Raw genomic sequence first — 136,676 nt, 5'->3', positions numbered from 1 at the left:
TGTCCGTACATGTGTTGCATGGAGAGAAGAAAAGAGAAAGGTTTGGTGGACAGGAGCCAGACATGAGTCCACCGGTCACCATGGTGATCCCAGTCCGTCACATGCTAAACGGCTAACACACAGACATATTCACAATTAATACCTTTTTTCTTCTTCTTTTTTTCTCCATGTTTGCTCTGCAGCATCGTGGTCTTACTGAACACACATATATATTTACACGCACATACACGCATACATACATATATCCCCATACATATACACACACACACACACACATACAAACCTACATACATACACACACTAAAACAACAACAACAAACTTTGATTTTAACATCAGAAAAACCTCTAATACTAAATCTGAATATAGTTATAAGACTCTGAGGCAATAGAAGAAAAAGGAAATGGCAAAAGCCAATATGTTGACCTCACAGCTCCACCCTGTGGACCAATATAAGTATTATAATTGGCAACGTGATATTTCACAGGGATCAGGTTGTATTTGATTACAAGTTATCTTTGTCTGCTCCTACAAAGATAACTTTTAGAAGAAATAAAATATCTTTTTAGCCAGCAGGCAATGCTGTTGATGTTTCTGTGGCGTGGGTTTAATCAAGAGAGTAATCAGAGGCTGTGAATTCAAGCCTCTCCTGCGGCGTTGACCTTTGACCTGTGGCAGGTGAGAGGAAATAAGACTCATAATTGGTTTATTTGCCAAATACGTTGTTAGAAGTGGGACAAATAAATGCGAATTTTTCTGGGATTAGCAAGAGTAGACCAGGCCGGGAAAAGTGAATGCGGAATGTGAGTAATAAAACAGATCAAAGGGGACCCCAGTTCCATTAGACTACAACAACAGGAAAGCAACAAGGCATCCATCAGGCCGGCCGACAGGGAGAGTGGCTGTAAGATCAGATGAAAGCGTCGAGGCCATCGCTGGGACGATAAGCAGAGGGCCAGGTGTGACAGAACACGGGTCCTGAGTGGTCATCTTTGGCGTTTACAACCAGTGACCCTCTGTCTGAACTCACTCAGGGGCCCCACGCCGACACCAGATGTAAACATTGCACCTCGGGTGATATTCAAATGAAGACCTGTTTGATTGTGTGTTCGGAGCCCATATCCGCACCATATGGGCCCAAGAGGATGTTACTACGGAGTGAATAAACACCAGCCTGGATTCATGTGTGTTAACCTGCCTGTAGATCAATGGTCTTTGATATGATAATGTAATATATGTCTCCCAATATGTTCTGTATCCTGACCCCCGGTTAGAGTGTGTTTGATGTCACTGGCATCGGGAAGTCTCACCAAGTCTGAAAGGATCATAAAGAGGGTACCCTAAGTGCCGGAGAGATAAGAGGAGACACCCAGAGACAGGTCACAGAGGTGACCGAGCTCATCTAAACCAGGAGACAACAGTCCCCCTCTTTGATGTGGGACAGAGAGTCTCTCCAGAACCTCTCAGGAAGAGAGGGGGGGGGGGATGAACCCCCCATCAGCACCCCAAAGAGGGACGGATATCCGGTAAAAGTGGGAGGAGCCGAGGGTATAAAGGTGACGAAAAGGAAAGGGGTCTTTGGGAGAGGTTTTGAGAAAAAAGGTTTTTTTCATATGTTGTGGTTCGCGTCAGGCGTCCGTGAAGAACTCACGGGCGCCTGACGTACTTTGTCTATTTTCCTTCTTTCATTCGGGCTGAAGAAAAAGAGAGTTTTTGAGTTCTTATCATTTTTGCGTCAGGCTCCCGAGAGGGAACTCACTTATAATTGTACTTTGTTTATTTCTTTCTTCTTTTTTTGAATAAAATACTTGGCTGCCTTGCAGTCTTAAACTTTACATTCGGTTCGTGGACCTACTTTCTTGTGAGCCCTATTTCTTCACCTGTCGACCCACCCGAGGAGACCAAAGGCGGAGATCCGAGAGCGGACCCCCGCCGCCCCCGAGGTGAGTCTGAGCGACATCTACACGGCTACACCCACTGACCCCAGTTACTCAGGGCACATACTGATTCCTCACACACTGGTAACTGACATTTTGTACTACATTACATGTCATTTGGCTGACGCTTTTATCCAAAGCGACTTACAATACTGTTACATTCATTCACTGTAGACGCAGCTACAGGGAGCAACTCAGGGTTAAGTGTCTTGCTCAAGGACACATCGACTAGGGCGGGGATTGAACCTCCAACCCCCTGATTGAAAGACGGAGCTGCTACCCACTCACCCATAGTCTAAAGAGAGATATCGCTGCAGCCGGTAGACCTCCAACTCTAAGGCCGGAGTTTGTCCTAAGAATAAGAATATTAATAAGTGTCCCGCCAGCCGCTCTACGAGCCTTGTACCCTCGAGCAGTCTGGGAGGAGACCAGATAATTGAATACACAGCGTTTCTCTCCGCGGAGATCGATCTGACATCATCTAGGGGTGTCGCGCGCCGAGCCAAACAGCAACCACTGTCGAGGTGCACGCTCATCAGGCCCGAACGATCGCAGAATCATATAGAGGGAGTTACTGATCTCCGCCTCCTCTCCCCCTTAACTCGGTCTTCGCCCTCGCTCGAGTTTCCCGTTCCCCCTCGAAGCTAAAGGCGAGGATACCGTGACCGGGGCGGTCGTCAGAAGAGAGGCCGGGCATCGTGACCCGTGGACCCGCGTCCTCTCCAGTGCGACAGGTTAGCAGCGCGCGGTGACGCGCTGCGCCTGGGCGCCGCCGACGTGCTTTTACGACAGTTTGCTACACGTCTGTCCTTAGAGCACCTCAAACCTTTCCCCCCCCTCCTCTCCATCTCTCCTCTCCCGTCTCGTTCCCCCCCCTCCCCGCTCCTCTCCTCCCCCCGTTTCCCCTACACGAGAAGACTGCGGCGTGACTTTTCTTTCCGTCTCCCACCCGAGGCGACCGAATCGGTTCACGTACGCGTCTCTCTTAACATGGCGCCCGAACAGGGACCTTTGAGGTAGATAGGCTTGTGTATGATACCTTAATTAATCAATACGCGGTTAATTAAATGGAAAATAACGATTCAATTTTGAAATCTTATTTTAACTTCGAGCACAAGGAGCGGATTCTTCTCTCTCAGGTTAAAACACACGAACCCTCCCCGACGAAAAACTGTATGAAACCAGTGAAAACGAACTGAATTGATTTATTTACTGAGCCAGAGAAGGTAAGCGGTGATTTTCCGGCGAGCACTCGGACTACCTGTATGCTCGGTCCCCGTGCCGGAGAACACCCACTATCTGCCCTCTGCCCTCATCCCCGAGGCACTCCACATGTTTATCGGGGCAATCGAAGCCCGTAATCTGGCCGTCCTTTTCCCTGGAAAAGGAACCGTCCATTTAACGCGGTACCGATCGATTTTCAGCGTTTTGGTAGTTCCGGAGATAGGAAATCCTTTAAAACTAAAAGTACTTCACGCGCGGGCGTTTTAAAGGCAGTTAGCATGGAGTAAATAAATCAGTGCGCAATAGGTTGAAGAGTACCTAGCTCGTTGGAATAACCCGCTTGGCGAGAGCGTACATTTCTACGCTCGTCCCCCGTCTAAAACCCAGCTTAACCCTAAAAATGCGTTATTGGCACACAGAGAAAGCCGAGCTGAGCTGATCCCTTGGTGCGATAAAGGCTCAGGAACTGAAGGGACGAAAAAAGGCACAAAACTCTCCTAGTACTTGTAATTAATAGAGTTTAATTACAAAACTTTAAACACAAGCCGATGAGTTAGGCTCCCCGCTCGGAGATAGCCGTCGCTAGGCATGTGTGTTTAAATAACTAACCGCGAATGAACAGAGTGAGCGTATCACCATTTATTCCGACTGACGTGTGTGGGGGTGATTGGATATAGTGACGCCGTTCTAACCAGACTGCGGCTGTAACAATTACTCTAAACACTATCGGGGTCGAAATCCTTCTGGGATTTCCCCTCAAACATATTCCAAGAGGTGTGTGCGTGGGATCACAGCCTTTTTATTTGGAAGAGATGTGCGCGGTCTGAGCGGAGGCTGAGAGGAGAAAAAAGGGGCCGTACGACATCGTCACCACGGCTGGAAGTGACGTCCCACTCCCACCGCAGCTGGACCGTCCAGATACTGGTCTCCCTCTTCCATTATTGTGCATATTGATGTGCAGGGTGGCGCGAATAATACCTTAATAACGGCAGTGTTGTTTTGACCATCTATGATAAATCTGGCAGTGTTGGATAAACAATGTTCCCCCAGGACAGGTGGTGATAAATATCTGACTACATCCCTATAGGAGGCTGCAGTGTGTTACATGCTGGAGCTTTGTTTTCATGGTTTCCCCCCCTCTTCCCAAACAGGCTGTTGTCAAAAGCATTGAGCTTCATCCTGAACGATATCACCGAATATATCAGTTTATGGACACTCGGACGTCCTAGTTATACAGGAAAATATACCAGTAACCTAGAATAGGATAACATATCCTTCTTTCATTTCCAAAGCGAGTTGGACTACCTTGAACAGGTGTGATCCTACTAGGCTGTGAGTGTTCGATTGAACCCACATTATTGACTTTAGATTAGTTGATAGCTTACATTAAAATTACCGAGTGAGTTTGAGTTGATTTATTGAATTTAATTTGATTTATTGACTTTGAGTTGATTTATTGACTTTAATTTGATTTATTGAGTTTGATTTGATTTATTGACTTCATTCCTATGAAGTGTTTTTGTTCAGGTTGATCCATTGATTGCAAATTATATTTTTGACCGTTTTAATCAGTTGCGACATAACTACTAACGTTCAAAATAAAACTGACAGATTGTGAAACCAGAACAAATTAAATAAAATGAGACACTAATAAAAAGAACAGGCCGGTGCGCAGGCACGGCACAGACAGCTGAAGTAAATGCCATTTTGGAAGACCTCTTAGCAGCTAAGAAGAACAACATTTCTAAACCAAGAATTGTAACTGACAGAGATTACTGTCATAAAACAGGTACTCAGGAATTGGAGTACTGGCAACAAAGAGATTTTACAAATGTAAAAGGCGAACCACTCGCCCACGCGCATTTGTGGAGTTTGATCGCAGAAATAACTTGTTCTATGTACCTAGATTGGAATCATGTTAATGGTCACACCGACGTTAGAGATTACGATCATGATGGTAATAGACAAGTTAACCTAATGGCCCAGACACGACTCAAGGAGGCCAAACTCTCCCTGAAATTTCCACCGGGATGGAAGGGAGAAGACGCATTCACTGAGGTGCCGCCTGACGATGCCTATCAGGTGGTCACTGAAGTGCACGAAGGACTAGGGCATGTGGGTCATGAGAAGATTCTAAAGGTTCTGAAACATGATCGGCATCCCTGCTCTGAACACACACACAACACCGGTCAGATCACGATGTCAGCAATGTGCCATGGTAGATGGGTTTAAGAAAGCTACGCCGTAGCGACTTAAGTCGAATGGCAAGTCCTTATCCCATCAATCCTGAACCTGAACTTGACATCGGTGACCTGACCACACACACAACACAAGCCGTGGGGACGCTCAGCTGCTCGGGGGACAAAATCTGGGAAGGCAAAAGCCTGGGTAACCTGAAATTGTCCCCAAATGCAGCCAAACCCCCTGTGGGTTTAGCCAGAGAGGGCCTCCCCTCCTGTCGCATGATTTTTTGTGGGCCCTGCATTACCACGTTTGGCCTAAGAACAGTAATGGGGTGTTATGTTGTAACGACTCATTAATAACTTTGATAGACGATTTAATGACGAGCTTCCTATTTTTCTTTGATACTTTTATTCTGTTTTGTTTATTGTTTTGACCTCACAGGATATTTCTGGTGGCGGAAATATCTGATACCTGTTCTGATTATGGTGATATTGGTTGCCATAATTAGTCTGCTGCATAAATTAGGTTTGTTACCCTTAGCCCGATACATCACGGCTAAAATTCTGAAGGGGATATGTTATGTCATCAAACACACCATTATCATACTGTTCCGTGTGTTGAAATATTGCGTAGTGGCTCTAGCAAGAGCACTACATTCAACAGGTGCGAGCCCGAGAAATCGGCTCGTGCGGACCAGGGGTAGATCTCCGAAGGTGAGATTTGCACCTGGTACTAAATAAACAGGTAGGAGAGCGCCTCCCACAAATGTTCCTTAAGAACAGAACGAGGGGCGCAAGGAGAAGTAGAGAGGGTGTTAGGGGAACGGCGGTTCTCTTAAACAGGATCTCCTGACGACAGTTCAAACCACAATTTTTGACAGGTTTTAAAGACATTTTTAACTAACTGACTGATCGACTGAATGTGTTGACTTTTGGATAAATCACTTTTTAGCCAGTTAATGGTAAATGTTTAGAAGGGGTAACTCTTTTGTTTTGAATTTTGGGGACGGGCGACCTGTTGACCTTTTATCTTTTTGTTTCTCTCACAGGGTGACCTTGTCACCTGAGGGGAGTTTACTTTTGCGCCCGTTTGACCTTTTATCTTTTTGTTTCTCTCACAGGATGACCTTGTCACCTGGGGGGAATTTACTTTTGAACCAGTGAATGTCCCGCTATATTTTTCTTTTTGTTAGTTTTTCCATCACATTTCACATTATGTCGTTTAATAGAATTTCAGTAAATCATTGATGCTGGCGCGGCTATCTAATAGGAGAGCACCGTGAATTGGAAGTCGCGTACAGAATCATTTGTTCGCGCCAAACCTGGCCTTAAAAGGGCCCTGACTGTTTAAATGTTTAATTTTAATTTTGAAATTTGAAATTTTAATTTTTAATATTTTAAATTTTTTATTATTTTGATTTTTTATATTTTAATATTTTGTTATTATTTTTTATTTTAATTTTATTAAACTTAAGGAATTTTTGTTAAAATATATATTCATTAGTCCAACAGAAGGTTTCGATAACTAGCTTTCTGTTTTTCTTTGATATATTAATGTTTAATTTTAATTTTTAATATTTTAATTTCTTTATTATTTTAAAATGTAATATTTTAATTTTATTTTAGTTTAATTTTTAATATTTTAATTTATTATTATTTCCATTTTATATTTAAAAAAAAAAAAAAAAAAAAAAAAAAAAACATGCATTAATTAGTCCAACAGAAGGTTTCTATAACTAGCTTTCTGTTTTTCTTTGATATATTCTTTATTATTACCTTTTGTGTTTATTGTTTTAACCTCACATCACCCATCGGTACTTTGACAAGTTCACACCCTCCGCCCAGAATGGGTGCACCATGAATCCCAATGTCAAGCAGGTCCAGGTCTGTTCGCGTCGTCCACACAGCGAAGCCTGGATCTGAAAGATCGAGAGAGAAGCCCTGCATGTGCATCCTGAAACCAGAACCAGTGATCCGTCTTCCTGAAGACCGAGCAGCGCATGCAGTGACGTTCCGACCTCTACCTGGGGATCAAGACAGACTGTCACAGATCCCACCAAGGCCAACAGCGTTTCAAGAATCCCCCGAGCTGACCTGCCTCTTGGAAGCAGAGGCCACGGACGTGGCACTACCAGGACCGCAGGGGAGCAGCAGAGATCGAGCAGTATGAGGCTTCATACGGGGGGCCCGACGCTGACAACCAAGGTCAACACGACGACAGTGTGGGCTCCACCCACATTGTTTTTCCACAAGCAGGACCGGGGCAGACGCGTCCCGGTGCTGACCTTTTCGAACTGAACTGTTCGACCGGGGGGACCAATTGTACTCCGTACAGAGGGTTCCACCGAAGGGACTCAATTGCACTCCGTGCAGAGGGTTCGACGAAGAGACCCGGCTGTACATTGCACAGCGGGTCAGGACAATTTGTCTACAAACGGAATATGGGACTTGATGGGTAATCATAACTCATAGACATTTGGCTGTCCTGATTTCTGGACTATGTGGATTATATGGTGACAACGATGCGGAAGAGACACTGGGACAATGGAGGAGTACCAAGGTGATTGAGCGTGAGTAACAAGGGAGGGGGGGGGGGGGGGGGGAAAAAAAAAAACTGTGATATGATTTGTATTGAGGTATTCATTTTATGTTACTGATTTCAAGGTTTTCAATGGTTTATGTTGTATTTTGTTTTTTTATGAACATGTAGGGGTTTTGGTTGAGGCATAATTCAGGTTGTGATGTTAAGTATCTGTGGCTAATCCGAGAGAGGGTGTGAGGAGTAGTCGGTTTAACACAGATAACTGATAATAAGGGAAACAGATTAAGTACCATTTGCATAAAAGTAATTGGAATGTTAAAGAGGCTTGGTTTATCAAAATTCACAAGAGAGGGTGTTAGAAGTGGGACAAATAAATGCAAATTTTTCTGGGATTAGCAAGAGTAGACCAGGCCGGGAAAAGTGAATGCGGAATGTGAGTAATAAAACAGATCAAAGGGGACCCCAGTTCCATTAGACTACAACAACAGGAAAGCAACAAGGCATCCATCAGGCCGGCCGACAGGGAGAGTGGCTGTAAGATCAGATGAAAGCGTCGAGGCCATCGCTGGGACGATAAGCAGAGGGCCAGGTGTGACAGAACACGAGTCCTGAGTGGTCATCTTTGGCGTTTACAACCAGTGACCCTCTGTCTGAACTCACTCAGGGGCCCCACGCCGACACCAGATGTAAACATTGCACCTCGGTGATATTCAAATGAAGACCTGTTTGATTGGGTGTTCGGAGCCCATATCCGCACCATATGGGCCCAAGAGGATGTTACTACGGAGTGAATAAACACCAGCCTGGATTCATGTGTGTTAACCTGCCTGTAGATCAATGGTCTTTGATATGATAATGTAATATATGTCTCCCAATATGTTCTGTATCCTGACCCCCGGTTAGAGTGTGTTTGATGTCACTGGCATCGGGAAGTCTCACCAAGTCTGAAAGGATCATAAAGAGGGTACCCTAAGTGCCGGAGAGATAAGAGGAGACACCCAGAGACAGGTCACCGAGGTGACCGAGCTCATCTAAACCAGCGGAGACAACAGTCCCCCTCTTTGATGTGGGACAGAGAGTCTCTCCAGAACCTCTCAGGAAGAGAGGGGGGGGGGGATGAACCCCCCATCAGCACCCCAAAGAGGGACGGATATCCGGTAAAAGTGGGAGGAGCCGAGGGTATAAAGGTGACGAACAGGGAAAAGGGTCTTTGGGAGAGTTTTTGAGAAAAAAGGGTTTTTTCATATGTTGTGGTTTGCGTCAGGCGTCCGTGAAGAACTCACGGGCGCCTGACGTACTTTGTCTATTTTCCTTCTTTTATTCGGGCTGAAGAAAAAGAGAGTTTTTGAGTTCTTATCATTTTTGCGTCAGGCTCCCGAGAGGGAACTCACTTATAATTGTACTTTGTTTATTTCTTTCTTCTTTTTTTGAATAAAATACTTGGCTGCCTTGCAGTCTTAAACTTTACATTCGGTTCGTGGACCTACTTTCTTGTGAGCCCTATTTCTTCACCTGTCGACCCACCCGAGGAGACCAAAGCGGAGATCCGAGAGGTGAGTCTGAGCGACATCTACACGGCTACACCCACTGACCCCAGTTACTCAGGGCACATACTGATTCCTCACACACTGGTAACTGACATTTTGTACTAAAGAGAGATATCGCTGCAGCCGGTAGACCTCCAACTCTAAGGCCGAGCCGTGGTTGGTTCTGGGACCAAGAGAGGGACTCGTAACCCCGAGTCCTCGTCGCGGAGTTTGTCCTAAGAATAAGAATATTAATAAGTGTCCCGCCAGCCGCTCTACGAGCCTTGTACCCTCGAGCAGTCTGGGAGGAGACCAGATAATTGAATACACAGCGTTTCTCTCCGCGGAGATCGATCTGACATCATCTAGGGGTGTTGCGCGCCGAGCCAAACAGCAACCACTGTCGAGGTGCACGCGCGTCGCTCATCAGGCCCGAACGATCGCAGAATCATATAGAGGGAGTTACTGATCTCCGCCTCCTCTCCCCCTTAACTCGGTCTTCGCCCTCGCTCGAGTTTCCCGTTCCCCTCAGGCGTGTAGGCGAGGATACCGTGACAGGGCGTCGTCAGGAGAGGCGGGCATCGTGACCCGCGGACCCGCGTCCTCTCCAGTGCGACAGGTTAGCAGCGCGGTGACGCGCTGCGCCTGGCGCCCGCCGTGCTTTTACGACAGTTTGCTACGTCTGCCTGTCCCAGAGCACCCTCAAACCTCCCCCTCCTCTCCATCTCTCCTCTCCCGTCTCGTTCCCCCCCCTCCCCGCTCCTCTCCTCCCCCGGTTTCCCCTACACGAGAAGACTGCGGCGTGACTTTTCTTTCCGTCTCCCACCCGAGGCGACCGAATCGGTTCACGTACGCGTCTCTCTTAACAACGTTGAACATACACATTACACACACTTTGACTCGGTGAAAGCTGCATAACAATAAACACAGACATCTAATAAATCAATAAGAAAATAATAAAGACAATAAATACGGTGCAATAATAGATCAATTAACAACATGTCAGACCTCATGGTCATCCAGATAAAAGTGTTTCAGTATTCACACATTCAGCAGGTTGACAGCACAATGTGTTTGTTGCATGAACACAATTCCAAACAGGGGTAAACTGACTTCAGGTCAGCATCTCTAAAAGTTAAATAATGTTATAACATGAGAGAGTAAAGATTATAAATGATGTTAAGTTGCTAGCTGATGAAGCTCAACACTCTTTTAGCCCACATCACATTGACACATAAAGCATGACAGTGTTTTTTTAAAAACTGAACTGCATATGAGGTCATGAGATCCCTTATTAATGCTGAGTCAGCACTCATCTGGGTGGCAGCTGACAATGATACAAATGAATAATGGGAGACAAATTTGTAATTTGTGAAATTGGGCTATACAAATAAACTGAATTGAAAATTGAATTGAATAGAAGGTGAACATGTTAAGGTGAAACAGTGAATTTTAACTACATTTAAAATGTGACCACGACTCATGATTTATAAATGAAATAAATAAACTGTGAGATTATTCAGCTTTAAACACAACTGATGAAGCATGATGACAAAACAAAAAACCTTGCAGGTGCATATCAGGGTGAGGGGATGGGGATGGGGGGGGGGGGCTCATGCAAGATCACCATAATTACTGTTGAGCCATCTGGAGGTGATGTGAGGTTACTGACTGGCAGTGCCCCCCCCCCCCCTCCCTCTCTCTCTCACCCTCACGTCCTTAGACAACCCTCAATATCAGGGGCGCGTCACACCCGTCTTCACCGAGGGCCACATCAGCATCATGGCCGCCTCTTAAAGGGCCGGTGTAACTGAAGCGGTGTATAAAATACTCCTGAACATATTGTTAAATAACTCTCTCTGCATTTGATTATTGTTCATTCAAGTCTTGAAATATTGTACATAAGAACATTTCTCTAATATTATAACACAAATCCATTTCATTTGAAACCTTCAAAATAAAAGCACAGGATATAAAGGTGATCATGTGTCTTTCAAGCCGTCAGGGGCCGCATAAAATGACGTGGTGGGCCGCATTCGGCCCGCGGGCCTTGTGTTTGACACCTGTGCTCTAATTGCATAAGAACCACTAATCAATAACCAGAGAGTATCTGATGCATCTCATCCGCTTGGAGATGTCCCTCCTTCATTCTCCAGTCCAAAATGAAGTTGGATGAGGACGTTGGAGCTGCAGTCTTCTGAAATATGTCTTCAAACCAGCTCTATTGTTTTGGTTTATTCCAAAAAACCCGACCCTTAAGATCACTTCCTGATGGCGCCGCGGACGGCCGCCTCGGTGTGTTGGTGCGCGATGTTTGTTGTTGTTTTCGTTTTAAATACTGTTTTCTGCTGTGATTCCCAGAGCTCTTTCACCAGAGAAGAGCTCATGAACATCAGGGGAACAACTCCAGCGGATTTATTTCCAACGTTTTAACTTCTGTGGAGTTAAAGTGCGGGCATATTTCTCCAACGTCCGCTCACTGTGCAACAAACTGGGCGAACTCCAGCTGCTGGTGGGCTTCTCCTCATCCTCCGTCCTGTTACGGAATCATGGCTTAGTGGATCGATACCAGATTTGCGCTCCAGCTCGCTGGCTTCCAGGAGCGGACGGGACACAGAGCTCTCCGGAAAAGCAAAGGGTGGAGAATCTGCTTTACCTCAACAACGGCTGGTGCATGATCCTACAGCACTGTTCGCGGACCTGGAATCTTTATCATTCACTGCAAACCCTTCTACATTCATCCTGGCGGGTTACATGCGCGGACCGAACAGATACGGTGTGGGCGGACCTTCCGGACTCTTTAGTTATTGTACATTTTAACAAAGGAAACCTCAGCCACGAACTCCTAAATATAGACAGTTAATAAAATGCCTACTAGAGAGAAGAGCATTCTGGACCACTGCTACACAACAATCAGCAGGGTCGAGCTGCACTGGGAAACTCTGACCACGTCATGGTTCATCTGATTCCCTCATACAGGCAGAGACTAAAGCTCTGCAAACCTGTGGTGAGGAAGTTAAGTGGACCAGTGAGGCTCTGGAGGATCTTGCTTGGACTGTACTGACTGGGATGTCTTCAGGACTGCTACCAACAGCCTGGATGAGTACACAGAGGCTGTAACTTCCTACATCAGCTTCTGTGAGGACAGCTGTATTCCATCCAGCTCCAGGGTGAGTTATAACAACGACAAACCCTGGTTCACAGCGGAGCTCAGGAAGCTAAGACTGCAGAAGGACCAGGCATTCAGGAGTGGGACAGGACCTGTACACAGAGTCCAAATACAGGTTTAGCAAGGCGGTGAGAGATGCTAAACGTCTGTAACTGCAACAGCAGCTCACAGCACACGACTCTGCTTCTGTCTGGAGAGGGCTCAGGCAGAACACCAACTACAAGCCCAAATCACCCCACGAACAATGTGCTTCTAAATGAGTTCTGAAAGACAATGGAGCAGTCCTGAGACAATCCCCACAGCCCCATCAACAAGCCACAGACCATCAGCCCACCCTCCCCAGCCCATCAGGGGCTCACACCTCTGGAGCACCCTCCATCAACTCTCATCCTGGAGAGATCCACCCTGAAGCACTGTGCTGACCAGCTGTCTCCGGTGTTCACGAGATCTTCAACACCTCCTGGAGACATGCCACGTTCCAGCCTGCTTCAAGGCCTCCACCATCATCCCGTCCCCAAAACCCAAGATCACAGGACTCAATGACTACAGGCCCATCGCCTGCAGTTCGCCTACAGAGCCAACAGGTCTCATCCTCCAGCATCTGGCCTGTTTGTGGACTTCAGCTCTGCTTTCAATACAATCATCCCGTCCCTGCTGCAGCCGACTCCACCTGCAGGTGGATCACCTTCCTGACAGGCTCCCGGACCCAAGGCTGTGTTCTCTCACAGCTGCCTCCAGTCCCCTCATGGACTCATCTCGTGGGAGACTGACCACCTGGTGACCTAGCTCAACGCTCTAAAGACAGTGGAGATGGTTGTGGATTTCAGGAGCCTCTCATCCTGTGTGACTCCCCTCCCAGGACCTCAAGAAGGCCCAGCAGAAATTCAACCTGCAGGGAGAATGATGGTACAATTCTTCTGCTCCTCCATCACCGTCTGGCACCCTGCAGCCACAGCCAAAAGGTCCTGTTCACCAGGTCACCTCCCACCCTGGACACTCCTGTTCAGTCCCTCCAAGACCTCCCGCCACACCAAAAGTTTTTCAATGGAACCGGACTGACTGACTGTCACACCCAGGACCACCTCTTCTTCCTCCTTCTTCTCCTTCCTCTTCCTCCTCCTCCTCCTCCCTCCTCCTTCTTCTTCCCTCCTCCACACTCGTCACTTTAACATGCACTTTAACTAAAACACATATTTGTTGTCTTTCTGTCGTGTTGATTGTTGTTTGTCATGTCCAAATGTTGCACCTTCCACCAAAAAAAAATTCCTCGTTTGTTTGTGAAAACATTCCTGGCAATAAAACTGTTTCTGATTCTGATTCTGATTCTGATTAGACTGGATCGGTCCTAGACCCCCAGATCCCAACCCAGGGGCCCCCAGAAGCCTGCTTCAGGTTGTGTGACAATAAAACTTGTTCAATGTTTGGGAAATATGCACTATTGTTAAAAAAAGAAAAAGAAAACTGTTACCCTTTGTTGTTCAAATGCATAAATAGAAGACTCATGTTGTGTCTTCATCTCCAAGGCTCCCCAACTGGTATCTGAAGTGGGCTGCGTGGCCTCACGCCCACTGGCCCTGGATCAGCAGCGCGTGGAGCTGCAGATAGCAGCAGCTCAGAGACTTTATCTGGGAAAGCCTAAACTGTAAAAAAAAATATATGACTCACATTGGACATGTTTCATCCTTGTCATGGTCCAGAATGAGTCATGAGACACAAAGACATGGGGAACAGTCGGAGTAGCTCTATTTGGAGGTAAAGGACATTTAAATAGTTTATATTGACTTTTGTCTTATGGGTAAGCAGCACAAGAGATCAGATACAGCACTCCAACCTCTCACAATGCTGGACAACCTCACAGCGGGGGTCCTCTGTGTTATGGTGGAGAAATCTCCAGCTGACGCACGTAAAGACGCAGATAGCTTCCCCCCCCCTGTCTACTGCCCGATAACACAGAGCAGGGGCCGCTAAGCCCTCTACCCCCCACCCTCTTCACACAGAAGGGTCTTTTGAACTTCTGTGCTCAACCATCGGTTCCTGCGGTTTTTTTTGGGTGGCTGGATAATAAAATGGTCGACTAACGTTGTGTTTTATTATACACATTGAATTCCTCTGAAACGTCCGACAGGCTGCGATGCTCTCAAAGAAGCAGAAGGAGCTCATCGCAGAGATCTGGGCGAGTTTGACTCCGGTGGCGGAGGACATTGGAGCGGACGCGCTCGAGAGGTGGGTTCTGGTTCTGGACATTTCATCAACATCAACATAAACATGTGCGAGAAATGAAACTGTATTGGATTAGTTGAGCTAGACAGCTGGATGTAACGCTCTGAGGTGTGTGTTTATGAATGTTATAAATATATAGAAGTTCAACAAAAATTGAAAACTTTTTAGAAATTGAAAACATTTCTCTTTTTGACGACTTAATCAACGTGTGTTGACAACAACAGTGTGTGGTGTCTTATTTATCGCTACGTTATTGACAATTATGACAGTGGAGCTGATGACTGAAGAATCTTAAATTATACGTATTATTAACGGTTGGTTTGGCGATTGTTAAACATATAAATACTGACACTGGTAAATATACTCATCATTTTCTGACTCATCAAACGTGCGATTTTTATGTATTTATTTCATTTATTTTATTTATTTTATTTATTTTATTTATTTTATTTATTTTATTTATTTTATTTATTAAAAGCAATTATGCTGATTCAAGTCATTTCCCCCTGGGGATGAATATAGTAAAATCTAATCTAATCTAATTGTGGCATATCCTTGAGTGCAATGATGATGATGATGATGATGATGATGATGAGGATGATGATGATGATGATGATGATGACGATGATAATGATGATGAAGGAGTGGCCATTATCAGTCTCCATGTATTGCCATACCTTCATTAACATGATTACAATTGTGTGCATCACTGCATCACCTCTGACCCCCCTCGCCCCCCCCTGCAGGATGTTCGCCTCCTATCCCGGCACCAAGACCTACTTCTCCCACCTGGACATCAGCCCTCGCTCCGCTCACCTGCTCTCTCACGGGAGGAAGATCGTCCTGGCCATCGCAGAGGGCGCCCGGGACATCGGCCAGCTGACCGTGACTCTGGCTCCTCTGCAGATGCTGCACGCCTACCAGCTCCGGATTGACCCCACCAACTTCAAGGTGCCTTACAGCGGAGTACACTTAGAAAATACTGCGTTTAGCATTAAAGTATCTTCAATCAGGGGAATGTACTTTAATTAAAAGTCAAAAATATACCAAAATACATAGAAAAGGCCCCTGTGACGGAGAGAGATCATTATATTATTATAACTACTGCCTCAATGTAAACACATTTGACCCGTAGCGGAGATGAAGGTCATTTCTAACCATTGTGTACAGGTCTGCAGCTGTATTTACATTTATTTGATGATATTTCTGATAAACTTCCTTATTTTATGACAACAGTGATATATTGAGAAGAAAAGTATATCTAACTTGAGTAAATGTATTCAGTTAATCCACTGCTTTTTAAAACGGTCGTAAGAATCTGAAAGTACAATAAGTAGCTCTGAGATGTAGTAGAAGTACAATGTGTACTCTGAGATGTAGTAGAAGTACATTATGTACCCTGAGATGTAGTAAAAAAAGTACAATATGTACCTCTGAGATGTAGTAAAAAGTACGATATGTACCTCTAAGATGTAGTAAAAAAAGTACAATATGTACCTCTGACATGTAGTAAAAAGTATTATATGTACCTCTGAGATTTAATACAATACAAAGCACTATATGTACCTCTGAGATGTAGTAAAAAGTACAATATGTACCTCTGAGATGTAGTAAAAAGTACGATATGTACCTCTGAGATGTAGTAAAAAGTACAATATGTACCTCTGAGATGTAGTAAAAAAGTACTATATGTACCTCTAAGATGTAGTAAAAAGTATTATATGTACCCTCTGAAATGTAATACAATAAAAAGTACAATAAGTAGCTCTGAGATGTAGTAAAAAGTACTATATGTACCTCTAAGATGTAGTAAAAAGTATTATATGTACCTCTGAGATGTAATACAATAAAAAGTATTAAATGTACCTCTGAGATGTAATACAATAAAAAGTACTATATGTACCTCTGAGATGTAGTAAAAAGTACAATATGTACCTCATTAAGTACCTCATTAACCCCTCGGCCCCCGCAGCTCTTCTCCCACTGCATGCTCGTGGCCCTCGCCTGCCACATGGGGGACGACTTCACGCCGGACGCTCACGCGGCGATGGACAAGTACATGTCGGCTTTCGCAGCCGTGCTCTCCGAGAAATACCGATGAGAGCCCAGCGCTCGTACAAAGGGACCGTTCACGATGCCGCGTGATATGAAATGTTTATGTACGTGTGTAGTTGTCGTCATGCAATATTGTGGAATAATAAAATGTGCCGCTACCACCTTTCCTGTTGCCTTCTGTTTCTATAGAAAGTCTCACAGGACATTGCACGGTTCATCCAATTTATTACAAATGATGCACTGCTTCCCATTGCTAAATAAATCATTCATAATGAATAAAGAGGGTAAATAAACCCTTCTCACAGCAGACATTTTGACATTTACAGGGTAAACACAGGTGTGATTGATGAAATTAATTATGGCCGCGTTTCATTTATTTGGCCCTGTTATTGTACATATTGGCTGGCTGAGACACTAATTAGAAAATTGATCAATTACACCTGTGTTGCAAAATTCCCGAAATAAAATATTTAAAAAAAAAGGAAAATTCAATAAACTATTTGAAGTAAATGTTTTTAATGTATTCACCGCTCCACTCTTTAATCCAGTGTCGCGGTTATGCACCAATCATATAGAAGAAGTGAAGGTTTCGCCGTTGTGATGTCATACCACCGGGCTGCGGATCGGTGTTCTGAAGGCTCGAGTTACACCGTTTAACTCTAAACTGGAGCATCATTTACTTAAATGACCATCGTGCTGGATTGAAAAAGACTTGAAGCACTTGAGGTCATGAACTCATGTTTACAACGTTTACTGAGGGAGTGGCCCCCTGCTGGCCATTAGAGAGAATGCATGCGTTTTGACACTTATGCGTTGGCTTCACTCGGCAGGAAGTTGCCGCCTGCAACAATAAACACAGATTAACCTCTGACCTTTGGTGTCTGAGAGGAGGAGACAAAGCAAAAGGGCACCAGTGTGTTTACCTTTTCGGGATGAAATTTTTAAAAAAGAAATTTTACGAATAAATTAGGAAGTGGCCCCCAATTGGAAAAGGAAAAAATTTTGAAGTTTTTTTTGGTTTCCGTAAACAAAAAAAAGCCTCCTTGGGGACAAAACTTTTAAAGGAAAATCCCGCCCTTCATAAAAAAAGACCCAATACAAAAAACCTGGGGGGGGTTTAAGAATGGTCAAAACGGGGGGCCCAACAGGGGGGGGCAATGAGAATAAGAATGTAAAAGGAAAAACAATCAAGCCTGGAATAGAAAAATAAGCCAGCCCTTGGGTTTTCCTAAAATAAACAAAAAGGAAAAACATTTTATTTTTAATAAAAGGTAAACATTTAAGTTTTATTTGCTTAAAATAAGGATATAAAAATTTCATTCTAAATTTCACCATTAATTAATATTCATTTTAATTAATTTTGAAAACGAGATTCCATTTTCTTATTTAATTTTAACTTTTATTCTACACACAGCCTGGGAAAAGATGAAATTTAATATTTTTAATAAAAAAGGAAATGCGAGTCGTAGCCAACACACACCCAAAAAAAAAAAAAATTGGTTTTTGGGCAAAGGGAATGTTGAGCTTCTTTGGTTCGCAAAATTTCTCCTGACTCTTTTACACTTTTAAACCGGGAAAAAAAGGATTTTTTTCCCCTTTGGGGTTTGGAAATTCCTTTTCCAATTTAACCCGGGCCTTAAACGACCTTTAATGTTAAAGGTGTCAAGTGGACCGATAGGACCGCTTCCTAAAATTTTTTAAAGGGCGGGCAGCGGTGCGTTCCGGAAAGGGCAAAGTCCAAAAGGGCCCAAACCCCCAAATAATTCGCATTTGTTTAAAAGTTGAAGGATAAAGTTTCTCGGGAAAAAAAATGACTATCCTTTTTGGTAAATTTTTGGGCTTCCATTAAACCGGGAAAAGGAGAGGGGTATTGTAAAAAAACCTTAGTCAACCCGGGGCTCAAACTGTCCCCCCCAATCCCCCACCATTTTTTGGGGCTTGGAGGTTCAGGCGGGTGGCCAGGGGGTTTAAAAATTTTCCCAAAATTGGTTTCCCCCCCCGATTAAAAAAGAACTGAGAACAGGTTTGAAGTGGCTGATGGTGTTTTCGGAATTATTTCAGGGAAGAAAAGGGAAACAAACATTTTTTTTGGGGGTTTCCACATCATTTCCCACGCAAAAAACAGCCTTTTGGACAAACGGCTTTAAAAAATCATTACCCAAAAAGGGTGACAGGGGAAAACCCGCCCCAAGGCAAATAACATGGCAAAAAGTGGTTAAATGCCCCGGAAAAGTCAATTTGACTCTAAAGAGACACGGCCCACCCGGTACTATCTTACGGTAATAATTTTCCCCCCCAATAGGGGGTAACCCTTTCAACCCCCAAAAGAGTTAACCTGGGGTTTTTAAGAAATTCCAAAATTCAAAATGTACCCCCTCGGAATTTAAACCAGAGGGCGGATTTCGGGGGAAAGGGGAAACCAGGAGGCTTTCCACAAAAAGGGATTAAAATAAGGCTAAAAGGCCTAAAAAACCAAACACTTTAAATCTTAACCCCAAAATAACTTCATCTGGGGAGTCCAGTGCTTCCCCCTTTGGTAGCCCAAGAAGAGGGAGGTAGGCCCTTTTAAAAGGGTGGTAAATTCCTCAAGGGGAAAGGGGAAATTTTTGGGGAGTTGTTTAACGGGAGGTGTGTAAACCCTTTGGGTTCAGCCGTTGGCTCTCAGGGGGTTGGCTTCTTTTTACCAAAGAGTTTTGTTCTTCCCAGAAACCCTTGTGTTTTCAGGGGGGTTTGGGCCCTTTAGTTCCCCCCCTTTTGGAGTCCTTTCCTCCAGCCCTTTGGCGGGGGCAAAACCAATCCCTGTTTTCCAGACCTAAACCAGCTTTCCTTTTAAGGCTTAGGCCCTGGTGTGGGGGTTTTTGGGAAGCGCGCACAGTTTTAAATGGTGGGGGGTTTTCCCAAACTTAATTTTCCCTTGTAAATTAAACCTGTTGAGGTTTTGCGGTAGAACCAATTCAGTCGACAACATCTAAGCTTCGTTACCCTGGCCCTCCCTCCTGGTGGCAGCCCTCTTCACCGGGGAAAAACCTTTCGGGGCCCCCTCAATAGCCTCCCGGGGGGAACATCGCTTTTGCCAGATTGCAAAAGAAGTAAGTTTTTTTTTCCTTTTGGGGTCTATGTTTATAATTGGAGACAAAAACGGACTCAGGAGCAGGAAGTGCAACAGATGGAAAGCAATTTCCGCAGGAAACAGATTTTTACAAATAACGCTAAATAAAAATAGCTCATTAAAATAAAATTCACAAACACTCAAGAATATCGTTGAACAACAAACAAAAATAAAATACAATACATTGAAAAGAAGAAATGACAGAGTGCATTTCTAACTGTTTGACAGAGTAGACCCACTATATGTAAAGAAAAGTAGCCTCCTCTCTTTAAAGTGGTCAAACTTCTCAATAACTCTGGTTAAAGTCAATCATGTCTGTAACCAGCCTGTTTCCATTATTCTGGAGGGAATGTGTCTGTTTTTCAGAACTTCTTTGTTGTGTTTCGATGCCAGTTCGGTCTGAAAAGAGGGTTAGCTTCATGCTGTTAGCGAGTTAGCTCCATGTTCTTAGCTAGATAACTGCAGCAAGATTCGTGCTTTACACTTGTCTGAAGCTCTGTAGATCCCTCACCCCGTTGTAGTCCAGAGAGTTTCCGTCCCAGGACTTTGGAAAACAGACAGGGGAAACAAAAAACGAATTACTCATGGAGCATTCAGCTAACCAGCTCCGGTTAGCATATAGGCTTGAGGAGCACCTCCGGGTGTACGTCCTCCCGCGGTCAGCGCTTTGCTGCAGAATTTTTAAATCCGGATGTTCGGGTCCCAACTCTTTCAGCCTCTTCTTGTCAATATCTGACCGTCGATTGAAAGGTGTTTGGCGTAGAGATACCAGAGTTTTCAGTCGCCGACGCCATACTAACATAAAGCTTCTGCTAGCTATGTTGCTCGCGTACCTCCGTGGAGCTCTGGGCAGCAGGGTTGCCAGGTCTGTGTGACACAACCAGCCCAAAAACCAGCCCAATATCAGAACTCAAAATATGCCCGTGCCCGTGCCAAACCATATACACTGCTTTTAAAGTCCAACAGCATTGCTATTGTTAAGTTGTAATAGTTTATTTTGATAACATCTGCAGAGGTCTTATGTTTTAAATTAATACATATAGAAAGATATTATAATAGACAATATTGATATTGTTATTAATGTATTATGAAGCATAGGGGTAATGTTTACTCTATGCAAATGTAAATGGCAAGAATTAATGTATATTGCATGAGTGACTATGTTAGTATTATAGATTGACGAAGCCGGTTGAAATCCGTGAAGTGACTCAATAACAAGAGACTTTTATTGTGAAGGTGACTTTAACAAGACTGGATTCTTATTGTGAAAGCGTCGGAACCGGAAGTGACGTTTCGACCGGCGCAAGAGAGGATTATGAGACAGCGTGTTTGTAGAGGGAACTTTCTCTTTTCTCAGGTAAGGCGGCGGAGGAGGCTGTGCTTCCGGGTGGAGCTGGCAGCCGGCGCCGGGACACGAGGAGAGAGCGCTTTGAATGTTTGATTCACTTTTCTTGCCATTAAATGTTGATAACTTAATCCATGCGCGTCCGGAAGCCTGTTTCTCCACCATCTGCAGAGTGCCCAGTTTTGAGAATACCGTACACTATCATTGCCAAATGTATTGTAATATCTACAAAGTAACAACATATGTTTAGTTTGCCAGCATTAAAAGCAGTTTTCCCTCAAGTTATTTCACCTAGGTCCTAAAATGGCCTTGTGTAATTAGATACAGTATATTATCATAAATAAAATGTGTGTACGTGCTGATCTGGAGTCAGTTTGGTAGGATTTGGGTATGAATAAATTATTTCATTTAAAATATGGATTTTTATTTCAAGATATTCATGTAATTTGCATGCAAAATAGGTCTACCGAACCAAGGACAAAAAATTCAACCGCAACACTTCAAAAGTGGCCCGATTCCAGGAAAACCGCGGACCTGGCAACACTGCTCTATGGGCTGAGGAACATACGGGTCTCTGATCTGCCGAATAATCCAATCGCGCGCACATTTGTGCGCCCAAGATTCAGTTTCATCCGCCAATGTGAAGCCGGTCATTGCCAAAACGACTGAAATGTTGTATCGATGCCGTACACACGTTAGAACAGCGCCTCGAAAAGGGAGGGCTTCTCTCCGTGATAATGGCGATATATTATATTTTTTCACATTAACTTAAGTGGTTGTTGACAGGGGCTTACGGTCTCCCACACACATTTAGCGCGTCAACACGGTATATTTACTATTTAAATGATTTGGCATATAATGTTTTTTGACAGAATTTTTTTTTTTTCTCTTCTTCTTTTTTTTTCATCTCCAAATTTTAAGAGGGGCGGCGCCCTAGCGCCCCCTATGGACGAACCGCCACTGCCTATAGGTATACAGTTACAGAATGGCGGTCTGAGCGAGATTCGAAATACAACAAATAACTATCGACATCTCTCTACTCGTTGCATTAATATATATTATTATTGTATTTTTTTGCCATTGAATGGTATATTTGACACTGAACTAGTTCAACTTTATCTCATTGAGAGTTTCCAAATGAACATAAAATATCACTTTGACCCTGAAGTTCTGTCTCTAACAATGAATATCCGGGGCCCCCCCAAAAAAATTGCCACGCACAATCATAACCTGTCATAACTTTCCCCTTGGGGCTTAGCCCCCCCCCCCCCCTTCTTTGAATCCTACAAACGCCCCTGCTGCAGAACATCATTAACTTAAAAAAATCTAGACTGTTGATTAAAGTGGGGAGTAAATAAGTATTGTCTATCTTTTATGAAAATGAGAGCAACTCAATTAATAATTCTTTTAGATCAAGTATATACATATTTAGTCACTTCCCAGCCAACCCGTCGCTGCTGCGGACTCCTGAGACACCGGGACCAGACACACTCAAAGAAATGACTCATTGGATGAACTCAATTAAATTGTTGGCAGGTTTTCCATCCAATAATTATATGCAACTCCAACTCAAATTTAGCACATCAGTGCAATAAAATGTAATTAAGTTAGTCCAACTCATTTGTATCAAATACATCTAAAATAAAATAACGATATTCATTAAATTAAATTAATTTGTGTTTGTCCAACTCAAAATATAAACTAACTAACTAACAAAATATGCAAACTCCACACAGAAAGAACATCCCAACTGGGAATTGAACCCACGGACCTCTGGCTTTGAGGCGACGGCGCTAGCCACTACACCACCGTACAGCCAAGAAAGTGTCTTCACCTCATGCAAACAACTGATTTTCAGCTGGCGCATGCGCAAAGGGTAGTCCTCAATGAAACACATTTATTTTGAGTTGATATGCACACCATCTAACCTAAATAAATCTAATAAATGAAAGTATTCATACATTTTGTGTTACACCCATTAAATATAAATATCTATTTTTGTAATTGATTTATTTAAATGTATCAAACAATATTTAAATGTGTCACCTCGAAGAAGGGCTTGAATCGTTTTTGTGAGTGTAACCTAAATAAATCTAATAAATGAAAGTATTCCTACATTTTGTGTTACACCCATTCAATATAAATATCTTCGTTTTGTAATTGATTTATTTAAATGTATCAAACAATATTTAAATGTGTCACCTCTAAGAAGGGCTTGAATCGTTTTTTTGAGTGCATGGAGACCACACGAGCAGCACTGTTACGTCCCGTGACTGAGACGGCCCTCTTTCAGGAAGAGGGTGGAGCTATCTCTCTCAGTTCTGGTACGCCTGGAGTACCACCACCTGAGAGGGATCACCTAATCAGCGGGCGGGGCTTATATACACCCTGACCAAGTCTCTCTCTCTCTCTCTCCACCTCTGAGCTGTGACCATTCTGTGGTATGGTGCCGAAGTGTTGGCCACCATTTGTGTTTTCGGGTCAAGCTTGTAGGGGTTCTCTGCCATTTTTGTTGTGTCAGTTTTCTCCTGTTTTGTGGTCAGCCAGGGAGCTTAGTATTGTTTTTCCTTTCTTCAATGGTAGGTCAGTGGTATCTTTTGAGTTCTAGTTAGCATTGTGGTTTTGTTTGTTGTGTTGGCCTTGGAGACCCTGACGCCTATTTTTCCTGTTGCTTTGCTTCTGTGTTATTCGGCCCTTCGTTAAACCTTTAACTGAAATAAATCTTCCTTATTTTGTTCAAGTATTTAACTTTATTATTTGCCTCTTGTTTCCCCCTTAGCTGTATCCCTTTTTGTATGTTGCGGCCTGTGCATCCCTAGTTAACCGAGAGGCCGTAACAAGCACTTTCACGCGTTACCCCGTAAATATGTTGCCGATCGACGCCCACGATGCATCTGGCTGATAACACCTATCGGGCTGGCATCCGACCACGAGAGGTGTATCAGCCGGTTGCATCGTGGGCGTCAGTGGGTCCGATATGCGTCAGGGGGACTTGACTTGGCATCGGTGACATGTGGGCGTATCTCTCCAGCCAACTGCATTTAAGTAGAGGTCCAAACACGAAGAAAGAGAGAAAGAATCAAGATGAGTTTGACCGATAAAGACAAGGCTGTCGTCAAGGCCCTGTGGGGCAAGATCTCCGCGTCTGCGGATGCTATCGGGGCTGATGCTCTGGGCAGGTGAGTGTCACGTTTACCTATGGTTCAGGTTCATGCTGGAGGTCGTTTTACAATGTGCTTTTTTGTTTATTTCTGCAGCCGAAGCTCCAACCTATTTAAATATATATATATTATAAAAATTCTTCTTATTTTTTAAATATCTATATTTTTAAATATATATTTAAATGTATTATTAATTTTGAATATATATTTTACTATTTCTGTTCGGTAAAAAAAAAAGTAAATATATAGTATATATTTAACTATATAAAATGGACAATATGATCTGGTTAGTTTAGTTGATTGTGTATTCTGTAAAAAGATTAATGACAAAAGTGTCAGACATTGGAAACAATGTGCTATATGTAACGCACAACAGGCCTAGTTTGATCGTATTGTGGTACACAGCAACTCGTAAATTAACACTAATTGACAAATTTCAATCCAATGGAACTAGTTCAGTATCCTTGTTATCTATCATCCTCTTTAAAATGTTGCTCCAGGTGAGGCTCGAACTCACAACCTCGGCATTTCTTGGCTGAGAACTGTCATATAAGTACTGCGCGCTGACCGATTGCGCCACTGGAGCTCGTTTTAACAGGATAAATACACACACGATGTATGTGATAACACACACAGTCCCGTTCCGTTATGTTTGTTTTGCGCTCAGGTGCGCCAGCTCTTAGCCACGCCCACCATTTAACGCGTCCTCTCCTCCTCCGCAGGCTGCTCGTCGTCTATCCGCAAACCAAGATCTACTTCAAGCACTGGCCAGACCTGAGTCCCAACTCTGCTCCCGTTAAGAACCACGGAAAGAAAATCATGTCCGGAATCGCTTTGGCCGTGACCAAGATAGATGACCTGAAGTCCGGCCTGAATGCTCTCAGCGAGCAGCACGCCTTCCAGTTGAGAGTAGACCCGGTCAACTTCAAGGTGAGACGGGGGGGTCATGGACATGATGACAAGACGTCTATATAGTTCCTTTCACGTTATACCGAGGTTAGGATGACGTGTGCCCACTTTTACGCACGGGCGGAGCCTTATTTACGCATAAATTACGCATCTATATAAATCTTATCACTCAAAAAAACGATTCAAGCCCTTCTTCGAGGTGACACATTTAAATATTGTTTGATATATTTAAATAAATCAATTACAAAAATAGATATTTATATTTAATGGGTGTAACACAAAATGTATGAATACTTTCATTCATTAGATTTATTTAGGTTAGATGGTGTGCATATCAACTCAAAATAAATGTGTTTCATTGAGGACTACTCTTTGCGCATGCGCCAGCTGAAAATAAGTTGTTTGCATGAGGTGAAGAGACTTTCAGGGCTGTACGGTGGTGTAGTGGCTAGCACAGTCGCCTCAAAGCCACCGGTCTGTGGGTTCAATTCCCAGTCTGGGTGTTCCTTCTGTGTGGAGTTTGCATATTTTGTTAGTTAGTTTATATTTTGAGTTGGACAAACACAAATTAATTTAATTTAATGAATATCGTTATTTTATTTTAGATGTATTTGATACAAATGAGTTGGACTAACTTAATTACATTTTATTGCACTGATGTGCTAAATTTGAGTTGGAGTTGCATATAATTATTGGATGGAAAACCTGCCAACAATTTAATTGAGTTCATCCAATGAGTCATTTCTTTGAGTGTAGTCTAGACTTGACCTCGTCTTCACTTAATTTCGGTTAAATCTGACAAAAGTAAGACTCGTATTTGTATTCAAGGCTGATTCACCAGTTAAGAAGTTGTACTTGGAGCATGTTTCGCATGTAACTCACATTTCAAGTGTATCTATCATAAGGATGTTAACATAAGAAACTGTTCTCTTGTTCTAAACTTTTGTTTTTGTATTATTGAGATGTATTTTCCCAGTGTTACGCATAGACTTGATGTACACTTGTTTATTGTGCCACCCACAGCTCCTGTCCCACTGCATCCTCGTGGTGCTCGCCATCATGTTCCCCAAAGAGTTTACCCCCGAGGTGCACGTCGCCATGGACAAATTCTTCTGCGGCGTGTCCCTGGCTCTGGCAGAGAAATACCGCTGAGCGTGCCGACAGCGTGGAATGCAGTGCGCCGCGATCATGTATCATTCGTGGTGGGAAAACAAATATGGAATAAACTGCATGTCCCAAAAAATTGATTATGTGTTTCGTTACGTCTCCTGAAATGAGTTTTCACTGCACGCACAACAAACGTCTGCAGGATCACAAATGAACAGACACGTTTTGTTCTTTATTTCATATTGAAAAAAAAAATAAATGCACAACTTGACATGGAAAAAGAAACAAAAGTTAAGCATCCAACTGACTGCATGTCATTATGGCACGAGTCATATCCTGACGGACAATGTTTACAGGTTTATTGACGCCTGCACAGCAATAAACACACATAGAGGCTCTTATTCTTACTTCATAAACACTCGTAGTTTTTCATCACCCAGAATGAGCCTGAAAAACAAGAGGGAGTCGTTATGAGTCTATATACCACGTGCAATATTAGTTATTCATTTCATTATTTCATGGCTCCTCTCACCTGAGTATCGCAGCGGCCACCAGGCCTCCCCCGATGGGTCCCACCCAGTAAACCCAGTGGTAGGACCAGTAGTTGGTCATCACGGCTGGACCGAAAGCCCGCGCTGGGTTCAGACACGTGCCCGACACGTCACCCCTGAGAAGAAAAAACAGACAGTTGAATTATGAATATATACTTGTTGTAAAAGTTGTACACATATATTTCTCTCTCTCTAAATATATATATATATACATTGGCACTTGCATTTTAAAAACAAGTTATTCTGTTACCTGTCAGCCTGAATTCACCCATTCAATTATTTTTTAATTCATTTAAATAATGATTTAAATATATTTGGGAAATTATTTTATTTAAAAATCCCTCAATACCTCTCAAATATAAATAAGCATGGTCGTTTTTCTTATATTTTTTTATTGACTACTTAAAAGTGTAAATTCACCACACTGCATAATTTGGATAGAAAAAAAGGATAACATGTTGGCTTGAAGAATAGCAATATGTCATTTGATGGATTTACTGTTTATGTAAAGATTAGACGGGCATAAAACCCTGTGGAGTAGCTTCTCGGGGGGGAGAGAGCACCCATAGGACCCTAGCACCCTAGCATCATCCAAACCTGTTGAATCATTCAAGTGAAAGTATAGCAGCTGAGGGAGGAGCCACCTTGAGATTAAAATCCCACGGTAATGTTTAACACGGTGCACAATAAACTGTTGACACACATCGTGGCCGCCGCCCCCTTTTTCTTTATCTCACCCTGCCAGGACGTTGATGATGACGGTGCAGCCCACCAGGAACGGAGCCAGCGGCGTTTTCGTCTTCGTGTTGACCGCCACCAGCAGCACCACCATGGTGATCAAGCAGGTCATGGCCACCTCCCCGAAGATGGCTCCGGTCAGCTGGCTGTCCGACTTCAGGATATCGAACGCCGCTCCCGTAGCGTTGAAGTAGCGGTCCGTCGGGGTCATTATCTAGAAAAGAACAAAGTGGATTTCACATGTTTATAAGTGTGTGCAAAAAGACCAGTCAGAGTAGTTCACTTTCCACTGACCTTGGCCATTGCAGCTCCCATAACTCCTCCAATCAGCTGGCTGACCAGGTAGGGTCCCACCATCATCAGCTTCATGCCGCCACACAGGTAGATGGCGATGGTGAAGGGGGGGTTGAAGTGGGAGCCGCTGGAGGAAGGAAAGCAGCAGAGAAATGTTGAGGTCAGATGGGGTCAAGTACATTTTTTTCTTCCTATCTATTCCACTAAAATGACTTAAACGTGCCAACATGGCTGAATCCCTCTGACCCTCCTCTACCTCACACCTTTACCTGATGTTGTCCATGACCGCCACCATCACCGCCACAGCCAGTCCGTGCGCCAGGGCCGGCTGCAGCCGCCCGGCCGCCGGCACGTTCTCGATGACGGACACGCAGCCGATGAAAACGAAGAACATGGTCCCCACCAGCTCGGCCAGGCAGGGCTGGAACAGAGTCTCGTATTTGTTGGGGGGCCTGGGCGCCGGCGCCTTCTGCTCCTTCTCCATGAGAGTGGAGTCGGTGTCCTCCATTTGCATTTTCTCAAGGCCCATTGCTGCTTTGTTTTTTGTTCTACCTTCGAGAGACCTCTGCTCCAGCACCTGTAACCTACACCCGACCCGAACCTGCAGACTAAGTGCGGGGCGTCGAAACGCTCTGTGGTTTTTATATATTCACCTCCGGCAGCTGGCACACTGAACTGTTGCATCACGGAGTCGTAAAAACATCAAAGCCGAAGGGCTGCAACTGAGATTCATCGAATCAATTTAATCTCCGCCCAATCAAGTCCGTTGACACCTCGCCAGGTGGAGTCAGGTGAGGTGATCCAGACCGGGAAGGAGTCCTCAGAGACACCTTTTGAAAAAGAGGTAATGTGGATTAAAGCCGTTTAAGGTTGACCTCAGTCAGCAAGGTCAGATAAATGAGAATAATCCATTTAATTTATTGATCTTTTTAGAGTCCTCACAGACACTTCATACACCTGTCGCTCAAGGACAGATCAACTAGAGCAGGAATTGAACCACAAACCCCCTGATTGAAAGGCAGGCCTGCTAACCACTGACCCACAGTCCCAAATGATAAATGATACAGTCGTTATAATTCAGCCCCCTCTTTACGTCAAATAACCGTCTGATACCGAGTCACCTGACGTAAACACAAAGCAGAACACTTTTACTCTGGGTCATCAGTGTCTGATTTAATATAGAATATATACCATTACCTTTCTGAACTTACACTTGTATTGTATTCAATATTTATTTAATAAATATTTTTAAAGGATTTTATCAAATAAATATTTTTTTAATCACGTACTGATTTTACTTTGGCTACTTTAAGTACATTTGAATGTATTCTACTTCTTGACCACTTTAACATGTTGAATGCAGGACTTTTACCTGTGAGGTTGTATTTTCCGTCTATAATTGAGACCTGATAGTTTATATTACAACAAAAATAGAATATATATGAGAACATATGTTTTAATATTTTAAAACCCCCCTTCTTTTGAATCATTTCCAAAATAAAGTTTTTCATAGTTCTCGGGCAGCGACTTTAAAGTCAAGATGTACTCCACCATAGTAAATGGCTACCTGCACAAGTATTAATAACCTTCTAATATAACATTTATCATAGAAACATCATACACCAATGAATTATTCTGCATTTAACTTACATACTTGTGTACATTTTAGTACCTTTAGTAGTATCCATCTATTACAGGACATGGATAAGTCGTGTTTGTCCAAATTTGCCATTACTAATTAAATATTTCTCTGTGTGATTAAAATGATTCTGCACATGCAGAAGCGGTACAATGCCGAGGATCCCTCTTCATCATTATTCCAAACATTTTTTTTAAATTTTTTTAAAGATGCATATTAAATGTATTTTTTTTACAAGGCCTTTCATTTTAACTTTCTGCTTTCTCTCAGATCATCCAAGGACACCGATTTATGATTCTAATCTATCAGAGCGGCCTGTCCTTGGACCATGTTTTAAGCTATCAAAGCAGGGTTTTCCATTAAGGACTTTGACCCAAACACTGAGAACATATAGACTGTCAATCGATGACAGAAAGTGTGATAATCATTTGTATGAAATTTATTAGCAAAGGTCTCTGGACGTCTTCCAGCAGTCATCGAGCATGTAAAGTCCAAGTTATGAGTAGCTATCAGCTCACTATCATACCATCAAACACTTTATTGAGTCTGGAAATACAAACATTTCATTGAGCAGGTTCCAACAATGTCCAAGGGAAAATATATATGTGCACACATTCTGCCGACAAATGACGATATTAGTTTAATTGTGGTTGTATGAACATTTAATTGAAAACCGTTAGTCAGGAAGTCCTCGCTCTCCTCTCCTCTAATGAACACGGGAAAAAAGATGCAAAACAACTATAAAAGAAGCTAATGGCTACAAAGAGATGCTAATGACTATGAAAGAAGCTAATGGCTACAAAGATATGCTAATGTTTACAAAGAGATGCTAATGGATACAAAGAGATGCTAATGTTTACAAAGAGATGCGAATGACTACAAAGATATGCTAATGTTTACAAAGAGATGCTAATGGCTACAAAGAGATGCAAAACAACTATGAAATAATAAGCTAATGACTACAAAGAGATGCTAATGACTCCAAAGAGATGCAAAACAACTATAAAAGAAGCTAATGACTAAACACATATGCAAATGGCTACAAAGAGATGCAAAACCAAAGAAGCAAATGACTACAAAGAGATGCTAGTGAGTAAAAAGATAGGCTAATGGGTACAAAAAGAAGCAAAACAACTATAAAAGAAGCTAATGACTATAAAGAGATGCAAAACAAAAGAAACAAAATTGACTCCGGGGAGAAAGCAGAGTTAGTAACGTGTGATTGAGAGATGAAAATTCATCCTTAAGGAGAGAAAAAAAGAGGAGATAGGTACAACACAAAATTCAAGCATGTCTTAAAGACATAAAAACATGGATGACCTGCAATTTCTTGATGTTAAACTCAGACAAAACCGAAGTAATTTTAATCGGCCCTGAGCACCTCAGAGATCAATTATCTGGTGATGTGGATTCTGTAGACGGCATTGCCCTGGCATCCAACACCACTGTAAAGAATCTTGGCGTTATCTTTGATCGGGACTTGTCCTTTAACTCCCACGTAAAGCAAATCTCAAGGACTGCATTCTTTCATCTACGTAATATTTCAAAAATCAGGCACATCTTGTCTCAAAAAGATGCAGAAAAATTGGTTCACGGTTCGTTACTTGAGACTGGATTACTGCAACTCCTTATTATCAGGCTGCTCTAATAAATCTCTTAGGTCCCTCCAGTTGATCCAGAATGCTGCAGCTCGTGTTCTCACTAAAACTAAGAAAAGAGATCACATCACTCCTGCACTAGCTGCTCTGCACTGGCTCCCAGTAAAATCAAGAATCACTTTTAAAATTCTTCTCTTAACCTACAAAGCCTTGATTGGTGATGCACCATCATATCTTAAGGAGCTTGTAGTACCATATTGCCCACTAGAGAGCTACGCTCACTAAATGCGGGACTACTTGTAGTTCCTAGAGTCTTAAAAAGTAGAATGGGAGCCAGAGCCTTTAGTTATCAAGCTCCTCTTCTATGGAACCAGCTTCCAATTTCAGTCCGGGAGGCAGACACAGTCACCTCGTTTAAGAGTAGACTTAAGACCTTCCTCTTTGACAGAGCTTATAGTTAGGGCTGAATCAGGTTTGCCCTGGTCCAGCCCCTTGATATGCTGCTATAGGCTTATAGCTGCCGGGGGACGTTTTAGGATGCACTGAGTACCTATCTCCTCTTTTCTTTCCTTAGGGATGAATTTTCATCTCTCAATCACACGTTACTAACTCTGCTTTCTCCCCAGAGTCCTTGTGACTTCACGTCTCATGGGGTCATCGGACCCTATGGGACGGCATAGATCCTATCTGCCTGATGGATCATCGGGGTCTGGGTCGGGGAATTCCTGCTCCTGACTTGTCCTGTTGAGACTCCGCCTACTGCCCGATTCCTCCTCCTCCCCACCGCCATCTGCCTGATGGATCGTGGAGGTCTCCATCGTGGAATATGCCTACTATGAACTATTCATACACTCTGTCATATTCATTGAATGTATTTTAACTCTAAATCTGTCCTTCTGTACACATTACATCTATTGCATCTGTCCATCCTGGAGAGGGATCCTCCTCTGTTGCTCTCCTCCAGGTTTCTTCCCTTTTTTTCCCCCTGAAGGGTTATTTGGGAGTTTTTCCTGGTCCGATGTGAGGTTTTGGGGCAGGGATGTCTATGTGTACAGATTGTAAAGCACTCCGAGACAAATTTGTAATTTGTGAAATTGGGCTATACAAATAAACTGAATTGAATTGAATTAATGACTACAAAAAGATGCTGATGACTACAAAAAGAAGGAAACGACTACACAAAGATGCTAAACAACTTTAGAAGAAGCTAATGGCTACAAAGAGATGCTAAACAACCACATACACGGCATGGTTACAATGGCCTTGAACCACTTCTCATTTAGAGGTCGAAGGTCAGGCTCTAATGAAGCTGAAGCTCACTGGGTGGAGTTAAGGAGGAGGTGGAGGAGGGAGGTTGCTACTGTTATCAACCTCAACCCATTGACATAAGATAGTCATATATACTCGTAAAAAACACATTGTTCCATAGCGCCCCTAGTGGTCGAACAGGCAACAGGACACCTTTAAGTTTCATCAACACTTCTAAATGCATATACATACAACAAATACTTTAAAAATGTTGAATATTAACAATGGAAAACTACCTCTGTGCTCCTAACTGTAAATACCTGATGAAGCTGACAGGGAGCAGAGCACTGCAAGCGGGTCCGACCCAGTGGACCCAGTGGACCCAGTGCTGGCTCCAGTGGAAAGCTTGGGCAGGGTTCATGCAGCCTCCAGACAACATCCCCCTCCCCCGGATGTTTTACATCATGATATTTGATTAAACATTAACCTACTCCATCAAGGTGATAACCGATGATGAACCTTGTCATCCGTCTGATAAACAATAACAATAAATACACGTGTGAAGGAAGGTTCTGGCCAACGTATGAGACACGGAGGTCATTTTTCTTTTAATGCTGAATTCAGTATTTTCAGATTTAGTATATTTGAAATTAGAAACGTTTAGGCCGACATTATGGAAGACAATGTTGTCTTTAATCCTGGCATTGTCACGCCGACATCACAGGTAGCGAGGTGCAGGAGCTCATGTGCAGAGGAATCGAGGAGTCAGTGTAGATTATCAAGAAGGCGCTCTTTAATGAGGCAAACGTTACCACACAAAAAACAACAAAGTCCAAAAAGGGGCAGGCAGAGAATCGGGGTTCAGGGCAGGCACGCAGGGTCGAAACAGGCAGGATCAGGTAAACACAGGACGACAGAAAAAAGACAACAATCCAGCAACAGGCAAGGGAAAGAGTGGCACAATATATAGGAGGGAAAACAGGTGTACGACATGAGACGGTAACGAGACGAGAGTGGCTGAGGACAGGTGCAGGGAATGAAACGATCAAGGAGACAGGAGAGGCCGAGGGCAGGTGAAGGGGATGAAACGATCAAGGAAACAGAGAAGACACAGTAGACACCGAGGAGACAGAGTAGAAAGAGTAGACACAGAACAGACCCTTACAGGCATCTTGGAAAATTTAGGGAAATAAAACATAAACTCTCTTTTCTGGGTCCATTATTCCCTAAAAATAGATTGTGTAATAACAAAGGAAAATGTATAATGTCTTTTTAAGACATTAAGTTGGTTTTAGTTGGACTTAATGAGCAGTTATTGATTTCAAAAGGAAAAAAAGTCAAAAAAATACAATTTGCAGAAACAGCTAACTAATAAATTAAAATAGTTTCATTGTCATTTATTCCTCAGTATTTCAAACATTTCTGTCTGGGATCTGGAAGACAGATAGACGTGTACAGCTGGAATATTGGTGATGGAGTCTCTTACCCTGCAAATATGTTGTCCGTCACCATGAGGCCGATGCAGAGAGGGGCCCACAGGGGCCGGGTTTGGTTGTTGACTCACCCCCCCCCCCTCCCCCCCCTGTCATCCAAAAGCATCGGAGACTAAACTGGTTTAGTAGAAGGGGTCGTGTCCGGATGATCTATGGAGGGCGTATGCAATTGTTTATACTCCCAGGACTGCCAATCAATCTCATAAAATAATTAGTGTGGTGTTGAGAGATAAGATGTAGGGGTGTCTCCCCACACACACACACACACACACACACACACACACACACACACACACACACACACACACACACACACACACACACACACACACACACACACACACACACACACACACACACACACACACACACACACGTTGTTGTTGTTGTTGATAATCTTTTTGTTTTCTATCAATACAATCATTTTAATACACCTGAAGAGGGTATACACTTCGTTTTTTCCCAGTGGACATAACCCTTATTACAGTGGCGGGCCGTGGGCCTGGGGCCTGGGCCTTCAGTGAGGTCCTACACAGTCCCACCCGAATTAATCCACCTCTTATTACTATCATTATGATGCCATGGCTCTTGACCAGGGCTCAATACGTCGATCACGGCGTAGTATTGGTAGATCGCATGACATTTTAAAAAATTGGCCCGCCCCCGTCATTTTCTCTATAGCACGTCTTTGTTCATTTATTAAACTAAACAGCCGTCTGATGTTGACGTATCTACACAACAGCATGTCATTTCTCTCGGCTCTCCGTCTCGCCCGCTGCAGAATGCGCGCATCGGGACGGAGAAAAAGAAGAAAAAGTCACTTGCACTAGTTTGTTCACTAAACAGGGCATTGTCGCACCCAAAGCAGATTTCAAGTATATGCTCGACCAAATCGACATCTTCTCCTCCTTCCGCCATTGTGGGTTGAAAAACAGCTTTGTAGTCCATGAATTAATTCCTTTATCAAATTCAGTTTCCTAGTTCTGAGGTTTTGCATCTACCTGCCCATAGGACCCGCCTCTCAATATTGGTAATCCAATCAAAAGACATGCAGCACTCCGCCTGCTAGCTGGCTCCTGTGCCGCTTCCGGGGCCTTCGAGAAGGCCTAGAGGAGCCAACTCTAAAGCTGATTGGTTGACACAACATCGTCATTCCCATTCACTTGAAGCTACCAGCGCCTTCAATGTTGATTCTGAAGGCCTAAGGGCAGATGTTAGCCCCCTGGCAACACACGATGGCTGAATATGATTGGATAAAAGATCTAACATAAAGACCAGCCCTCCAAATCTCAACCTGGCGCTGGCAGCAGCGCAACCAAGAGGAACGCTATGAAATTAAGAGAATAACTCTTACTCTGGGAAATAATTGAATACATATTTGTGGGGAAATATATTTAGAAAAAAATATATATTCTGATGATGTTTAGGACAGCAGAGAAGGCCTTGCTGGCCCTGACGGCCCGCCACTGCCTTATTATCACTATTAAGTTATTATTAACATGTTTGAAGTGGTGGAAGAAGTATTACCATCTTTTATTTAGGTAAAAGGATCAATAATTAACAATTAAAAAAAGAACAGTATAAGCATCAACATGTACTTAGAGTATACATATTATGCAGAAGTTACAGATTACTGGATAATAACTGGCATTAATGTGTACATGATGCGTACAACACAATCCACTTCGTAGCTAAACACACAACCATCCATAAAGCTTATTATAATCATCAGTGTCCCTTCCGCTGCTGATTAACCAGCTTATAACTTTATGTAGTCCATAAAAAGGGTCCATGAATTAATAGAGCAACACAGTCTGACACAAAAGGATGTTTTGAACGTCATTCATCAAATATGATGATGATATGATTTAATAAAGTTTTTTCGTTAAAGTATACTTAGATTTTTTTGTTCGTTTGTTTTAGGGCTGCAACAATGAATCGATAAAAATCTATTATTAAAATAGTTGGCAACGAATTTCATTATCGATTCGTTGTGTCGCGCGATTATTACGGCGCTCAATAAGTCACGGAGTATAAACAAAGTTGAGTTGAGCGCAGAGCGGCGCAGGAGAAACCAGAGCGGAGGAAGAGGAGAGACGGAACGCTGCGTTGTGAGAGCCAATCAGCGCTGAGCTGCTCCTCTGTTGATGAATCTAATTGGCTGCTGCTGCTCACGTGGCGCTGGATGCGGAAGTCATTCACGTAGTCGGAGACATTCACGGAGCTAAGTGCGCCTCCGGGTGACGTTATGAACCCAGACACCAGGGCGCTACATGTCACGACGTGTGCGGCATTTCCACAAGAGTATAACGTAGAAAACGTGGTTATTTATTCCGTGGCGGATAGCGGAAAATATTTTTCCACGGAGATAAGCCACGACGCCACTCGCTGTGAGCGCTGCGCTGCGCGTGCAGACAACATTTAGCGGAGCGGAGCAGCGCGTGCGCTTTGAGCGCTCTTTTAATTAAGTATCGATACTAAAAATATGCTGAATCACATCGTGTTTAACGTACGGGTACTTTGTTTGTATCGCTGCAGCGTGACATCAGCAGATGTAGCGGACTAATATTCAAGCTAACCTAACTTCCCAAACGCTGTCGACATCTGAACGCTGATTGGCCGAGACTCGACACGTCCCATCAAAGATGTTTTATTGCGAAGAGCACCACTTCACATTTTTTCCGCGTCTCACTGCAATCTCAACGGCAGCGGGCCAGGTGAAAAAAATAATAAATCGGAACGCGTCTCTGATATTGTTCAGGGGGCCACATGGGGACCACTGCTCAGGAGAGGAAAGCTGTCAGTCTGTTTGTGACGGTTCATCCACATGCTGACCAGTGGGTCTCCAGGACCTTTCCATGACTTTAAACCAAATGTCCATGATTAAACATTTTGTGAAAACTCTGTCTATACGTGACAAAGTGAGAAGATGTAGTATTTAAAATAACTGAGAATTCCAAAGCATACCGTATATATACCGTGTAAATTAACATTTGAATAAAACAAATTTGCATTACTTTTCCAAATATTTGGGGATTTTATTTTTTTCAATTACTTTTCTAGGCCTGCTAATAGCCATTTAAAAATTCCATGACTTTTCCAGGTTTTCCATGACCGTACGGACTCTGTTTTGAATAAAGGGTTGAAAATGAAAGTTTTTTTATCCGACTAATCGATAAAATAATCAACCGATTAATCGATTATCAAAATAATCGTTAGTTGCAGCCCTAGTTTGTTTATGAATTGGGTAATACTTGTTAAAAAGAGAAACTAAAGTACAAGCATGTAAAACTACACACTGCAGTCTTTACCTCCATGTAGTGTCAAACTGGAGTACTGCAGGAGGCCAGATGGTCATCAGAAACTAGAGCTCGCTTCACGCGACGCTTTCGAGGAAAAGGATGTCTCATTTCTCTTAAAACATGTGTCCTCGTTTCCTCGTTTCGTCGGGTGGTTTCCTTGCAGCTTGCCATGAATCCCTGGTGGGCGGGACTAAGATGCGAGTGAGGGGGAAACGGGGACGCAATTAAGAGACTTGGGAGTCCGTGGGCAAAAAAAGAACAATTCATCACTTCCTGTTATTCTGTATATTTCACTTTTAGCTCACTTCCTCTTCAGTGCAGATATCCACTATCGCCTCTGGGTTTGGCTAAAGGACATAAAATAAACCAATACAGCGATTCCAATACACCCCCCCCCCCTGGCATATTACCATGTAAACATGAACCCACAGACCTTTCTAATGCGAGTACAGGAGAACATGTGTGAGATTCAAAAGGTCCAACTTGGAGACTCCGAACCAGCGACATGAGGAGTGCAGAGGGTAGAAGGAGGTAGTCTTCAGGGCAAATGTAAATGAACCAGTATTTGCAATATAATGCATTTATTGCAGCTTCAAAATAAGTTCCACGACATCCATGCATGTATGTTTTGTCTGGAAGTACAATCGATTCATAAATTAAACCAACATGGAGAACTAAAACGGGGACATCTGGAAACGTCATAGTTTGAATATCCAACACTGGTGAGAACACGGGGCAGGGGGAGAACACGGGGCTCGGGGGAGAACACGGGGCTCGGGGAGAACACGGGGCTCGGGGGAGAACACGGGGCTCGGGGAGAACACGGGGCTCGGGGAGAACACGGGGCTCGGGGAGAACACGGGGCTCGGGGGAGAACACGGGGCTCGGGGAGAACACGGGGCTCGGGGAGAACACGGGGCTCGGGGGAGAACACGGGAGAACACGGGCTCGGGAGAACACGGGCTCGGGGAGAACACGGGCTCGGGGGAGAACACGGGGCTGGGGAGAACACGGGGCTCGGGGAGAACACGGGCTCGGGAGAACACGGGCTCGGGAGAACACGGGCTCGGGAGAACACGGGCTCGGGAGAACACGGGCTCGGGAGAACACGGGCTCGGGAGAACACGGGCTCGGGAGAACACGGGCTCGGGAGAACACGGGCTCGGGAGAACACGGGCTCGGGAGAACACGGGCTCGGGAGAACACGGGCTCGGGAGAACACGGGGCTCGGGGAGAACACGGGGCTCGGGGAGAACACGGGGCTCGGGGAGAACACGGGGCTCGGGGGAGAACACGGGGCTCGGGGGAGAACACGGGGCTCGGGGAGAACACGGGGCTCGGGGGAGAACACGGGGCTCGGGGGAGAACACGGGGCTCGGGGAGAACACGGGCTCGGGAGAACACGGGCTCGGGGAGAACACGGGCTCGAGAACACTCTTTCCAAAATGTCTGCCTTCGCACATCTTCTTCTCCCATGGTTGAGTTTGGCTCAGACGCGTGTGAAGCAGGTCCAGCGGTGGAGCGTTTCCACCCTCAGAACGCCAACTGAGACAGACCTGAGAGGAAGCAGAGCACCACCCGTTCTTAAAGGACTCATGTTAAAGGACCACGAGGTAAATGCAATGGCGTGGCGCCGCAGCGGGCGCAGATGTTTCCATGGAACCGGAGCGTGTGCGTTACCCAGATTGAGTCGGTCCTTGGTGGCCCAGCAGATGCTGTAGTGCTGAAGCAGCTGTTGCAGCAGCTCGCGCTCATCCAGGAACTCCAGACTCTCAATTCTGGAACAAATTAAAAATAAAAAGTAGTTCATCATCGGTTCAGGATTTTGTGAGCTTCAAAATCAGCCAACAATCATGGACACGAGGTTGAGATATCCTGGCTTTGTGTTCATTTGGTGTAAAAAAATAAAATAATCTAAAGAAATCTGGATGCCACACGTCCCACAATGCAACGCGGTGATACATTTTGTTGGGACCCGCGGCCACTTCTTTCAAACTCCACACCCCCACCCAGTAAATAATGCAGGTTTTCTGTTTATAAATAAATAAATAATGTGTCCCCTAAAGCCAAAGCTGAGAAAACATCTGCCGACTCAGCAATCACATCTAATAGAGGAGCACATTCGGCTCCCTGTGTAGATATTAAGGGATTCTAAACGGGGGAAAACTCTATAGAAACAGTTACTAGATTACAGTTCTGCTAATTATGCCCCCGAAACCCTTTACACGGGACCCAGCAAATACTGTAGCTTTTAGACTTTAACTGGGTTTAATAAAGCTGGCTGGTTGCCTGCATTACCTCGCCATGTCCTCTTGGGGCAGCATACTGTAGACTGTGATCATGTCCAGCGCGTCAGCATGTGGCCAGCCCGCCTTCAGGAACCGCTCCTTCTGCAACACATTCAAAAAAACACATTGCAGCCGGTTTAAAACGTTGAGGCGTCACTGGCCTCACAAAGCCACTCGACTCACACTAATTCTCTAAAAAATAAATAAACTTTTTCCTGGTTGTGAAAACATTGGGGTTCGGGTGCTGTGGGCTACCTGAGAGTCCAGAGACTGACAGGCCTCCACTCCCGCCAGGGTGCACTGGCGCCGCTGCAGGTTCTCGATCATCACCTGGCCGAACCGATCGCTCATGTTCACCTGCACACACGGACCACGGTAAATTAGAGTGCTGATACTGTAAAAAAAAATTTATATATATATATATATATTATAATAAATAAAATTTAAAATACATATATATATATGTAAATGTAAAAAATATATATATTAAAAAATATATATATATAAAAAAAGAAAATATGTATATATAAATATATATACACATAAAAAAATAATATATATATATATATAAAAATGCATTGGTAGTCCATTAGTCCAAATGGAAATATATATATTTCCATGACTTTAAACCAAATTTCCATAACCAAACTTTTTTTTCTCTCTCGGTGCATACATGAAAAAGTGATATTTCGTATTTAAACTAACAATGAGAAATCCAAAGCATAAAGTATAACCTTAGATGACACAAATGAATGAGACAATAGTTTAGATTAAAATAATAAACACTTCTATGTCTTTTCAGTTAAGGTGCGTTCACTTGCACCGCGAAAAATATGTTTACCTGTTCGTAGTTGACGAACATGGCGGTGTGGAAGGTTTCCGCAGCCCAGTGAACGATGTTGGAGGACTGGGAGGGCGTCATGTAGACCAGCACACACTCGCACAGGAGCAACGTCGGTAATCTGGGAGCGACAACGGGAGAACACTTCACCACAACGACATAACGGGGGAGCGCTCAAAGGGGAACTCTGTTATCTGGATTCAGATATGCATCTAAGTAAAACACGGTTTAAATTCAACCAATCAGCCTTCAAAGCAAGAAGTTATCCCCTCCCTTATCCTTCGTGTCATCTTCAAAACTACGGTTAACGGAATACGCTTGTAAACGTACAACAACCTGCAGCGTCGCTGAAAGAGAAACACGTCTTCACGTACTCTGGATTAAGCTGGAACTTCTTCAGTTTTTCATCCAAACTAGAGATGTCTCGGAGGTCCGCCCCGATGATGCAATAGCGGTCCGAGTCGAGGCTGTGGGCGTCTGTGCAGACAAAAAACAACAAAAACAATAAAATGCTTGGAAGGAGTTGGAAAACATACTAAACCACATACGCTAGATGTGTTATGTAATGAATGTGACTTTTGCTCACTACCTAGCAGGAGGGAATCTGTGGAGTGGGTTTCGATGAGGGGTTTGGACAGGGGCGGTTTTGTCCTGGTCAAAGAAAATTCTTTATATTAGTTATTGCACTTACTGCAGAATAGAATATGTTTAATATTCTCAAACACACAATTATAAAGAGCTTAGTATTAATACTGGTAGTTATTATTTACATACACACATAGTATAAACACGCAAAATGCAATACCAAAGCCATCCTGTACTTCTTAATGTACTTCCTGGAATACAAATGAGATTTTCCACATTGCATAATACATAACCATGATAACTAGATCTATAAAAAAGGGAAGCTTGTGGCTGATTGGTTCATACATGGCACACGGTATGCGGGATACACATAAACTACAATATTACTACTTATGATGAATGGGATCATTGCATGGTTGTCTTACTTGATATTGTGTATTTTCCTGGCCACAACTGTTGGAAAGTCAACCTCAAAGAACTTCCGTGGCAAGAGGTTTTTATCCTACAAACACACACACACACACACACAAAAAGGAGATTACTTTGATGATTAAGTGTACGTGATGCCACAAAGTCATATCAAACGGTACCAAAAGCCACGTCAGCGCGGTGGGTCACAATGCGGTAATGTTGTAAACCTTAAGTCGCCAAAACGTGGTGTCCAGTCCAGCCCCCAGGTTGATTACTTGACAGTCACCCTCTGCTTTCCTTATGAAGGCATCAAGGAGATGGTCAACTCCTTGAACACGGGCATAGTAACCTTTCAAAATGGGATGAAATAAAGCGATTAAAACACACTAGGATATACTTCACATCCAAAAAAGACATCCCTAAGGAATCACAAATCAAGTCTTTGAAAATATGTCAACTGTTAGCGGGATAATTTACAGTTTATGAATGTTATCATTCCCCTTTGAGTAAAGCCAAGAGGCTGCATCTCTTACCTCTGTTGATTTCAGGTGCCTTCCGCTCCCCCACAGACCTCACGAAATATTGAATATAGGGGTCCCTCCAGTAGCCTTTACTGGTAGCAAACCTAGATTTTGAGTTATGAATGAGATGAGATATACATAATTATTCTGAGTATTTATATATATTTTAAACCAATATGATAAAGCCGAAAAGACAAGCTATTTGTTATTTTTCTGGGACAGTAATCAATGCATTGATTATGGTCTGCATTGAAGAGGACCAAGCGAGTCGAGACAACAAGCAAAGCACAGGTTAAATGAAAAAACTGTATTCTCTTCAGGACCACGATGTTCCTCTGTGCCAGTCATCATTGGGTCACAATCACTTTGCATGCAGCGCTCCCTGCCCGTTACCTTTTGCAAGTGGTCGCGTCGTCACAGGTCGCCCTCACCGCTTCGTCGGCGGTGTCCGTGTCCATGAAGGGTCGCCGAGCTGCCATTGGTGATCCGTGTCGTCACGTTTTGTTGTCCACATTAAACCTGTCTGCATAACCTCGTCCACCTGCTCTCCTCTGGCGAGCTACAACAGCTACAACAAGCTAGCGGGCTTGCTCAATGTTGCCAGTTGAGCTTATTTAACTTATTTAACAACACGGGGAAGAAGAACGATGAAGCTGTGAGCTAAACTGAACACAAAAAACGAATAAGATTGAAATGAGCGGTGTTTTTTTACGTTGAGGTGATATTTTTCTGGCTAATAACAACAACTCGCCGCCGGAAACGCAGGAAACACTTTCGACAAGATGATATACACTTCCGGGTTCGCATTAGTTTCAGAATAAAAGCATCATCTGCGCCGTGAGGTTTTTATTGTGCAATAAATAACAAGTTAAACCCACGACTACACGGTCCCAGCATCACATATTGTATAATATTAAAATGGTGTGTATCTAAATGATGAGTGCTCTTTATTGTGTTTTGCATTGTCTTCTTTTTTATAAACAAGGATTATAAACAATGTCATTACACCTACCAATAATGCAGGTTTTCCACAGTGAATGCAATTAATTGTGTCTATTTAGTCTTTTCTAAATATGTGTATATTTATTTTTCTGTGTATATATACTGTATACAATACTATCATTAATAATATTATGTACATATATAATACAGTATGATGATAATACAGCCACTTATTCTTGAATTCTCAAAAATTCAAATAGAAAAACTCTGTTGACATAGCAGTGTAGACCACTGTATTACCATGCTAGCCAATGATATATAGTATGTAATCTGTATTTATCTTTTGATTTTGATGACTCTAAATTTGGCCTGAAAATATTATAGCCTGGAGCTTTTCAATTTGCGTTTTTCAAAATAAAATATACATACATTTCGATTTCATCTGTAATGCATTATGTCTATTTAGTCTTTTCTATAATACTAGTAGTTATTATTTACATATTTATATATACTCTATATGATATTATCATAAATAGTATAATATATACAACAGTATTATTTATATATATATATATACTGTATATAATATAGTATAAACACACACAAAAACAATATTGTTATAAATGTTAAACTGCGTAAATGAACATATAAATATAACAAATTTCCAGAAATGTTCCAAAACCTTTGGGATTAAATTTTTCGAAAGAATTTTTGTAAATAACCATTTTTAAATGCCATGACTTTTCCATCTTTACCATGACCGTACGAACCCCAACCTTACTTCTATAACTGTTTTTTATTAACAAATTAAAACTGCTGGTGGAGCGGGGTTTTCCCACGTCAGTGTCCAGGGGGGAGGTGGTGCTCTCCGGCAGATGCTGCGGTACTTCCTGTCTGCGTGCTGGGTTGTGACAAGAGGTGGTAGAGCCGCCGTCGTTCACTCCGCTCTGTGGAGAGAAAGCGGCCGACGGGATTATCCAGCTCGGTGAACGTTAGCTCGTCGGCTAACGGCTTCAGGGGGAAAAGAGACTGAGGTCTAGCCATGCGAAGCCCCCACCAGAGCCAGTGAAAGTTGCCCCCCCTCCGGGGCTGTTCTGCGGGACGGTTTTAATGCACTTGGAGAAAAAAAGGAAGGTTCTCGAATCATGCCGTCGCTCCAACGGGAACTTTTCTCTAGAATTTTCCAGTTGGGGAAATGCTAGCTTGTTCAGCTAGCGAAGCTACGAACTATTTTTTTAAATTGGCTTTTAAGCTCAATGGCTCCTTCTTCTTCTTATTCCTCCTCCTGTCACGGCGACAGCTCGGAGCGTTAACCCGGTGTTGGAGAAGGCCCATGTGAACTTCATGACAAAACCCCCCGAAAAGCACCGGCTTTTTGAACGCGTAACGTCGGCGGGACGAGACCGGCGGAGGGACGCGACCATGAAGAAGCAGTTCAATCGGATGAAACAGCTCGCCAATCAAACAGTTGGCAGGCAAGTATTGGGGAGAGTTCACTTTTTTTTCGCGACACACTTTCTTTTGGCCCTTCTCACCTGCCGTCCCAAAAGACGGTCGTTGATTTTAATGTAACGTTTAATTAACACGACTCGTCCCTAACGTTCTGGTTAGTTGGGATGTTTAAAAAAAATAAAAGAGAGCGAGGAAAACAAATTACATCAGTGAATCTAATTGTGGACAGACTTTCTTGAATGAATGAATAAGCAACTTTTTAATGGGTGACAACCAGCCTCAAAGCCTTGGTGTGGGGATTAGCTGTTGACTCGCTGCTTTCTGAACTGAGCCGTCCATCCACGCAGAGTTACAGCTATCTGCGTGGGAAATAAACACCAGGAGCCCAATGATGACTCTCCCTCTCTCTCCCTCCCTCCTCCTCGCTTTTTGGCCCAGTCACCTTTTTTATTATCAGGTTTTACTCTCCTTAGGAATCAATAGACAGGCGCCTGTGACTTTAGGCATTTTTATGAATGTAAATGGTTGATTTGAAGGTTTGCTGTGTGAGACGTGCAAACATGACGGCACGCTGCCAAATGCTAGTCTTCCAAAAACAGTTACAAATATAATCGGGATGACACCTGATGTAGGTTTTCACAGCGGATATCACCTGAAAACAGACACCAAAGTGTGGCTATATATTACTGGTACGCCCTGACCTTCACTCCCCAGTCCATCTCTGGTCATGTGGTGCAGGACTAATATGATAAAGTGGCAGTGTGAGCCTCCTCCCTTTGTGAAACACGAGACGCTCAGCCTCAACCGGACATCAACGTTAAAACGTATAAAATAGATTATATTGTATAAGTGATGGATAAGTGTCTGTCTGCCTCCACTCAGAGCCCCCCCCCCCCCCCCCCATTCCCGTCCGAACTTGTAACGCAACGCAGTGTCTCGGTTATTAACTGAATGAATCCACCCTGAAGAAGAGCGTACCGATGAGACGGCATCCTGCAGCGTCGGGCACGATGCTGCTGTGTGATGACACACAGTGTCTCTGTTATACATCTAAAGTCGTGCGGTCTTCAGCCTGGGCTTGTGTAAACAGTATTTGGCACCTCAGGCAGGTGCACCCCGAGTCGTGGAAAGTACCAGATAAAGCTACAGACAGGCCGAAAACAATGTGTCATCTTTAAGTGGACATCGATTGTTATAGTTTCCACATTTAAAAGCGTCAAATTAATTTCCCTGGAACTTCAGTTGCCTTTTTTTTTAAAGGTAACATTTTTTTGTGGCTATTCCTGCATTTCGTATCATCACCGAAGGAAACGCATGATAGATGACATGCCGCTGCTAGAAAAACACAAACTACCAGAGGGAGAGGAGAAAAAGAAAAGAGGCAGGAAATTATAGCTCTTTATTTGTTTTAAACAAAACGAGTTGGCTAATTGGCCTCCATCAGAGCGGCAAACATTTTTTTAAAACACTTTTATGCTACTTTGGGGCGCAGCTGGAAAACTCATAGTTTTCCTCACTGCTGTGTACCGGCAGTAAATTACAACTGGAGAGGGTGTAATGCAGATAACAGACATTTGGATGTGTGTGTGCGTGTGTGTGCATGCAGTGGTTGGCTGCTCTTTTGTATACACAAGTAGAGGGTCAAGCCCTCGTGCGCTCGTATACATGCCCTTCAGAATGAGTGACCTGTTGGTGCATCTGCAAAAAAAAGGACCCCCCCGCCCCCTTGGGTTCCTGTGATTGTGCAAAGTCAGTACACTGTGTCCAGCAAGCCGCCGCTCCTGAGGAAGTCTCTCCTTCTTCTTCTTCTTGCAAACAGGAAACTGCCTCCCAGAGACACGCTGGTGTTTTCTAGAGAGAGCATTCTGGGGAGATTGATGTGGAGACTGGAGAGAGAGAGGGAGGGAGGGAGAGAGTGAGAGTGAAACTGAGGTGCAGGGGGAACGCAGCATGGGACTCATGCCAGGGAACACAACAAGGATTTTTAATGTCTTGGAGGCATATTTTTAGTTTGCTGTTGTTTAAACTCTGTGGCCCCACACATGCGCGCTTGCTGCAGGTAAGCGTGGTCCGGTCTTAGCTAATGTGTACATGGGGCACCGTGGGGCGTCGTGGGGCTCTCACCACTGTCCACGTAAAGATCAACAAACCCATTAGGAGGTCAATATTCTCCCCCGTTCACATGGCGTTCACCACAGAGGACGATGATACGGTTACAGTATAGAGGAGGAGGCGGCCTATTCAATCTGTTGGCCCTGAGCCATAACGCAGGTAAACCAACAAAACGTTCACCTGAGCCGTGGGAAGTTGTCCCCGAAGCTCGGTTCAGAGTTTCATCTCGACTCGAGTGATTTCCGCCTCAGCAGCTGGAATAAGTCGCCCAGCCGGTCGGTTGGAAAAAAAACCCTCAGGGTGACATCGTGTCACATAGGACGCCTCGCGGATTTTTCATAGCAGAATTAAGGAACGCCGCTAACACCAGCAGAAATAATGACATCAAGCAGTAATTTATTAAAGTGATTAAAAAAAATCCGCTTTCTGGTGGAGAATTGGGTGAGATATACAACGCCCACCACACGGTACACCAAAGGTACAGTGGTGGTTGTACTTGTACACTAAATGTACACGTTGGTTATTGTATGATTTGCTGAATCATTTGAGTCATCTATTCATCAAAAATATGAAATATTTGCTGATGCAAGCTTTTCAAATGTTGGTGTTTTTCTGCGTTGTGTTTCTCCCGTGATGTGAACTCGATCTCTCTCAGGCTCTGAACAACGAGCCGCTCTTCGCGGCGCGTTGTGGACGTGACTCTGTGCCAAGAAGCAAACGTCCTGCTTTGTCATGATGGATGCCTTGAAGCGTGGGAGTTGCTTTTATCTTGACACCAGAACAAAACACATGTGATTAAGGCCCTTAAGTGTTTAACCCTTTGTTTTGCTCTTTCTCGCACATAATCGTCCACATTTCCGAGGTTGTACGCGCTGAGTCAGCTCCTTTTTCTTTTTTTAAATCTGGGCCCAGGATCCATTTCCATCAACCCTCCCTGCTCCTCTCAGCCCGCCGATTGTGCGGAGCGGCCGCTAACAGCCGCTCCATTGTGCTCGCGGCCGCAGTATTCGCTTACTCCCCTGGCGCTCTAACAGTAGATCGCCATGGTTACCGTTCCGATGCCGCGGCTGTGCAGCGAGAGGCTCTCTCGTGTCGTCGAGGAGTCGCATGCGGCGCCCGCTGACACGCGGCCGCGGTCAGCAGACGTCGGCAAAACAATTGTTCCGTTTGTTGTCGCTCGTCCTCGCGGCCTCTTTCTTTCCGGGTTGGTCCTCTCAAGTGTTGCTTTTTGATTACGCTATAAGTGTCTTCACAAGGCGGCTGATCCTTCAATTATTATTATCGGTTTTAAAGGCAATAATTGCAAATGGCACGGAAACGCTCGACAGGTTTTCCTGCTCTCATCGACTCGAGTCGGCGGGGCGCAATTAATGGTGAACTTCTCGTTGTCGCCTCGTTCTCTCAGGTGGAGTCCGAGTTGCATTTTAAACGTGTCGTCTGCCAAAATCACCCCAGAGTCGCGCCTCGGTAACCCCGGTTACGGGGGGAGCTGAGCTCTTTATGCACGTGTGCATGCCGGATGATGATTTTGCACAAGTGGTGTAAGTATTCATGGCGGATGAGTCCGCCTGGTGAATCCGCTGGTTTCAAAGACCAGAGGCCTTTTGACAGGAACGCATAAAGAGCTCTGCAGCATGTAGACGACACCAGAACATGGATGCCATATTGTGGCTTTTACAGTCTGTGTGTGTGTTTTCTTCTTCTATAGGTCTCTGTGTGTTATTAGGCACTCATTCACTCACTAGCTATGGCTCAAATCTTTCCATTCATCCCCAGCTCTTAGATTAATCTGGTTTGGCTCTTCTCCCCCCCCACAGCATCTCTATATCTGCATTTCTTTCCTTCGCATCACCAAACTCATCATCCCTTCTCTTGTCAGTCTCTTGCTGCCTCTTCCCTGCCTGCGTGTTGTAATTGAAAGCAGCTGTGACGGGGTTACTATAGTTCAGGGAGCAGTTTTTTTGGAGGCGGGCCCAGGCTGCGAGAAGAGCTGCAGTCACCCAAAATGTAGGCACACTTCATACACGTCACTTCAGTCAGAAAGGCTGAACTTGCACTCGGGTGGTAGCGATAAAAATAAGAAAACGGTCTTCATTCTGCGTCACAGTGACTCGAGAAAGTTTGTGCTCGATGGAAATTAATCAGAATTATCTTGTGGAACACGTCCTCCCAGGTTAATTATTCTGGTAAAATCATTGATTTGCTATATGATTTTTAAAAAGCCTTGAGATATGAGCCAATGCAGACGGATATATTTTAAGACCGTTGTGTTGAGATGAAGTCTCTGCATTGATGTCGCACAAAATAATGTATGTTTCTGCCATCGACTTATATTCCTTAAATTATGTCAACTCCAGTTTTTATGCGTGGCCTCATGTCATCCTGGACGTAGCCATGAGTTGTAGCATCCATAACGTAAAAGTTGCATTGGTGCACCAATGATCTGATAAACAGGCGGATATCACATGTTGTTGGCCTTTCTTATATGCACGATGTTAAAGTATTTATCTGCAATCTAGCATTAACTGTTATTTTTTTTGCTAAATTGAGTTATTCTCGCCTTTGCCAGTCAATAAGCTTGACCCGCTTGACTGCAGTGCAGAAGTCACGAGCCGCTGTGTGAACGTGTTGATAAGCAGTGTGAGCTTAGCCTGTGTTTCCCAACCTTCTCCCTTTTTAAGTGAATAATCTTTCTGACCTCTTCAGGTCCAACTATATTAGTTTGCTATTAATAGGCTCAGGCAGAGCCGCACGGCACCCTGAGCCGGTGTGATTGAGCCCAAGTCTTTTGAGTTTTTTCACGTGTATTATCGGATATAATTTGACTGGGCCGGTTGGGCCGCGGCAACAAATTAAAGAGACCCAACCCTTTCTTGGGTGTCCACTTCAATACTGGAACCGTGCGTGGAAACCAGTCTTTAAAGGGAGTGGTGGTGTAATTTTCCCGGCGACGTACTAGATGTACGAGTACTCATCTGCTCCGTACTGTCTGTACTAACCCCGTGTGCTCTCTGTTGTCTTTTCTCACCCACAGAGCGGAGAAAACAGAAGTCCTGAGCGATGACCTCCTCCAGGTAAATCATTAATCTGGCTGCATCGGTTCAGCTACTGTCCGTGGAGCAGATCCAAAATACCTCCTCTGGTGTTTCTCTGCCTGTTGAATGAACTCATTACCTTTGCATTGAAAATGCCGGAAGGTTATGTTTTGATCGCCATTTATTTATTTATTTGTATGCGTGTTATTCGCAAAACTCAAAAAGTATTGAACCGAATCGCATGAAATTTGGTGGGATGATTGTTTATTATCCGGGGACCAGTTGATGAGATTTTGAGATCGATCGGGTCAAAGGTCAAGGTCAAAGGTCATGAACAGGTCAAAATCTTTCGCAGAACTCAAAAAGTATTGAACCGAATCGCATGAAATTTGGTGGAATGATTGTTTATTATCCGGGGAGCAGTTGATTAGATTTTGGGATCGATCGGGTCAATGGTCAAGGTCAAAGGTCATGAACAGGTCAAATCTTCTTGAATCACATGGAATTTGGTGGGATGATTGGTTATTATCCGGGGACCATTTGATTAGATTTTGGGATCAATCGGGTCAAAGGTCAAGGTCAAGGTCATGGAAAGGTCAACATCTTTTTTTTTTACCATAGCACGATACATTTTTGTCCAATTGGCATGCAACTAATGCCAAAATGTTCATAATTCAATGCCCAATCTTGTGATATGCGCTCTACCGAGTGCCCGTTCTAGTTTGAACTGTTTTCATGCTCCGACGTTGACTTATCGTGTGATATTGCACATGTGTCCGGTATTAGATGCAAAAACTCCCGCCAAAGCAGAGGGCGACGCTCGGACTACATTCATCGTGCAGGAAAGCGTTTGATTGGAAGCTCGATGAGCAGCCGGGCGACGCGGCCGAGAGTTTGCGCGTTCCCATGCGAGCCAAGCGGCAGCAGCTGATTGTTATTCGAGCCTCGTCAGCGGGCGCGGCGCACTGTTGACATTGAGCCACGTAAGCGCCGCGATTGCTGATGCGTGGCTGACTCCGACACTTCTGTAGTAACAACAAGGCCGCGCGGAGATCAGCCCCGCCGTGGCTTTATACATCCGTCACGGCCGCGGCAACAAAACATTGTCCGCTCGGCAAAGACATCCCAGGGATGAGGGCCGTCTTTGTGTTTCTCAAGAGGGACGTCGGAGATGTCGAATCAAACCTTTACGACATTAATCCCCGAGATCAGCCGAGGCCGACCATGCCCGACATGCTTTTGTTGTTGTTATTCTTCTCCGAGTTTATGGCGCATGAACACACACGACCCACGAGACGTTTTAATGCCTTCTTTTGTCTCGCGGGTTTAATGAATATGGGAAACGGTGACGGCTCCAACATCAGAGCCGAGGCGTCGAGTCGGCTCGACTGTGTAACGCAAGTGGGACGAGCGACCGGCTGAGGAGGGACTGAATATTATGACTGACGATCACCGTTCTGCTTCTGTCTGGAAGTCCGTGAGACTCTTTGCGGTCCCCTTCACAAGGATGGAGCATCGGGAATCGCTTCACCCCTTAATTCTCAGGATGATCCAGTGTTTAGTTTTTAGTTTAAATGCCTCCAGCCTTCTACTTCTCATACCCTCCACACAACAACAACAAATTTGCCACTGCGTGATTCCACGCTTCATGCGTCACGCTGTGTTATTTGTGTTCACTCTGTGCTCGTCCCAGACGCCTTAACATCCTCTGTCAGGAACCGATAAACAAAACGGAGCCCGTCTCCTCCCCGTCCGTCCAGCTCGGCGTTGGGATTCCCTGCTCGGTGACGCGTCACGGGATCGACCAAGCGTCGACCTCGTCGCATCGCGGGAGGAAGGAAAAAACACCTCGCTGCCCGCCGGGTGGACTTCTTGACCACTCTGTCCGCATATTTCATTTTTTGGACTGTCGAACCCCATTTGTGTTACAATGAGAGGAAGAAGAATCCTTCCAGTCCCATAAACCCAAACATGTTCCATTACTCCCACACAGGAAGCGCACGGGGAGGGGAATCCCTCTGCTGGGTCTGTACCTGGTACTGAGTCTTAAGAAATGTTCCCACGCCTCCAGCTTTATTAAAGCATGCGCTTGGTGAGTTTTTTTTATACTTGACCCAGCTGTTCTGGGAATGCCGGGGCCACCGTGGGTCGGGAATGACGTAAGAGCGCGAACGATATCGGGCCGAGGCATTCCTGAGATCCCACTGCGGTCTGTTTTTGGAGCACAATTGTCTGGCGTTGGGTTTGATCCTCCGAGTTCATTCGTCTTCCTCCCGTTTCTGCTCACGCTTTCCCTCGAGACCTCAGCGTTCCATTTATATTTGGCTCATTGTTTAGCCCAACTCGTTTAGTACATGTTTGTCCCTTTTTTGAGACACTAGTGCAGCAGCCCCTAACCTTTATGTCCCTAACCTTTATTGTGGGCGGCAAATATGATGTTGTAAATTGATACGTGTGCATAAAAACATGTTTAAAGTGCATAAAAATACAACCTTGACATGTGTCAAGATGCTCAGACGCACAGACAGTTGTATCTGTTCATTTTTCAAAATATAACATATTTCCGACCTCGATAATCAATATTTTTTTAAATTATTAATTCTTTCTTTGCAGCCCGCTACCAACGCACCCATGTGGTTGGGAACCGTTGTAGACGGCTCCTCCTTTCTCACGGCCATTTTGCCTTTTAGTCTTAAAGAAAAAGAAGAAGCAATCCACCTGAAGACGCACCTGTTCATGCACCCTGCTTTCGACGTTCTCACAAGCGCTGCCGACGGTACCGGTTCTTTGCGTCGTCGGACTCGAGCACTAACGTGCGACCGTCACTTCTATTCCCGCGGTCGTGACCAGCCAGCCTCATGGCGGCACCGACTGTCCCGGTCGGACACCTGGCGGGACGCGGACAGTGAACAGTCGCCCCGCGGAGCTTCAGTCGGCCTCTGTCCTTCAGCCTGAATGGCTGCGACTCCCATCAATGGCGGTATTATATCTGGTCGGGGCTCAGCGCACACAGGGTGGATCTGTGCGGTCCGGCTAGCGGACAGGAGACCGCCTGTCCACAAAAGGACTTTTTAAGCCCAGTGTGCCGTTGCCATAGAGACACATCCAATGAGTCATGTGTCCACAAAGATAACATTCCAGCATTGTTCTGCACGGACAGGCCTTATCAATCATGCACGCACTTTGACCCCCGACGACTACAAATCAAATGTCTGCAACGAACTGGACCTCATCAGCCATCAACACTGTGTGATGATGCTTTACACTCTGTGTGTGTGTGTGTTCACGTAATCTGCAGCTCATGAATTGTCGCATCTGGCTGTGTATCGATGACACACGCGTGTAGAAGACGTCCGCTAACTGTCCGTACCTGCGCCTCTTGTCTCCGCCACAGATTGAGCGGCGCATGGAGCTGGTGCGCGTCGTGTCGCACAACATGCACAAGCGGATGGTGTCGTGTCTCCAGGGACACATCGGGGCGGACGCAGAGAAGAGACATGTGAGACATCGAGCTGGGTCCAATGAAACACGTGGCACCCTTTAAGAAAATATTAACCAGAGCATTTTCACTGTCCCAGGATGTGTAATTACCTTATTTATATATTCATATATATATTTATATGTACACGACCGTTCAAAAGTTTGGGGTCACCCAGACAATTTTGTGTTTTCCATGAAAATTCACACTTTTATTTATCAAATTATTTGCAAAATTGAATAGAAAATATAGTCAAGACATTGACAAGGTTAGAAATAATGATTTTTATTGTAAATATTATTGTTGTTCTCCAAACTTGTGGCTCAAAGGAAGGCCAGTTGTATAGCTTCTCTCACCAGTATAACTGTTTTCAGCTGCGCTCGCATTAAAAAGGGTTTTCAAGGGTTTTCTACCCCTCCGTTAGTCTTCGAAGGCGATAACACAATGTACCATTAGAACACTGGAGATGGGCCTCTATACACCTCTGTAGAGACTTTGTTAAACACCAGAGAATAGTCATTTACCACATTAACTATGTAGAGAGAGGATTTATGATTAATTTAATGTTATCTTCATTGATGAAAACTGTTTTGAAAAATAAGGACATTTTGTATATATATATATATATATGTACACTACCGTTCAAAAGTTTGGGGTCATCCAGACAATTTCGTGTCTTCCATGAAAACTCACTTTTATTTATCAAATGAATTGAAAATTGAATATAAAATATAGTCAAGACATTGACAAGGTTAGAAATAATGATTAATCTTTGAAGTATTAATTTTGTTCTTCAAACTTCAAGCTCAAAGGAAGGCCAGTTGTATAGCTTATATCACCAGCATAACTGTTTTCAGCTGTGCTAACATAATTGCACAAGGGTTTTCTAATCAGATATTAGTCTTCTAAGGCGATTAGCAAACACAATGTACCATTAGAACACTGGAGTGATAGTTGATGGAAATGGGCCTCTATACACCTATGGAGATATTTCATTAGAAACCAGACATTTCACCTAGAATAGTCATTTACCACATTAACAATGTATAGTGTGTATTTTTGATTGTTATCTTTATTGAAAAACAGTGTTTTTCTTTGAAAAATAAAGACATTTCTAAGTGACCCCAAACTTTTGAACGCTAGTGTATATATATATATATTTTGCCTCCTGCACATTTGTTGAGATGTTTTCATCAAGTGTCCGTAGCGAGTTCCAGTCCATGATTCATCGTTTGTGTTTTCAACCCTACCCCCCAGTCCGTACCGCGCCTCTATACAGGAAACGGTCAGGTAAAAACTCAGACTACTTCTCCACCTCCTCTGGTTCTCGGCACCACTCGCTCCGTTTCCCCTGCCGACGTCTGTCCTCTTCACTCGCTATGCATGACACTTTTTGCCTTCTGGGATTCTCAAAACACACAACAGGATGTTGCCCACTCATAAATGTTTTGCACAGATGTAAACTCCAGTGTTGTCGTCTGATTGATGTCTCACTTCCCTAGTTGGCGTCTAGTATCCCCCTTTTTTTTAATTCAACACTTGTAACTTCCTCCCGGGCTCAGAACGCTCTCTTCCTCTTCCTGACTGCATTCACGCTCCATGGAAAGTCCTTGATGCATTTTCCATTTGGCTTCAACGTCAAATACTGAAGCTGCTGTCTAGAAACGGGTTCCTCGTTGTGCATGTAACCTAGAGTAGTGTTTTTAAGGCTAATCATGGTCCGCATCTGTTCCTCCTCTCCTCAGAAAAAGCTCCCTCTGACCGCACTGTCCCAGGCGATGGTGGAAGGCGGGAACCAGTTGGGAGAAGACTCCTTGATAGGGTGAGTTTAACCCTTGTGTTGCCTTCAGGTCATTTTGACCCGATTCAATATTTAACCCTCCTGTCGCCTTCGGGTCAATTTGACCCGATTCAATGTTTAATGTCGGTGTTCTTTCGGGAGTCAACAAACAAACATAAAGTACCTCACACTTAAACTTGGAAAACAATATTAATTCTAATAATTTTCTGGAGATTTTAATAGCTGGGGTCATATTGACCTCAAGGGTAAAATATGTTAGTAAATATAAAGGTAAGTAAGTAAGTAAAAGTTTATTTATATAGCGCCCTTCGCAGTACGAATACACAGAGTGCTTTACAATAAAAACAGTAAAAACAGTACAACATCATCAATATCATCATGTTAAGCATAGCAGCAAGGTGCAGAAGCCAGTGCTACATTACAAATTGCGGGTGCATTACCTCCAGTACACAAGACTTTTGAGCAGTCACAAACGCAGTAGAAGAAACCAACAAACAGTAAATTAAACATAGAGAGCAGAAAACCGATAACACACAGAAACCTAACCCAGAAATGCCTGTTTGTAGAGATGTGTTTTTAGCTGATTTCTGAAGCTATTTTCGGACTGAGCTGCTCTCAACACCTGCGGAAGTGTGTTCCACAGGCGTGGGGCCACTGCAGCAAAGGACCGATCGCCTTTTGTTTTTAATCGTGTGCGCGGCACTGCCAGGAGCCCCTGGTCAGCTGACCGTAAGGACCGGCTGGGGGTGTGCTGTATGATGAGGTCATGTATATAACTGAGGGCGCGGCCGTGTATGGCCTTAAAGGTAAAGAGAAGTACTTTGTACTGGATCCTGTACTGGATTGGTAACCAGTGTAGGGCAGCCAGTATAGGGGTGATGTGACACGATTTCTTTGACCTGGTGAGTAATCTGGCAGCTGCATTTTGAACCAGTTGGAGGCGGTTTATGGATGCCTGGTTTAGACAGGTGAACAGTGAGTTGCAATAATCCAGTCTGGAGGATACAAAGGCATGTATAGCCATTTCCATCTCAGAGTGGGCGATGATGGAACGCAATTTCGCGATGTTTCGCAGGTGGAAAAAGCAATTGCGACTCAGAGTCATGACGTGTTTAGCCAGCAGCATTGCCTGGTCAAAATGAATACCGAGGTTTTTAATGGTTGGGTGGACATTATTTTTGAGAGGGCCCAGATGTTCTAGAACCCTAGCTGTGGTGCCATCGGAGGCGATGACCAACACCTCGGTCTTGGTTGCATTTAACTGCAGGAGGTTGTTAGCCATCCAACCCCCAATGGCGGCTAAACACTCCATCAGGATGCTGAGGGACTGCATATGCTCCGGTTTAAAAGAGCAAAGCAGCTGGATGTCGTCAGCATAAAGGTGGTATGTGATGCCAGAGAATGTTCTGATCAGCTGACCCAATGGGATCAGGTATAGGGCAAAGAGTAACGGGGCCAGCACCGAGCCTTGTGGTACCCCGCAGTGCAGAGGGGCGGAGTCGGATTTATATGGACCAGCTGACACTGAGAAATGTCTCTCACTGAGGTAAGAGGCAAACCATTTTAGTGCTAGACCTGACACCCCAACCCAGTTCTTTAGCCTATCTAGGAGAATACTATGGTCGACTGTGTCAAAAGCTGCACTCAGGTCTAGCAGGACCAGAACAGAACTTTTGCCACAGTCGGAGGCCATCATGATGTCATTAGATACTCCAAGAAGGGCAGACTCGGTGGAGTGTTTCTTACGGAAACCGGATTGAAACTTGTCACTAATGTTGTGTGTGGCCAGGTAGAGGTTAAGTTGGTTAGCTACAACTTTCTCCAGTACCTTTGAAATAAAAGGTAGCTTAGATATGGGCCTGTAGTTTAGGGGAGAGGAGGGGTCCAGGTTGGGCTTTTTGAGGAGAGGTTGGACAGCCGCCTGCTTAAAATAAGAAGGCACCACACCCGTGACCAGAGACATGTTTATAATTTTGACCAGACTGGGGGCAACAGAAGAGATAGCTTCTTTTAGCAGGGAGGTGGGCAGGATGTCTAGGGGACTAGAGGAGGTCTTCATGGTTTTTACTACCTCCAACACCTCCTCCAGCTCAACAGGTGAGAAGTTGCTCATTGATGGTACGGAAACTGGACTGGGGACCGGGGGGCAGAGGGAGGGGGTGATGTTGGCTCTAACATCTGCAATCTTGTTTACAAAAAACAACAGGAAGGTGTTACATTCCTTGTCTGAAGACACAGGAATCGATGGAAGAGGGCGAGCCACGATTTTGCTGATGGTGTTAAATAACACTTTGGGGTTGTGTTTGCTGGAGATAATGAGGTTTTTAAAGTAAGCAGCCCTAGTAGTTTCCACCAGAGTGTTAAAATCAGCTGTGAGATCTTTATAGAAGAGTCGATGGACTTCTAGGTTAGCAGCTCTCCACCGTCTCTCAGCTCTGCGCCGTTGTAGCCTGAGCGCATAGATTTCCTCATTCATCCAGGGAGATGGATTAGTTGGACGGACAGAGCGAGTGACAAGGGGAGCTACACTATCCAGAATGGCTGCGCAGTGGGCGTTAAACAAGCTCACTGCGCAGTCCACGTCATCAGACTGCGCCATCAAAACATTGCTGGGGAAACTAGTTCTGAAATTCACTACAGCTTTGTTATTTATAATGCGAGATATTTTCACACGTTTTTCTGGCACAAAATCATTGTCGAAAGATAAACTGAACATTACGGACATGTGGTCAGATAACAGCATATCTTCAATGCATACATTGTGAATATTTAGGTAACAGGAGGGTTAAACATTGAATCGGGTCAAATTGACCCGAAGGCAACACAAGGGTTAAATACGACTGAATGGCAAAACAAAGAGAAACCGTTGAGAGAGAAACACACAGAAGAGTTTAGGACAGGGTTCGTACGCTCATGGGAAACCTGGAAAAGTCATGGAATAAAAAAAAGAGGTTATTTTCAGGCCTGCAAAAGTCTCACGTTTTGGAAAAGTCATGGAAATGTTGTTATATTTATATGTTCATTTACGCAGTTTGATTAGAAGAGTAAACATGTATATACATATTTATTGTTTTAATCAAACTATTGTCTCTCGTTCATTTGTGTCATTTAAGGTTTATTGTCGTGTATACACGGAGGTTTCACAAAGTGTTTGGTCATGTTTTAAAGTCCTGGACATCTATTGGTCCACATGTGTATGAGCATGTTAGAAGGTGAGTACGTTTCCCAAACCGACACGGCGGCTGAGTGTAATGAGGGAGGTAAAGTACGTCAGCTGGTCCGTCAGCCGGGACTTCTTCTTGTATTTAAGGGGTTTATTCCTGAATGAGCCGATTCTGGACCGCAGCAGATCTTCATCTTCTGTCTGAATGTTTCTTGTGAGGAAGACGTGTGATTATTACACTGGGTGTGATAAACGTTCACCTAATAGTGGTGGCAGGATAATTGGGCATAAAAATAACTAGGCGGTGACTAACACTCTCTGTTTCTCTCTCTCTCTCTCTGTCTGTCTGTTTGTCTCTCTCTCTCTCTGTGTCTGTTTGTCTCTCTCTCTCTCTGTCTGTTTCTCTCTCTCTCTCTGTCTGTTTGTCTCTCTGTCTGTCTGTATGTCTCTCTCTCTCTGTCTCTCTCTCCCTCTGTGTGTGTGTGTGTGTGTGCAGGAAGATGATGGAGGTGTGCGGCGAGGCGGAGAATCGCCTGGCGTCGGAATTGATGCAACACGAGCTGCAGATGGAGAAGGACGTTCTGGATCCTCTCAGCCAGCTCGCGGAGGTGAGGCCTCACAGCGGGGGGCAGTGTGTTCATGGTTTGTTGCCTGAACTAAAAATAATGAAGGTTAATCCAGATGAAACGAGGACGTCCGTCATCATGAGTAACTGTTGTCTCTCAGGCATGAGTATCTTTGGACCCGTAAACCAGCACTTGGGGTTTTGCTTGTCTTTTAGTAAATATCTGCCATTGAAGTCTAAATGATAATTGAAATCGGAGTAAAAGCCCCAACAGTCAGAATCAAGTTTTATTCACCATTATTAGGCTAATCAGGAGAGTCTGATATCTGTCGCTCTAACTCATCCGACTTGTTGTGCACGTGATGTTTTGCAGTTGGACATCCCCAACATCCTGAAGCAGAGGAAGCAGCTGGCCAAACTGGTGTTGGACTACGATTCTGCCCGAGCGAGGTGAACCCGTCCACCGCTGCCAGTCACCGCTGGACTCTGATGTTGTTGTTGTTGTTGTGTCTGATGCATCCGGACCACGCGTCTCACTTCACATTCTCCGATGTCCCCCTTGTCCCCCCGTTACTCAAGATGGTTGCAGGCGACCAAGTCGATAATCTCAGGAACAAACACTCAAGCGCTGACGGCCAAGGCGGACCTCCTCAAGGAGGAAATGGACGAGGCCATGAACAAAGTGGAGCTCTGCAAGGTACCGAGAGGCTCGCCACTGTCATGGCGGCCGTACGAGAGGGACGAGAACCGGGTCTCTAGATGTGTGAACTGGGAAATGAATGACAGCGGGCAACCACTGGACTCCCGAGACCCTCGTGGCCCTCTGACCCACACACACACACACACACACACACACACACACTCACACTCACACACACTCACACACTGAAAATGCCCCGTCAGCTCAGCATCTATTGAGCTGAACCCCTGCTGAGTTAGTGTGCTGGTTGCGGCGTCTTCTCTCCCGGAAGCGCAGAGCGTGTGCTTCCCCTCCCCCGGTCTCGTTGGGGATTTATGACGCTAAGCTGACCGCTGCCCTCGACCCCGTCGGCCGTTGTTCTTATTGTGGACGCTCATTGTGACGGCGTTAAAAATAAGGTCTGTCATCTTTTAGCGCTTCACGTAAAAAAAAAAAATCCTTTTCTTTTCTCACCCAGGATCAACTCGCTGCAGACATGTACAGCTTCTTCTCCAAAGAAGGGGACTACGCCTGCTACTTCGTCACGGTGAGCGCAGCAGCAGCGTCGCAGCTCGCGGCTGCTGAGGGAACGTTTGAGCCTCGGCCGCCTCACCCTGATCTACTTTGTGCTTTCCGTTGCTGCAGCTCTTAGAAGCTCAAGCTGATTACCACAGAAGGTCTCTCACTGTCCTGGAGAGCGTCCTGCCGACCATCCAGGCCCAGCAAGGTAACTTTTATTATGCATACACACAACCTGTGAACACAACAACACACACACTAGAGAGGGCTCTGTGCCGCTCGGCATCTGGAACCTCTAAACACATTCCCTTGAGGATGAATCCACCTTTTTCCTGAGCGACTACTCGTGCTTGTGTCCCTGTGTGGTTTGGTATCCCCGTCCCCGTGCGGTTTGGTATCCCCCCCTTTTAAACCTTTTCCTGAGAAGTGTGAGAAGCTCGCTCAAGGTGAGCCGACCAGTGGAAACTCTTTCCCTCTCACACACAAGCAGCTACTGTGCTGCTCGGTTACGTCACTCTGGGCTGTTTTTGTCCACAAGGTAATTGTTAAAGATCACAACTGAGGCCCCGGATTTGAAAGAATAGACCTTTTGTTTTCTCCGCTCTCCAAAAATTATCACTTTTTCCATTTTTACAAACGTGTCATTTTGTTGGTGCGTGTGCAGCCGTGACGACGGTCTTATACAAGGGATGCTGATTATGTTTGTGTTAAAAACATGTGGTCCAAACCAGAAGAGCCTGGTCCCCCAGCATGTGGCGATGACACACACACACACACTACCACCACTTCTCACACCCACCTGAGATTTGCAAGCTCTCCTCTCCTCTGCCTCCCTCTTCACTCACACACACACACACACACACACACACAGAGGGTCGAACTGTCTGCCATCCAGACCGGCAACAAGTCCTGGGCCAGCGCTGATTTTAAGAAATGTGTTTTTTAACCGTCTGTCGGCCATGACTGTAGCTGGACGACACAATACATTAGCGACGGCAGCAGTAATGCTCAGTAAACGACGGCGTCGCATCGCCGCCGCCGGTAATCTCTCCCGTTTGTGGTCAGACTCGTGGACGGAGAAGCCGGCGTTCGGCACCGGGCTGGAGGAACACCTGAAGAGGAGCGGGAGGGAGATCGCTCTGCCGATGGAGGCCTGCGTCATGATGCTGCTGGAGACGGGCATGAGGGAGGAGGTGAGGAGCGGGAGGAGCAGCGCTCTGAGAGGCCTGATGCGTCGGGACTAAATCGCCTAGTTGCTGATTTACTTATTAATATTTTTTTTCCTTATAGTAAAAAGGAACTCAGAGGAAAAGTGAATTTTGGACTTGCATCAATCGGCTCGTCAGAGACTCGACATCTGTTTGCCAACTCATAACTTAACGTAAAAAAGTGCTGAATGCAAATATGAACGTGTATTCTGGTGAGACGATCATGTTTTTAGAGGTCACTTCTTATCTACCGGACACCACGGGTCCTTTTTGTTTTCCGTCCGGCTGCCGGGTGCGTTGGTGCTGGCGCGGCTCATTAAAAGTCACACGGAGCGGTGGCGTGATTAGCGGCGCCGATGGGCATCGACTTGATTGAAACCGAGCTTTAAACGCGCGCGAGGAAAAGAGGCCGATGGGCGAACCGCAAACGGGGGAAACTCCTCCGTCTCTAAAACGCCGGTCCAAAGAAACCCGTCGGCCGTCATGCTGCAGCCGACGGGTAGAAATGTAGAAAACAAAAGAATCGACTCGTCTCCCGTTCAAGAATCTGGCTCCTTTTTTGTGGCGTTTCGACGGCAAAGCGCATCACTTGTCGACCGTTATTCGTCCCTTCTGGTGTGAAGGTGGCCCTGGTTGTTGTGTCAGAGGAAAGAGTGGCGGCCATGTTTGTTTGCCTGCTTGACGGTTTCATTGTGCAGCTGGCGGGGGAGTTTGTGTTTGTGTGGACTTCTAGGGACAGTGTGAGGAACATGAGAAAACACATCGAATGCCTGCTTGTGTCTTACTGTGCGGTTTATTTGTCTTCCTGTGTGTGTGTGTGTGTGTGTGTGTGTGTGTGTGTGTGTGTGTCAGGGTCTGCTCCGGATCGCAGCAGGTGCGTCTAAGCTAAAGAAGCTAAAAGCGGCGCTGGACTGTTCCACGTCGCAGCTGGAGGAGTTCTACTCCGACCCCCACGCGGTCGCTGGTACGTCCCAAAGCACAGTCACGTTGTTTTCTGGCATCATTTATTAAAATCTAGAAACGAGGGCAGTTTAAACGTATTTAAAGGTCCAGTATTTATTTCTGTTTTCTCAGAATCTACGAGTCATTTTTCTCAAACCTGCCGCTTTAAAGTTTTGAATCGTTTAGGTAATCCCCACAAAGATGTCGGCGCTATATTGTATAATGAAGTATAGGTATCACAGAGTCCCTCTGAAGCCTCTCCCAGGTGGTGTGTTTGCTTGCTTTGGAAAAGAGGATTAAATATGAAAGATCTATCTGCGGTTTCAGGAGCTCTGAAGTCCTACCTGAGGGAACTCCCTGAACCTCTCATGACGTACCAGCTTTACGATGAATGGATCCAGGCATCCAGGCAAGGCTCCTGACATTAGTTTGACGTGTCGGTGCTGAATGGATGCGTCGCCGCACCGCCATGAGAACCGACGGGATGATTTATCGTACATTATCTCTTCCAGCGTGTCGGACCCGGACAAGAGGCTGCAGGCGCTCTGGCTCGTGTGTGACAAGCTACCAAAGAACAATAAAAGCAACCTGAGGTCAGTCCTTCAAAGAGAAAAGGTCATGGCGGCGAACGCTTTGATGTCTTTCTCTTCTCCGCTTGTATGAGACGCCCGTTTCCAGCTGTGCTCCTCCCCCCCCCCCCCCCCCCCCTCACAGGTATCTGGTGAAGTTTCTAGCCAAACTGGCTCAGGACAGCGAGGTGAACAAAATGACGGCGAGCAACATCGCCATCGTCCTGGGACCCAACCTGATGTGGGCCAAGACCGAGGGGTGAGAGAGGGGGGGTGGGGGGAATGTGTTACTGCGTGAAGGGAACGTAATACCGGGGTTAGTACGGTTGTGTAAAACCTGTAAGTGTGTGTGTGTGTGTCCTCCCAGGAGTCTGGCTGAAATGGCTGCAGCGACCTCTGTGCACGTGGTGGCCATCGTGGAGCCCATCATCCAGCACGCCGACTGGTTCTTCCCCGAGGGTACGGCCACGTGTTCCTGCTGCGGCGCCTCGTTACCAAGGGCCCGTTTTAGGGGGGGTTCGATTCTGATGTTAACCGCCAAGTCGGCAGTAACCGAGATCCCGAGAACCGAAGATTAAAATCGCTGCCGTGTTCACCTCACTGCGGTTTGTTCTCCTGGAGCCCCGAAGGGCTACGAACACGTCGAAGAACAGATGTCGTATCAGCCTCTTGAACCCGCCGGTTAGAAGAAGTCAGTCAAGTACCAGGATGTTGAGCTTTTAAATACTTTTTTTTTTTTTTTGCATCTCCGTGATTGGATGCTTTTCACAATTATTATTAAAATAAATGGGCGTACTCTTCGTTTTCGATTTACACTCTCACTGCTTTGGCTGAAACATTTCTCGTTATTGTTTTGGTTTATCAAAATTATTTATTCTAATTTGTTTACATTTTAAAAATATTATATAGGTGGAGGCTATTTGTATTGGTGCTTATTGCACTGATATTCATTTACCTCTGTTGGGATATTTATTTTATTGTTTTAATTGTTCAAAATAAAAAAGTGAGATGAAGCTTAGATTTTACTCGTCCGTTTCCCCCCCCCCCCTTGTTCTTCTCCAGACGTGGAGTTCAATGTCTCCGGGATGTTTGCGATGCCGACCTCCAACCACCTGGACTACGACAGTGGCACCGTCGAGAGGAAGAGGCCCGGCACCCTGGTGGGGCCGGAGAGCGACGCGGCGACGCGCAAAGACAAGTAACCCACCGGCAGCTCTGCACACGGCACTAAAAACCGCCTCGCACTCCTTACTCACTCACTTTAAAAAAATAAAATCAAATCTAGCTGCTTTTTATTTCTCCCCCCCCCCCCCCCTTGCGTAGCACCCCTATCAAGCACTCGGACCACACCCTCCGTAGAGGCAGTAACGCCGTCGGTAGAAAGCAGCACACGTCGCCCGCCTTCCAGCCTCCGTTGCCCCCCGTGGAGGCTCCGGGGCCGGCCCCCCAGCCACCAGCTCAGTGGGCGGGGCCCGACGCCGCCCAGCAAAGCCTGGCGCAGAGTCTGGCGGCGCTGGTGGCCGCACAGCAGCTGCTAGCCCAGCACACGGAGGAGCTCAGGTAAGGGCTGAGACACACACTTGCTTGCTTGTAGTTGTCCATCGAAGCCGATGATGACGTCCACTTCTGACTTTCAGCGGTGAGTTTTCTGGTGGCTGTATAGTCCTATCCTGGATCCACAGGTCTTGTCGCAGGTGGGACATGCGTATGTAGTAGTGGTGGTCCTGGCAACCTTGGTTGTTTTTCTTGTCTGCCTTCTTTCCTGCCTCCTGTCCTCCTCCAGTGCTGTGGTCCCGTCTTGGCACATCTGACGCCAGGTGTTACGGTCAGCAGCCAAGCCCTCCAGGTCCCCTGGTCTGATTTTACATTTCTTTAGCGCTGTTTTTATCTGGTCTTTATAGCGCTTCTTCTGCCCTCCAGCAGAGCGCTGGCCTTGGGCGAGCTGGCCATACAGCACTTTGTGAGGCAGCCGATTGAGGGGCATCCTTATAACGTGCCCCAGCCATCGTGGGTGATGGTGGCCTCCATGCTCCTACAGCCTGCTCTCCTGAGGATCTCGGTGTGTGGCACTCGGTCACGCCAAGTGATTCCTAGCATTCGCTGGAGACAGCGGATGTGAAAATGCTCTAGGGACTTTACATGGCGGCTGTAAGTGACCCAGGCTTCACAACTGTACAGGAGGGTGGTGATGCAAACTGCTTGATACACAGAGATTTTTGTATGGAGATATAAGTTCTTGTTTTGAAAGACCCGGCGCCTGAGTCTCCCAAAGGCAGCTGATGCTTGTTTGATTCTGTTCTGGACCTCATTGTCGATGTTATTGTCCTCAGAGAGGATACTCCCGAGGTATTTGAATGATGGTACTACAGACAGATGCTTATCATTGATGCTGAAGATGGGTGGCGTGGGTGGGATGTTGGTGCTCCACTGACAGACTACCTCTGTTTTGGTGATGTTGATGGTCAGCCCCATCCTGCTGTAAGCCTTCACAGCTGCATCCAGGACAGCCTGGAGGTCTTGTGGAGTGTGAGCCACCAGAGCGCAGTCATCTGCATGCTGCAGCTCAAGGACCCTCACTCTGTGCAGCTTGGTGGTGGCCTGCAGCCTCCTGATGTTAAAGAGGTTGCCATCGAGCCTATAGACTACTGTCACCCCGCTGTTGTCCTCAATTTCCTTATGGAGAAGCTGGGTGACGCATAGGAGGAAGATGTTAAAGAGCACTGGTGCTAGTACACACCCCTGCCTGACCCCTGTGCACACAGGGAAGGAGGCAGACTCTTGTCCTCCTATTGTCACCCTAGCATTCATACCATCATGAAACTGTCGGAGGATGTTGACAAACTTGTTAGGGCATCCAAACCGGAGCAGGATGTCCCACAGTAGGTCTCTCTGCACAGTGTCGAAGGCTTTGGAGAGGTCGACAAAAGCCATAAACAGGTCTTGATGTTGCTCCCTGCACTTTTCCTGAAGCTGCCGGGCTGTGAAGACCATGTCGACTGTACTCCTGTTCTTCCTAAAGCCACACTGTGATTCTGGGAGCAATGCCTCTGTGATGTTGTTGAGTAGCCTCTGCAGCAGCACCTTGGCCAGGACCTTACCAGCAACAGCAAGGAGTGCTATACCCTGTGGTTGCCACAGATGGTCTTGTCACCTTTGTTTTTATATATAGTGACAATTTTGGCATCTCTCCATTGCTGTGGGATGTTTTCATCAGCCCATACTTTAGTGATGTGTTGATGTAGCGCTCTTGTACAGAGGTAACCACCATGTTTAAGCAGCTCCGCAGGGATATTGTCCATGCCAGGAGACTTGTTGTTCTTCAGAGAGCGGACGGCTGACAGGACCTCCAGGAAGGTCGGGGGTTGGTTAAGGTTGTCAATCGGTGGAAGTTCAGGCAGTTGATCCAGGATGGTGCGGTCTGCTTCAGAGTCCTGATGAAGCAGGGTATTAAAATGTTCAGCCCACCTCTCCAGTATACTGCTCTGGTCTTTTAGGACTCTGAGCCCATCTGCAGTTTTAACAGGAGTGATGGTTTGTTGGGCCGTAGATAGATTTGACTGCATTGCAAAAGTTATGCATATCATTTCTATCAGCGAAAGATTGGATTTCCTGTGCCTTCTCTGTCCACCACTTGTTTTGCATTGTCCGTAGGGTCTTTTGCACTTCACGCCTCGCCCTCTGCCATTGCTGTCTGGCGGTGCTCAATGAGGGGTTTTTCAGGGTTGCCTGGTGTGCTTTGTGCATGACGTTCAGTGAGTTACGGATGGTGTCTGAGTTATTGTCAAACCAGTCCTGGTGGTTTTTGGTCTTATAGCTGATTGTGTGGGCTGCTGCTTCATGAAGGGCTGAGCTGATAGCGGTCCACTGCTGGTCTGTCATTCCCTCCTCTCAAGGTGAGTTCAAGCTCTTCAAGTTTTTCAGCCAGGGAGCATCGGAACTCATTTCTTGTGCTGGTATCCTTCAGACGGGCACAGTCTAAGCGTCTCCCACTGACCCCACGTCTCCGCATGGGGGGGCGTACGCTCATGTGGACTTTGGCCACGATCATCCTGTGGTCTGTCCAGCATTCTGCACCTCTCATGGCCCGGCATATGAGAACGTCTTTGATGTCACAACGTCTCACGATGACATAGTCAATCAGGTGCCAATGTTTAGAGCGTGGGTGCATCCATGATGTTTTATATTTGGTCTTTTGCTGGAAGATGGTGTTGGTTATGGTCAGGTTGTGCTCAGAGCAGAGAGTAAGTAATCTCATGCCATTTGAGTTGGCCTGACCAATACCATGCCTGCCAAGCACTCCTTTCCATATCCTGTCACTCTGCCCCACACGAGCATTGAAGTCCCCAAGGAGGAGGATCTTGTCGGTCTTGGGGATCCGTGGAGAGCCTCATCCAGTGACTGATAGAATGAGTCTTTAACCTCAGTGTCGGATGGCAGTGTTGGCGCATACACACTAAGAAGTGTAGCAAAGCGGTTCTTCGCCAGGGGATACGGAGGGTCATCAGTCTTTCACTGATGCCCACAGGTGTTTCAGTGAGTCTTGGTAGCAGTGTGTTCTTGATGGCCAGTCCCACACCGTGCAGATGTTGTCCACCTGGGGGATAGCCTTTCCAGAAGAAGGTGTAACCAGACCCTTCCTCTATCAGCGACCCTTCATCAAGGAGCCTGGTCTCGCAAAGTGCGGCGATGTCGATGCTGTAACGCCTCAGCTCGGCCGCAATCAGTGCTGTTCTTCTGTGAGGTCTTTCGGTTCTGCCATAGGAGTCCAGGAGGGTTCTTACGTTCCATGTTGCCAGTTTTAGGTTTTGGGTTTTTTTTCTTCTGTTTCGACCGCAGAAGTGGAATGACCCGACAGGTGCGGTATCCTGTCCAGGTGCGAGTTGAGTGGGCATTTTTTAGGCCACCTTTTCTAGGCCCCTCCTCGGATTGAGGTGAGCAGTGTGGTCCCTAAATAGGGGCTGCTCAGTCACACAGGGTGCTGCCGAGATCAGCTGCCACTCAGTCCCAGCTGATAGCGACCAATGCCCTGCAGGGCTCTGACTAGAAGCTCCCAGTCTATTCAAACCTGCTCCCGTCGCCAGTTGCCCCAACGCCGCCAGTCTTCAACCAGATGTGGATCCAGAGTATTCACCGTGGTCAGAGGTGGATACCTGCGCAAAGAGATTATTTAGAGTGCCGTTGGAGGCGCGCTATCCCCAGTAGCACTATCTTCGCCATGGTGAGGTAAATCTGATGGCATGGGTGAGCCCAGGACGACCAGTTCCCCATCCTGGCTGCAGGAGGCTGCCGGGTCCTGGCTGTGTTTAGGCCCGCCTATTGCGCACCGCCAGCGCATTGCTTTTCTGTCGGGGTCTGCTCCCTTAGCCCTGCCTCAAGAGGCTAACCCACAAGGCAGTGGGACTATTTGCCCATAGCTGGGGCAGTGGTTGATGGGTGCCAGGGCGTGTCCACCTTGTGGTGGGCCTGCACACCGCATCTCTGGGGCCCACTGCTGCTCCGAGATCCCCTGCAGTTTAGCCTGGGACCGCAGGGTACCCAGTTACCATGTGTGGCCACGAGGAGGCACTGCAGGAGTCTTGGTGGTGGAGAGGCTATGTACTGGCAGAGGAGGCTCAGCTCTCGGCTCCTCTTTTCACCCCCTATGAGGGAGCTAGCCAGCGGCGGTAGCTGAAAGCAGAGAGTTGCAAGCAGAGGGCAGCATGCAACATGCAGCATGCAACATGCAGCATGCAACATGCAGCATGCACTAACTACAAGCACTACTGCACTAGACGCTTCACAGCCACCCTGTGTGAGACACACACACACACATCACGGGAAGACATTAGTGTGTTCTCTGAGAGGTCTGATGGGCGTCTTGAAGTCCAGTGATTTGGATCAATAAGCCTCTCAGGCGTCTCAGCTATGCAGCCGGACTTCAGCCCACAGACGCAGCACAACAATGGCTGCTGTCATCCGGCTAGCGGTCACTCCTCTCGGGGCCTCTCCACTTCCCCCAGTTTTCTAAGACTTTCTCCCCCCCCCTTGTCTCTAAAGTCACCCGAAGCATCGGGACCCCACGCCTCTGCTCCAGAGGAACGGCTCCGGAGGAGGGGGCCACGCCGCGGTGCCGCTGGGCACCGGGACCCCCGGGGCTGGATCCATGGGGGGGCCCAGCCCGCGTATGTTGCGTCGTGGTGAGTCTGTGTGGTCTCACACACACACACACACACACGAGTCCATCACTTAAACGTCACACGCTCTTGAGATCAAACGGTGACCGTTTATTTTATTTACATTTTTGCTGTCGTCATGTTCCAGGCACCAAGAAGCAGGCCCCCGCCCCCCCCGCCCCTCCCAAGCCGATGATCCCGCCTCCCATCCAGCCTTGTAGCCACGCCCCCTCGTCCCAGTCCCTCAGCCCCGCCCCCAGACTTTTGTCCGGCCCCTCGCCCGCCACGCCCACCTCCCCCACCTTACAGCCGTGCGCCACGCCCCGGCGCCACTCCAGCAACCAGCCCCCGATCCAAGCGCCCAGCCACCCGCCCCCGGAGCCCCCGTCGCAGGCCAGCCCTCCGCCGCAGCCCGCCGGGGGCCGCCGGAGCTCGGACCCCTCGCCTCCGGGCACCCCGTCCCCTCCGGACACCCCTCCTCCTCCGCCTTCCGCCGGCATCCCGGACGCCGCTCCTCCGTCCCCCTTCCAGACGGGCTCCCTCTCCCGGCCGCGGCCCGTCCCCAAACCCCGGAACCGGCCCGGCGTCCCGCCGCCCCCCCAGCCCTCGGCCGGCGACTCCAACGGGATCTGCGCCGCCGCCTACAAGACGAGAGGTGGGTGGCGTCGCTCCATCTCGACTCTAACCGTGTTTCATGTTGTGACCTCTGCAGGTTTGTGTTTGAACCTTTTCCTGAGCAGCACGCGCCCCCTTGTGGTCCCCCCTAGAATAGTTCTGCCTGCCGCCTCCATCAGAACCTCCTGATGCACGACGGTCACGCGGTGCCGGCTGGCTCACAAACCCAATCCAAGCGTCTAAGAGGACCGCCGTTATGCAACCCGACACGTCTTCATCAGGGTGTCGGTCGCCACGAGTCACTCGTCATCATTATTAATATTAACGCCTCGGGTTCAGAGCTGAGAACAGGTTTCACCTGCAGGACCGAAGCCCCCCCCCCCCCCCTTCACGATTTACTAGTCTTTTTACGCCCTTTCTGAAAATTATTTTTCAATGTTTTTTATGACATTTCTTTTTTAATACATTTCTATGACATCATAGCGCGACACATTCCTTCTTTTATTTACAGGAAGTGTTTTTATGGCTAACTAAATGATGACGTACTACACTGACTTTAATGGCATTGCTTATTGCCACAACACATTATATGATGTTTGTTATGGCGTAAAATTATGATGTGAAATACTTTACTGCTGCATTATTTCACTTCACTTTATTATAATACTCAGACAAATCTATTTTGATCATGAAACCCAAATCACTCGTCATCGTCTCGTCGCTCAGATCCCAGCTGAAGATGACGTGCACGTTAAGTGCATGTACGACCTGCTCTCTCTCAGGAAGTGGAAACTGCTCTGCCACACTTCACATGTCTGCTGGTGGAACAGCGCCCCCTGCTGGCCGACGGTCCGCCCGTCTGCCGACCGCCATTTTTATTAATCTATGGAAAATCTGACCGGCTGCATTAGACGGATCGCCACCACTTCAAATGTTTTCATCCTCCGGGGACGACGCTCCGCATGTTAGTGATCACGCCCCCTGCGTTTATCTTTAAGGTTTTGTAACGTTCTGCGTGACTCGAGTAGATTCTAACTTTGTTTGTTTGTTATTCTGTAACTCTTCCGTGCTGCTCTGACCGTGAAGGCCTTCAGCGTGACTCCCGTCCTCTTTCTGTCCCTCCAGACCCGGTGCTGTCGTTCAGAGGGCCGAGTCGGGCTCTGGTCCCAGAGTTCGCTGTGGACCTGCAGCCGGCGACCTCCTCCTCCTCTTCCTCCTCCACCTCCTTCATCTACCTGCCTCCTTCCAAAGACTGTGACCTGGACTCTGAGAGCACCGTCCTATAAGGAGGAGGCGATGACCCCCGTGCACCTCCTCCTCTCGTCCTACACACCTCATGTTTTCTTGCACATCCCTGCAGCCCAGTCCTCCCAGTCTGGCCAGCATAGAGGACTTAACTGGGACCCAGAGCCCCCCCTGGCCCACTGATGGTGGATCACGTTGACCAGATCACCTTCGCGTGTGCCAGTTGTAGCCGATGATGTCACGGTCCGTTGCATCCGCAGCTTTTTAACCGGGAACCTACTTCTGCAAAGACTTTGATCATCAATTAATGCAATTTTTAAGCAAATATATATTTTAAAAATTATGTTTTTGGGAAATTGTAAGTTTGCATTTTTCAGTATTTTATAGAGCAAATAAGTGGAAAAGGATAAAGAGCGGATGAATTGATAATTGCCGCTCGTTGTCGTCGGGCAGACCACCATAATTGACCTCCCCGCCTCCTTCAGGCCGCTCTTCGTCTCCAGCCGGTGAAGTCGTTGTTTACTTCCTGAACCCGAAGCCTCGGCCGTGTAATGCAGCGGTTATCTTTCTGCTGCGCAACGTTAACCGACAATCACACGGCAGAGGAGCAGCGGCTGTGACGAGCAAGACGACCCGGGGGAGGCCGGACTCGCTTGGATTTGGTGTAAGGGCTCGTATGTTTTCTTAATGTAAAAAAAAAAAAAAAGGCCTTAGAACAAGCAATGACATCATGTCTACAGCATGTGGGGGGGGGAGGGGGGGGAAACCAAAACTGTTGCTTTAAGTGTAGCTGGTGACTGCAGGTTTCCAGTCGTCTCAAACACTTGATTTTCTTTGTATGGAAACTTCCCCAAAATCCTATTATCCTGTATTTATTTAACGATTTTTAAAAAAGAAGAAGAAACACACATTCCCCGTGGCTTTGACGTCATTAACGGCGTCTTTAAATGTAAATCATGCCTTATGGATCCTTCCAGAACGTGTAACGACTGTATTGACCGTGTGGAGGAGACGCTCTCGGCTCCGGGTGCCGCAGTATTTCCAGGAAGTATCGAGTGTTTCAGGAAATACTGAAACACTCGATGCAGCAGGAGGCGTGTGTGTGTGTGTGTGTGTGTATTTAAATGTCAGTATTCTGCCTCCTGTGATCTGGAGTTCAACACACTGTTGATCATGAAGATGCACAAACGGCTGACGTTGCACTTCTAATGAGTGGTTTCTTAGAAGTGGTTGAGAGGTTTATTTTTATTTTTTATTGCTTATATTTTCCCGTCTTTCCCACTGAGCTGAGCGCACGCTGCTGCCATCAGTTATGAACTGGTGTTGGACTTTTTCTCTTTTTTTTTAAGGGTAAAAGATTTAAAAAATGCTTTTTGTTGTATTTTCTGTGCAAGTTTTGTTGTTGTTGCTTTTTAAGGCCTCGGATGGTCGAGCTGACCCGACGTGGAACCGGTGGAGAAAGTCTCGGATGCTGCAGAACACGAGTTGCGTCGGCGCGTTTGAACGCACCGCTCGTATCTAAAGCTCCGGAACACGGAACTAGAAATGATGACGCTGCATTTTTAAGCTTTGGAATAGATACATGTGTACGCTCGGTTATTCACCTTCTCCAAAGACAAAATAAAGTATATGAAGAAACTATTTAAATCTTACGGATGCTTTGTGTGTTTGTGGTCAACCAATAACGGCAGTTTTTAAATTATTTATTTTTTACTTTTACGCATGTTTCTTCATTTGAAAGCTTAAACTTAAAACGTTAAACATATAAAACGATTAAAAAAGGCAGCCAATAAATAACCCAACACAACTGTATTTACTTTAAACCTAAATATATCCAGGAAGGGGAAATGCTACCAGCTGCACACCTGAACACACCGACATGCAATGTTTGTGCACGATGCACCGTTACCACGGCAACAGCAGCCAGGACTGCATCGTTTCACCAGACCAGCCACGTGGTGAACACATATGGTACGTTTCAGATGAGACTTGAATAAGAAAAATAAAATAAACGATGAGCTGTGCATAGCAAAAACTGAAAGTTTACACTCGACAATAGTTCTTTAAATATTTACAACACAGCGACAGGTGCTCTGCATACGTTGGATGAGTCGAGGCGTCACCATGGAGAAGCAGGAAACTACCAGTTACATTTTATTCTCCACATGCATCATTTTGTTTATGATCCGTGTTCAATAACGCTCGAGACTCTTGACATCAGCCCGACGCGCTCGGCTCGCCACAATAAAGCTGCTTTTCGAGCCGGAGTTCCTCTCCTGCGGATGGAGTTTAAGTTCCTCTCTGTGGTCTGAATAATGTCTGAATGAATCCATGCCGGGCGAAAGAATCTCAACGCTGCAGCCCGATTGGCTGCTGACAAAAAAGGAGGCCGTCCCAGTCCACGTGCAGCGCGCCGGATCGGAGAGATTTCATTGGCTTACGGTCACGATGGAGTCCAGAGGACGACCTGGTCTAAAGCTCTTAACTGGTTTTACTGGTCGAACAAGTGAGGACATTTAAATTGTGGAAAAATAAATCCCTCCCTTAAATACTTTATGTTGAGTTGAAATACCTCTGAATTTGGAGTATATATATATATTATATATACATATACATATATGTATAATTATGAATATATATATAATATATAAATAAATCTATATTTATATATATATTACTTATAATGTATGGAAACGCGTCAACTAGACGACACTTGCTTCTCGTTAACTCGTCAGTCTACATCTACGCTTAATCTTTACAATTTTTTCAATATGATCTGATAGAAAATATAAACTTTATACTGTCGTGTATTTAAACGTAGACCAGTTGTTTTTTTATTACCTCCCTGTAATGCAGCATCGAGATGCGCTGGAGCCGTCTTCACTGTCTACTGTAGTAATGTGTGTATTACAGATGTGAACGATGTACGGACTGTTTGAGTTGTCGGTGCACACCTGGAATACCATTAATACAACTCGCTCGTTAGCTGTCGTCATCTACAGATTAATCCAGTGCATTTTCATCCGGTTCTGCTTGAGCAGATGTGGTCTGTGTGTGTGTGTGTGTGTGTGTGTGTGTGTGTGTGTGTCTCTGTGTGTGTTCTTGGCACTTTGGTTGTGTCGGTTTGGCCGTCCCCCGTCACCAGGCCGGAGGGGAGGACAGTCTGGGGCTCCGGGGGTTGTCTGGGCTCTGGGTCTCCGTGAGCGCTCTCTGTGAGACAGAACCCAGAACCATGTGATTAATCCTCAGTTCCACATCTTCATCTTCATGGAGCACAGTTTGTTATTCCACGGACTTTACAGCTTAATCGATTTATAGCTGGCGTGTCGTAGAAAACGTCATCGTATGGTATGTAATATAAATGTTAAGGTCAATTCATAGAATGTTAAGACATTAAATGATGAAGAAGTCGTTGTATGTGGTAAAGAATCACATGGTGTAGTTTAACACATTTATGAAAAATGGAATATTATAGTATGTCAAAACATAAAAAGTCATGGTATAAGCAACCCAAAACATATTTAAAATATATATAGCATATTGTTCAAGAAATGTCAACAAATGTAAAAAAAGAAAAAAAAGGTCATATTGATATGTTGAATATATGTCATTGTATTGTATGCCATAAAATATAATTAAGAAAACTGTCATAAAAACTTATTGTACAATATGCCAAAAACATTTTATAATGAAATATCAAAATATATAATATACAGGACTCCATCCAGGTGCGACTGCATGATATTCTAATATTTAGAGATAGGATATTTGAGTTTTTATTCTAATTTTCTGAGACAGTCCTGTATATATATAAAGTGATTTAAAAAATAAAAAAGTCATAAATATTCCATAAAAATGTCAAACATTTATATATAATGTGTTTAAATAGCACGCCGCAAAACTTTATTACCTCAAACTTGCACATGAACTCGGCGAAGATGCCGAAGAAGGACTCCGTGTTGGCCGACATGCCGTCCTCGCCGAAGAAGGACGCCACCTTGGAGAACTCCTCCATGGCCTGGGTCTGCAGGGACTCCAGAGACTGGATGGCAGGGTGGCTGTTCTCCAAGAAGCTCTGAGGGGTCAAAGGTCACACATGGAGAGCGATTAGTACGCGTCAAAGTCAGTGAACACTGGACAACGTCTCCCGTGGCCCGTTTTATACGGACTAGGTGTTGGAAAGATGTGTGCATGCAGATCTAAGTAAAGATGTCACCGAACTGCATTGTGGGAAATGTAGTTTTCAGTGTGACACTGGATACATCGGCCGGTTTCTTTCATTTTCACGATTTTGTTTTTCAAATACAACATCTAACGTTAATAAATGTATTCATCACGTGCCGAACTGGATTTATTTAAGACTTTAATATAAGCAAAACAAACTTGTCTTAGGATGTTTAATTGTCCAATGAGGCTTTTACAGCCCGACAATATTACAGTTTCTAAAATAATTAGCATTAATTTGCATGAAAATGAAATCAACGCATAAAAAATATAAGAATAGTTAAAAGACATTGTGAAACTCACATTTTCTTCTCTTAAATATGAAGTCAAGGGACAGTTAGCTTAGCTTAGCATACAGGCTGACACGTTATATATCTTGTTTCATTTGTCTGTGTTTTTCATTTTTATAGTTGATGCTTTTACACTTCAGTTTTGATACGAATGAAAACAAACAAGATATAACGTGTTAACGAGGAGCGGGTAGGAAGTTCTCCATAACTTTGTACAGATCCATGCAAGCGGTTTACCCCCCGTTTCAGTCTGTATGCTAAGCTAAGCTAAGTCGTTTCTGATCTGCCCGACTCACGCTCAAGAAAAGCGAAGCACACAATTTCCCAAAAAACCTTCCATGACACAGAATGTCAGCTTCCGTGACCGCCTGTATGAACCCCTTTACGTTTGATGTGTGCATTATCTATTTAAAGCGGTTAGCGTACGCTCATGACGGAGGCAAAGTGGTCCTCGGAGGTGGGCGGGATCTTCAGACAGGCCTTCCTGATGTCCAGGATGGTGGCGCCGAGGTCGCTCAGCTCCGCCGTGACGGCCCTCTGGTTCACTGCACACGGCGACACGGACACACGGTCGTTACTAACACCACGAGTGGGTGGATGACCGTAAAAAAAACCGCGGCAAAATCAGGTTTGAGACGAGCGGCATGAACTTTGCTGCCGAGTGAATTATTTTTGGGAGGACCTCGTGAGGCCACCGTACCCTTGGCGGCCAGCGGCACCGTCGTGAGGTCTCTGGAGAAGTCGAGCAGCTCGGGGAAGTGTTGGCACAGGGACTTGGCCAGGATGTGGAGGAAGGTGGACTTCCCGTCCACCGTCTTGGTCGTGCTGAGCTGCGAGAGATAGAAAAGCAAAAGGAATGAAATGAGCAGAATCCTCCCCCCAAAAACACATTGACGATGAGCGTGGGACGGCTGGACCTCGGCGAGGAAGTTGATCTTGAAGCTGGTGGTCCGGTGGCTCTTGGGCTGCCCGTTGTTCAGGTAATTCCCCATGGCGAGGACAAACTGAGGGCCAGAGAAAACATCTCAATGAGCGCCGTGAACATTAAAGCCAACGCGCTTCATTCTTCTCCCCCCTCTCTCCTCTGGATGGTCACCTCCAGGATCTTGGCGAGTTTCTTGCTGCTCTTCAGCTCCACGGAGGCCTTGTAGATGTAGTCGTACGCCACCTTCATCTCCTCCGTCCTCTCCTGCAGGGTGGTCTTCAGGTGGAGGCTTCGCAGGCGGGTTTTATACTCGGGCACCGTCAGCATCTGAAACGACCACGGAAAGAAACAATCAGTCTTGGATCGGTCCAACTCCGGGCCCCGGGGGTGTGTGTGTGTGTTCTTTGCTCCGTGTACCTGGTAGATGAACCGGTCGGGCTCGCTCAGTTTGGCCGGGTCCTGTTCGAAGCGCTCGTACTGTTGGACCTCGTCCTCGTCCGGCGCGTAGAGCAGCAGCTGCTTGATGTGAGCCGGCTCCAGCCGGTCGGTGGTCAAGTCCATCAGGACCTGACGCAGCTCGCCGGCCGAGAGCTTCAGGTGGGCGATGAGGATGGCTGCAGAGGAGGAGGAGGAGGAAGGTGAGGAAGAGGAATTGTCAAGAGGGTCAACAGGTTGCCGATGAAACCTTTCATAACCCTTCGGATGCTGTGTGATTTTCCACCACGTGTGATTCACATTTCTCACGAGGTTTTCTGTGGCGTCAGATTAATTATTAAATCCCAAATAAACAGGATAAAGCTGGAGATTTTTTTTAACTCACTTGTAAAACAGGTAATATTTATTAATAAAAGTAAACCCGTCATCCAGTGTCATTTAATATAGTCTTTAATGGCTTTTGCCAAAATTTAGATTTAAATTTTACTTTTTATTTGTTGTTATTCACACATGCAGCCAAAGAAGTTAAGATATCATCACTGAGGAATAAATATCCCAAAATGTACGTTTAATGTTCAACAGAAACTTAAATACATTAAATAAATGAGCATTTCACTTGTATTTAATAATGTGTTTGACTTCCAACGACAGACCTTTTTTCTTTACCTCATAATGTTTATTACTAAACTTTAATAACTTTTGCAATTCAAAATAGAATGGTTCATTATGTAATGCTGTGAACACATTTAAATACAATGTCATCAAAGAATATCAGATCTAATGTTGTTCTTTGAGCTCAGTTTAAGGATGACCTTATCTTGGACTAGCGCTCTTATTTTGAAATCAAGGTAAAACGAGTTAAACTGTCTTCAATCAAATCTATGATTTGTGCTGATCGGGTGATAACAGTACGCTCTTATTTTGAAATGAAGGCAACATTAGGAGAGTTTAGAGCATGCACAGCAGTTATGAGTGCTGTGATTGCAGTAAAATGAGGGAGGTGTGTTGGGAAGCTACCCAGCATGCACTGGGGCAAGAGATCCAACGTCATAAACGTGTCACTCCACGTGTTCATGTGTTCTGCATGTGCTTCACAACATTCCCACACTTTCATTATATTTCATTATGAATCATGAAGTGGAACCGTTTTGTTGTTTTTGGATCAGCAAGTGAAGACACATTTTCATCATGAGAACACGGACATTTATTCTCTTAATCACAAGAAGAAGAAGAAGAAAAGGAGGAGAGGATGACGACAGTCGGTATCGGGACTCTTAATATGGAATAAGAGAAACATGGCAGCAAGAAAGACATCTTACAGAAACTAATACAGCAGGTACAGGATTATTGACAGTCAGCTGGTGATCAATAACTCATTTACAGACACACATGGCTCTTTCTGATAGAGTTATGATGGAAGAGTGTTAATAATAACAATAATAATTGTGATTTTAGACGAGAACATGCTGGTTATTGAGAAATCATGATCCGACGATGGGCCGTTTATTTTCTTTCACAATAAAAGAGATCAAATATACAGAAATCTAATTAAAAAATGTACAACAAAATATAGCGTGAGCAAAAAAAAAGAAAGAAATTCTGACCGTTAGAAATATAATTTGGCATTTCATTGATTAAATGCAGAAAGTTGAATAATTGTGCAGTTCAAGCCGTTTCATTTGAGCAACATGCTTCTCTTTCACGTCGCCTGTCATGCAGCGACTGAACTTAACATCCAAATGTTTAACGGTGGTGAAAGTGTGGGAACATCGTGCAGCACAACGGAGACGACGACAACACCAGGAACAACACAATCCATGTGTTCACTGCCCCGCAGCCGACCTCACCCACCGGCACTCGCATGGTCAGCAAGTCATATTAACACCAACCAGGGTTTTCCTTTTTTCAAAATAAGAGCGCTCATTGACGATAAAGAACCAAATTAGTTGTATGGGGAATCAAGAGGGGTAATTAAAGCCTGATAACAGCAAGTTAGCCTGAATTAGTTAAGACACATTTGAAGAACAATATACTGCAATAAAAAATAAACAAATTACAAATCACCTTCAACACAGTTCACCTTTTAGTAGTGATACACATAAACATAATGTTTGTTTACATGAGGTCACCCACATCAACAACAACGTGTTTCTCTGCACAGACACTTTGAATAGAAGTGGGACAAAGCTCCGACGTAGGAGTGTTACCTGAAGTGGACATTGCATAGTGTTTGTAAATTCCTCACTTTTTATTGGGTAACAGAGTTCGTTGTTGCCGTCGTCGTCGTCGTCATTGTTGTTGTTGTTGTTGTCTTGGAGTCTCTCCTGACATGCTGCGCTACACTCTGATGTACCCTCGCATTATCCCGTACGGATGGCGTCTGATGTTTTTGGAATACCACGTTTCTCGGTGACAGTCGTGTGAATTTGTACTTGCATTAAACAAAGTGTGCAGACGAGCGTCGAGCCGAAGGACGACGACAACCTCGGTGTTTGACATTTTTAAGGGTTATATATCGAGTCAGTTCGGCAAAATCTAAACACACCGTTATGCGCGCGCGTTCGTTTGGCCGAACGTCTCACACACCTGACCCTCAGGTGTGGCGGTCGGCCGTGTGTTTGTGGTACTCACAGGCGTTGTAGGCTTTCTTGTGAGACAGGATCTCCACCACGTCTTTCTTTTTTAAGTTCTCGGGCAAGAAGGCCGGCTCTGGAGGAGACACTGGTAATATTAACAACAGTGTGAGGACGTGTTCTCCAGGCACCGGGGGGGGGGGGGGGGTCTCACACACTCACACTGATGGGTTAATAACACAGCTCTGCTCTGTGAGTCACCAGAGGCCGAAACGTACGTCTACGATAAGTCATAGCGCTCTGTGTGTGTGTGTGTGTGTGTGTGTTTCTTTCGGCAGAGCTGTGTTATTACGGGTCTCTGAGAGGGAGCGGGGGGGTATGGTGCCTTATGGAGAATGGATCTGATGGACAGGTGGATGCAGAACACCACAACTGTGAAGGTACAAACAGAAACAGGGGACGTCAATAGATGCAACACATGTATTTTCATTTTCTCTCTCCCTCCCTCTCTCTCCCCCCCTCCCTCTCCCTCCCTCCCTCTCTCTCTCTCTCTCTCTCTCTCTCTCTCTCTCTCTCTCCCTCCCTCTCTCTCCCTCTCTCTCTCTCTCTCTCTCTCGATATATATGAAAGATGTGGTGATGTGGCGGTGAAGTACACAACGACTTACTGGAGCGGCGCTGAGTCCCAAAGTGCAGATCGAGGTCCAAGAACTTCACCATGTCGGTGAGCTTGTCGTAGTCCGAGTCCTCGCCGAGCTAAACGGAGACACGAGGACACGGCTTCATTTATTTATTTTTACACACTATTATTCCACAAGTAATCTCACTGCATCTGACCGTCTCTGATCTTTCACCCGTAACCGAGGACTCACCTGACCCCATATCGTCCCCTCGGAGTTCTCCACCTGCTCCCAGCGCAGCCTCTTCACGCTCATGTGGTTGGCGTCCGAGGCGTGGGGGCCCGGCTTGGGCAGCGGAGGCGGGTCACAGGGTGGAGGGAGGGGTGGAGGCGGGGGCGGCGGCGCCTTGGAGAGAGAGATATATATATATATATATACACACACGTTACATTTTATTTCAGACGCAAGAGATTTTTTAGCATTTTTTTGGCGCTGGAATCATCCTCCAAACATCCCACTGGACATGAGGTGAGGTCAGACTAAGCTCTGCACACATTTACCATCTTATTCTCATATTTCTCCTCTAAAGAAAACGGTTTCGTGACTTTATTTGGATTTCTTTAAATGTGTGAAACGGGCAAAGAGAAGGGATCGGCCAGAGGAAGCAGGAAGGTCCATCTCCAGTCTCACATCCGCGTACACACATTGTGTGATGCTAACCTTTGACGTTCCGCTGCTGCTCATCATCATGTTTCTGAAAACCAGCGTGATAAGCGTAGGCGTTACCTGTTGTGACGGGTGTTCCTGCCGCGGGGTTTCGTAGGTGTTGCTGTGGCTGGGGAGGGTGGAGTGAGCGGCCGGGTGCTTGGAGGCCTCCGCGGCGCCTTGGCTCTGCGCCGGGGCCGAGCCGTGGTCCTGGAGGGACGGCGGCAGCGGGCCCTGGTAGCTGTGCTGGTGGTGGAGCAGGTGGTGTCTCTGGAGCACCAGCTGGCTCGGCCTCAGCGGCTGGGCGGAGGGCTGCAGGACGGGCTGCGGCTGGCTGAGCTGCCGGGGCAGGAAGCGGGGCCGAGACGGCTGGGAGCAGCGCAGCGTGGTGGTGGTGCCCAGGGCGGTGTGGCCGTGCGACAGGCGGCTCTGAAAGCGCTGGCGAGCCTTCTCCACCTCCTCCCTGGTGGGCGGCACTTTGCCGAGGGCGGGCCGGCTGGTCAGAATGGTCCTGGGCGGCGGCGGCGGCGGGATGATGGGGTGCTGCGGCTGGAAGGGCATGCGGCTGCGCGGCGCGCGCTCGGGGGAGAAGCGCACCGGCGGCAACGGGTCGGTGAACTGGACGGGGGGCGGGATCAGAGCTTGGAAAGGCGGGGGCGGCGGCGGGCTCTGGGTGGGGGGCGGCGGGATGGGCTCGGAGCCCGAGGAGTTGGAGCCCTCGTCGCTGTGGCTCTGGTCCTCGCTGCTGCCGCTGCTGAGCCGGCGGGGCGTGAAGCCCGAGTCCTGGTCCTCCTGGAAACTCATCTGGAGGGAGGAGGAGGACACCGTCAACTCGACGTACTCCAACTAAATAAAAAACATCATTTTAAAATGATTTATTTCTCTTGCTTATCAATCTGGAGCTGCCATCTTTCTCTTTTGACCGACTTGACGGGGCAGGAAACATGAAATTAAAATAACCTCATGCACTTAATATTTGATATGGCCCAACCCGTCTATTTAAGGAACACAACAACTGCTATCCAATAATGTGAAAGTTAACTGTAAAATACCAAAAGTAATTAAAAAAACACATCAGTTTTAGGAACTCAGGTCCTTGTGTCCAAAGTTTCCGAACACAAACACCGTGACAAAGAAGTCACGAGGCTGTAATGTTTGACGAGCGCCTTTAGATAAAAAAAACTTAACATTAGACTCTACGGTGTAACTGAGTATCATGTTTTACTTACAGGCACCCCTCTTCTTCTGAAACCATGACAACCACCTTGATATATCTGTTCATGTGACACAAGTGTTCATTGTAGCGTGTTGACATCGGAGCCGCTCTGATGTCAACACGCTACGCTACAACGGCGTTACTGCAGTCAGACGGGAATTTGCTTTATTATTTGATACAAACAACTGCACAAAAGCGTGAGAAAAAATCAAAAGCGTGTTCTCTTCAGTGTGCGCATGATTCCACAGGGTTCATACACATAGGGGCCAATGGAGCGCCGGGACTTTAAACCAAATTTCCATGACTAAATATTTCGTGAAATCTCGGTGTATACACGAGTAATTAATGTACCTTAAAATGAATGAGAGGATAGTTTGATTAAAATAATAAATATTTATATAAATGTGTATTCTTTTAATCAAACTGTGTAAATGAACATAACAAATTTCCATGACTTTTCCAAAACTTTTGGGACTTTTCCAGGCCTGGAAATAAACTTTTCATAATCCCACGACTGCTCCAGGTTTCCCGTGCCCGTATGAACCCTGGTACGGCGGGCGATGCGGCGGATATGGGAGGCGGCTCTTCCTCACCTCCTCGTAGTCGTTCTCCCCGGGCACGAAGCCGTCCACCAGGGTGACGCGGTGGCCCAGCTGCTCGCTCAGCGCGTCCAGGAACTTGTCCGTGTCCCGGCTGCGTGGCGGGCGGGAGAAGGTGAACAGCTTCTTGCGGCGGGTCAGCGTGCCGCCGCCGCCGCCGGAGTGCTCGGGGGAGGCGGGGGGGCTCTCCAGGCTGACGTAGGGGTTGGAGTCCACGCTGCTCTGGTGGTGGAGCTCGTACACGGGGGAGGGGAGCGGCTCCTTCCAGGACAGCGACAGGCCGGATTTACAACTACCTGCGGGAAAAAAAAAAGAGTGAATCAAAAGACGCTTTCCTCTCGCATTCCTTTCCGGTTACCGTGGCAACACAAAGATAAACTGCACGTTGAGTGGTTCTCATGTCACGTTCACATCGAAACTCATCTAATTAAACACTGAGAATGAAACACGAGGTTGCAGACGAGAGGAGGCGTTCACATTATTAATATATATACGCTACGGAGGCCAGTGGATCTAACGCTCATGACCAGAACATACGTCACGTCAAGGTTTCCCCGTTCTGCAGCTCGTATTCACAGCAGATCTAGAGGGACTTGAACGTGGCATCCATGAGGCTCATGGTTGTATTATATTTAAATACAAATAATAATACAAATGTTACTGAACCCTGGATGAAAACATGTGCCTGGAAGCACGCGCACATTGTGTGTGTGTGTGTGTGTCAGACCCCAGAGTACCTTTGAGAGGGGGCAGAGTGAGGGGGGAGAGAGAGCGGCCGTAGGCCTCAGTCTGTCCCGGGCCCTCGGGTTCTGCTGAGGAGCCGCCACGCAGCGGCGACACACTCTTCCCCGCGTACACGGTCTCCAGCTCCGTGTACACCCCTGTTATCTACGGGGGGGGGGGGGGGGGCATGATCAGCTGGTTAGCACACGACACGTTCGCTTCGAAGGTCTGTTGTTGTTTTTTAAAGCGCGTTTTTTGTTTGTTTTAAAGTAACAATTTGCACCCAACGGATCAGTTTGCAGCGACTACCAGCAGACCTTCAGGCGAGGCGAGCGCGGGGAGCACACGCAGGTTTCATAACGAGCATTCAGAATGCCGGTTGCCGAGAAGCCGCGGCGCCGAGAAGCTGCAGGCGGTACCTACATGACTGAGGTCGGGGGACTCGGGGAAGGAGGTCCCGTCTCCCGACTGCCTCTCCTCCGGGCTCCCGGATTCCTCCACATGAATTCCTAAAGCACAGTAAGGCATGGAGAGGAAAGACATGAGCCTCCTCCTTGCACCCGCCCCCCTCCCCCCCTCAGCCAAGAGAGGAGAGAGGGTGAAGCAGAGAAGGGTAACGCGAGGCTCGGAGGTAGACCGATGGCAAAAGGGGGGAAAACAGTGGGAACCATGAATGAAATGTGCTGGAAGATAAACATAAGCATGTTCTTCCGACAAGGCGACAGGCGAGATATGACGAGTTAATGAATGAATGCGTGACGGACACTTTTGTCTCATGTGGCCTTCAAATACCTGCAGCAACAATCCAACAATTACAGACGTTCCCGTGAGCCGAGTGCGAACGCAGCCCGATTGCGGAGCTCCGAGCAGCTCAACGAGAGCGACTCGTGGGTTCGATGCCCAGTGGATTATAAGGAGGACAGTAACCGCTGCAGGGAGCTCGTGAACCGTCTCTACACAGGCGAGCCTCGTACGCCCGGTGGATTGTAAGACAGACGAATAACTGTGAGCGTCTTCCTTTCTGAGACTTTTGAAAACCCTGGATTCAGCCCTGCGGTCGTCGGCACCGCTTCGGAGCGACCGGGTCGCGGCTCGTGTGCAGCGTACCCATTCCCAGGTGGGTCCCGATGATGCAGTCGTCGGAGCTCCTCTCCCGAACCACGCCGCGGTACGACGTGCCCGTCACGCGCATGGAGCTGCTGCGCCGGTGGAGCGCCGGGCCGAGGTCGGGCTCCAACACGGCTACACACACACACACACACACACACACACACACACACACACACACACACACACACACACACACACACACACACACACACACACACACACACACACACACACACACACACACACACACACACACACACACACACACACACACACACACACACACACACACACACACACACACACGTTCATCTCAAGTGAAGTCGTGTGCAGCTGCTCCTTTGTTAATTATAAACAAACAGCCTCAGGGTACATAAAAAAGCTTGACTTTCAATTTCATCAGCCATTTAAAAAAAAATTATGATATTGTTTTCTCCCCGACACGAGAGGAATAATCAATCCAACCAGCAACTCATCGACCGCCTGCAGTGTGTGTGTGTGTGTGTGTGTGTGTGTGATTCCCACGTGGCTGTTTCAGGCTCACCGCTGCTCTTGAACCCGAGGAAGCGCGACAGCTTGCCCTGGCAGCGCTCCTGCTCGTCGTACGTCAGCAGCTGGTAGATGAACTGCCAGATCAGCTGTTTGGCCGGCGTGTCCAACACCGGGAACACGTCCACGATCAGAGTGTCCACATTCCTGCGAAAACACACACACACACACACACAATGCCTCCCTTACACATCTTTAAACAAGCCCTGACCGCTGGGTGATTTACTGCCATGTGATATCAGGACCAGGCTGAGATTTATATTCTTTGCATCTGTGATGAGAGTTAAGGATTAGAAGTGGGAGGGTAAATGGGATGTCAGTCACAGGGAGGGTGACGCTGTATGCACATGCTGTGCTTATAATAGATAGATAGATATGTACTTTATTAATCGCCAAGGGGAAATTTGTCGTGACAGTAGCAGCACCAATAAACTAAACACACAAGAATAAAAAACAGGGATGAAAGATAAAGATGTATACAAGTATACAAAGTAAAATATAAAATAAAATATATATGTATCTATACAACATATATGCATACACAATACAATACTAATGACAAATTAAATTAAATATTAAAATATTAAATATAGACAGTGTGCAAAATGCAAAGTGTGTGTATGTGTGTAGTGTAAATGAAAATGAAGTGTGGGTGTATGTGTGTAGTGTAAGTAAATGAAATGTGTGAAGTGCAGATCTGGCAAGAGGTGATCTGTTGTAGAGCCTCATAGCCGTCGGCAGGAATGTTCTCCTGTCTCTGTCCTTGTGGCAGCGGAGCGTGAGGAGACGTCTGGAGAAAGTACTCCTCTGTCCCTGTAGGAGGTGGTGGAGAGGGTGGTCCGGGTTGTCCAATATGGACACAAGTTTCTTCAACGTCCTCCTCTCCACCACCTGTTCCAGGTGCTCCAGCTGGCAGCCGATGATGGAGCCAGCCTTCCTAACCAGTTTGTTGAGACGGCTGGTGTCACCGGCTCCGATGCTGCTCCCCAGCAGACAATGGCAAAGTGCAGCACACTGGCCACAACCGACTGGTAGAATAACTCCAGCATCTTGCTGCACACGTTGAAGGATCGAAGCTTTCTCAGGAAAAAGAGTTGACTCATCCCCTTCTTGTACACAGCGTTGATGTTGGCCTTCCAGTTCAGTCGGCTGTCGATGGAGACGCCCAGGTACTTGTACTCCTCCACCATGTCCACGTCCACTCCCAGGACACTCAGAGGTGTAGGAGCTAGCCTTCCTCCTGAAGTCCACCACCATCTCTCTGGTCTTGGCCACGTTCAGCCGCAGGTGGTTCTCATCGGCCCACTTTACAAAGTCACTCACCACTGCCCTGTACTCCTCCTCCCGTCCATCCCTAATACACCCGACCACTGCAGAGTCATCAGAGTACTTCTGCAGATGGCATGACTCCGTGTTGTACTGGAAGTCACTGGTGTACAGGGTGAAGAGGAAGGGAGACAGAACAGTTCCTGTGGGCTCCAACATCACTGACCACCGTTCCAGACAGCACACGCCCCATTCTGACAAGCTGTGGCCTGTGAGGTAGTCAGTGATCCAGGAGATGGTGGACGCGTCTACACCGACCACCCGCAGCTTCTCACTCAGCAGCAGTGGCTGGATGGTGTTAAATGCACTGGAGAAGTCAAAGAAAGTGACTCTCACAGAGACACCGGTTCCATCCAGGTGCGACTGAGCTCGTTGCAGCAGGTACTCCTGCAGAATCACACGTGTGCATCATCTGCAGAGCTCCGTCCATCTCAAGAGGACATGTGATCAGTGTGTTGTGGGAAGATTCAACTTCCTGCTCAGCTACTGTGTCTCCATCCGACAGAAGTTTCAACTGCGTGACCTTTTAAGAATTCTTTTACTTTCCAGAACCTCTGCAACAACTCCAGAAAGCTGCTTCTCTCCCCACTTCCTCCCTCTGCTCTCTTGCATGTGTTTAATAGTGCATTGTTGCAGACCTCCATGTTTCTTATGCTCTCCATCCCACTGACCTGTGCTGGAAGAAGGTCTCCAGGGACTTGCAGACCGTGTACCTCTCCTGGATGGTCAGCAGGTGCTCCAGCTGCTGGCCGAAGGTCCGCCCGCGGACTTTGATGCTCGGCGGGAGAATCTCGGCGACCCACTGCAGAGAGCTGAGGGCCGGAGACCTGGGCGGCAGACACAGAAAAAGACCGTGTTCTTTAACTCGTTGGGTTACGTTAACTCACTAAAGCATCGTTTCTCCTTTTCATCCAGCAGAACTGGACCGAGGGGTCCGACGCCGACCACAAGCTGCTGAATTTAAAAAAAGCTCAGGCTTGTCGTCTGTTTTTGTAATGACCTAGAGCGCGGCAGCGTTGCGGGAGCGAGGCTCGGAGACTCCTCCGGGTCGGTTTGGTCTGAGGAGTACTCGGACGGACCCTCCTCCACCACCAGGGTGGGCATGGCCCCGCTGCCCTGCAGCATGGACACCACCTTCTCGTGGGAACAGTTCCTACAAAAAGAGAGAGGGACAGAAGTCAGTGATGGAGAGCTTGATGACTGGAGGAATGAGAACATCTTGTTCCTTTGAAAGAGATACTGTATTGACGAGGATTACATTGCACTGTTTGATAAACCTGAGACGCACTCTGTGCTCCGTAAACACACTCAGCTCCGACACATCCTGTACTGTATTAGCTTTCTCTCTCTCTCTGAGGAACAACTCCCACTGTTTTCCTGATCACCTCCTACTGCTGCAGCACCGCCGCCGCGCTATGAGGGAGATGATACAGCGCCAGTCAGAACGCTGTACATCGGGCAGCCATGGGAACAGCTCTGCGATTCTTCTCTCACGTGACCGGCAGCGTGGCAGAATGAGTAATGGCGTTTAAAAAAGAAAAGAAAAATGATGTACGGTATTTGCTGAGCGGTTATTCATCCACTCTTTGTTATCCCACGCTCACTCTCGGAAAATCAAGAGGCGGAAGGTCAAAAAGTGGTAACGTCCACACGAGGACGACGGCTACTCCCACGAGAGGAGTTTGCGGGATGTGTTCAGGGACATCGGTTCAAACGGACGTGTGTACGTACGCGTAGCCGGCGTTGTTAGAGGAGAATACACTGGCATTCAAAGTTAAAGAAAAGAGTTCTTATGCAACTCAATTAGGCTTATGATGTAATCACGCCTGTGTGTGTTTGTTCAGATCAACACTGCAGAGCCTCAGATACATGTTGTAAAGCTGCGTATTTTTAAGAGGGTTTATTTCATTGCTGAGACTTTTCATTTTCCTCCTGGTGATGACTGACCTGTGAAATATTAATAAAAGGGAAACTATAACCAGAATAAAAGCTTCCCGTGTCCTGTGATGAATCATCTGGCTCAGTTAAAGAGTGTTTTCATAGCAGCAGATGGATCCTCTCGAAATATAACGGTTCACCTGGATAGCAGGTAAAGACAAAATACTTCGGATGGTATCCTTTAAATAAAAAAGAAAGAAGGCAAACCTCATGTCCAGTCCGTTGAGGAAGAGGATTCGGTCGCCTATTTTCAGTCCACATTCCTCAGCTGGACTATCTGAGAGGGAGACAGTGATGGCAGGAAGAAAAGAAGAACAAAAAAGAGATTATAAACGGGATTCTGGCTCAAACTCAGCGGCTAACGAGGTGCGCCGAGCAGACGGAGACGGTGACTAAAGGGATGCTGTCAATCTGACATCCAGCGAGGCTCGAGGCGAGGAGCTCTACACACAATCATTACGGGAGGAAACAGTGGGATCTGTTCCGCCTGCACGGTACCCGCCGCCCGCCCACACCGCCTCCTCCGTCATTGTGTTTGTTCTCACAGAAAAAGTTTGGACAAAGTGGTGTGCACATTCCCGGGCCACGAGACTGCAGTTTTGAGATGTTTACCCTCAGCAACGTGTGTTCAGATCGAGAGACACGCGATCCGCCCCCACCGTCGCCATACCAACCTCCGGGAGGCGCGTGAGTCAGTTTTCTCGGCCCCGCTGCGGCGCACGGTGGTGGGTGGGAACGGTGCAGTCATCATCTCACACACACACACACACACACCTCCCTCGTCACCGGGGAACCTGGCAAAATCCCGTCGACAGTAACTTCACAGCCTTTTCTTTTGTTTCGAATGAAACAATAACGGTTAATTAAATAACCTTGTACTGCTCAACATAGGAAAGTGGAAGTAGTTAAAGTACTTAACAAAAGACAAGATATTTAACAGAGTTTAATTTTCTACCAATAACATAATATAAATATATTAATAACTGCAGGCCCTTGTTATAAAAAAATTAATGATCCTGCGGTCGTGTTCGGGTATTTGAATCAACGCTCGATGATATAAACATGATCTACAGTTAGAGAACGCAACAATTCAATAACATCAAAGGAAACGTTTCACACTTTGAAACAATCAAATAATAGTTTATAACTTTGTGAAGCGCAGGATGACGAGTATGTTGATTTAACATCTCATTTATTTCTTGTCCTTAGTAAGAAGTTTGAATTGTGTATCTTGTGTAGTGTGCGTCTCTGAATCAAACATATTCTTACACAAAAATAATGAACAATAGTGACAATTAATCAGAAATATACATGAATGTCACTGTGAACCACTGACTGACCCCTTTAAGTGTTTGTGAGAGAGAGAGAGACAGCGAGAGAGACAGAGAGACAGCAAGAGAGAGAGAAAGAGAGAGAGACAGCGAGAGAGAGAGCGAGACAGTGAGAGAGTGAGAGAGAGAGAAAGTGTGAGACATAGAAAGAGAGAGAGAGACATCGAGAGAGAGATAGAGACAGAGAGACTGAGAGAGAGGAGGCATCGATCAGGTCTTGAGAAGTACCTGAGATGACGGAGTCGATGCAGACGGGGGCGTGGCCTCGTAGCGTGAAGCCGAAGTTCTTCTTCCCGCGGTAGATGCGAAGGACCCTGAAGAACGGAGGGAAGTGAGAGATGAGAAGTGTCAAGAAAAGAGTGAAAAATGACAATTAAAATGATTTTAAATAGTCCAAAAGCCAATAACAATATTCAGTTTGCAATAACAGGAAACAGAGCGGAGGTCCAGTTTCTCTTGGATGAATTAAAAAGATTTTCAATGGTTATAATTTATGGTAATCGGCATTAATCATGCAGATAGCAGCTTCTCTGTGAGTGGACGGGGAGAGCCCAGATGTCTCACTCCATGCTGAAAGCCCAGATGTCTCACTCCCTGCTGAAAGCCCAGATGTCTCACTCCCTGCTGAGAGCCCAGATGTCTCACTCCATGCTGAGAGCCCAGATGTCTCACTCCATGCTGAGAGCCCAGATGTCTCACTCCCAGCTGAGAGCCCAGATGTCTCACTCCCTGCTGAGAGCCCAGATGTCTCACTCCATGCTGAGAGCCCAGATGTCTCACTCCCTGCTGAGAGCCCAGATGTCTCACTCCCAGCTGAGAGCCCAGATGTCTCACTCCCTGCTGAGAGCCCAGATGTCTCACTCCCAGCTGAGAGCCCAGATGTCTCACTCCCAGCTGAGAGCCCAGATGTCTCACTCCCTGCTGAGAGCCCAGATGTCTCACTCCCAGCTGAGAGCCCAGATGTCTCACTCCCTGCTGAGAGCCCAGATGTCTCACTCCCAGCTGAGAGCCCAGATGTCTCACTCCCTGCTGAGAGCCCAGATGTCTCACTCCCAGCTGAGAGCCCAGATGTCTCACTCCCTGCTGAGAGCCCAGATGTCTCACTCCCAGCTGAGAGCCCAGATGTCTCACTCCCAGCTGAGAGCCCAGATGTCTCACTCCCTGCTGAGAGCCCAGATGTCTCACTCCCTGCTGAGAGCCCAGATGTCTCACTCCCTGCTGAGAGCCCAGATGTCTCACTCCCTGCTGTTTACAAGGCGGTCTGAGCTTCCTATTTTTCGGGATTCTGACGTGAGGACGATGACGCGAGTATGTACAGTACATTTATTTATGCAATCCAGCGTTGTGACCCGGGCTTTTGTTAATGCGTGGCGGCTAGTGCGGCCCGGACTGGAAACTAATTTTTTTTCCGCACAGCCCTCCTTTTTTAAACATTCTGATAGCTTACTGTGGCTCAAAATGCACGTTTTATATTGTTTACTGGGCTCAATGTCAAATGTTTAACACTTTTATTGTGCTGACCGGTCAGATTTGCAGTCTGTTGTTTGTAATTGGGATTATAATGTTGCTATTTTATATAATTAGATTGTTATTCCAGTAAAGGTCTCACATGGCTACTTGTGTTTCGTCTTTTATTGTGAATCTTTTTTAGTTTAACTCTTCAGAGGAAGGTAGAATACCCCCAAATAATTGGAAAACAAAAAATAATTCAGCAGATTCTCAGCACAGAGGAAGAAAGGCTCTGACATTTTGCTGATTGCGGCTCTTTGCTCTCAGCGGAGGAATACACGGCGGAACCTCCCGGTACATCAAAGATGAGACGCTTCGTGGTGGTGGTGGTGTTGCCACGGAAACGACTCAAGGCAACACACAAGGCCTTTAATACGTAAACAGGGGGAAGACAACAACAACAAAAGACGGAGGGAGGGAGGGAGGGAGGGAGGGGTGAGGAAAAACAAGACGTATCCGTTCTTTAAAAGCTGCGGTAACTGGCTGTTATGTAAGATGAGCTAAAGGCAGATGTGTGTGAGAGAGAGAGAGAGAGGATGGTGTCAGCTGTACTTTATATATCGATAAGTCATCGAGCTCAAACTTATTACATATGACGAGCCGAATGAATCCGTCACTACTCGATGGAACCACCGAGACGTCAACTAAAACTAAGTTGTTGTTGTTGTTTCCCTGCGGAGGGACGAGAGTGTTGCGCAACAGTCTCGATGCTCGAGCTCCTCGCTGAGACCACACGGTGTCACATGGAAACACAACCAGTGGGCATCACTCGAGATAACCAGCCGCGCATCTACACTCCCATGTGGATGGAGACGGGTCTCGGGATTTAGTTAGTTTGTTTGTGTGGGAGTGCACCGCTCCCCCCCCCCCCCCCCATCTCCCCCCCTGTAATCCTGCACTCAGTCCACTGTGCTGTTATTAATTGGACAACTGTTTGATCAGCATGTCAGTGGGTGGAGGCTGAATGGTCAGGGGCTCTGAAACAGCGCAGGATTAACATGTTGTTTGTTTGGGTAAATCAAAACAACAACAACTTATATTGGGGTTTTATCTATTCATATCACAGATTTATTTTTTTGATTCAGTTTTGATCCATGACGAATCATGAGCGAATCATGAGCTGACAGCGAGGCTGGAGAAAGAGAGACACGCTGTCCTCTGTTTCATGAAAAAATGTTAAAAAGAAATCCTGCCTGTAAAAGTCTAAATAATAATGTCAACGTGTGGCTGCTGCATTGTGCGTTGAGATGAAACTGCTGGCCCTAAACAGTCAACAACGCTAAAGCCGACGGCTCCGTTTGAACCACTCGCAACACGCGCCATGCTCACCTCTGATTGGGTCCAATGGGGGGATGCGGCGGGACCCCAGAGGCCGACTTCCTTAAGCCCCGCTCTCTCTCCGCCTCCCCCCTCCCCCCGGGCTCTCCGTCTCTGGGCACCGAGCTGGCCCGCTTGGACCCGCGGCGGCGGTCGGAGTGATCCTCGCTCCGACTGCGCCGGATCCTGGCGTGCGGCTCGCTGATGCTCTTGCTGCGGCAGAGTCGGTTGATCACGTTCTGGTTCACGGCCACGTCGAAGCGCTGCCGGTGCTTCTTGGGGATGAAGATTCTGGCGAACATGGTGGCATGCAAGGGGGGGGGATTAAAAAATTTTTTTTTTTAAAGGCGGCGATGTTAGTTTTTTGTCTACAAGAGTCGACTCAGGGGGGGATGAAAAGAAAAGAAAAAAGTCGTAAAGCAGATGGATCTACATCACAGATCCACCTCGATCCGGTTCAGGACCCGAGACCTCGGGTTCCAAACATCCGGCACGAGCAGAGACTGACAAGAGATGATCGACTCCTCACAATCCAAGTCCAGACTAATTACAATCAACAGGCTCCCTCCGTCAGGACTCAGAGGAAAAAGGCTTTCTGTTGGACAGGTGAGTGATGGGGGGGGGGGGTCCCTCCCCCTTCACACGGAGACGAGGCGATACGAGAAGTCGGAGGCCGGAGACGAGAGATTTCTGTGAGGAGAAGAGAGAGACCGGCGGAGGGAAGCGCTGCTCTGCCGGAGTGTCACTGCAGCAGCGAGAGGCTCACGAGCCAGAAGACGGAGAGAGGGAAACAGTGTGGGAGTGAGCGAGCACGGGGTTCCTCCTCTCTCTCTCTCCCTCCCTCCCCATTCATGTCATCCTCACTCTCTCTCTGGCTCTCTCTCTCCTTCACTTCCGTCCACGCTTCACCTCAGTGACACGCGCTGTCAGTCTGAGCACAGAGCAGGAAGCTGTCATTGTTTGTTTAGGGGGGGAGGGGCTTCATGAGGTATAATCAAAAAAAGCAGTAGTTTTAATGAATTACATTTAGAGTCCAGTATTTAACCAACAGCTTCATCTCATGTTGTTGACTAAGCACCAACAACAACAACAAGGGGCGTATGTATTTTCTTAAAAAGGTGCAGCCCAAATATTTTAGTGCTACCCTTACATAACATCGGGGGACAAGTTGTATCCGTGTGGTCAGAACCGGTGCCGCAGAGCCGGAGAGATGCAGCCTCTTTAGTCGATAGTCCAGGTCGATCCTCAACGAAGCTGGTCCTGCAGCTCCCATGATGCAACTTTGTCAAAGTGCCTCATTAGACCCTGGCTGCCTGCTTCCTTTCTTCATGCCACGCTACGCTAACCGGCTGCTGAAGTGAGCATCGTGACAGAGGACGAGGTGAAAGGGAAACAAATAGCAGCTTGCCTCCTCGTGCTATTGTGATTTACCGTGTTGGTTTGCAGCTCTGGATTCATTTTCCCAGAATGCCTCATGAATGACATCATATCTTTAACTACATTGCAATATTGTCTATTGAGGCGGCTGATGACAAAGCTAACAACCCGGAGGAAATGCAGTTTGTTACATCACCGCAAACCACTTCATCCTTTAGGTTCGAGGTGCCGGAGAACTAATTAAGATTCCGGCCTGAGGGGTGGAGCGTGAACATCCTCGCGGGTCGTGTTATTCAGCCTGTGTGCCTGTGTGGGTGGGCGCCTCGCCTCTCGGTGGCGGTCCTCATCACTTGAATGAAATGTGCCATCGTCGTGTGCGTGGGACGACGGCGACTCATTTTGTTTTGTTCTCACAGTCGACGCTGTTGTTGTTTGGATGACTGCCAGCCCGCAACATTAAACAGAATGTACAGTTCACGCTCAGCCCCCTTTTTGACATTTTGATATCTTACGAGATCTCACAATGCACGTTTTATTTTGTTAACTGGGCTTGGTGTCGAATTTTCAATACTTTTGTTGTACAATTTGCTTTAAATTATTGATTATAATTCTGCTATTTTCTATATTTAGATTTTATTCCAGTGAAGGTCTCACATGGCTGCGTGTGTTTAGACAGGATTCAACATTGGGAATGTCTTTTATTGTGAAAAAAAAATGTGTTTAGCTGCTCTCTTCAGAGGAAGGTATTGAAGAAAATTCATTGGTGGTGCTACCAAAACACAATATCATACACACACTAACAATGAAATATTCAAAACGTACCCAGCTTTGTTGTCTCGTGTAAAATCTTAATTGATCTCTCAAATAATTATCTGACAAACAGGAAATTGCAAAACCAGAATGCGAGAGTCTCGAAACATATTCAAAGCTTTCATCCAGTCAGTGGCTAAACAATCTCACTGAAATATTCTTAATTGCTGTCTTGCCGAGCGTTAGGTGAGAAGACCGAAACCACAACAGTAACAAAATCTTCTAACTCGGAAAAGCGTATTTCCCAAATTATTGATTTCAAGCCCTTTAAAGAAGTGAAAACTGGCCAAAATCACCTCATTCTGGAGGGTTATGTTCTCATCAAATGGGGGAAACATACAGCGCCTCCAAATATATTACTACCATGTCTTTCCATGAGATGTGAATAGGCTACAGCACACTGGTTACATACACAGTGGGTACGAAAAGTATTCAGACCTTTTTAAATGTTCTGTTTCATTTGCTAAAATCAAAAAAGTTCATTTTATTTCTCATTAACGTTCTCGCAGCACCCCATCTTGACAGAAAAAAACAGAACTGTAGAAATGTTTGCGAGTTTATTAAAAAAGAAAAACTAAAATATCACACGGTCATTCCGTACCCACGGTATATATATATTGAAGAGAACCAAAATCCCAGATGGTACAAGAAGGTAATTGTTTGTTAAATCATAAGTGGCATTATGATCAACACAACTGTTTTTGATCTCCACCTACACCGGCCGTCTGGTCCTGACTCACCGCCTCGCTGCTGATTGGATGACTCAGACCAAGGCGGACCAGGTGGTCCGTGCAACGCGGCAGCGCTGACGTAATTAGCAACAAGCGCGCCGACGGAGACAACCTGCTGCCGGCCGACATGTCCGCGAGAAGCTAATTAAGCCAAAGAAAAACAATTCAGACAGCTAAGAAAAGCAATTTGGACCGACTCATAGCACATGGAGACGGAGAGAGGATGAGGCGCGGCTCATTTTGTTATCCGGCATGTTATTAATAAGGTATTTCTAAGTCTAACTTACATGCCGTCACCTTCCCAAAATAATGATATAATAATTTTTTTGCAGGAAACACAAACAACTTGACCACATATTGATCTATATATGATATTGTGGTATATCTATATATACTACAGGGGTAGAATCACATGATGTGTTCATCTGAGGATGTAGGGGATGTTACCAGACGTGGCCAGTATCATGAGATGATTTAGGAAACAACAACAACAACAACAAATTCTCAAAATATCTTTAAAAAAGCCATACAACTGAAGATGTAATTAGATTGTGATAAAAGCTGAATATGCTGAGGGTGCGCAGACACGGGAGACACCGTCGTAGAGAATGCTGCATGACAAAATATTCCTCATCTCAAAAGAATAGAGAATATAGACAGAAGTGAGTCATTTCTAAGGTGTGGCCCTCTAGTGGTGGAGCCGGAGAATTACACCGTGGTGACAATATGGAGCTCTCCATTCAGCACCACAACAAACGAGACAAAAGAACAACGACGCTGACGCTTTATTTCGGAGGAAATCTTTTCAGTTGAAAGATATAGGCCACATATTCTGAGCCAGCCGCCTCCGCCGCGTCATATATGCATCATAATTCTGATCAGGTTTTGAGGCATTCATGTAGCCCGAGGCCGTGTTGCCTGAGCACAGACTTACAAAGAGCATCCCGGGGTATAAATACATGTTCCGTAGTGATGAAGGTGTAGCAGCCCACACACTCCCTCTCTGTTGGCTCGCTTCGCTTCACAGCTATTTGCCAACTATTCATAACGTCTCCGTCTCTCACACAGATGCTGTGGGCTACCTGTGTAAGCAGTGTGTGTGTGTGTGTGTGTGTGTGTGTGTGTGTGTGTGTCTGCTATGAGCACAATGTTTTTAGACGTTCACCTCTGGTGAAAAGGCAACCTCATCTAAAAGAAAAAAAAGAAGATTTTTACGCGTCAACTCTCGGGGAAACAAAGTGAGCGCTCCGATTTGACCTCGTTTGTCAAGAACAGGGATCTATAATTATCTGAGGAAAGGTTGTGGAGGAGGAAGCGCGCGGGGAGAGTGAGAGACGGATTTATCATCAGGGATCAAATGACAAAGAGGAGACCTCATTTCATTCAGAGTGTGAAGATGTGGCTTTCAAAGGTGCCGGTGAGGCTAACAAAGTGAGACCGATGCACGAGCCGATGTATTACAAAATAACGGAGGAAGGTTTTGAACAGGAATCTTCCCGACGCGATCCGTCTGCCCTGCTTCTCTTGGGCACTTAGCCCCTCGGTGTACTTTGGAGTATTGCAAAGGGGTTCGTGAGACGTAAAGAAACACCGTGGGTCAGTGGGTAGCAGGTCCGTCTTTCAATCAGGGGGTTGGCGGTTCAATCCCCGCCCCAGTCGATGTGTCCTTGAGCAAGACGCTTAACCCTGAATTGCTCCCCGTAGCTGAGTGGTGTATGAATGCAACATGTAAAGCAGTGGTCACCAACCTTTTTGAGCCCAAGATCCCTGACCTCCGCCTTCATGACCGGCAAGATCTACCTATTGAGGCGTTGAGAGAAAACGACGGTCCAGACTGGACTTACAACTTTCTATTTGGCCTAATTGTCATTTGGGTCCAGCGTTCAAATTGATGGGACCAGGAACACAGAATTTAAGTGTAATATAACAAGTAAGATATGTGTTAACCGCACACAATATGAACAAGAAAAAACACATTTGCAATGAGCAGCTGGATGAACTACCAATATAAATGTTGTATTTATTTACATTTCGTTGCCTCTGTACCTGTACTCTAGCAATGACAATAAATTTAATCCAATCCAGTTACAGCACAACACTGACAACATGATCAGTCAGTGCAACTCATGTAAGTTCAGCTCTCATCACAATGCCATCAAGCCATGTGACTCAAGTCAGTGTGATGCTGTGACTGAACTCTGTCTGTGAGCTTGTAGTTAGTTCATAATCACAGACAGCCAGTCTGAGGCCGTCTGTCAGCTCCTGGTCTTTGATTTGGTGATTTTCTCAACTCCACTGACGAGTTTTTCGGGGCAAATTTGGTATTCATGGGGGTTTTCTCATCTGGGATTGATTCTGAACTCAGACCGTTGGTGATTACATTCACATCAACTCAACAGACATTCTCAGATTTAAATAATTATCATAATAATAAATATGAGAATCACCATTTGTGACTCCTGCATCTGTCCCTTTTCAAATAATTGAATAAATGCAATTGCAATCACTTTCAAGTAAACCAGATTGCTCTATCAGACAAGAAAAAAAAGCTCAATGTTGAGCTTTTGTTTTGAAGGACAACAGCAGAAAAGCCCAACTCACCGAGGTAAGACCTGGCAAGTCGCCAAGAATCTCGGCTGTCGCGCATGCGCAGGCGTAACCTGTTAATGCCGTAACGTAAACATGTACACGAAGGTACAGGCATTTCCAAATTTATTTATTGATGACTTAGTTTTATGTCGGTGTACTTTGAGCTTGTGTAATATGTGAAGTTATCAATCAAGGTCTTTCTGCATTCCCCCCTGCGCCCCACCTGTAGTGGTACGTTCCCCTCTTTCCGGGCGCACAGCTGACAACACGGCTGTGGAAGCGAACCCGTTTTCAGGCGTTCATGAATCAGGCGGAGATGTTTTCTGACGTCAATCTTCCAGTCAGAAAGAAAACATTTCAGAAGACACCTCAGAAAATGTTCGAAAACAAGGAACAATGTGTTTCAGAATTTATTTTCATTTTATTTTGGAGATCGACAGGGAACGTCTCCGAGATCGACCGGTCGATCGCGATCGATGGGTTGGCGACCACTGATGTAAAGTGTCTTTGAGCATCTTAAAAAGCTCTATATAAATTAAATGCATTATTATTACATGCATTATTCCTAAATCAATTATATTATTATAGGTTCAATAAAAAAATGTAAGTTCAATAAACCTATCGTTCTACTCAATATTTAAATGCCCAATTAAATCATAAACTTCTGTAAACTGGCGTTGGCCTTCTTCCAGGAAGCAGTTGTTTTTATTGTTCCTCCTTCAGCCTGAACTAGCCGGTCACATTCAGCAGCTCCAAAAAACAACCACTATAAAAAGACAACGTGTTCCACGAGTGTCCCTACTTTTATAAATACCGTTGGCTTGGCACTTGTGAGCCACTAATGCCTCTCAGGAGCGCCACCGACTCCTGCGGTGAAGATAAAACACCATCATTATCGGCACCGGCGGAGGAGAAGAGCGCCGAGCTCTGCACTCTGGGGTCGGGAGGAGCGGATGAGTGCAGAGGAGTTGATCATTCTCACCCATAATCATCCAATAATCACTTCTATTATTTTAAAAGTGGCTCAACCATCACTGTAGTGACATTTCAGTTGATTTATACACAGATAAAAAGGTAGAAAGTGCAGCTACATCCAGGGACGACACATTCAGTGTGGGCAGATAATGTTCTTTTTAAAACAGGAATATTTATATAATCTGTTCCATTGGTTTCTTTGATAAGGGACAGCGCACGTTAATAAAAACATTTCTGTAAATGTGTGAGTTATGAGCCTAGAGGCTGTTTTTCATCTGACGTCAAAAAACTAAAAACACAAGATTACATATGCAATGTTTGTACAATATTTACACTGTTAAATCAACACATAGACACACAGACAAACAAACACAAACACACACACACACAGACAAACACACATACAGACAAACACACAGACACAGACAAACACACACAAACACACACACACAGACAAACACACACACACAAACACACACACAGACAAACACACACACAGACACACAGACATACACACACACAGACAAACACACACACAGACAAACAAACACACACACAGACACACAGACAAACACACAGACACACAGACAAACACACACACAGACACACAGACAAACACACAGACACACAGACAAACACACAGACACACAGACAAACACACACACAAACACACAGACAGATAGACAGAGGCACAGACACACACACAGACACACACACAGACACACACACACACACACAGACAGATAGACAGAGGCACGGACACACACACAGACACATACATACAGAGACACACACATATAGACAGACATACGCACACACACACAGAAATACACACACACGTATGCGAGGGATTACTCCCTAAAGGCCGAGCATCACTCAACCCAATGACTTCACCCACACAGGAGCAGCACAGTGTGTTTCAGCTGTCGCTGCGTTCTCCTCCCCGTGGCGCCGTCACATTGAACCACGAGAACTCCGTGTTGACCTCATGACTTATCGATTTAAAGACCGCAAATCGCCTTGAAGAAGGGAATCGAGTATTTTCTGAGCTAAAAACAACAGATTCTCAAACATCAACAGCAGCCATTGTCTCGTCCCGTATCCGACTGCTTTAAATATTCACTCACCCGGTGGAAAAAAGAGTGAGAGGTGCAGACAGTGCATCGCTTTAGCTGTCACCCGTGACTACAGAATAAAGCTGCATCACCTGACAGTGAGCAGAAAATATCTTCACCAAGTTTGAGGGGGGAATGGTCACCACACAGAGAGAGAGGGGGGGGGATGGAGAGAGAGAGAGAGGAATAACCCAAGCTCTGAGCAGAATAATGGGGGGAAATCCATCAGATGAAAACACATAAACCCCTCCTGAGAGAGAGAGAGCGAGAGAGAGTCTTGAGACGGGTGGGGGATGGAAAAACCACAAAAAGGGGACAATAAAGTTATTATTATTATTGGTGCTCGGGCAAATAAGGCACAGAAATCCAGTGGCCTAAACTCATTTTGGGTTCCCCACGTAGCCCAACCCCCACCTCGTGCTGCTGGAAACCCTTCTGACGGTGTATTAATATGAAGAGTTATAGCTATAGAAGAGTCCAGAGTGGTGTCGTGGTGGAGGGCAGCCGGCGTAGCAAGAGAATAAAAGGTCTGATTGGCTCTGCTAGTGGAAGAAGTGGAATCTGTGGACCGACCGTCTGGGGATTTAGAGACAGGCCTGCGTGAGAACCACAGACCTGAGAGTTCTTTCATTTAGTTATCCGGCTTTAGTGGGAACACTCAACTCAAACTGTTTTTATGAACTGTAGGTACAGAGCGGCACGGCCATCGGTAATAAATGACGTTTTACTCGACTAAATCCGTCTGTGACTCATCGCCACCGCCACGCTGGGAATGTCGGTTCACGTTGCCAACCCTCAGAGGCTCTGAGCCGCGACAAGTCACGTCTCTCCGCTCCACTGATGACTCTTTAAGCGGCGTGGGGGGGGGGCGCTGTGGATTTAAACCCGGTGTGGCAGATGGGACCCACCTAAACCTGGAGGCGAAGACCCCCCCCCCCTCTAATCCATCCTGCAGGATGAGCTACAGGACCTTTTCGCTGGGACTTTAAATTGGGAATGTGTGGAATATTTAAAAAAGAAATTGAACAACGCTGGAAGCTTTGCTAAAGGCCAAACTGCCTTTGGCTCTAAAGCAGGGGAGGAAATTTACATATTTTTTTAAGGGGCAATTGTTTCCCCCACTGACTGAAATCCAGGGGCATTTAAAAAGAAATTGGGGGCACTTTTTGAAACTTGTGTTAAATAACATTTAACCGTTGTTCAAAAATAATAAGTAAACTTATTTAGGCTTACAGTATGAGCAATTGTCATAAAAATGGCAATAATAAGGCAGTAGTCTACAGATTAAGAACAAAAACAAAACACTATTAAATTATTGACATTATGGGGTCATTTCTTGACTGTCTCCTCATGATATCAGGGGCAGAATTATATTTCTTAGGGGCAGTTTTTTCCCTTTGGCCTCGTGTGTTTCTGACGCTGCTTTAATGGAAAGTTTGGCATAACAGAATGACCAGAAACATGGAGAGAGACAAGGGGAGAGGGAGGGAGGGAGGGGAGTAATATTAAGACCCATATGTGTCGGTTACACTGGATACACAGACGTCTCACACATCCGTGCTCCACTTTCTTTCCAGTGGTTTATTCCATCCTGTTTGTTGTTGTTGTTGTTGTTGCAATGCATTGCGACCACAGCTCCTACCTGATGCTGGAGATGAGCTGCCGGTGCTCATCGGAGGCGAGGATGTCGGGCAGCACCGAGGCCAACCACTCCACCCTCTTCTCGGCCGCGTAGTGCTTCAGCGCGGTGAAGAGCTTCTCCTTCACCTCGGGCTCCTCTCCTAGAATCTGGTCCACCTGGCGGTGAAAGAAGACGTTAGAGGCCGAGAGGAGTCGGGAGGACGGAATGACAGCGACGGGAAAAACGGGGTTGAATCGTTGCTTTACTCTGGGCTATATTACAGGAGTTAGTCGTGGTTTTAGTCTTTTTTTTATTTGTATATTTACTTATCCATCCCAAAAAAACGTTCCTGTGATAAAAACCAACTGAAAGGTTTTCAGCTGTGCGTTGTCTGAAAGGTTTTTATAAACGTTTTTTCATATCTGCGCATACGTTTTTGGCCGTTGAAGGATTTACTGCACGCCATGGTATAAAGAATAACATATTGCAATAACCTTGTTATTTATATTTTGGTGAACACCTGCTATTACTTATGGTATTAGTTATGGTATTAGTTATAGTATTACCTATAATATTACTAATAGTATTACTTATAGTATTACTTGTGGTATTACTTATAATATTACTTATAGTATTACTTATGGTATTAGTTATGGTATTAGTTATATTACTTATAGTATTACCTATAATATTACTAATAGTATTACTTATAGTATTACTTGTGGTATTACTTATAATATTACTAATAGTATTACTTATAGTATTACTTATGGTATTACTTATGGTATTACTTGTGGTATTACTAATGGTATTACTTATAGTCTTACTAATAGTATTACTAATGGTATTACTGATGGTATTACTTATAGTCTTACTAATAGTATTACTAATGGTATTACTTATAGTATTACTAATGGTATTACTGATGGTATTACTTATAGTATTACTAATGGTATTACCTATAGTATTACTAATGGTATTACTGATGGTATTACTTATAGTATTACTTATAGTATTACTTATAGTTGTACTTATAGTATCACTTATGGTATTACTTCTATTTTTGTAGTTTGGCTTTCTTAAAGAAATGATACTTTCTTGATTCTTGTAGTTCTGAGTGTGTCCTCGTGGTTGATGAGCTTACTGTGAGTCTCTTTGATAAAAGCGTCTGCTAGCTGACATGTGATGTCTCATGTATTCTCGCGTACCCTCCTGTTGAACTCCAGCGCTTTGTGTTTGCGGTCCAGCCTCGCTCCCTCTACTCCCGTCTGACTGTCGTCCACGCTGATGCTTCGTTTCTGCCTCGGGCCGAGACACAGCACCCCGAGGCGCAGCGTCCTGCCCTGGGACGCCTTGATCAGCGCCGCGGCCGTCTCGTGCTGCCTGACGGGGATGCCGTCGACCTCCATGATGTGATCTCCGGCCCTCAGACCCGCGCGGCCGGCCGGAGAGCAAGGCGAGCAGTCCTCCACCAGCAGGGGGCAGTCTCCCACAATGGTGAACCCAAAACGACCGTCCGGACCCGGTATGACGTCCATCTGTAATGAGGGAAAAAAGAATTCAAATTTGAGAACATGACACACAAAAGGGCTCCGGATCAGTCCTGGACCCACAGGACGCTTCACTGATGTGAACAGGGTTCACACACATGTTGACCAATGGATTCCAGGACTTTTCCAGGACTTTAAAGCAAATTTTAATGACCAAATGTTTTGTGAAATCTCGGTTTATACTTGAAAAAGTAGGAGCATTTAGTATTTAAACTAACAATAAGAATTCCAAAGCATACAGTATAGCCTTATATCACACACATGAATGAGAGACAAATTGCGCCGCGAGTATGAGAGCATATGCCTGCTAATATTTTGAGCTTCTTTCTTTTAAAAATGAACATGTGAATATCACAAATGTCCATGACTTTTCCAAAACATTTGGGATTTCATTTTTTTTAAAGGACTTTTCCAGGCCTGTAAATGACGTATCCAGGTTTTCCATGACCGTACGAACCCTGTGTGATGGATTCAAAATCTGTGTGTATTCACCTGCTGTATGCGGGACACCACTCCGATGCTGGGAGGGATGTTCTTCTGCGTCTGGGCGATGGCGACGAGAGCTTGGGGACCCAGCGTCGACACATTGTGGCCCTCGATCTCCAGGACCTGGTCCCCCGCCTGCAGCCCCGCCAGGTGGGCGCTGCTGCCCTCCTCCACAGACAGGATGTAGCAGGGTCCGTTGCCGCCCAGCTGGAAGCCGAACTCGTCAGGCCAGCCCTGGTTGGACGACGGCATGCTGAGTACTTTAGGGACGAGGGGACGAGGTGAGGTGGGAGAAAGGAAAGATTAGAGGACTAGTAACCAACGGCATCCTAAGAAATGAATAAACACATACTCATTTAAAAACACAAGCACTCACCAACCGCAGCCAACATATTCGAGTCTATCGACATCGATCTATCGATCAAATAATCCTCTGTAGGTTTTTTAGAAGAGCTCCGATTCTACGCCTCGGTGCCCCGTCTCTTCTCCCGCCTGCTATCTCCAGTGTCTCGAGTCGTACTATCGAGTTGTACTTACTCTGTAACCCTCCACCCTGAACCGTGACACGCTCGGCGGTCCCTGACCTGGTTCACAAGCGCAAACGCAGCCAATCAAATTAAGGCATCGCTGAGATTGTGACCTTAATTAGCTTGAAAGACAAAAGTTCCTTCAGCTCATTTCCTTACTTTTTTTTTTTTTTGGAACTCGCATGCAAGTCTATGCTGTTGAATGGTAATGATGCAACAGAGAGAGCACACCACCGGCTGCACTGGTCATGTAGAAGCACGCAGGTGATGCAGAGTGGCATTAAAATAACACATATGGGAGGTACATTTGCAAATAGAGAGGCACCTGTAAGCCAGACGTTGGGGTGAAATACTCAAATGAAGGTAGCTAATCCACATGTAATGGTATTAAAAAAACGGATTATTAAAAAAAATTTTTTTGCTAAATATAATCAAGTATAAACCTTCTGGCTCAGCTGGGAGCTAATGGTGTGCTCCACAGCCTCCGAAGACACAGCGCAGCGGCATTCACACACACACACACACACACTGGACAACGAGCTGATAACACTTACAGAAATCCTTAGATGGATATCGAGAGCCCCGGCGGAAAGTGTATCTGCCTTTTTTGTTTTGCAAAAACTTCTTCATCTTGATTTGTCAAATAGCAGGCGGCCTGCTAGCGGCCTGGTATCCAATCGGTCTTGTCAGATGTAATGTTTTTTTTTAAAAACAGGGGCCGACCCAAAGTCAGACGGGAAGGGAGACAAACTCAAAACATTGACCCTTTCGTCCACCCTGAAGCCACCGTGGCGAGCGTGCCCGAGAAGCGAGTCCTTCTGCGAGAGTGTGTCAAGGAGTTCGTCCTGCGTCTCATCCCTGATTCATCCTTGGGCCGGGCCCCGCTTGCACAGTGTTAATCAGAAAACTGGGACGCGTGCACCCCGGGCACCTCTGTTCCTTAATAATTCTCTCTCCAAAAAAGGGTTTTGTGAGGCCTCATTTTTCTATAAATACACCAGTGTGTCTCTTTCCTCCTCCTCCTCTCTCGGCTGGGTGGCTCTCCGAGGGACCGCTGCTGGCCCAGAATCGCTCTGCGTCGATGCAAAGGACGCCCGATGAGCGCTAATTGGAGCGTCTTGCCTGCGTGGGATTCTGTGTGTCCACGTGTGATGTGAGCAGCAGTGTGTGTGTGTGTGTGTGTGTGTGTGTGTGTGTGTGTGTGTGTGTGTGGGAGGGGGGCAATTTAAGACTTTATCCTGTAGGATTAGTAGGATTATGAGCTCCCCCCTGTCATTAATACTGAAGGAACACATGCTCCCCTCCCTTAATGAACACATACACTTGAATATCTTGGAACCATGACTGGCATTGTGCATACGACACGTATTATTATTAGTATTGCGATAAACCAGAGTGTGAGAAACAGTCTGGATCAGAGGATGAGTTTAGGTGAAAGATGGAGTGAAAAGATTCAAATGGTCTACGAGTTGGATGTGTGAGTAGCGAACAGTGTGCATTGCTGCCTGTCGGTGGCTTTTCAACCAAATACAATTTAAAATAAAAAGTGAAATCCTTGTGGTTCTAATGTTGTAAATGACAAATAAGCACACTGATCTAAATATAAGGATTAAAAGGGTTAAAGCTGCTATGTCCACGTGGCTGTAAAACCATAATGTGATTGAAAAAGGAACGAGCTCTAATGAGAAACACGTATCAATATGTTTTTATCCATAATAGCATCGAGTCCAGTGACAAACGGCACAGAGGATCCCACCCGTTAGCTTCAGCTTCATGGGGAACTTCGTCTTCATCGTTCACCTTCATCGTTGTCAGTGACGAGCTGGTGACCATGAAGACCCCGATGTATTTCTCACGAGTTGGTGAAGACCGTAACAGAACGAGCAGAGTGAACATTGGACTTGTTTAAAGTCATTCTATACTCATTCAGCTGTTTTTAAAACAAAGTATTCCGGCGGTTTCTCGTCACGCGACTCCTGATGGTAGTTATATGTTCAATGCACTCGATGCAACAGCTTGTTTTAAATTGACAATTAGTACAGAGCGAATATAAATACACGAAACCTACTCAATTACAATAACAAGACTCGTAAATATACTTTGTTCCTTCCACCTTAGAATATCAGAGATTATGTAGAGGGGGATAGTAATTAGATTGAATTGAAGCTGAAGAGAAAGTACTGAGGATGCCTGCAGGTTATAACCTGATGCCAGCATGTTAACTGTCATAAATCAATAACGAACAGGCAGTCCGGTAACAACTAAATAATTAACCCCAAATGGCTGTTTCCCCTGACAGACACTCCAATCAAACTCTCTTCTTACACTACGGCAAAGACACGTCAGCGTGTGTGTCACGATGAGAGGCCGAAAGCAACCGAATCGGTTAAAACTGTCTCAGTCGTTTCACTCAGTCAGTTAAACTCTTATACATTCTTCCTCATTTTTACATTCATACAGCACAAATTGAGCACCATTTTTGTATAGCAAATATATGCACTGTGACCTATGACATATCTGACATAAGAAACATGAAAAAGCATCAACACACACACGGCACAGCACATCCACACAGCATGTACCTGTTTAAACAGCATCCATAAATGTCCACGCAGAGCTCCAGAGTAACGCTCCCCTCTCCAGCTGTAACACGAGTGTCGGGCCATGTCGGCAACCAGACCCAACAGGTGTCTCGTGATGCCTCGTGGCTTTGTGTGGAGCACTGGATGGCAGCGACCGAGAGAACACAACACTGAGGAACAGGAGCAGACGCGATAGAAGTGTGGACAGATAAGGGGTCTTCATCAGGAAAAAGGAAACAAGACATTCCCGTCAAGACATTCCTGGAGTGTGTTGTTTTTATTTTGTTTGTATGTCTATGGTAATGTCTATGTGTGTATGTGAATATGTGTGTATGTATGTATACTACCGTTCACAAGTTTGGGGTCATCCAGACAATTTCGTGTCTTCCATGAAAACTCACTTTTATTTATCAAATGAATTGAAAATTGAATTGAAAATATAGTCAAGACATTGACAAGGTTCGAAATAATGATTAATATTTGAAGTATTAATTTTGTTCTTCAAACTTCAAGCTCAAAGGAAGGCCAGTTGTACAGCTTATATCACCAGCATAACTGTTTTCAGCTGTGCTAACATAATTGCACAAGGGTTTTCTAATCAGATATTAGTCTTCTAAGGCGATTAGCAAACACAATGTACCATTAGAACACTGGAGTGATAGTTGATGGAAATGGGCCTCTATACACCTATGGAGATATTTCATTAGAAACCAGACGTTTCCACCTAGAATAGTCATTTACCACATTAACAATGTATAGTGTGTATTTTTGATTAATGTTATCTTTATTGAAAAAACAGTGCTTTTCTTTGTAAAATAAATACATTTCTAAGTGACCCCAAACTTTTGAACGGTAGTGTATGTATGTATGTGTGTATGTATCTATTCATGTATGTATGTGTGTATGCATACATATGTATGTATGTATGTATGCCTACATACATGTATGTATACATGCCCACTACATATACATTCCTGTCCTGTTCTTCACTGTAACTTTTTGATTTGTAATGCATGCAGAAAATAAATACAAATTTGATCACAAAAAGAAACTTATGTAAAACAGTATCTTCTTATTATTCATAGGGAAAACTTATGTATAAATGTTTTAAATTGTTTTTAATGTCTGCATTATGTAAAATGAAAACAAGTGGATTAAGTTCACATTTATAGAAATGCAGCAAGATAGTGCCCCCCCCCCCCCCCCCCCCCACACACACACACACATAACAATGTCAACAAGTTAGAAACGGAGTCCTGACGAACTTCCGCTCGAAGTCTGAAGAGAGAGACTGTGGAGCTGATTTTGCGCGAGTTTTTGCTGGATTTGGAAGTTTCTGGTGCGGCTTAGTTGGTCAGACAGGAAGAGAGGTAACAGGTGGTCACAGTCGACCCAGAAGTTTGACTTTTACGCTTCAGTCAGGATGGCTGGAGTAGAGGAAGATAGTGATAGCATGGAGCTAAGTGGTAGAGAGGCAAGAGGCAGGAGGGAGAATGAGTGGGAAAAGACAAGGAAGAAGAAAAAGAGGGGAAAAGAGAATTTGGGTGAAACCGAGAGTGAAGAAGAGGAAGTTGGAGAACCAAAGGCAGAACTACTGAATGTAGTGATACGATTTGAAGGAGAAGGAGGAGTTAAGAAAATTGATCCATTAAAGCTGACTAAAGTAATTAGAGCACAATTGGGAGAAGTGAAGTATGCAAGGGTCTTGGGAGATGGCAATCTCTTAATTGGGTGCAACAGTAAGGAACAAGTTGATAAGGCAAAAACACTTGCCGTTGTTGGACAGATAAAAGTGCTTAAAGTGGTGAAAGTGGGAGAACAGAGGCCAAATGACGCTAGGGGAGTGATATCTGGAGTACCCTTGAGTATGAATATGAAGGATCTGGTGGCGAGCTTAATAGTACGCTATGGAGCAGTTAACAGTGCTAAATGAATGACAAGAGGAATAGAGAATAAGGAAACGGAAACAATTTTGGTAGAGTTTGATGGAAAAGACATTCCTGGAACTGTATTGTGGATTTGTGAAATACAGAGTAAGGAGTTTACACCAAAACCAGTGAGGTGTTTCAAATGTCAGGAATTTGGGCATGTGGCAAAAGTGTGCAGAGGAAAGATAAGGTGTGCCAGGTGTGGAGGAGAACATGAATATGGAAAGTGTGGAGAAGGAGTTCAGCCAAAGTGCTGCAACTGCGGTGGGAGACATAGTGTTGCGTATTGGGGATGTGAAGCAATGAAGCGAGAGGTGGAAGTCCAACAAACAAGAAGGAAAGGAAATGTAACTTATGCAGAAGCAGTTAAGTTGGTGAGGCAGGAGAAGAAGCCAGAGGAGGGTATCAATAAAGTCCAAATGGCAGTGGAAGCAGAAAGAAATGATAAAGTCAGGGTACGGGCAGAGAAGGAGAAGATGGTGACTTTCATAGCAGGGGTGATAAATGCAACTGCTGAGGTTAAGTCAAAAACTGAAAGGATTCAAATAATTGTTAAAGCAGCAGTTCATCATCTTGATATGATAGGTTTAAAATGGGAGGAAGTGAGAGACCGTCTTAGTGTACAGGCAAGCCAGCATGCATGTATTGGGTGATAATCATGTTAATACTTCAATGGAATGCAAGAAGTTTAATTTCCAATGGGCAGGAGCTTAAGAAATTTATAGATAGCAGAAGGGAGAAACCAGATGTCCTGTGCATACAAGAATCGTGGCTAAAGCCAAGATTGGACTTTGTAATAAATGGGTATGTATCAATTCGAAGAGATAGGAAAGAAGGACAAGGAGGGGGCTGTGTTACTTTTATAAAAGAAGGGATTCCCCATAGGGTACTGGGTATAGGGCAAGAAAGGGAGTATGTGGTAGTTGAAGTTTGGAGTGATAGGAAGAAATTTGTGGTTGTGAATTATTATAATCCATGTGTAAAACTAGAATTGAGAGAATTGGAAGAAATAGAAGGACAAGATCGGACAAGTATAGTATGGTGTGGGGACTTCAACGCACATAACACATTATGGGGGAGTGGAAGTACGGATGGCAATGGACAAACTATAGAAGAACTATTAGATGTTAGGAATTTAGTCTGCATAAATGATGGGAGTAAAACCAGGATTAATGTCAGCACAGGAAAGGAGTCTGTGCTGGACCTAACACTAGTGTCGAGTAACATTGCGGCAGTGTGTGATTGGAAAGCATATCATGAGGGAACTATAGGCAGTGATCACTACCCGATATTTTGTAAAATAAATATTCGTATGTCAGTAGTGGAAGAAGCCAGGGGTGAAAAATGGGTCTTTGGGAAGGCCAACTGGAAGAGATTTAAGGAAAAGAGTGATGGGCATCTGAGTAAGATTAATGGTGATATGCCTATAGAAAGCCTAAATGATATGATCGTAGAAGGCATTAGGGCAGCTGCTCTAGAGTCCATCCCAAAAAGTAAAGGAAAAGCAAGTAGAAAAGCAGTACCATGGTGGACCAATACTTGTAAAGAGGCGGTTAGAAATAGAAACAGGGCATTCAAGTTAATGAAAAGAACCCATAACTATCAGTATATGATACAGTTCAAGAAAGCTCAGGCATTAGTGAGAAAGACAATAAGGCAGGCAAAGAGGACATACTGGAGGAAGTTTTGTGAGACAGTTGGAAATACAACACCAGTAGGAGAAATATGGGGAATGATTAGAAAGATGGGAGGGACAGAAGAGAGTGGAGTTATCCTGTACTAAAAGATGGAGAAGAGGTAGCGGTGACTAATAAAGAGAAAGCTGTTATGTTGGCTAGTACATTTGTAAAGATACACAGCAATAATAATCTGTCTGAGGAAGGGAAGCGAACTAGAGAGGAAACAAGATGTACACATAGGGAGGCCTTGAGGAAGAAGGAGGATACTGAAGATGAACTAAGTGTACCATTTACAATAGGGGAGCTAACAAGAGCAGTTGCTAAAGCTGGAATGACTGCCCCAGGAAATGATGACATATATGTTACATTATGGTAAAACAATTAAGTGGAGAGGGGCTGAATAAATTGTTAACATTGTATAATAAAGTGTGGGAGGAAGGTAGCATACCAGCAAGGTGGAAGGAGGCTGTGATTGTCCCTATAAGGAAGCCAGGGAAAGATGCCAGTAACCCATCAAATTATAGGCCAATTGCGCTAACGTCGAATATATGCAAATTTATGGAACGGATGGTAAATGAGAGATTAATGTACTATGTAGAGAAACATCGGATACTAGTAGGGTGCCAGAGTGGATTTAGGAAAGGTAGGGGAACCTTGGATTCAATCCTATGTTTAGAAGATGATGTAAGAAAGGTACAGGTTAACAAAGAAACTGTGGCAGCAGTGTTTTTTGATGTAGAAAAGGCGTATGATATGCTATGGAGGGAAGGGCTATTGATTAAAATGCATTCCATAGGAATTGGGGGGAAACTGTTTAATTGGGTTAGGGAATTTTTAGATAAAAGAACTATCCAGGTAAAAGTAGGGACTGAAAGATCAAGAACATTTGAGGTAGAAAATGGGACACCACAAGGGAGTGTGGTAAGTCCTATTTTATTTTGCATTGCAATAAATGACATCTTTGGAAAGGTCTCACCAGATGTGGGAAGGTCACTATTTGCAGATGATGGGGCTCTATGGAAAAAGGGTAGAAACTTGGAACATATTGTTAAAAAATTGCAAGAAGGGATAAAGCAAGTTGAACTGTGGGGGAAGAAATGGGGATTCAGATTTTCAGCAGAAAAAACGAAAGTAATGCTCTTTACCAGACGGAGAACCAGGGGAAACTGTCAGCTGAAGCTGTATGGGAGCAATTTAGAAATAGTAGAGACGTTTCGTTTCTTAGGAGTACACTTTGACAGCAGATTAACATGGAAGGACCACATTAAAAACGTTAGCGATAAGTGTAAAAAAGTAATTAATGTATTGAGATGTCCGGTAGGGTTGGACTGGGGAGCAGAGGTTGCATCTCTACTGCACATGTACAAAGCTTTAATTAAATCCAGATTAGATTATGGTAGTGTAGCATATGGGTCAGCTTCAGAAACCGCACTTAAGCAGCTAGATGTTATCCAGGCCAGGGCCTTGAGAATCTGTATAGGGGCAGTAAGAACATCACCTGTGTGCGCCATCCAAGTAGAGACCGGAGAAATGCCACTGGGTCTTCGCAGAAAGCAACTGCTGGGTAATTATTGGGTAAATTTGAGAGGTCATGAGGGTAGTCATCCAACTAAAAAAGTACTGCAGGCATGTTGGGAAAGGCACAAAGTGCCAAAGACGAGTTTTGGCTGGATAGGAGAAGCAGCAGCAAGAAGCCTAGGAGTCTCTGAGATAGAGATTATCCCTACTGTCATTTGGCCAATAACTCCTGTGTGGTTGCTGAAGGAACCAGAGGTAGACATGGAGTTGCTGCAGATTAAGGTAAAACAAAAGAATCCTGATCTAGTGAGTGAGTTCTATGAGTACACAGCTGGAAAATATGTAGAGCATGTGCAGGTTTTCACTGATGGATCTAAAGATCCAGTTGCAGGCAGTACAGGGTCTGCTGTTTCAGTCCCGAGCAAACATTATGAAATATACAAACGCACTTCGGATTTTCTGGCTGTGTATTCAGTTGAATTGTATGCACTTGTCTTGGCATTAGAGTGGATTGAGAAACAAAGACCAGGCAAAGTCCTTGTGTGCAGTGACTCCATGTCGGCACTCGCCAGTCTGAAGTCAGGTCTGTCCAAAACGCGACAAGATCTACTGTTTAAAATATTGACAATGAGCTCAAGAGCAGTGGAGCAAGGCATTGAAGTAGTATTTTTATGGGTGCCGGCTCATGTAGGTATCAGAGGGAATGAGAAAGTGGACAAGCTAGCCAAACAAGCACTAAAGGAAAACAGAGTACAAGTAGATGTTAAGTTATCTAAAGCAGAGGGAAAGGGCATCATCAAGGAAAATATCAACAGGGTGTGGCAACGTCAATGGGACCAGGAGACGAGGGGGAGACACTTGTACTCAATTCAGAGTAAAGTGAGGGGGGTAAAAGTCAGGGGAGGAAATAGGAGGGAAGAAGTCACAATGGCAAGATTGAGGATTGGGCACAGCTATTTATGCAGCACATTATTTGTGATGGGGAAACACCCAACTGGACTTTGTGAGTGCTGCCAGGCACCAGAAACGGTACAACATGTTGTTACCACATGCAATAAATACAGGTCAGAAAGGAAGGTCATGTTGGAAGAAATGGAGAGACAAGGGATGAAGGGAAGCGAGATAGGAAGTATATTGGAGTGGGGGTCGAGTGGTGTGGGAAGAGGGTGTTTCATGCAATTTTTGCGAGCAACAGGACTGATGGGGAAAGTATAGTAGCTAGGAACCGGAAGATGGCAGTAGTGCAACTTAAAGGATGCAAGCTGCCGTAAAACACCACAGAAGAAGAAGAAGAAGAAGAAGAAGAAGAACAAGTTAGAAACAACCTCTCAGCTGTTAGCTTGGAGGTTAGCTCCATCGATGCTACGGAAGTAGCATTGTTTACAGACCAGCACCAAAAGTGACGCCACGCGCGCTAGCAATAACAGCGATGTTGACGTGAGAAGAAACACTGAAAAGGCAGCTAACCTATATGTGACCACTACTAGAAGCTACCGGGGAGGAATGAGTAGTTAAATGGCTTTTAAAAAAGTGGAAAGAAAGCGGGAATTGATGAGCAGGTTAGCTAGCAAACTGACGATGGTACGCTAGCATGCTAACGTAGATTTGGTCACCTGAGATTTAGGTCGAGAAGACGGAGCACCCAACGTTATTTAATTTGTTTTAAAGACTACCTCATCGCGTTCAAACAACCGAAGAAGATCAACAGTAACACAGGTGTAGCTTCTTGTGGAGTGTGCTACCTGTACGCGGCGAGTTAGTCCCAGAAACACATGTTGCCTGTGGCTTCTCTCTGATGGATTTCCTCAGCCTGTTCGCCGTCTACGTCGTGGTGGTGCTGACGTGTATCGTCCTCGTTTGTAAGTATTCCGGCCAGCAGAAAACACCGTTTAGTGTCCTCTTCAACTGGGTAGGAAAGGTAAGAATCAAGTTTGTGGTTTTTTGTTACTGTAATTCCACAAATGGCCACTGGGTGTCGCTGTTGCACCAGAATACAGAGCCTCACACGTTGCCTGACATCAAAGCTGCCGACAATTCTCATCACAGGTGGTTGCACCGTTTACGCCAAAATGCCTCCAAAAGCTTTCACAGTGGACTTTGCACAGGCTGTTTCATCAGAGGTTTGTGGTTTTAAGTTTCTCCAGAAATACACGTTCCAGGCATATATTATTCCAGAGCTAAACAAGCATAACGCTGTATTGTTTTCTTCTCATTGCAGGAGCAACATGTTCATCTACCTGCATATCCTGCTCGAAGCTGCTGTGTCTGCAGAGTTCACCTACGAGGTGTTTGGCTTCTGCAGGGAGATGGACACCACTCTGACCAGTCTGTCTGTGCCTTACGTCCTGCTGGCCGTCAAGAACTTCTTCTTCTACCTCTGCATCAAGAGAGATCCAGGTTAGTGTTTTACATAGATTCATACTTATTGTTCGAATAATATTATATATAGACACTTGCAAGCGTGTGGAAAAGCTGTTTTATTAAGTATCGGATCATATAGACTTTATTTAACTTTGTTAATAAAAAGTGAAGTAGATTATTAAAGAAGAAAAAAGGAGAAAAATAATAAATATATATATATACACACTACCGGTCAAAAGATTTAGAACACCTCCATTTCTCCAGTTTTTATTGAAATGTACAGTTTAATTTCTCAATGTGCTCTGAAATTAAAGCATACAACAAATAAATAATTGGAGATAATAAAAAAAAAAACTTGAATCGTTTTGCTCAACAAAATATAATTTAAATGCTTGACACCTTTTGCAGATATAACAGCCGAACACACTCGTATAGCATTCTTTCTACAATGGAAATCAAATATTGTTCAGAAAGTTCTTCCCAAGACCTTTGCAGAAGTTCCCACATGTGTGTTACACTTGTAGTTTGCTTTTACTTGTTCCCTGAAAAAGGCCTTTTTGTATAACTCTGAAATGTACATTATTTTCCAGTTTTTGGTAACCTAAACTTTTTTTGTTGAACCTGTTAGTTTGCCGCTGACCTTTCAGTTATTCACTGGACTAGAACTGCTTACATTTCAATAAAGAAATGGAAAAATATGGATGTTCTAAAACTTTTGACCAGTAGTGTGTATATATATATATATATATATATATAAACACACTACCGTTCAAAAGTTTGGGGTCATCCAGACAATTTCGTGTCTTCCATGAAAACTCACTTTTATTTATCAAATGAATTGTAAATTGAATAGAAAATATAGTCAAGACATTGACAAGGTTAGAAATAATGATTAATATTTGAAGTATTAATTTTGTTCTTCAAACTTCAAGCTCAAAGGAAGGCCAGTTGTATAGCTTATATCACCAGCATAACTGTTTTCAGCTGTGCTAACATAATTGCACAAGGGTTTTCTAATCATCCATTAGTCTTCTAAGGCGATTAGCAAACACAATGTACCATTAGAACACTGGAGTGATCGTTGATGGAAATGGGCCTCTATACACCTCTGGAGATATTTCATTAGAAACCAGACGTTTCCACCTAGAATAGTCATTTACCACATTAACAATGTATAGAGGGTATTTTTGATTAATGTTATCTTTATTGAAAAAACAGTGCTTTTCTTTGAAAAATAAAGATATTTCTCAGTGACCCCAAACTTTTGAACGCTAGTGTATATATATATAATATATAATATATATGTACTAACGCAACTCTCTCCTCTGGCAGGCACCGTGACGAAGAAGAAAATCACCGGCCAACTGAGCGTCTATCCTTACGACAGGAGGCTGTTTCACCCAGGAGTCTCCTGCGAAACCTGCCAGCTCATCAAACCGGCTCGCTCCAAACACTGCAGTGAGTAAAGAATAATAAATATATACCATAGAAAATATTGTGTCTTATTGTTTTTTTATATTATGCCGTCTGTATTTCAGGGGTCTGCAACAGGTGTGTCCAACGTTTTGACCACCACTGTGTCTGGGTGAACAACTGCATCGGTGCTCAGAACACGCGTCACTTCCTGCTTTACCTGTTCAGCGTGTGCGCGTTGGCGGGCGACGTCGCCGTCCTGACGGGGGACATGCTGTTTCACGCCGTACTGCGCTCAGGGCTTCTAAGGGCCAGTTACGTAGACGAGGACGGCCAGCAGCAGTCAGCGGGGCCCCTGTTTGTTGTACAGGTGAGCCTCAGTACTTCCTTACATGCTGCGTTTCATAAAGCCACATTCCACAATGTAATACCTCATGTTGACCTCTGACCTGTCCCTCCAGCATCTCTTCCTGACCTTCCCCCGGATCGTCTTCATGCTGGGATTTCTGGTCTTCGTCTTCTTCCTCCTGGCGGGTTATGCCCTTTTCCATTCCTACCTGGCTCTCGTCAACCAGACCTCCAACGAGTGGTACAAAAGTCGAGGGTACGTGTGTCGGCACTGCCACCCGACTGCAACAGCAGAGCGCCTCTGCAGCCCAGTGCCAGACCACTCCAAAAGATACTACTATAGCAGAGGGCTACGCCAAAACCTGGGGGAGATTTTCTTTCCCCCACAACCTGTTAAAAAGAAAGACAACTGAGAGAAAAAAAAGACACCGCTGTCTGTATTTTTATGCTGCATTTACTGTCACACATGGGTCGCTGTCCCTAAGAACTGCTGTTGACTGAAGAAATAAAGTTTGCATTTAGGGAATTCTTTATGGGGTTTAGTGTTTATCTCTCATAAGGTGTTGCATATTGGAAAAGCTCTGAACACATTGACAGCAAACGCAAAGGTAAACAAAGGTAAAAGTCTGTTAATTAAATTAAACCATTCAGCTCAAGCTTCCAAAGCTTCCAATATATATATATATATATTTATATTTAAATATATTTATATCGGCATTTAAAATCAATAATTTAATGATTTCATTTCACAAGTTAAAAATGCCGTGTCAGGGGTCAGTGAAGCCGGCATTAGGAGCAGCGAACCACTTGCCCTGAAAGCTCATGGGAGATGTAGTTTGATGCTAAGGAGATTACTTAGTCGCTGTGATACCCAACGCAGTATACTTTTTTTCCTTCCTTTATGGAAAGACGAATACAGGTTCGGGAACTGGGTTTCTCGACAGGAGCTCTGACCCGGTTGGGACTGGACTTGGACGTTTGCCGTTGGATTAAATACATCGTGAAGAAACTATAACAAATACCTTTCCGCGGCGGCTCCTGTTCCTTTAAGCCGGTACGGAAGTAAACCAAAGGATTGACGCAACACTCCGCGGAAGGTCAGGCATTTTTTTTCCGCCTCCACCGTAAATTGTTTAACACTCGGGGGTAACTACTCTTGTTTTACCGAAACAACGGCGACGAAAGCTTACGGGACTTTATGACACTAACGGCTGTGACGTCGCGCGGTAACGGTAACGTAACTGTTTTTTGAAAATCTTGACAGCGCGTGACTGCTCAGTTCAACTCCCTGATGCCTGTGCCGCCATGCACCCGGCTGAGCGGAGCTCTGGTGAAACAAGTGCTGGACTCGGTGGACAGCGTCCTGTTCGACTGCGACGGGGTCATCTGGCGCGGGGACCAGGCCGTGCCCGGGGCCCCGCGGGTCATTAGCCTGCTCAAGGAGCGAGGGAAGCGGGTCTTCTACGTCACCAACAACAGCACCAAGACCAGGAAGATGTACGTCGACAAAATGTCCACGTTGGGGTTCGACACCAAGGAAGACGAGGTGTTCGGCACGGCGTACTGCTCCGCCATGTACCTGAAGACCGTCTGCGAGCTGCAGGGGAAAGTGTACCTGGTAGGGAGCGACGCCATGAGGCAGGAGCTGGAGGCGGTGGGGATCCGGCAGACCGGCGTGGGACCGGACCACGTCGCCGGGAAGCAGAACGACTGGGCCAACGTGGCCCTGGACCCCGACGTGAAGGCGGTGGTGGTCGGTTTCGATGAACACTTCAGTTACATGAAAGTCAACCGAGCCATGCAGTACCTGACGCAGCCGGCGTGTCTGTTCGTGGGGACCAACCGGGACACCCGGCTGCCCCTGGAGGGGGGCAAGGCCGTTCCAGGTAGGCACGCGCACTCTGCACAAACAAGCACACGCATGCGCAGACACAGGTGGCTCATTAGTGGAGATGCTACACTAGTTTGTGATGCACCACTCAAATGAGTTGTTTGGTGAAATATAAAGGTCTTTGTTGGATTTGTCAGAGTATGACATGCATGACATATTATTACTAAATACATTATTATTACTTAAAAATGGCTCAAATACACTCAAACATGCACAGAAAAGCATGCTGGAAACTAAGATACACTCTCAGAAGCAAGTCATCATCAAGGCTTCTTCCTGGAGAGAATTTTTCTATGACTCAGAAGATGTCTTTTTTTCTCCAGCCATGTCTTAATGTTGGCACATTATATCTTTTAATTGTAAAAACAAGCAAGGTCTTCCATTATTTTATATTCACATTACAGTTAGCTGATGCTTTTATCCAAAGCGACTTACAATCACACCGTATGCCCAAACATTGTGTTTTCAAGGTGTATTGGGGGGGGGGGGGGGATTTGTATGTTACGCCAACCTAAATGGAAAAGGTCATGTGAAAATGGCTGCAGTAAAAAGGGCCTATTGATAAGTGAACCAGCTGGTAACTGAAGGGAAACTTGAGTTCACGGTCTCCTCACCTTTTGCCCTTCACTCCTCCTCCTCCCCCAGGTACAGGCTGCCTGCTGCAGGCCGTGGAGACAGCCGCCCAACGCCAGGCCCAGACGGTGGGCAAACCCAACCGGTTCATGTTCGACTGCGTGGCGTCCAAGTTCGGCGTGGACCCCGCTCGCTGCCTGATGGTGGGCGACCGCTTGGACACGGACATCATGCTGGGCTCCAACTGCGGCCTGAAGACCCTCCTCACCCTCACGGGGGTCAGCACCGTGGCGGACGCCGAGGCCCATCAGAAGAGCGGCTGCGCCGAGAGGCAGAAGATGGTGCCGGATTATTACGTGGACAGCATCGCAGACCTCCTCCCGGCTCTGCAGGGATGAGAACCGGCGGTGTAGCGACGCGATGGCCGAGCAGCTGCAAACCCGCAGAATCTGACTCGCCCGTCACAGGCCAGACTCTCCATTGTCTTCTAAAAAAGGGAACATTCGTCACATTGGATTAACGTGAATAATCGTCTCTTTAACCGAGTCACAGCCGAGCAACTCGCTGATGCGTGACAGACGAGACACAAAGACTCCAACATTGAACTAAACCACGATTAAAAACATGCTTATTTAACATGATATTAACGATTGATTTATTAATAATAATAATAACGTGAGAACAAGGATTTGCAGTATTGTTTAGATGTGTGTATGTTCTTTCTTTTTGTGGAAGTGAGTAAGGAGAGTGTACTTTAAAAGAACCAGCCTGTGATGCAATCCCCCCCCCCCCTCTCTTTAAGCAACTACAAGTCAAACTCGAGGAGGGAAATGAGGAAATGAGCACACACACAATGGATCCTCAGTTCTGTAGAATGTGTGTGTACAGCTGTTTTAGAGGCTATAGATAATAATAATAGGCCAAAAGTCACTGAGCTGGGTCCGACCTTTCAGTTTTCTTCACGGCTCAGCAGAAAGCGTAAACACTTGCAGCGGTACTCGAGGTGCGATGCCACGTTACGTTCAGGGATTCGTACTCCTACATCGTTAAGACGCTCCCCCGATCGTCCTTCTTCCCGTCTCGTTTCCATCTGACTCCCCGAATCACTGAACGTCAAATGCTTTGTTATATACAAATAAAATTCTAACTATCTACTAAATCGGCATCTGCTCTCATGTGGCTTCTTTTGTTTTTTTTAAGTTCCAAGTGAACAAAGCAAACGTCCCCCTCGGCCTTAAGTCACCGTGGATTGTCATCGGCTGGATGCTGTATCGCCTCTCGGCTGATGAGAGGCTTCTCCACGCTGCGGCCGCCTCGCCCCTCTGTCCGTTGTCTGGGCCGGGGAGGGCGGCCAATTCCTCTCATCTAAGTGTGTGTTTGGGGGGGGGGGGGGGGGGGGGGGATAATGTCAGAGACTCATAAGTCACAGTAGACGTTAAAAGGGAGGAAATTGCAGGAAGACAGGACCTCGGACAAATTGAGTTTGGCAAGACCGAGAGTCGTGGGGGAATGTTTTGGGGAGGAGGAAGGAGAAGAAGGAAGGGAGGGGGTTTGGGGGGGGGGGGCTGCTGGGACAAAGAGAAGCTGGTCAGGTGTATCGCCTCCTCAGTCATGACCACAGCTCCATGCCTAGCTCTGAGGAGGGAGCAGACCGAGTGAGGAGCCGGCCAGGGACACAGGATGCTGCGCTGCTGGAAACATTCAGACGCCGGCTCGGAGGAGCCCCGCTGCACGGTGAGCAGACTTCACTCAACGTGCATTTCAGATGGCGGGACATGACATGTCGTCTGGTGGTGGTTTTTTCTGCTTATATGCAAAATCCAGTTCTGGTTGCATGATGTTTGGGAATTCCAGGTATTGCTCCATGTAGAACATGTTTTGTTTCCTTCTGTTTCTCGGCAGCCAGACAGTTTACCAAGCCCGCTACAGTTTGATGTTTAAGTAAAGTAATGTGTCACCGGTTCTCCAGGATGGGGGGGGCTCTGCTGCGTGCACCCAGTCCCGCTTCCCGCACAAGGCCTTCTGGGTCAGCCTCTCGGCCTCCCTGCTCCTGGTGGTCATCGCCCTGGGTTTGACGGGCCACCTGGGGCTTCCTCGGCCTCACCCTGAGGTAAACGCACGCCTCGCACCATCACCTCCGTCATAATCTGACCCCAGCTCGTCATTAATCCGTCTGCTGCTTCTGTGTAGTCTCTACAGGTCGTCCGAATCACGGTCCCGGATCAGACCGGAGTCCTGATCAACCAGTTGGCCGTCGTGGACCAGCAGAAGGACCTGGTGACCTTTTCTGTGACCTCACCCGCCAACCGGACGTCCACCGTGCTCTTCGACGTCAAACATGTGCGTGTGCCCCAGGGGGGAGGGGGGGGTGTTGACGTGTGCACGTGTTTCACGGGTACATGCTGGCGGCGAGCTGTCTGACGGTCTGCTGTCGCGTCGCAGGGTCTGATCTGCTACAAGCCCGTCGAGCCGGACGGCTGCTTCCTGCGGAAGATGGAGAAGCCCGACTACGACAACGTGCACGGCCTCCTCCGCGAGTCAACGCACAAGGTAACCGGGGGGTGGGGGGGGGGCAGCGACATCTCGACGCGTGAGAACCCGGGGGCCAGAACTCGTGTAACGGAAGAGGTTCTCCCTCGCCGCGTTCAGGACACACGAGACTCCAGGTGAAAACGCACACCTGGCCAAATGGAAGAAAGGGGGGAGTTTGCCCTTTTAACTCCGTCGGGTGTTTTTGTAAAGTCGCCGTCTTCGCTAATGCGCGAGCTGGCGCTCGTGACCCCTGACTCGCAGCGTAGTCCCAGAAGGACCCGCTGGAGGTTTCCGTCTAGGTTTCACAAAGCAGGCCGGGGTCCTGCATGAAGAGGCGTCTAGTCTCCCTCTCTCGCCGCCTCCACGCCTGAATTCCTCAGCACATCCGATCCCCTCCGGGCCCCCCCACACCGTGGCCCCCGGGATCCGCTTACAGGAGGCCAGAGCCCCGCAGCGGGCACAATGGCCACTCTGTGCGAGGGCTTTTAAGACTGACTTTAAACACAGCCGTGTGTGTGTGTGTGTGTGTGTGTGTGTGTGTGTGTGTGTGTGTGTGTGTGTGTGTGTGTGTGTGTGTGTGTGTGTGTGTGTGTGTGTGTGTGTGTGTGTGTGTGTGTGATATTGATAATCTAAGTCAAATGGCCTCGATGATGTGGAACCTCGCAGGTAACCTGAGATGAGACTTTGTTTTTTCCGCCTTATCCTATTCTTTCCTCTTTTTTTTGCACAATAGCACCCATTCCACTTGTTTTAGTCCGTCACGTACCTCTCATGCAGCTCCTCGGTTCTGACTGCCGTCATTTAATCTTTAGAAAGAGGGGAAAGGGCCCCTCGAGGATGGAGAGTAGCACAAAGGTCCTCTTGGTCTTTTTGCAGCTAAGGTGGTAAAAAAAAAGAAGAAAAAAAGGTTGTTGCACTCAAGCACAAGGGCACATTAGATGGTTCACTGTTGGAGTAAATCGCAGGTGTAAGTGGTGCCATGACCTCATCAGCAAAGACATCGGGTGAAAAGCAGCCTCAGTTTCAATCTGGGGGTTTCCTCCCCGATGTTTCCATGATTTCTCTCACGTATGAAATACGACCGTTGACTTGGTTTTTTTTTGCGATACCGTCCTCATCAGAGTCACTTCCAGCTGTCCGGGAACGAGACCCGGAGGCAGACGGAGTTCCTGGGGGTGCTGGCGGACAGCAGGGTGGACGCGGCCACGCTGGAGGAGCCTCTCCAGGCTCTGTGTCGGGACAGCGCCATCCACTGGACCAGGAGGGTCGAGGGTGAGGACTTGGTTGTTGTTTTTTTAAACGGGTTATTCTCTGTGCCACATCAGTGAGTCCACAAAGTCACATATTGCACTCGATGACATGTCACTTCGTTACCATCAACACGGGCACTATTGTTTATTTACTGTAAATACTCACTGCTAAAAGCTACAGTGCCCAGCCTTAGCCTTTGTAAATAATAATCTATATATTTGTAAATAATAATCTATATATATATATATGTAAATAATATATATATACATATATTTGTAAATAATATTCTATATATGTTTATTTAAATATATTGAAATAAATATAAATATGTATGTATGTAAATATAAATATGTATGTATATTGAACTATATGTGTATATATATAAACATATATAAATATGTAACTACATACAAATATATTTATATATGCATACATCTATATATTTGAATATATTAAAATATATACATGTATGTATATATACATACATATATATATGAATATATTTATATATATACATGTGTATATATATATATATATATACATATATATATTTAAATATATGTATATATATTTCAATATGTTGTATACGTAGACGTGTTTTAAAGATGTGTATTTAGTAGAAACACACAGGCTTCGCTAGAGAAGTCAGAAAGTCCTTCGTCTCACGATGTTGGTTTCGGTCTTTTCGTGGCATATAGATAAAAATAGACCAATGCCTTCTTTTTTAAATGGGTACACAAACTTCGTTTTTTATTTAGTTGTATACTGAATCCTGGATAAAAGTGTCTTATGACATGTTATCTTAGATATTAGTAAAGTATGCATGGTCGCACCAGAAGTTGGGGGGTCAGTTTACCCAGACAACGCATGAAGGAGCTTTTGAAACGAGCCAGCTGGCAACGCCATAAAGAACCAACGAGTCCGAAACCTAAAACTAATCTGACGTCCAGCATTGACCTTTCATCAGACTCAGTCTGTGGTGGCGTCGAACTTTAAAAATCAGTCTGCTTCTACACCATAAACTGTTGTAAATATTGTCAATGAATCATTAGAATGTGACTAAGTTTCCAGTGTGATGATGTGGCGTCTTGTTTTCAGGCCCGGGGAAACAGAGGCTGGTCTACTTCTGCATCGACATCTGCTTTCCCAGCAACATCTGTGTGTCTGTGTGCTTCTACTACCTGCCAGAGTGACTATGTTCTCTTCATCCTCCCAGTGAAAGATCAGATTTTTAGCTCCCTCTCCAAGAAAAAAAAAGCAAAAAGACCAGACGCCAGCTTTGACTGTTTCCTTTGTGCCATGCGGCCGCTTGCAGAACCAGTGAAGCGGCCAACCCTCCCAGTCCACTTTCATCCTTCCGAGAGAGAAGAGATGGAGACAGGCTGTCGCGGTTATCTTCAGAAGCCCGTCACTCTCTGAATAATATCCCCTCTGCCGAGATTAGAGTGCATTTATTTTCTTATTCTTCTTTTTAAATGCCTCTGAATGTATTTCCTGTAATCCACTGTGGCAGTTTAATTATGTATTGTGATAAGATTATTATTATTTTTTGGGGAATCTGTTAAATAAAAGACTTGTGTATTTGTGGCCAACTTTTCTTCATTAGACCGGGAAAAAAAAAGACAACTCACTCCTTTGAACGACGTCTTTACAGCAGGATCATTTTCCGTACATCGTTTCTCTCGACACTTCCCCACGTGATCGTTTAGGGAAGCGCAACTTAACTTTGAACACAGAGCATCGAATGAATTGTACGTGTGCCGCGGATGAGAAATAAAAACCACGTGGACGTGATGCGTCCTGATGCAATAAATACACGATTTTAAAAACAAAGAGTTGGGAAGGATCTACTTTTTGTGCACAGAGGGATGTTCGGGAATGAAGGCTAAACATGTTTCAATCACGCTTAAAACTTTCTATACACAAGCTTTCCTGCACGACCGATTAAATTTGGTGCAAAATGGTGTGCGTGGCCCTTTAAGATGGATTTTCCGACATGAATTTACATTTTTGGTTGGCTTGGCAGTGCATACTTGCATGTATTTGGCACTGTTGGAGCACTGTAGATATCCTGGAACACACAGCTGAGATTCATCGTAATGCTCAAACACAAAGCTTGGACTTTATCGATAAGATCATTCATAATTCCCAGAGTGAGGCGCATCTTCCAAAAAGAGTCCATTGCTTCTCATGTCCTCGTTCCTCGTCCTCAGCCCAGCACACTGTCATTGAAGGCCAGACACACCACGGCCTTCTGGTGGCCGCTGTACTCCCTCTTGATCTCCCCCGTCTCCACGCACCACAGGCGGGCCAGGTTGTCCGAGGAGGCTGAGGATGGAGTAGACGAGTCAGACCCCCAAATTCACCCGTGAAGGTATAGAAGTTACCAATCCTTTCTTTACCCACTTCTCTCTAAAAGGCTCCAAGTGTGTGCCTCAGTATACAGCAGTATTTAATAATAAGAAAAAAAAGTATTGATTGATGTATGTATATATATAAATATATATTTATATTAGGGCTGTCAGCGTTAACGCGTTAATCTATGAGATTAATTTGGCCGCGATTAACACACTAAAATATTTTAACGCAATTAACGCAACTTTGTTTACTTCCGGTGTGCGTTGAAGTTGTTGCACTCCTCTGAGTGTCAAACTGCGGCAGTCCGCCTCCTTCCTCCCGTCTGCTCCTCGATATTCACAGAGAAACAGAGGGCGCCGTGTCGGTGACGCGGGGCGGAAGGTGCAGGTGACTTTTTTTTTTGCTCCACCCCGATGCACGCGCACACGCCGGCATCGGAGCTCTGCGGCGCGCGAGACGGAGAGCCGAGAAGAGTGACCGACACGTCGAGACAGAATGACATGCTGCTGTAGAGACGACCAACAACAGACGTTTAGTTTAATAAAATAACAAACACGTCTTTAAGGAAAGAACCGTACATTACTTCTGCTGTAATCTGGCGCTATAGAGAACATTACAGGGGGGCGGGGCCTCACCCTGATAGAATGGTGGGGGAAACACTGGGATGTGTCATATGCAAAAGACTTTAAAAGGTGAATTTACATTGTTTAGTAAAATCGAGAAAATGCCCCCAGCCTCCAGAGGGTCACGTGACATATTTGAATGTCAGTTTACCAAGGCCACTGATTCTGCTGTTGTTCAATGTTAAAGATGACAGGACCAATGGGGTCTCAAATACACCTTTTCTTACTAATCTGGATGTTTCACTGAAGAAACAATTTATCATCCACGATATTAAATACCTCACTGGCACTTTATAGGTAGGAGCCTCTTTGAAAACACAGCTCTGTGTGAAGTTTGGTCTTTAAAAAAGAATACAATTAAACAAGTGTCTAAAATACACGCTGTCTGAAGTGATTACTCGTTCATTTAGAAGATTTAGTCTTTAGAAGAAAAAAAACCTTTTAATCGCGATTAACTGCGATTAATGAATTTCAAAATGTGCGATTAATTAGTTAATTTTTTTAATCGATTGACAGCCCTAATTTATATATATATATATATAAATGTACATATATACAAATGTATATATATATATATATAAATGTATATATAAAAATATATATATATTAATGTATATAAATATATTTATATATGTTATACCTTAAGAAGGTTTAATAATAAAATATAAATATATATAAATACAAATAATATCCATATAAATAAAATTAAAAAAATATATATACATAAATAAACTAATAATAAATAATGTATATATATATAATATTATATATAAATAAATAAATTACACCAAAGAGCTAGATTTGCATTACTGCAGTTTTCAGGGAATGCTTTTCTTTGTTGAAAATGCTGTTTTGTGTTCAGATCTAACTGCAAGTAACACTTCTCTTATTTGGAGATGATATTTTAGGATCTCATGATAGAATGGTTCTGATGCAAGACTATGGAAATTGCAATGTTGAGACAATAACCCCTTTAGCGGTGTTCATGTACTGACCAGTGACGATATACTGGGAGTCTCCGGAGAAAGCACAGTCCCACATCCAGCCTCTGGATGTCTCTCCAGGATTGTTGCTCTTGATGCTCAGCTCCGTCATCAGGGAGAAATTGGACGTTCTCCAGATCTTACACGTCTGGTCTGCTGAGCAGGTGGCCAACAGACTGGCGGCGAGGGCAAACACAAAACAACTCTGTATCGTTAGCAACAACATCGGAAAGAAAGGCCGACAGTGCGTAGAGGAGACGGGCGCTCACGTGGAATCGGGGCTGAACTTGCAGCGGAGGGCGTAGCGTTTGTGTGCGGGGATCTTCGTCTTTGGGATGAGCTGAGTCACCTCATCTCCGATGCCTCCGGCAAGGTTCCACACATAACAGTTTCCCTGGAAAGGAAAAAAAACAATTAAAAAACAACAGAAAAGAATGCTTTTATAAAAAAAATTATAATTTTTTAGAAGTTTTGGGTACTGACTGAGCTGTTAACCGCTGCCATGTAACTGGCGTCTGGATCGATGTGGACCGAGTTGATTGAGACGTCCGGCTCGGGGATCAGCTGTTCGTTGTGGTCAGTCTTCAAATCCCAGATGTGAATCACTCCACTCTGGTCTCCAACAATGAGCTCTGCCTGAAAAACATACAACACCGTGTGTTGATTGACATGTAGTGGCAGTAGGGATGTACTTCAACTGACTTATAATAAAACAGTCACGTGTAAACTGCTAAAATACAAAGTAAACTGTCGTATTGGCACCAATCAATGACTCGTGTGCGAGTCTCACCTGGTTGGGATGCAGGCATACGCAGTTGATCGGAGCGTTGACCTGGAATATCCTCTGACACTGTAGATTTCTTGACCTTGAAGGAGCAGCGGGGGTCAAAGTTAGGTTCGCTGAACGCAGAGTGAATGTGAGCGCCGTAAGCTTCCTTTGCGGTACCTGAGGTCCCATATGCGAGCCATGCAGTCCTCTCCTCCCGTGTACATCCAGCGTCCATCTTCGTGGAAGCCCACGGACGTGATGTTCTTGCTGACACCGTCGTAGTTGATCACCGGGTTGGGGTTGTTGGAGTTCAGGTCGTACATGCGGATGTGCTGGTAGCCTAAAGAAGCAAGAGTGGGGAATGACTGGGAGACACTTAACGTGGCCGCGAAGAATTCAAATCATGCAAAGAAGGGGAACATTTGAGAGACACTTTTGAACCAACCTGCAGCTGCAATCATACTCCTGTCAGGTGTGACCTCGAGAGAGTTCACTTGCTGGGAGCGACATGTTAAGAAAGTGGATTGTAATGGTTATATTGATTTAAATATTGTACTGCTTGGCTTCAATTAGTGAGCTTGAAACAAGTCTCTGTTTCACATTAATCTAATGTTGACAGAATAACACACACACAACCCAATCAATAAAGACGCCATACAACTATTTGTTTCCAGGTTTCATATGCACAGAGGATACAGAGTCCTGGTGCTGGACCGTCCTGGTGCAGATCCCGCTGTGGGCCTGCCAGAACCGGACCGTGTGGTCGTATCCAGCCGTGGCCAGAATGACCGGGTCGCTGCCCACCGTCCCCTGGCCCTGGTTCACGTTCATCCTCGGCTGGTGTCCGTCGCCGCTCGAGAGCTCGCGAGGCACGTCGCTGCGGCGAGGACAGAGCAGACGGCCAGCTGTCAAATGTCGTCTTTTAACGGGAACGTGGGGTTGACGTTTATTTATTGTTTATTGTGGCAATACAGGAGTCAACCTGGACGTTAGCAAAGCAGGCTAACGCTAGCAAAGCAGCCGCTCGCGCGTTAAGCGCCCCGCAGTTAACCAGACTTCAAAAGCGAAGTAAATGTGTCTGTAAAGATGTGTGTCTGGAGGATAATATGTGTGACAGTCATTTAAACTTCTTAGAAGAATACATCCGACAACTTTAGATTACCTTGAGTTGTTTTTGTGTTGACGACAAATCTGTACGTCCACGTAAAAGGGTCCCGTAGCAACATACGATGTTTCAAAGGTTCCGCGTTGATAACCGGCGCCTTGCCGCCCCCTACTGGCCTGTTTTATCATAGCAGGTCAAATGGACCACAGCCATGCAGGTTTATCATGCCAATAACTCCACTCAAGACTCCTCGAGCTATTCAGAAAATATTTTAGTGAGTTGTGCTGTCACAAATGATAGTGTAATATGATTATATTGATAACATATATCCATACCAGTACCAACTGAAGCCCCAACAACAAATAAACTGTTGCTTTAATCGTGTTTTTATTTAGAAATGGTGAAATTAATGGTGTACAATTTAATTGGGCAAATGCCGTCAATCTATATTGACATGGCACTAAAAATGTTGTCAAAATGTACTTGGACCAATGTGTTGGGAAAAATTGAGTATGGTGTTTTAAAACCTGGTTGTTAATTGAAGCATCTTGTCATGTAAAAATCAAGGTTGATTCATACATTTGAGACTTGACATAATAAACGCATAAATTAGTTTATTTAACAGTGTAAAAAAGTAGTCAAGCGTACACTATATATATAAATATTCAAACAGATTCAATAAATAAATGAAATAAATAATGCAGAGAATGTACCTATACCTATTCACCAAACACAAATCCTGCACATGTCACACCCTCGTTAACATCTCACTCAGATCAGCGCCACGCAGCAGGAAAATCAGCCAATCACAACAGAGGTGCCCTCCTGCTCCGCCAGCGTGTGTCGTGATCACTGCCGCTGCAGCAGGGCCGCCATGTGCTGCTTCACCTCTCCCGGGTCCGCCACCGAGCAGGCCAGGACCACCCCCCTGGTCCCAGATTTCACTTTGGTGGAAGGGGTTATCTACAACATATTATGAGAACCCTTCAGCATATTATTTGCTTTTTATATCCAACCCACAAATATACGACGTTCATTTAAAAAGCCGCTGTACCTTGACGTATGTTTTGCATCTCTCCAAAAGAAATTTCCACTTCATGGCAGTCCGCTCGTCATCATTCAAATTGGTAAACTCTTTGGTCTACAACAGATGGAGCATAGAGCAGCGCAGTGTTATTCTTCTCATGTTCAACAGGTTCGTCTCGGTTCTGTCCTCCTGGGACACGGTACTGACCGTGCAGCCGAGGATGCTTTCTGCCACCGGGCTCCTGAGGCTGCAGGCATGCAGGGTGCCGGTGTGGTCCGTGAGGTCCACCGGCAGGTCGAAGCCCGTGGTGGCCGACAGAGGCTGATCCCTCCCTGCGCACAACGTGTTGGTGCAGCTCGCCACGTCCTCAGTCACCAGAAACTTGCACCTGGAGCTGAGATCAAGGAACTGTTTATCGCGAATAGCGGACAAAATAAATCATGTTCTTCAGCGTATTCAAATATTTGAAGCAGGACATCGGGGTTGTGAGGGGAGAAGCAGGATCTGTTTAATAATGCATCAACTGGATGCACTCGGGTGAACTTGCCACCGCGTCTTGATGACTCTTGAAACAGAAGAGTCGATGTCCAGCCGGGACAGGAAGCTGTATGTGATGCCGAAGAAAGCCGCTTCGGGGTTCTCCTGGGCCTTCTGCTTCAGCTGGCTCACGGTGTACACGTCGGTGATGGAGTCCACTGCGGAGACAGAGGCGGCAGCACACTGACGCAATGCCGGCAGTCTCTTCACACGTCGTCACATCGTCCTCTGGTAATTCAGTGTGTTATCAGAGGAGGAATCAAGTGACAGGAGTTTGTTTTTATTGTCAACGAACGGCGCGTTAGAGGACAGAGCGCACGGTCAGTTCACGTCATGATTCATGAGGAACATTTAATAGACTAGAATGGGCACTCGGTAGAGCGCATACCTTCGCATATCACAAGATTGGGCATTGAATTATGAACATGTTGGCATTAGTTGCATGCCAATTGGATACAAATTGACCGTGCTGTGGTAAAAAGAAGATCTTGACCTTTTCATGACCTTGACCTTTGACCCGATCGATCCCAAAATCTAATCAAATGGTCCCCGGATAATAAACAATCATCCCACCAAACTTCATGCGATTCGGTTTAATACTTTTTGTATTATGCGAGTAACACGCATACAAATAAATAAATAAATACACGGCGATCAAAACATAAGCTGGTAGAAGTCTTCACTATAACCTACCTGGCACGTCTTCTGGCTTCTCATCTTCATCCAGAGCACCAGACTCGGATACTTCCTTCGCATAGCTGAACAGCAGACTGGCCTCTCTGGTGTCTGAGGGAAGATGATGTTTTTTCTTTTTCTTTCTCCTAACACTCTTCACCATGGCTGAGAACCTTGTTTTGGAGTATAGGCTCTCACAGTTACACCCGATGCTTTGTGCTTGCGTTGCTGTGATATCTTACCGGGATTGACGGTGATAATGGTCTTGGAGTTAACGGTTGCTGTCATGCCGTCGCGAAAGCTGTCAAAGCTAATCTTCGCATCGGCTATGAAGAGCACTTTGAGTGAAGAATAAAAGTTAAAACAACAGAAAGCCATCTCAAACATAAACACAGTTACGTCTCGGACGTACGTTGCATGTTTCCGCTCGGTCCAGTGTGGTAACGGGACGTGACAGGCAGGAATAACAGTCAAATAAAGATGTTTTTGTTGTGTGGCTGAGAATGAGCAGCGGCTGTTGCCTACCAGTCTCTTTGGGTATCATAGTTTGCACAAGCTGAATGGCTTCTCTGTCCCAGCTGTGACAGAAACAGAGGTCGGGGAGTTACTCGGTGAAAATCAAACACACATGGAGTTCAACAGGTTGAGGTTTCACGACCCCAAAGTGCGTTTGAGGTTAACCCGAAGATACACAGCAGTGATCCAAATGGCCAATAAGATGGACGAGAAAGTATGGAAAAAAAGTAATCAAAAATTCATTCAACTTTTCCAAATGACGCACCAGACGAGAGGAAAGGAAGAGACGGAGTCATCAAAGAGCTTCACTTCCAGCCTCTGCCCTTTGCGCTGGTCTGAAGTGGTGAACTGCTTCAGCTCTCCAATCTGAAAATGTAAAGCCAAAGATCACAATCATCTGAAGTTCCTCTCACAGTATCTGCCCTTCTTGAAAAACCGCTGCAGTGGCAGTAAGTGCAGCGTCTGGCTTCTGTCTGAACACGGAGGCGCGTCTTCAGAGACGTTGTGGTGCCGACGGTCCACGAGGCGATTCATAAGATATGGATTCAGTACATTTTTTTGCTCTGTAGATAGAATACAATGATCTCACAGGTTGTACTTATTTCTGTGACTTCCTGTGTGAAGACGGCTCTTTGTTACTGGCCCCATTTTCCAGGCGAGGTGCATCTACAGCAACACCCCGCTGCACGCTTCCCATGCAAGGCTCAGTGAAATTCTCATGACTTTAATAATATGTTACGTTTCACCACTTCTGAACAACCGTTTTCTTTTTGTTTATGTCATTTTAAAAATCAGGAAACTTCGACGTCCTACTTTCCACCAGTTTCTGAAACCACCATTTAATGAAACCAGTGTGTGAAAATACATTTTGGTTTCTCAATGAGATCATACATTTGTTACTCATTCCCTAAAATCAATAAAGTGTTCCATGAATGATTCAACCTAATAACCTAATTAGAAGTAGGTAAATGAAAATGTGGTCACACTAAATAAAAACATAACTGATACATCAAAGCATGAATGGAAGTGCTACTTAATACTGAAAGACTGGGACCTCAAGGCGCCCTACCGATTTCACTGCAGCCAGTATATTTATCACCGTGCCAGCCAGCTTCTGCCCGTTGGCCACAATGTCTGCCAGAGAGTAGAAATCTCCAGAGTCCTTGGATGGCAGGTGGATCAGTGGCAGCAGCCTGTCGATGGTGCTCATGTCAGCACACAGAGAAACCTGGGAGTGAGCCTCCGACACCAGCAGCCTGTAGAGGCTGAGACAGCAGATACAGGACTTTGAAGCAGTAAGTCCGAAGGCTTTGAAATGACTCCGTCTTATATTCTATTTTACACAGTATGACGTTGTGTTAACCTCACTATCCTTCAGCCTTCAGCTATTTAAAGTACAGCAGGGTGAGCACGACTAATTATTCTACTCTATATGCATTGACAGTGTTTATTACCTTGGTGTTGTGGGACAGAATCTGTCCCCTTTCTCCGGGTCTTTGTTGTTAACCAAAGAGTTTTCAATGACGACTGGAAAAAGAAGAAACAAGTTTTGTGCGTCGACATTAAGTGAACAATTTTTTTGAAAATATATTATTAATATTATTGCGACTTATAATTAAGGTTGATTTTATACTACTGATATTGATGAGTAATATATATATAAATATATATATATTTTATATATTCATACACATAAACACACACACTTACATTTTGTGGATTTGGCATCTGTATATATATGCCAAATCCACAAAATGTCAAGGATTGTGAAGGCTTTGAGCGTGGGCTCTGAGAGTGTTCCTCACCACAGTCTCCAGTGCTGAAGCTGTTGGACAGCCCGTTGATGTATCCGTCGTTTCCCCAGGCCGTCACATTAATGAAGAAGTCAGCTGAGTCCTTAATGGTGAAGCTAAAAGTGAATCTGTCTACACCAATAGCTGAAATTCAGACGTATGGTATCAATTAATGTTGCATTACAATGATAAAGAGGGAGGGGGGTGAGGTATAGGTTCTCCAGAAGAGGGTGCTGGTGTACAAGACACTGTGAAAAAGGATGTGGCAATGACGCGAACATCGTAGGTGCACAACTTTAAAAAGGTGACTTACTTTTTCTATCAGGAAAGCTTTTGACATCACTTTTCCCAATGATGATACCCGCCACTGTCTGCAAAACATCACAAGGGCAATGACTGTGTGAAGCTATGTTTACAGCTTCACGCTGTTGCACAATTGTAGAGAATTGGTCCTGGCTATATAGATATTGATTTTGTTTTTTGGGGGGCTGCAGCAGGAAAAAAAGATACCACGTTGCCACAAATGGCTGAAATCATTTGAACTTACCGGGTGGGAGAAGTTGGGGTGGAGCTCAGAGATGGCAATGTAGGTCTGAGCGGCCATTGTGTTTATTCAGAACCTTTACAGTCCAGTTATTGTTGCATTTACAGACTCTATCCAAAGGAAAAATATATATATCATAAAACAACAAGACTGGATGAAAGGTTTTGAACCATTTACATGTTTCTATCATTACCTAACTAATAGTCGACAGCTTAGATTAAAAAAATACACAGTTCTGTCATCAGGTAACTAGTTAGTTAGCTAGCTTAACTTTAGCTAACAAGAGCTAAGTTGTAATTATCATTAATGTTAGCGTGCTAATAGTGAAAAAATTGGCTTGTGTTTATTTTAACTCGCTGCCTTTTTCCACTGTTATCACACATCTCTAACTGACAACATGGTGGGAGTATTATATTTATATTTATATAATGAAATGTAGGTACTACCTTCTACGTTTTCGGCTTGACTCTGTTTCGTCAGTTTTTTTCAATTCGCGGCAAAACTGGACACGCACGCGACAGGTTGATGCTGCCTTCAAATACAGTCGGAAAAATCAACACAATTCCAAGTCGTGGCTGATAAGAAAGAAGTATTGCAGTTTAATTGCGTGGAGGAGGATGGACATGATGCGATAGGTTTTATACAATGTTGTATATGTTTTATACTATATGTTGTGTCCTTTCTAACAGACACATGAGGTTAAAGGCCAGAAGCCTGATTAAGAGCTAGAAATACAAACTTCACAACAAACGGTCATTTGCGTCTCAGTTTTCTTTCTTTTTTTTGTCACAGAAAACCACACCCAGCAAATTATCCTTATTGACTTTCTAAACCACTACCATTACACACATTCAGTCCTCATTGTGTTGACTTTTCTGTTCAGCCCAAAGGCAAATAAACTTGCACACAACCCATTTTATTCCCACTTAATCTACCTCAAACCAATCTTAACGGCTGTAATTTTATAGAGTTATACCTTTATGCTGTGGGCCATGTTTGAAATACCATATTATTGAACCATGTTCTATGTCTTCCATAAATCATTCCTAAACAATTTCACATACACAAATGTTAACCTATATACTAATTATGATTAGCCCAAGGCAAATACACCCTGCTCTAATTAAACATCCACATCATTGATTCCTGATTTGTTTAGAGTATTTATTTTGTAATGAAAAGAGACCTACATTCACCCAATGTTTTTGGTATGGACTTTATGATGACGCCAAGGACGAATTATACAATTTCAACACACATTCAGTACAATACACGTGTACGTGCAGCTGCGCAAACATGCACGAGACGGGCCTGAACAATACGACCGCCATCACCGAGGAACCCGTCGACAGGAAGCTGTAATTAAACACAAATATTCACGCCACGCAACTCAAGCCATCCCTTGATAATCCGTGACAGCCATCATCAGCCGCCGCGTGGGATTTGTTCTCAGACGGCTTCGTTGAGATGAATTTGACAGTTTGTTTGAAGTGCCTCGTACATCTGAGCAGGAATCAAAAGGTGTAACAGTAAACCCAAATTCAGCTTTACACCGCCTTGTACCTTTTTTTCGACATCGACTAATCCCCATGGTGAGTGATATATCTCATCCATGTGACTAATGTTGATTTTTTCTTTTTGGGGGGGGGGGGGGGGGGGGCAGAAATATGTCTGTTGATGTGATTCCACGGTCAATGTGAGGCCCTCTTTCCCACACACAATAACACAACATGGTGAGATTATTCCCCTGCAGACGGGCCTGCCTGGTGTGTAACGTCCCATCAATGTATTGATGGACCGTGTATAATGTTGTATAATGTGAACTGATTAAAATGCATCGACGCTGAGGGAATCCATTTGCACCGGCGCCCCGTCTATTCAAATGAAAACCAAATTTCAAATTCTAATTTCATTAGGTTTTTTCCTGACTACAGCTTGTGAGTCCATTAATCACAGCGGCACTGTAAAGCATCATCAGATAAATCAAGTTAAACTTACTTTTTGCTTTAATGATTTATCCATAATTAATCCACGGCCTCAAGTCATCCATCTTCTATATATAAGCGCTCTCTCGATGTTCTTCTGAACCAACTGTGTGAATGTCTTGATGATAAGCAGCGGCATGAGGTCCTGCTCGTCACCTCTGACTTGATTCTGAGGCGAGCGGCACGTACACCTGCAGGTGCTGCCGTTGGGTGTCTCAGGTCGGCTCCCTGGAGGGCCTGCAGCCGTCTGACCACTCCTATTAATCCATCATCTCACTGTGTGTGTGTGTGTGTGTGTGTTCTTTTACGTATGCATGCCAGTACATTCACGCAGTATAACTGCAATCGCAGGTACAAAGACACTATGTGTGGTTATTACACTCGTAGGCCTTAATGTGCACTGTAACACATGAAGGCACTTCTGTTGAGCCGGTTGGGTTGCCAAATATGCAACTTATCCACCTTAACCAATAACCATAAGCCGCAGATTTCTGTGGAAATTGAATATCGAGCCACTGATACATCAACGTCTTGTCGTGAATAGATGTGCTGCGTCTTCAGAAAGCTGCACACTTCGATATTCAAAACACGTTTAATGAAGAATTTAACTCTTTTAAATAGACAAGCTGACTTCTTTACACTTAATTGCATTGTGCTCTCTCCGGGAATTTGAAAAAAACTACAATACCCCACAATTCAATATGATATAACACTGACAGGAGTCACCGTATTGAGACTTCATTTTGCTCATGCCACTCAAATTATTGTTCTTTTATAAAACCAGATCTTATCTTGTGGTATTTGCTCGTAAGACAATCAGAATACTTCCTCCACCTGCAGCGTTTCATATTTATAGCAACTGCACTGGACCTCCAGGAGGGCACCAGGCAGGAGATTTGCGGTCCATCTGCGTAAGAAACACGAGAAGAAAGGAGGAAGCAAAGACTTCGTCCACTGGCCACACGAGGAGAACACAGAGAAACGTCCTTTCAGAGCTGCGTTTGTTCTCTTTTTCGGCTTCTGTGGGTTCATTCTGCACATACTTACAGTTTGATCCAGTGTGTTTACACCATATATCCACATGTGATGTCCCAAAAGACCCGACACAGGATGTTTACACATAGACAATACAGCTATTGATGAATAATCAAACATGGGTTTTTTTCTCCTGAAAGAGATATCTTGTTCGGATCTAATGGAAACCAATCATTATCGTATTGAACGGGATCATTAAACACATTGTTCTGAACACTGAGCAATATCTTGGCGTCTAAACCCAAGCACAGCCTTTTGTATTGGTTGGCCTCCGCAGCCTTTATTGGCTTCCAGAAATATGTGTACACTGTAATTTCCCTGCCACCTGTGTGACTAACTATACTGCAGAGCTGCTGCTCACAGCCATTGAATCCAGCTGGGCTCCGGTAGAACAATGCAGTCTGTCTCCTCATCCCCGTGTCCAGTGGGAGGGGGGGGGGGGGAAGGAAACCTTAAATGCATGTTAATAACTGGCTGTTGAAAACCAGCACCAATACAGAAATCGGCGGCATGCATGACGTCAGCTCCCATTATTACCGTGTGCCACCCTGTTGAGGTAATGCTGGAGGAACTCGGTGGCGTCGCCCGTGTTATTGCTGTGACTCCCAACCCATGAGGCTGAAACGAGACAGGAAACGAGACATAAAAAAATGATAAAATAAATGAGGAGAAAGGGATATTTCTGTCGCATGGAGAGAAATAAATGTCACGCAGCTTGTCGTTTAGGGCGCTAATGAGTCACCGGCTACACTAAACAGGTCATACCACCTACACGCCCGGCTCAGGCATGTGTTTTCTCTTCTTTTATCTTCCTGGTGTCTGCATGGCTTGCACAGTTATATGGCTTTAATCCAAATGTGCAGTTGTCCTTGTACACACGTTAGAATGCGTGAGGGATGGTGATTCAGACTTTGAGCTATACTTCTGACCATGTGATATTTCAGTTTTTCTTTTTTAATAAATTAGCAAACATTTCTGTTTTTTTCTGTCCAGATGGGGTGCTGAGTGA

The 136,676-nt window shown here is 45.4% G+C and overlaps 11 protein-coding genes across 25 annotated transcripts; 6 read left to right on the top strand and 5 right to left on the bottom strand.

Moving 5' to 3' along the window:
• The first annotated feature begins 14,579 nt into the window (after window positions 1-14,579).
• Window positions 14,580-17,020, top strand: zgc:163057 (Hemoglobin subunit alpha-D-like). Its single transcript, XM_056429768.1, has 3 exons — window positions 14,580-14,802; window positions 15,546-15,750; window positions 16,772-17,020. Exons 1-3 carry the CDS (start codon window positions 14,711-14,713, stop codon window positions 16,898-16,900), a joined length of 426 nt encoding a protein of 141 aa, XP_056285743.1. The 5' UTR covers window positions 14,580-14,710; the 3' UTR covers window positions 16,901-17,020.
• A 7,303-nt stretch (window positions 17,021-24,323) lies between these two features.
• On the top strand, window positions 24,324-26,625 carry hbae5 (hemoglobin, alpha embryonic 5). The gene is made up of 3 exons (XM_056429767.1): window positions 24,324-24,487; window positions 25,192-25,399; window positions 26,402-26,625. The coding sequence occupies exons 1-3, from the start codon at window positions 24,393-24,395 to the stop codon at window positions 26,528-26,530; spliced, it is 432 nt and encodes a 143-aa protein (XP_056285742.1). The 5' UTR covers window positions 24,324-24,392; the 3' UTR covers window positions 26,531-26,625.
• A 21-nt stretch (window positions 26,626-26,646) lies between these two features.
• Window positions 26,647-34,119, bottom strand: LOC130203517 (aquaporin-8-like). Of its 3 annotated transcripts, XM_056429760.1 has the most exons (7): window positions 34,040-34,119; window positions 28,722-28,898; window positions 28,338-28,489; window positions 28,069-28,195; window positions 27,774-27,988; window positions 27,018-27,152; window positions 26,648-26,932 (listed from the first exon to the last, which is right to left on the bottom strand). In XM_056429760.1, exons 3-7 carry the CDS (start codon window positions 28,460-28,462, stop codon window positions 26,890-26,892), a joined length of 645 nt encoding a protein of 214 aa, XP_056285735.1. In that variant the 5' UTR covers window positions 28,463-28,489; window positions 28,722-28,898; window positions 34,040-34,119; the 3' UTR covers window positions 26,648-26,889. The 3 variants fall into 3 exon arrangements, with proteins under 3 accessions (XP_056285733.1, XP_056285734.1, XP_056285735.1); XM_056429758.1 differs by having other exon boundaries at window positions 26,647-26,932; window positions 28,338-28,898; XM_056429759.1 differs by lacking the exon at window positions 34,040-34,119 and having other exon boundaries at window positions 26,647-26,932; window positions 28,338-31,294.
• A 4,669-nt stretch (window positions 34,120-38,788) lies between these two features.
• On the bottom strand, window positions 38,789-42,783 carry lcmt1 (leucine carboxyl methyltransferase 1). Its single transcript, XM_056429752.1, has 11 exons — window positions 42,388-42,783; window positions 42,007-42,098; window positions 41,701-41,822; window positions 41,488-41,564; window positions 41,067-41,128; window positions 40,852-40,954; window positions 40,478-40,598; window positions 39,892-39,993; window positions 39,647-39,738; window positions 39,029-39,126; window positions 38,789-38,904 (listed from the first exon to the last, which is right to left on the bottom strand). Exons 1-11 carry the CDS (start codon window positions 42,471-42,473, stop codon window positions 38,882-38,884), a joined length of 978 nt encoding a protein of 325 aa, XP_056285727.1. The 5' UTR covers window positions 42,474-42,783; the 3' UTR covers window positions 38,789-38,881.
• A 1,068-nt stretch (window positions 42,784-43,851) lies between these two features.
• arhgap17a (Rho GTPase activating protein 17a) lies at window positions 43,852-72,123 on the top strand. 4 transcript variants are annotated; one of them, XM_056429733.1, is made up of 21 exons: window positions 43,852-44,411; window positions 49,535-49,574; window positions 52,930-53,034; window positions 54,271-54,303; window positions 54,759-54,835; window positions 58,474-58,585; window positions 58,916-58,992; window positions 59,122-59,239; window positions 59,700-59,768; window positions 59,867-59,948; window positions 60,806-60,933; window positions 61,801-61,912; window positions 62,218-62,299; window positions 62,403-62,483; window positions 62,605-62,718; window positions 62,827-62,918; window positions 63,522-63,657; window positions 63,783-64,019; window positions 68,496-68,635; window positions 68,760-69,266; window positions 70,352-72,123. In XM_056429733.1, the coding sequence occupies exons 1-21, from the start codon at window positions 44,281-44,283 to the stop codon at window positions 70,510-70,512; spliced, it is 2,634 nt and encodes an 877-aa protein (XP_056285708.1). In that variant the 5' UTR covers window positions 43,852-44,280; the 3' UTR covers window positions 70,513-72,123. The 4 variants fall into 4 exon arrangements, with proteins under 4 accessions (XP_056285708.1, XP_056285709.1, XP_056285710.1 ...); XM_056429735.1 differs by lacking the exon at window positions 43,852-44,411 and adding an exon at window positions 46,416-46,447; XM_056429736.1 differs by lacking the exon at window positions 43,852-44,411 and adding an exon at window positions 46,757-46,941.
• A 489-nt stretch (window positions 72,124-72,612) lies between these two features.
• grid2ipb (glutamate receptor, ionotropic, delta 2 (Grid2) interacting protein, b) lies at window positions 72,613-107,194 on the bottom strand. Of its 8 annotated transcripts, none has more exons than XM_056429702.1 (26): window positions 106,224-107,194; window positions 103,121-103,374; window positions 102,287-102,616; window positions 101,100-101,254; window positions 91,873-92,151; window positions 89,263-89,348; window positions 87,911-87,980; window positions 86,766-86,918; window positions 86,437-86,592; window positions 84,435-84,586; window positions 83,888-84,022; window positions 83,204-83,289; window positions 82,795-82,945; window positions 82,052-82,353; window positions 81,472-81,516; window positions 80,324-81,046; window positions 79,790-79,942; window positions 79,586-79,673; window positions 78,977-79,066; window positions 76,328-76,524; window positions 76,082-76,237; window positions 75,903-75,989; window positions 75,686-75,815; window positions 75,412-75,530; window positions 74,382-74,546; window positions 72,613-73,681 (listed from the first exon to the last, which is right to left on the bottom strand). In XM_056429702.1, the coding sequence occupies exons 2-26, from the start codon at window positions 103,364-103,366 to the stop codon at window positions 73,610-73,612; spliced, it is 4,326 nt and encodes a 1,441-aa protein (XP_056285677.1). In that variant the 5' UTR covers window positions 103,367-103,374; window positions 106,224-107,194; the 3' UTR covers window positions 72,613-73,609. The 8 variants fall into 8 exon arrangements, with proteins under 8 accessions (XP_056285677.1, XP_056285673.1, XP_056285674.1 ...); XM_056429698.1 differs by lacking the exon at window positions 106,224-107,194 and adding an exon at window positions 104,196-104,849; XM_056429699.1 differs by lacking the exon at window positions 106,224-107,194 and adding an exon at window positions 104,196-104,849 and having other exon boundaries at window positions 78,977-79,054.
• Window positions 107,195-112,686: 5,492 nt separating this feature from the next.
• Window positions 112,687-116,001, top strand: zdhhc4 (zinc finger DHHC-type palmitoyltransferase 4). Its single transcript, XM_056430260.1, has 6 exons — window positions 112,687-113,266; window positions 113,395-113,468; window positions 113,567-113,745; window positions 115,042-115,167; window positions 115,248-115,492; window positions 115,584-116,001. Exons 1-6 carry the CDS (start codon window positions 113,144-113,146, stop codon window positions 115,881-115,883), a joined length of 1,047 nt encoding a protein of 348 aa, XP_056286235.1. The 5' UTR covers window positions 112,687-113,143; the 3' UTR covers window positions 115,884-116,001.
• A 91-nt stretch (window positions 116,002-116,092) lies between these two features.
• On the top strand, window positions 116,093-119,097 carry pgp (phosphoglycolate phosphatase). The gene is made up of 2 exons (XM_056430261.1): window positions 116,093-117,356; window positions 118,007-119,097. The coding sequence occupies exons 1-2, from the start codon at window positions 116,762-116,764 to the stop codon at window positions 118,330-118,332; spliced, it is 921 nt and encodes a 306-aa protein (XP_056286236.1). The 5' UTR covers window positions 116,093-116,761; the 3' UTR covers window positions 118,333-119,097.
• Window positions 119,098-119,527: 430 nt separating this feature from the next.
• On the top strand, window positions 119,528-123,251 carry bricd5 (BRICHOS domain containing 5). The gene is made up of 6 exons (XM_056430531.1): window positions 119,528-119,668; window positions 119,904-120,044; window positions 120,125-120,274; window positions 120,377-120,484; window positions 121,588-121,738; window positions 122,816-123,251. The coding sequence occupies exons 1-6, from the start codon at window positions 119,615-119,617 to the stop codon at window positions 122,908-122,910; spliced, it is 699 nt and encodes a 232-aa protein (XP_056286506.1). The 5' UTR covers window positions 119,528-119,614; the 3' UTR covers window positions 122,911-123,251.
• Window positions 123,252-123,348: 97 nt separating this feature from the next.
• mlst8 (MTOR associated protein, LST8 homolog (S. cerevisiae)) lies at window positions 123,349-127,690 on the bottom strand. Its single transcript, XM_056430530.1, has 9 exons — window positions 127,613-127,690; window positions 127,147-127,327; window positions 126,896-126,947; window positions 126,628-126,790; window positions 126,472-126,547; window positions 126,165-126,317; window positions 125,951-126,075; window positions 125,694-125,857; window positions 123,349-124,045 (listed from the first exon to the last, which is right to left on the bottom strand). The coding sequence occupies exons 2-9, from the start codon at window positions 127,279-127,281 to the stop codon at window positions 123,927-123,929; spliced, it is 987 nt and encodes a 328-aa protein (XP_056286505.1). The 5' UTR covers window positions 127,282-127,327; window positions 127,613-127,690; the 3' UTR covers window positions 123,349-123,926.
• Window positions 127,691-128,154: 464 nt separating this feature from the next.
• On the bottom strand, window positions 128,155-133,559 carry meiob (meiosis specific with OB-fold). Of its 3 annotated transcripts, none has more exons than XM_056429957.1 (14): window positions 133,094-133,559; window positions 132,651-132,757; window positions 132,417-132,474; window positions 132,116-132,247; window positions 131,765-131,837; window positions 131,380-131,575; window positions 130,576-130,676; window positions 130,320-130,372; window positions 130,037-130,132; window positions 129,813-129,905; window positions 129,130-129,277; window positions 128,790-128,976; window positions 128,610-128,696; window positions 128,155-128,518 (listed from the first exon to the last, which is right to left on the bottom strand). In XM_056429957.1, the coding sequence occupies exons 2-14, from the start codon at window positions 132,705-132,707 to the stop codon at window positions 128,405-128,407; spliced, it is 1,395 nt and encodes a 464-aa protein (XP_056285932.1). In that variant the 5' UTR covers window positions 132,708-132,757; window positions 133,094-133,559; the 3' UTR covers window positions 128,155-128,404. The 3 variants fall into 3 exon arrangements, with proteins under 3 accessions (XP_056285932.1, XP_056285934.1, XP_056285933.1); XM_056429959.1 differs by having other exon boundaries at window positions 131,380-131,503; XM_056429958.1 differs by lacking the exon at window positions 133,094-133,559 and having other exon boundaries at window positions 132,651-132,858.
• Between the last annotated feature and the right edge of the window lie 3,117 nt (window positions 133,560-136,676).

The sequence above is a fragment of the Pseudoliparis swirei genome, chromosome 13, assembly GCF_029220125.1.
Source record: "Pseudoliparis swirei isolate HS2019 ecotype Mariana Trench chromosome 13, NWPU_hadal_v1, whole genome shotgun sequence".
Taxonomy (NCBI): Eukaryota; Metazoa; Chordata; class Actinopteri; order Perciformes; family Liparidae; genus Pseudoliparis; species Pseudoliparis swirei.
Note: the sequence above shows the minus strand (reverse complement) of the source record. Positions and strands in the feature narration are given on the sequence as shown.

Bases quoted from the DNA above. Each gene is read 5' to 3' on its own strand.
- zgc:163057 (XM_056429768.1), top strand. From the start codon at position 14,711: ATGCTCTCAAAGAAGCAGAAGGAGCTCATCGCAGAGATCTGGGCGAGT. The intron at 14,803-15,545 runs GTGGGTTCTGGT...CCCCCCCTGCAG, and splicing joins GGAGCGGACGCGCTCGAGAG to GATGTTCGCCTCCTATCCCG. The intron at 15,751-16,771 runs GTGCCTTACAGC...CGGCCCCCGCAG, and splicing joins TTGACCCCACCAACTTCAAG to CTCTTCTCCCACTGCATGCT.
- hbae5 (XM_056429767.1), top strand. From the start codon at position 24,393: ATGAGTTTGACCGATAAAGACAAGGCTGTCGTCAAGGCCCTGTGGGGC. The intron at 24,488-25,191 runs GTGAGTGTCACG...CCTCCTCCGCAG, and splicing joins GGGGCTGATGCTCTGGGCAG to GCTGCTCGTCGTCTATCCGC. The intron at 25,400-26,401 runs GTGAGACGGGGG...TGCCACCCACAG, and splicing joins TAGACCCGGTCAACTTCAAG to CTCCTGTCCCACTGCATCCT.
- LOC130203517 (XM_056429758.1), bottom strand. From the start codon at position 28,597: ATGGGCCTTGAGAAAATGCAAATGGAGGACACCGACTCCACTCTCATG. The intron at 28,196-28,337 runs GTAAAGGTGTGA...TCCTTCCTCCAG, and splicing joins GCGGTCATGGACAACATCAG to CGGCTCCCACTTCAACCCCC. The intron at 26,933-27,017 runs GTGAGAGGAGCC...CTTGTTTTTCAG, and splicing joins GTGGCCGCTGCGATACTCAG to GCTCATTCTGGGTGATGAAA.
- lcmt1 (XM_056429752.1), bottom strand. From the start codon at position 42,473: ATGGCAGCTCGGCGACCCTTCATGGACACGGACACCGCCGACGAAGCG. The intron at 40,955-41,066 runs GTAGTGAGCAAA...TTGTCTGCACAG, and splicing joins CACAGATTCCCTCCTGCTAG to ACGCCCACAGCCTCGACTCG. The intron at 39,994-40,477 runs GTAAACATATTT...CCGTGTGTGCAG, and splicing joins TGTTCGTCAACTACGAACAG to GTGAACATGAGCGATCGGTT.
- arhgap17a (XM_056429733.1), top strand. From the start codon at position 44,281: ATGACAAAACCCCCCGAAAAGCACCGGCTTTTTGAACGCGTAACGTCG. The intron at 54,836-58,473 runs GTGAGTTTAACC...GTGTGTGTGCAG, and splicing joins GGAGAAGACTCCTTGATAGG to GAAGATGATGGAGGTGTGCG. The intron at 69,267-70,351 runs GTGGGTGGCGTC...CTGTCCCTCCAG, and splicing joins CGCCGCCTACAAGACGAGAG to ACCCGGTGCTGTCGTTCAGA.
- grid2ipb (XM_056429698.1), bottom strand. From the start codon at position 104,271: ATGAAGAAGTTTTTGCAAAACAAAAAAGGCAGATACACTTTCCGCCGG. The intron at 89,349-91,872 runs GTGAGCATGGCG...TCCGTTCTTCAG, and splicing joins CCCATTGGACCCAATCAGAG to GGTCCTTCGCATCTACCGCG. The intron at 82,946-83,203 runs GTAGGTACCGCC...CCCCCCCCGTAG, and splicing joins AGTCCCCCGACCTCAGTCAT to ATAACAGGGGTGTACACGGA.
- zdhhc4 (XM_056430260.1), top strand. From the start codon at position 113,144: ATGGATTTCCTCAGCCTGTTCGCCGTCTACGTCGTGGTGGTGCTGACG. The intron at 113,469-113,566 runs GTTTGTGGTTTT...TTCTCATTGCAG, and splicing joins CACAGGCTGTTTCATCAGAG to GAGCAACATGTTCATCTACC. The intron at 113,746-115,041 runs GTTAGTGTTTTA...CTCCTCTGGCAG, and splicing joins CTGCATCAAGAGAGATCCAG to GCACCGTGACGAAGAAGAAA.
- pgp (XM_056430261.1), top strand. From the start codon at position 116,762: ATGCCTGTGCCGCCATGCACCCGGCTGAGCGGAGCTCTGGTGAAACAA. The intron at 117,357-118,006 runs GTAGGCACGCGC...CTCCTCCCCCAG, and splicing joins GGGGGGCAAGGCCGTTCCAG to GTACAGGCTGCCTGCTGCAG.
- bricd5 (XM_056430531.1), top strand. From the start codon at position 119,615: ATGCTGCGCTGCTGGAAACATTCAGACGCCGGCTCGGAGGAGCCCCGC. The intron at 120,485-121,587 runs GTAACCGGGGGG...CGTCCTCATCAG, and splicing joins TCCGCGAGTCAACGCACAAG to AGTCACTTCCAGCTGTCCGG. The intron at 121,739-122,815 runs GTGAGGACTTGG...TCTTGTTTTCAG, and splicing joins CTGGACCAGGAGGGTCGAGG to GCCCGGGGAAACAGAGGCTG.
- mlst8 (XM_056430530.1), bottom strand. From the start codon at position 127,281: ATGAACGTGAACCAGGGCCAGGGGACGGTGGGCAGCGACCCGGTCATT. The intron at 126,791-126,895 runs GTTGGTTCAAAA...TTGCTTCTTTAG, and splicing joins GAGTATGATTGCAGCTGCAG to GCTACCAGCACATCCGCATG. The intron at 126,076-126,164 runs GTCAGTACCCAA...TTTCCTTTCCAG, and splicing joins TGGCAGCGGTTAACAGCTCA to GGAAACTGTTATGTGTGGAA.
- meiob (XM_056429957.1), bottom strand. From the start codon at position 132,707: ATGGCCGCTCAGACCTACATTGCCATCTCTGAGCTCCACCCCAACTTC. The intron at 130,373-130,575 runs GTGCGTCATTTG...TTTCTGTCACAG, and splicing joins TCTTCCTTTCCTCTCGTCTG to CTGGGACAGAGAAGCCATTC. The intron at 129,906-130,036 runs GTAAGATATCAC...ATCTTCCCTCAG, and splicing joins CATTATCACCGTCAATCCCG to ACACCAGAGAGGCCAGTCTG.